This window comes from Sceloporus occidentalis, unplaced genomic scaffold, assembly GCF_023333645.1.
Source record: "Sceloporus occidentalis isolate IW3139 unplaced genomic scaffold, rSceOcc1.0.p SCAF_323, whole genome shotgun sequence".
NCBI lineage: Eukaryota > Metazoa > Chordata > Lepidosauria > Squamata > Phrynosomatidae > Sceloporus > Sceloporus occidentalis.
This window is the reverse complement of record NW_028317303.1, coordinates 149,241-276,516: the sequence shown is the minus strand read 5'-3', so window position 1 is coordinate 276,516 and position 127,276 is coordinate 149,241. Positions and strand designations below refer to the sequence as shown.

Sequence of the window (127,276 nt, the reverse complement as noted above, 5' to 3'; positions counted from 1 at the left end):
CCATTCCTCCGGAGAGAAGGCTTGGTTTAAATCATGTTCCCACAAACGGAAATAATATGGCTTATCAGGAAGGCGCGACGTGACCAAGAGAGCGTATAACCTGGATAAAAGATGAGCGGGTTCAGCAGCGGCCGAGCATAGCGTCTCTAGTGGTGTAAGTGGCCTATGAAAGGATGCGTCAGTAAGTAGCGGGGATAGAAAGTGGCGCAATTGACAATGAAAAAAGGTCAGGAGAGGCGGGGGGGAAGGAGAACGTGCGAGGGCAGACAGCGGACGGAGACGTCCGTCAGCAATCACATGGGACAACCGAAGAACCCTAGACCCGGCTGGCAATAGTGGTTTAACGGTAGGATTACGCAAGCCAGGAGGGAATTCTGGATTATCCGTGATCGGGAACAGAGGACTAGGGAAAGGCAGCACCGAACCCTGAGAATGGAGCCGGGAGACCACTCGGAGGGTTGAGGAGACGGTAGGATGGCGGGGTATGCAAGGGGTCCGGAATTGCTTCCGGATCCACGGGATAACTGCAACATCGACCGAGAAGAGCGAGTTCTCGATCTGAATCCATGGCTTATCGGAGTGTAGGGTCCACTCCACCACCCGACGGAGGTGGGAGGAGGCCCAATACTTTTCCAGATCAGGTAAGCCCATGCCCCCCTGAAGACGAGGCCTGGAGAGATGGTGGTACGACAGACGTACCGGTTTCTTATCCCATATGAAGTTGGTGAACAGTCTACGGCACGCTGTAAAAAATGACTTGGGGAGAAAAATCGGGAGCGATTGAAAAAGGTATAGGAACCGCGGCAAGACGTTCATTTTAATTATACTCATACGCCCGAACCAAGATACATGAGGGAATGCCCATCGTCGGAGGTCCCCACGGACAGCGGATAACAAGGCATAATAGTTAAGAGAGGCTAGTTCACCGACATCCTTGGAAAGATAAATACCAAGATACTTGATGGATGTCAATTGCCAGCGAAAAGGGAATTTACTTCTAAGTTGGGTTTGCATAGGAGCCGGGATGTTAAGGCCAAGTATCTCCGACTTTTGCATATTTATTTTGAAATTGGAGACCTCGTGAAAGTGTTTTAAAGCGGTAACCACGTGATCCAGGGAGAGTAAAGGGTCAGATAAGGTAAACAAAATATCGTCCGCATAGACAGAGATCTTATGGGAAACACCCTCCACCTCAATACCCCTAATAGAGGCATCGGCACGAATGGCGTTGGCCAGCGGCTCCAAGGATAAAATGAAAAGCAGAGGGGAAAGGGGACATCCCTGTCTGGTACCGTTGGAAATTGTCACCGGTGCAGACAGAGTACCGTTAACTCTAATCCTCGCAGTAGGATGAGTGTATAGGGAGGAGACTAAATTATAAAAAAGAGGACCCACACCCAATTGTCTGAGAACACCGAATAAAAAGGGCCAAGCCACCCTGTCAAATGCCTTTTCCGCGTCCGTGGAGACCAACAAGGAAGGGCCCCCCCGACACCGGGCAAGGGCGAGGAGATCCAGGGCCCTTATAGTGTTGTCCCTAGCCTCCCTCCCTGGGACAAACCCAACTTGGTCGAAATGAATCAGGCCTGGAATGAGCAGTTGTAATCTCGTAGCTAAAATTTTTGCAAGGATCTTAAGATCCGTGTTGATGAGTGATATCGGCCGATAATTGCCGCAGTGTTCCCTATCTTTGTCAGGTTTCGGAATGACCGTGATGTGAGCAGAGTTGCTATGAGGGTGGAGCGGAGAACCCGCCGCTAGGGACCTAAACAAAGTGACCAGTTGCGGGCCGAGGACCGGCAGCAACTTCTTATAATATAGCGGGGTAAAGCCATCAGGCCCAGGACACTTCCCTGACGGAAGCGCCTTGAGAGCCGCAGCGACATCAGCCAGTTGAATGGGAGCGTCCAAGGCGGACCTTTCAGCGACTGAAATACGTTTGTGGAGATGTTTCATTAGGTAAGAATCTATAGACTGAGACACTGACGAAGGGGATCCACCAGGCGGAGAGAGGTTGTAAAGGGAGTGATAGTAGTGATAAAATGTCTCAGCTATTTTATCAGTGCGATGGTGGAGAGTACCCGAGGCGTCCCGGATTTTGGGGATGAAAGTGGAAGATCGTTTAGCCCTCAACGCCCTGGCCAATAACTTTCCAGGCTTATTACCCAAGTCATAAAAGTAACTTTTGGTCAGTAAAAATTGTCTCCTAGCTTTATCATTTAACAGGGAGGCCAGAGAGGTGCGAAGCGACTGTATTTGTAGAAGGGCATCAGGGGACCGAGTAGCCTTGTGTTGTGCGTCTAATCGAGCCAATTGTTGGGAGAGCGAGAGTATCCTAGCCCGTTCTAGTCTTTTTCGTTCAGCTCCCATTCTAATAAGGTGGCCCCGGATGACAGTTTTGTGTGCTTCCCAAATGGTCGGGAAATCGACCTCGGGAGAAATATTGTCGTTAAAATAGAGTCGCAGGTGTTCAGTGAGGGAGGAGACGTTGTGGGGATTGTCAATTAGATTTTCATTAAGCCTCCAGGACCAAGTCCTAGAGGGCAAGGACGTGATATCCAGGGAGACGTGTATAGGAGCGTGATCACTAATTGTCGCCGTGCCGATCTCGGAAGAAAGAAGGGAACCTAAATTATGGTGAGATAAGAAAAAATAATCAATTCTAGTATGCCTGCCATGCACTGGTGAGTAATACGTGTAGTCTAAGTCCGAGGGATGCTGGGCCCGCCACGTATCCGTCAGCTGATTTAATAAAAGGCGCCTTTTGATCGAATTAATACTAGAATAAGGGATGTGAGAGACCCGCGCCGAGCAATCGAGGAGTGGATTGAAGGTCATGTTAAAGTCCCCCCCTAACAACGTCGCGCCCTCCTGAAAATCTGCCAAATGGTTCAGAACATGCTTAAAGAAGGTAATTTGGGATTTATTCGGGGCATAGACATTGACCAGCGTAAATTTTTGGGTACCTATGTAACATTTCAAGAAAATATATCGGCCCTCCGGATCTCTCCAGACCTCCAACGGCTGCAAGGGAACATCTTTATGAATCAGAATGGCTACCCCTTTCGTTTTGGAATTCGGGGAGTTGGCAAAAAAGGCCGATTGAAAGTATTTGTTAGAAAGTGAGGGGTGCTTAGATTGTAGAAAATGTGTTTCCTGAATAAACGCAATTTTTGTATGAAAGGTCCGCAGCATGTACATAAGTTTGGACCTTTGTTGCGGTTTATTGAGTCCCCTAACATTAAGAGACGTGAATTTGGTACCTAGTGCAGCCATGGAGGAGATCTGAAGCGAACCCGAGACATCTCGCCGCGTATGCCGCCCGCCAAAAGAACAGCTCGAACAGGGTAAAAGGGGACTAAACAGGAAAAGGGGAAGAACAATGGCTGTAATAAAGCCAGATGCCGAGGCATCGAGAAATGAGCCAATTGATCGCGGATGCGATCCGAGACCGTCAGCCCAGACCACGAATGGTCAAGGAAGGTCGGCCCTGGTAGGGCGGGACATAGGTGTAGACACCTAAATGACCAAGGGTAGCACATGACTTGGGGGTGTGCGCAGACCCCTGAGCCAAGATAGTACCAAAAACATGAAAGAAAATAGAAGGATATAAAACATAAACAACCACAAAATGTATATGAATCAAATACCGCAATGGGATAGAGCAACCGCACCGCAGAGGATGTGCGTGTGTGTATGAACGTAGGAGTGTGAGTGTATGTGACACTTGAAAGGGGCTCCAATGGAGAAGGAGTGGGAGAACGACATGCCCCAGGAATCTCCATAAAAAAGTGAAAGCCGTCCAAGTAATAAAAATAAATAAGTAAATAGAATAGAAAGCGGAGGAGTAGAAGTGTGTATAAAGAGCAACGGAATGCACTAACCCCAAAGAGGCCTATGGGAGCGTAAGAGGACGCTAGGACCCACAGGCTAAGGGGCTAGATATATGGCTGTGTGTGTGCAAGTGTTTGGAGGCAACAAAACCATAATTGAAGCGGTGGTCAAACCCGGCACGCAGAGCTCAGCAAGGGCTCGAGCGCTGAAAGTTAACCCCCATCGTGTAAGCCAAGGACGAGAGGGTGCAAGAGAATGAATGCGTGCGTCTGTTCGTGCATGCCTAATTGTGAGTGGAAAAAGGATCCACAATTCCATCATTATTCATACCTTCTCAGTTTATCTCAAATTCCCAATCCAGCCCAGGGGTACACACAAACAATAAGTGACCTCCCCCTAGTGTTGTGTTGAACAATAGATGTCCAAATAGAGAATTTTGATTTTATTTTCTCTCCAGTGCACGCCACAGAGATAACTCTCGCATCTATGAATTTTTGCTATTTATGAAGTCCACAGATATGTCACATTTGCTACTTATGACTCACTACCACGGACTTTACAATTCCATCCAAACGGTTTAAATTGTGCTAGCCAAATCTGTACTCTTTTTGTAGGGTGTGCTTTCTCCATTCTAAATATGCACAAAAGATGCATGATTATGAATCGGTGTTATTATTAATATATGTTTTGCATATGACCTGACTGTTAATGGTCACATATCTAAAGAATGCACAGGACAAAGGCATATGGTGGATTAGTCAGGCACATAACTAGGTTATTGTAGCTGCAAAGAACAGTATCACATTACATCCACCTATCTACATACCTTCAGTTCACATTCTTTGTTCTGTAAGGAGAATTTCAGATAATGTATGGTTTGCTCGAGACTTGTAACAAGATTCTTGTTCTCCTCTTTTTGTTGGTTTATAAGAGAGTCTTTGCTGTCTAAGACCAGTGCCAACTGTTGGATCATCCTGTGAGGAATAAAAATGTATAAAAAATATTTTAATATGAGAAACCTCTAAAACATGTCAGAAATATAATCATAGATGTCTAATCTGCACTGTACATGTGCAGCAGGTTTTGTTTTAGTTAAATGTTAAGAACTTTACAAAGTTTTTCTCTGCATACGGTTTATATGTAGCTCAATCATACATATTTTCTTGACTGCAAAATTAATGGACACAACAAATGCCTCACACTGCAAGCTTACTGGGAATAATATATAGCAAAGAAAGAAAGAGTTTATGAAACTGTTGTAAACACGCTGTTAAACTACTTCATTTCAGAAGATAATAGGGAAAAGTGCAATTAGGATTATCTAGTGCATGTATGATTGAAATGGTTATATGTTTCTGAAAAAACTTTGAAAACAAGTTATAACAAAAGTCAGCGCTAAACCTGCTCATACAAAGTTTCAATCCATCTGGTGCACTATACAATATGTGTTTTCAATATATATATATATATACTCACATACAGTACACTATATGGACAAATTGTATTGGGACAACCGACCAGTACATTTCAGTACATGAAGGGCTTTCTTTAGATACCATTACTGTTTACCATAAACAAATTAGAAAATATAGTGAAACATTGAAAAAAAGACTTTTTCTGACTTTTATTTGAAAAATAGTTTACTAATTTACAAAATCTAATCAAAAACCGGCTAAATAGATTCTAATATTTGCCCTGAGTTTAGAAATACCCAGTTTTGTTTTTTTTTTGTTTGTTTGTTTTTTAAGTTATAGTGAATCAGCACATTGCTATTTCAAAAACAAATCTTCTCATCTTGGGCTCATGTCCTGTTTGGGACATCTTTAAAGTTGGCCAAATCAATCTACCCCATCAAACCATACATTTTTGCAAACTAGACACCCCAGGGGCTTTCAAATGCTGGTATACACCTTAAGTCAAAATTTGTAATAATTTTTTGGGGGGGGTTTCCTGCACACATTGTACTTTAGGTGTGAATTTACAGCTCTTTGTATATGTCACTTCTAAACAACATGATACCACTTATGCATAGGTTTGTCTGGTTGCTTAGGGCTAAAAGGCCACATTTGGGACATGAGTAATTCAGTTTTTAAAAATGTGTTCAGCAACATCCCTGAGTACAGTGATACCACCCATGCATTGATTTGTTGGGCTGTTTGGGGCCTAAAGGGACACATTTGGGAGGTGCACATTTTTTGTTTTAGAATTTTGGTCAGCCTGCCCCATATCCAATTTGTGACATCTTTGAAGTCGGCTAAATTAATTTATCCCATAAAATCGATTTTTGAAGAGTAGACACTCCATGGGTATTTCAAATGCTGGTATTTGTAACTCTATTTTATCCCATTATTTTTGGGAAGATACATGACCAATTTTAGGACTTACTCGATGAAATACACACTTTTTTTCACCTACCTGAATCACCAGCTGCCAGTACGTAGGAGAGGGAGACCCCACTCCATCAACCAACCGCTGCAGCTGCCACCATGGAGGAGAGGGAGACCTCCCTCCGTCAGCCAGCAGCCGTAGCTGCCACCACGGTAGAATGGAAGACCTCCCTCCACCAGCCAACAGCTGCTGGCACAGAGGAAAAGAAGACCTGGATCCACCTCCTTGCGCCCTCTGATGGTAAGACCAAGAGCGCCTATACGGTCTTGTCACACTCAAGATGGCCACCAGAATCCACCGAACGGGAAGCGACTTCCGACTTTTTCTTGGCGCCAATACCTCTAATTGGTGCCTAGTCACTTCCCATCCTTTATAAACCCTCAGTGGGCATCAAGACTTTGCCCTCTGATGGTCATGCCTATGTTTCATAGTGCTACTTCTCTGTGCGCGTTTTGGTTTTGTCTTAGGTGTGTAACCTTGGCTTGTTCCTGTTTACTCTGTCCTCCGGATTCCTTACCTCGGGTCGTTTATTGTATTTCCTGACCTCTGGCACCCTGACCTAGGCTTGACTTTTACCTTGAACCGTCTGCTCCTTGTCCTACCTGCATCAGTGTCTCCAACCTCGCTGTGCGTGACAGTTTTGTCCTTTCTTTTACATTTTGTTGGAACTGGGTAGTTCCACTGATGGTGGCATCACTAGAGAATTATTTTTACATGTTATTACACCTGTTTTTTTGTGTTTTTTTTTTACTATTTTCTTTTACTAATAGTGATATAGTGATTAGTAAGCTGAGTATTTTTGACTTGCATGGTTGAATGCGGTAACTGTACTTAGCCAAAACAATAAAAATCACCTGTGGGAAGCTCCCCTCATCTGTATAAAGCAAACCCACAGACAGATGCAGCTACCTCCACAGCTTTCACCCATCCCACTCTTAGCAAGGTATTATTAACAGCCAAGCCATCAGGTACCACAGCATTTGGGCCAACACTGAGGACCGTAATAAACAACTGGAAGCACTATAGGAGTCATTTAAACAAAAGGTTACAAAAGAAATTACCTTTGTCTTCTTTCCCCCTCGTTTTATCTATAGGAAGCTCTAGTGCAGTCCTCCCACCACTTTCATGGCATTTTTGTGCCTTTTTCCTGTTTTTACCTTCATTTGCCTGGAGGCTGTGTGGGGGCCATGAGCTTCTTCCTGCAGCATTGCTCAAGTGCAAAATGCCACAATTCTCTTGGGAATTTCTGATTGGTCCCTAGCTCTTAAGATGGAGCTAATTTTTCTTCAGAGCACCATTTTTAAAGTGGCCCTGGCATTTTTTGCTACTGGGCTGTTTTCTCTGTCCCAATATTTTTTGCCGCTTCTATTGTTTGCTGCTGGTTAGTTTATTTTGCCTTTATTTGTCTTGCTGCCTGGCTTTGTTTTTTTGTTAAATCTTTCCCCTTTTTTCAGCTACTATCATCCTCAGCATCTAAGAGGTCACATTCTAGGTATGTGAGATAAGCAATGGGATTTTAGTTTTTCCTTAGCTAGGGAAAGGAGGGCATTTAAATTATTAGTCCACAGGTACCAGAGTAGGATCCCCAGCCGCACAAAAGGTGGAGCAAAACTCCCAGATGTGAAGCATGTAACAACAAGACAATCCAAGGGATGAGTCTTTGTGAAGAGTATCTCAAGGAAGCTGCAGGGACCACCGTCACTCCTCCAGAAGATATGCTAGCCTGGATTATTTGGAGGTCCCAGAATCTCCAGACATTAGAGCTATTAACCATCTGATTTCTTCTGCATAAGAAAAAGGCAACTTTCCCTCATCGTGATGCGTTTAGAGGTTTGTTCACAAAGGAGTGGGAGAAAAAGGTTTCTCTATCCAGTCGGGTCTCCAAGGTTTATCCTTTTATGGCGCAAGATTGGCTCTTCTGGGATTCAGCTCTAAAAATAGAGGCTGCAGTGCGTTTGCAGGCTGTTTAGCCTGCAATACTACTATTCGTGGATAATCTGGTTTCCTTTCGAGATCTGATTTCTGGTATGGACTATCACCCTCGCCGTAGCTTTGACTTGGTCCGTATTTCAAACCACTCTATAGCCTTTTCGGTGGCTACTAAGAGAGCTCTCTGGTTGAAGTCATAAGTCCCAGATCCCCCCTCTAAGATTTGCCTTTTTCCAACCCCTTTTATAGGGGGGAATCTTTTTCAGAAAGAACCTGGACAAAATAATTAAATTAAGGTTTTTCTTCCCCAAGACAGCAGAAGGATTTTTTTCCCAGGGTTTAGTGTCAGACAGAAGAACCTTTAGGAACCCAGGACTTTTTTCGTTACACCAGACAATACATGCCTGGAAAGGAGTTTGCCAGAGGCCAACCTTGGAGATCAGGTCAGGCAGGTCCGGTTTGCAGTTTTGGAGTCAATGACCTTTCTGAAGGTCTCTCAGTCCAGAGGTCTTGTGTAGGTCCCCTCTATTTCTTGTTCAGAAGCCACCAGAAGAGTGGCGTCCTATCTTAGACTTTTACAGCTTAAACGGCTTTCTATGCACCAGGGAATTCAGAATGGAATCCCTATATTCCATTGTCCTGGCAATACAACCAGGAGACTGGATGGGGGCTATAGACCTACTTTCACGTTCTAATTCTTCCTGCTCATCAGTGCTTTCTTTGTTTTGTTTTTTCGGTCTAAGCACCATTCCAACTTTTCTTTCTCAGTCAGTTCCATCGGGATCACCACCATCTCAACCATCATGCAGTTATTCTGAGCTGGGTAAAACAGGAACTCAGATGGTGGACATCTTTCTAGAGGTTTCCCTTTAGTCAGTATCTCTAGGGAGGTTGTTAAAACAGTTGCCAGCAGCACAAGTTGGGGTGCTCATCATCGAGATCATTACTTTCAGGGTCGCTGGCACTTCAGACCCGTGCGCATGTTTCCTCCAACATATTGGAGTTTAGAGCAGTCCTCATGGCTCTCCAACACCTCATTCGTAAATAACAAGACCGCAACCTCCTACCTAAATCACCAGGGTGGAACAAAAGAAAGCTGCCTACTTCTACAAGCAAAATTTGATGGAAGTTCAAGTAACAGGTCCAGACAATTCAGTGGCAGACTTCCTGAGCACGAGCAAGTTGGATCCCGGGGTGTGGTAACTATCCACTCAAAGATATTAGAGGTTTGTCAACAGATGGGGTCTCCCCTAGATAGACATCATGGCCTCCTTCAGGAATCATCTTTGTATTCCAGACATTTTGATCCCTTGGCCTCTAGACTCGGATGCTTTGTCAATCCCTTGGAAATTAAGCCTGGGTTAAATTTTTTCCTCCAGTTCCCGCTGTACTTTGCAAGATCCAGAAAGAGAGAGCCTCAGCATCCAGAACCTTACTCTGTCAGTACCCAATTGTTCCTCCCGCCCCTCAAGGTCTGCACTTGATGGCTTGGAGACTGAAAGATTGAGCCTTGCTGCAAAAGGATTTTTCTTCTGCAGTCATTCAGACTATGCTCCAAGAGAGGAAGCAGTCTACCTCTGCTATTTACTACAAGAGCCAGTATTTTTTGCTTCTTGGGCCCATGAAGCTCAAGTCTCCCCTTCAGATCCACCTCTCCAGAAGGTTTTCGACTTTTCACAAATGAGGTTTGACAAAGGCCTCAGCCTAAACACACTGAAGGTGCAAGTTTCAGCCATCTCTGTCCTTTCCGGGGTTATCTGGGCCAAGGATAAGGACGTCTCAGGATTTCTCAGGGATGTTTTGAAGATCAGGCCTACGATCCGGCGTTTATCTCCCCTAACTTTTAGCCCTTTCAAACCAATCAAGTCTATCCCTATGTCTACTTTATCTCAAAAGATAATGATTTCATTAACCTTGGCCAGAAGGGCCTTTTCATTTGACAAATAATTTACCTTTATCCGTCCAGATAGAGTTGTGTTAAGACCGGTCCCTCAATTTCGTCCTAAGGTCATCTGCTTCTTCCACCTTAATCAAGAAGTTATTCTTCTCTCAGTAGGTGGATTGTCTCAGCCATCTCAAAGGGTCCAAGTGCCATCTATGTCCTCCTCCTGGACAGCAGCAGCCAAGGTGCCTCTTGACTCCATTTTGCATGCAGCAGCCTGGTCCTTATTCCAGACCTTTCTAAAGCACTGAATGTGGTTGCTTCAGAGGAGGCTCAGTTTGCCAATGTAGTCCTAAATTCATTTGGGACCTTGTCTCAATAAACGTCTGTTTTCCACAGTATTCCAGTTTGTTAGTGGTTATTTCACCTCCCCCCTCTTTATTGCTTAGGTGTTACCCATTGTCATAAATCAAGTGCTTACTCCGGCCATCATTCCCACGCTGAAACGCTGCCTCATGTCATCTCTGCTCCTTCCCGGCTTACCGATATGGCAGCAAGCAGGGCCTCTCCAGCTACACTCCCCCGCAGCTGCAGCCGGAGGTTAACAGGAGGGAGGGGGCGCTCCACCATTGCCATGGCAACATGTTTCAAATTATGACATCATTTTGGCGCCCAATATGAACGTATTTAGACGCTTCAGTCCCAGTATCCTTTGCTGAAGTATCAGTTGAAGTTAGATTCCTATACCGAAGCGTTCTCTGTGTTTTGACCCTTTGTGTACCAGACCCTATTCTCGCTTACCGACTTTTGACCACTTGCTGCCTACCTATAACCCTTGCTTGTAATTTCGACACTGCCTCCGCTTGTACCCCATTGTATCTCACCTGATTTTCCCGTGTGACTATTGAATATGTGCCTTCAGCTTCTCAGCAGATGTTTTTATGTTAACCCTGAGTGTCCTTTTCTGTGTGACTCTATGTGCAATGAAAGGTTAAGAGTGGACAGGTGGTTGGCTATTTCTTGCTCCAAGTAAGTTAAAAGAAACTGACCAAGTCTATTCAAGGACCACAATGAGGGGGGTCAGAAGTGATTGATTATCTCAGCTGCAAACATGGTCTTTGCCATAAACTGACCATAATAGGATGAATGGTTTTCTGTATCTTTCTGTGTGTATATTTCAGGACACTGATTATTTGCCACGTAGACAGATTTTAGCACGTAGCTGTCTTGTTTGTAAAGGTATATAAGGCATGTGTTGTTTTCATTGAGAGAGAGTAGTCTGGCTGATGACACTCCCTCGTGTGCACGAGCAATAAAATCTGCTTATTCAGCTCTTTTGGGAAGAATCTATGTCTCAAAGTTATTGAGCATTCACAGTTGGGGGCTCCCACATTTCGGACTCAGGATCCAGACGGTGCAGACTCACGATCCTTTACCCAACATTGAGCTCATCTGAAAAAAAGGTAAGAGGCACCTCTTTTAAAAGAAAGCCTTTAGTGTAAAGTATTGGGTAGAGGATACGGGGGTCGGCCACTGGATACCTATCTGAATGACGGGATCCATAAGAGTTGAGTAAGTAAGATGCATGCATGTTATTCTATTTTGTATGTTTATAAGAAGTAAGTTATTGTATTGTATGGTATTGTCAGAAGTTGCAACTAAGTTGAGTACATAGCCTAACCCGCTATTGTAGAAGTACATAGCCTAACCCGCTATTGTAGAGTACATAGCCTAACCCGCTATTGTAGAAGTGCATAGCCTAACCCGCTATTGTAGATTTGTGTAGAGGAGAATAAGATGGGAAATCTTTTCTCCAGAGTTACCCCGGGGTCCCCTCTAGAAACCATGATTAAGAAGCATGGCAAAGAGATGGGAAAATATATGCATAAATGGAAATTGGCCTCAGAATCAGATGAGGATAATTTTTATTGTTGGTCCTCACAGGGATCTTTAAATATGGAATCCTTAAAAGGACTCCGTATGACTTTAACCCCTTAAGGACCGGGCTAATTTTTCGTTTTGTACCCTGTGGGACCGAGGCTGTTTTGACACTTTTGTGGTGCTTGTGTTCAGCTGTAATTTTCTCATCACCCATTTAGTGTACCCACATAAGTTATATATTGTTTTTTTCAGGACAAGATGGGCTTTCTCCAGATACCATTATTTTGATCGTATCATCTTATTTACTATAAAAAAAATTAAAAAAACATGGTGAAAAATTGAACAAAAAACACATTTTATGACTTTTATTTGAAAAATCTTTTACTCACCTAAAAAAGCAAGTAAAAAAACTAGCTAAATAGATTCTACTACTTGTCCAGAGTTTAGAAATACCCAATGTTTTTTTGCTGTTTTTTGTAAGTTATAGGGCAATAAGTACAAGCAGCGTTTTATGATTTCCAAATCTTTTTTAACAAATCTGGTCAGTCTGCCTCCATCTCCTCTTTGGAACATCTTTGAAGCCGGTTAACTCAATTTAACCCTGTCAAACCATATATTTTTGAAAACTAGACACCCCAGGGTATTCCAAATGCTGTTATTTTAACCCTTTCCATGCACCAATTATAGAACTACACTTTGTCAAACTTTGTAATAGTAATTTTTTTTATTTTTTTTTCACACAAATTGTACTTTAGTTATAGATATACAGGTTCTGGTATATGTCACTGTCAAACAACCCCCCAATGTGTGTTCAGGAACACCTCCTGAGTGCAGTGATACCCGACATGCATGGGTTTGTCGGGTTTGAGATTTAAAATGCCACATTTGGGAAGTGCGCTTTTTTTCTCCATTTTGTTCAGTCTGTTTTTTTTGAATATTTTACTAATCACATAGTGATTAGAAAGCTGGGTTCCATTGACTTGCTTGGTTGAATGCAGTACCTGTATTCAACCTGCAAGTGGAGCCAGCGTTCTCTAGAGGGTCAGGAGACCGTCTAGCGAACTCTTTCTTCTTTATTATTTTTTTTCCCGGGCCGCCGCCATCTTGTTGATGGCGAAGATCACCGGCAGCTGCGGCTGTGACCGCTCTCCGGAGCGGTCACAGCCCATCCAAAGGTAAGTGTTTGGTGTCGCTGGATGCCTCCTGATTGAGGCATTCCAGCGACACCATTTAACTTTAGGAGGCGATCGTTGATCGCCTCCTAAACGCTTTTAAAACGGGCGTCCGCCGCCATACAATGTATGGCGGCTGTTGACGCCCCGGGGAGGGGCCAGACATGGCCCCCGATGCCGATCTCGGCATTACTGAATGCCTCGACATCGAGGCATTACAGTAACGCCGTTTAAGCGAAGAAAGTGATCGTTGATCACTTTCTAAGCTTATTTAATTTTTTGACGGTTCAGGACCGTCAAAGGTCATTTAGTGACCTTCCTTTCATGACGGTCCTGAACCGGCAAAGGTCGCGAAGGGGTTAAAGAAAGACATGTCACATGTCTCCAAAAATGAATGGAGAGTGTTTTGTATGTGGTTTAGGGAAGGTTTCAAAATCTGGAGAAAGCATAATGAGTCTGCTCCACTTGAAAACTCCCAACACCCTCAGGCGGCCGCCAGTTCCCTTTATCCTGTTAGGAAGAAGGAAACTGATAAAAAACTGCAGAGAGAATCTCAGAATGTTGTACTTGTTGATAAGTTATATCCTCCATTGCTTACTAACAATGATATGACTATTGATGATTTGATATTTAATCCTCCCCCTTATAATCATGTTGCCCCTGGAGCTGATGCTCCTGTCCTCATTCCTGAACCTGTTCTCACCCCTCCCCATTCTGTCCCAACACCCTTTTCATCTCTATCACCCTTATCCCAATCTACTGCTTCCCCTCCTCCTCTGCACCCAATTTCCCCTCCTCCTTCTATTGATGTTAAAAACCCATATGATTTAAGAAATACAGATAAAACTGTTAAAGTAAAACAGATTGCTTCGAGCACAGAAAGCATGTATCCTATGAGAGAAATAGGACAAAGGGATAATGCTGGTGTTCCCTTTACCATTCATCACCCTTGGGCACCGGGAGAACTGTTAGTTCTAAAACAACAATTTCCCCGTCCTGGAGATGATATTACTAAATTTTGTGATGTTTTGAAAGGACTGATGACTGCTTATGACCCTGTTAAACGAGATTATGATCAACTGTGGCAGATTATTTTAACCAGTGCAGAGTTTACTAGTTTTAAAGCAGCGTTTCCTAAAGTAGTATATGACTTGAATTGGGATACAGATGTTGAATTGGTAGAGCGCAATGCTGCCGCACGCAAGACATTGAATGATAATATTATTAAAGCTTTTGTTGAAGGATTTCCTCAGAACACTGTCAGATATTTTATCATAGAAAACATGTACTCCATATATTCTGTACTTTACATGAACACAAAATGGAGTCAGAGCCATTTTATTTTACTTAATCATGTAGTGATGATTTCTTTTTGTGTTTGTTCCCTCTATAATAGAGAACAAAGAAGTATTCATGTATATAGATGTTTCAGTATGTATGATACAATTAATGTTATCTTCCATGAGAAAGTTAAGGAGTAGACGCTGTATATCTTTAGAAATGTAACTTGGAATGTGGGATACATGGTAAGACTACCAAGGCCTGAGTTACTATCTAGGAGGTAACACCTGGCGATTAGGGTGACCAAGGATAAATTCCAAACACATATGTAATGGTTTTAAGTTAATTCTTAGACCAGAGCGTCTCTCACAGGTAAATTAAGAAATTACAACGGTGTAAATATGAGTAGAAATCCTAATTTTAATGGGTAAAACCCACCGTTATGATTGGAGAATTCCAATCAAGAGGTGGAGGCTATGATAATAAGCTCTGTTTTTAAGCTTATGTCTTGGATAATTAAAAAAAAATAAAAGAAAAAGGAAAAGGACGGACTGATTCACCAAATTTACCCCAGAGAATTGGAATCTAAAGATCCTGGCACCATATTTCACTCTTAGAGTTACTTGGAGTTCTAACCTATATACCTTTTAGAAAGTTATATTCTTTCCCACTTAATTTCTTGCCACTGAACCTGGATTAACTTTTACAAGGACCAGTTGGACAACAGCAACAAGTGGTGGTAAATATAATTGTTTTATTATTCTGAATAGAGGTGAATTTTGTCTTCTTCGTATAGAATTCCCTGTTTCTGGGAAATAATATATTGCATTATTGTATATGGCGGCTTGTGAGACTGCAGTTTATAACCCGTGATAATAACAATAATGAAAAGGTATTTTTACCTGTAGATGGAGTTTGACATCATTTGCATCTATTAGGAATTTCACTAATACTCGTAGATATTATTAAATTACTTTTTAATTTGTCATATTAGTTAAACTAATATAAGAGAGATAGTGATATCTTTATTACTGCCCTGATTATTCTCAATTTTTGGTTGCTGAGTGGACTGGAAATCAATTGTGTGTTAGACTCATATAGTACTAATTCATATTGATAACTATCGATAATATATTGTAATTAAATTGATTAAATTTTGACATGTTTTAAGAACGTTGTGTTTTATATTATGCACTGTGTGACTCATACATAGATTTGATAAATTGTTTTCACAATAAATAAATATTTTTGATTGACTATCGTGGCGATATCTATCTAATTTGAATTATAATTTTCGGCGATCTGAAAGAATTTAGGATCGGAGATAAAATATAGGGTATCTCCTTAAATTAATATTGTGGATGTGGTACTACAATATTTGGTAGCGTCGTTATTTTGTGTGTGTGACGAAATATTGGTTTTGCCTATTTGGTCTCATTAATATCCCTAACAACACTGACTGGACTAAGATTAACACTGCTTCACAGGGTAAAAATGAAAGTGTTGAAGAGTTTGCGGATAGAATTAAAAAGTTGGTGAAAGCATATAGTGGTGTGAATGACCCAGAGAGAAACGCAGAACCTATGATAGTTGCTGCATTTGTGAAAGGATTGTTACCAGAGGTAAAGAAGGGAGTAAAAAGAGTGGTGATTGGTTGGGAAGAGAAGAGTTTAAAAGATGTGGTCTCTGCTGCAAAGCATTTTGAGAAATATAAAGAGGATTCTAGAGAAAGGCAGAGAGTTGCTGAAGTTAAGGAGTATAGAGCTGCAATGAGAGCAGTGGTCTCTGCTTCACAGCCTGTGGCTGGAGGGGGAAGTACTGATCAGTTGGTGCAGCAACCTGGAGGAAACGTGAAATGTTATAATTGTGGCAAACTTGGTCATATAGCTAGGAATTGTAAATTCCCCAAAAAAAGAATGTGAATAATGGTGAAGGTTATAGCTTTGACAGACGGCAATTCTCTAGTGCAACCGGTCAACAGAGAGCATGTATATTAGCTACAGAAAAGAAAGTGAACATATATACCGATTCTAGATATGCCTTTGGAGTTGTTCATGATTTTGGTGCCATCTGGCGATTGCGAGGTTACCTTACTTCATCAGGTTCTCCTATTCTTAACCATACACATGTAAAAGCATTGTTAGATGCTCTCATGATGCCTAGTGCAATAGCTGTAATTAAAATTGCAGCTCATACCAAGGGTACTGATGTAGAATCGAAAGGCAATGAGTTAGCTGATAAATCAGCTAAAGAAGAGGCAGGCTTGCCCTTCACAGAATTTTTTCAAGGAGCTGCTAATGCAGACCCCAACTCACTAACAATTCCCATTGATTTAAAGAAATTTTATTCCCAAATTGATGAGAAAACTCAGCAATATTGGGAACAAAAGGGAGGAGTGGAAGAAAATGGTTTTTGGCATGGCCCTCAAATTTTTCAACATTTACCAGCTATACCTCCTGATTTGGCTCCCTATATTATCAGACTAGCGCATGGCCTGAGTCATGTGTCTAGTGAAGCAATGATTAAAGCTATACAAGTTGATTGGTGGGCCCCAGGTATACGGCCCCTTGTTAAAGAATATTGTGAACAATGTGTTATTTGTCAACAGCACAATGTGGGTAAGCGAGTACACATACAAGGGCATGGGAGGACTCCGTGTCCCATGGGACCCTTTAGAAGTTTGCAAATTGACTTTATTGAAATGCCAAGATCTTTGCATTATAAATACGTCCTTGTTATAGTGTGTACATATTCCCGCTGGATAGAAGCCTACCCATGCCAACGTGCAGAGGCAAGAGCAGTAGCAAAGAAACTACTACAGGAATTTATTCCTAGATATGGTATACCTCTGCACATCTTTTCAGACCAAGGAACGCACTTTACTGCTGATATAGTACAGGAGCTTGCTAGAGTTTTAGGTATTGTGTACCATCTGCATTGTCCATATCACCCTCAGAGTGCAGGAAAAGTAGAAAGAGCTAATGGAGTCTTAAAAAATAAGATTAGCAAAATATGCGCAGAAACTCATATGCTCTGGCCAGAAGCTTTACCCTTAGCATTAATGTCTATGCGAAACTCAGTTCATGCAGCCATAAAAGTTACACCTCACGAGCTCATAATGGGACGTCCTATGCTAGCAGCTAATTCACTAGAAGTATTAGTGCATGATCATGCTATGATAGATGACACGATTAGCGTGTATTGTAAGACTTTAATGAAGTCCTTTAAGTCTCTCAAATCACAGGTGCAAGCAGTGCGCATGGACACAGAAGACAACAAACCAATTCACCAAATCCAACCAGGAGAATACGTATTGGTCAAGAGTTTTCAAAGAAAGAAAGTTCTTCAACCTCGCTGGAAAGGCCCATATCAAGTCTTGCTTGTAACTAACACAGCTGTAAAGGTAGCCGAGATTGCTTCTTGGATCCATTGCAGCCATTTAAAGCTTGTCCCGATTCCAAGGAAATCAACAAGTTAGTCCTCCAACAGGAACAATAATCCTAGCTGACTAACCAACGTGGGAAAGCTGAGAAAGGCCAAGAGGCCACTCGTGAAACCATGCAGCAAGATATTGGAAAAGCCGAAAGAAAGATCTTAATGTTTTTTGCATGTCTTGTTATATTGTTTATGGGATTGTGCATGTCTGTAGAATATTTGTATCAGTCTAATACAGAAGTTGTCAACTCTATTGTCAGACACAAAAGGGAGGAGATTAGAGTACCATGGGAGAAAGATAATTCGTATATTGAGATAAGCAAAATTTTTTATAAAGCTTCAGGTGTTAATCAGTCATGTTGGGTATGTGGGTTTGTTCCACATACTGCAGACACTCCCTATATTGGGTATCCCTATACTAAGTCAGAAATTTCTCAAGAACTAAAGAATGGGTTTAGTTTTATAAAGCCTGAAATTGGAGATTACTCTGATAAAACAAGGAGATTAACCCTGATTAATACAGCAGATCAAGGAGGATTATGGGTACAAAGAAAGGTAGGAGAAAATTTTGTAGGAGACTCTAAATTAAATTTAAGTAGCACTTGTGTCAGATATAATTTCACCGATTATGAGTCAGATGGATATTTCTGTACCAATGACTCTAATGAACTAAACGTTGCAGAAAAGGCAATGTGGGCCCCATCTAATGATAACTGCAGGAATCACAGTTTACCCCGAAGCATCTATTGGCTATGCGGTAAGTGGGCTTATAGAATACTACCCTGCAACTGGAAAGGAAGTTGCTATTTAGGGCGAGTGTTGCCTGCTTTTACCATAAGAAAGGATCTACCAAACGGAAGACTGAGAAATCGGAGACGTGTCGATGTTAAAACCAGTACGACTGAAAATGTTTAGATAGTGCCTTGAACTATTCTAGTGATGCCATCTCCAAATTAAATGCTGAACAAATCCAAATTAGAATGATGGCCTTACAGAACAGAATGGCTTTGGATTATATTTTAGCATCTAAAGGAGGCGTGTGTGCTTTAGTTAAAGATCATTGCCGTGTGTTTATCAAAGACAGAAGTGGGGAAATAGAAACTGACTTAGATAAAATTGGAGTAATCCAGAAAAAACTACGTCAAGTTAATGAGGAATGGGATCCATTTGGCCTTGAAAGATGGCTCGGTTCACTTGGAGCAAAACTGGTGACTGGTATGATTGTGGCTTTGTTTGTTATTGTATGTGTGTATGTTTTCTTTCTACTAATTAAGTCGCTGAGTGTAAAGTGCACTGGCACTAGCCACGCAATGCCTTTGTTGGAAGGTGAAGAATCCCCCGATTTTAAAGACCAGGAAACTCTGGATGACACATTGTATAACGATCCACATGAAAAGGAAGTAATGGACGCATGGTTCGCTATGCAACGAGCTCCATCTCGTCCAAAAACAAATTATTGATTACTTAACAGAATATGTTAAGAATAAAAAGGGAGGACTGTGAATATTGAATATGTGCCTTCAGCTTCTCAGCAGATATTTTTATGTTAACCCTGAGTGTCCTTTTCTGTGTGACTCTATGTGCAATGAAAGGTTAAGAGTGGACAGGTGGTTGGCTATTTCTTGCTCCAAGTAAGTTAAAAGAAACTGACCAAGTCTATTCAAGGACCACAATGAGGGGGGTCAGAAGTGATTGATTATCTCAGCTGCAAACATGGTCTTTGCCATAAACTGACCATAATAGGATGAATGGTTTTCTGTATCTTTCTGTGTGTATATTTCAGGACACTGATTATTTGCCACATAGACAGATTTTAGCACGTAGCTGTCTTGTTTGTAAAGGTATATAAGACATGTGTTGTTTTCATTGAGAGAGAGTAGTCTGGCTGATGACACTCTCTCGTGTGCACTAGCAATAAAATCTGCTTATTCAACTCTTTTGGGAAGAATCTGTGTCTCAAAGTTATTGAGCATTCACACCCGTGTGGATTGGTTCTTTGTGATTAGGAACCCTTTCGCTTACTTGCTCGCATATTGATCGTGACACCCATTTGTTAATGCTGCCATGTGTAGCCAAGAAAACAGATAATCCATACTTACCGTAATTTTCCTTTCCTGGCTTTACTCCATGGCAGCATTGCTTTCTCTCCCTCTTTTGCTTTTGGCTAGTCACTAGACCGGGGGTTTAGGCTAAGGTTAAGGGGGGGGGGTCTATTTATGGCCTCTGTTTAATTTCCTGTCCTATCAGCTGCGAGGAGGGGGGCTAACTCATATTAATGCTGCTATGAAGTAAAGCCAGGAAAGGTAAATTACGGTAGTTGATTCATTTTCAGTTTTTCATTGCACCTTTCTAGGTAATGGAACACTGCTTTTGTCACTTGATAGTACTCAGTATTTAAAAATTGGACTCACTTGTCTTTTTCAGTCAATGTGGCACAGTAATTCTTCTGGAGGAGCCTAGCCTCTGTCATTTCCATGGAGTATTCTTTTATTGTTTTTTTTAGCTCCATGCAATTTTCCTTCTCTGCTTCAACTAAGGCTGACAACCGATCTGCTTCATTCTTTGAGAGCCTGGCTTCCTGAAAGAGAATGAATATGTATATGCATGTTTATTTTGGTTTTATGTGCTTGACAATGGTGTCTTATCTTCCTATGCTGAAGTTACTAAGTTAAGTACTTCTAGATCTTCCTTGTGTGGACCAGCACATCCAAACATTTCCAACACTGACAAAGGTGTGACTGTTAGTGTTGTGTGCAAGGAGGATGGGTGCTGCAAGACAGGCTTGTCTGCAACAGACTGTCTGATAGCCCCTCTCCTCTCTACACAGCACACTATTGGGCAGCCCCTACCCTGCAGACAAACCTGTCTGGCAGCACCTCTCTGCCTCCTCACACACAACACTATCCAATAGTATTGTGCATGGGTAGAATGTTTTGCTGCTGATGTCAGGGAATCAGTCTGGAAATAGAGACCACAATGCGGAGGATGCTGGGTAGTTGAAAGCAAAGGCAGCAAAGCTTAATCGGGAATCAGCAGAGCAGCCAGAGGAACAAGCTGAGGGGATGAACCAGACAAGGATACAAGTACAGTAGAAGGCATGAACATAGGTATGTGTACGGGGACCAGTATAGGGATAAGGGCAGGAACAGATCAAGCTCTGAGTACTGAATGTACATAGCCAATTTAAAGCCTATACCTTTGGTATGCATGCATGTAGCCAGAAGCTGCACAGGAGAGATGAAAAGCCATCTTTCTGTGCAGCTGACGTCCTCACCTACTGTTTTGTGACATTGCTTCCTCCTAAGTCATGAACATTTAACATGCTAACAGAGGCCTGTAGTGTCTGAGCTGTAACTTTAAATTTTTTTCAATGTCTGACATCTGGGTGAATGTTACAGGGTTATATAGTTACATAGGCTTAAAAAAGACATGCGTTCATAAAGTTCAGCCTTTCCCACATCTGTGAATTGCTGTTGCTGTCGATCCAAAAGAAGGCAAAAATATCCAGTTTGTAGCTCTTTCCAATGTTGCTACAGACTAGGAAAATAAAATGCCTTCTTGATCCCAGAATGGCAGTCAGATCTTTCCTTGGATCAAGAAGCTATTTCCCCATAATTTAAAAATGATGTCCCTGAATATTATGTTTTCATTAAGTATTCATTCAGTTGCTGTTCAAACGTCTGTACAGACCCTTTTACTTTGCCTTAGACTGAATCTTCTTTCTTCCAATCTAAATGCGTGACCACGTGTCCTATGCATAGTCCTGTTTATGAATAGATTTCCAGGCAATGGTTTGTATTGACCCAAAATATATTGGTATGATGCTATCATATCCCCTCTGAGGCACCATTTTTTATAAGCTAAAAAGATTTAAATTTGATAACCTAAAGTTGTCCTTTCCTTTTATTCATTTGTAGCCCGCCTCTGCACTTTTTCTAGTGCTATATCCTTCTTAAGAATAGGTGCCCAAAATTGCACAGCATATTCAAGGTGTGGTCTTATCATTGATTTATAAGAGGCACAATTATATTTTTATCCTGCAAATTGATGCCCCTATTTCTACATGACAATACCTTATTGGCCTAGTTGTTGTTGCCTAGTTTACTGTCTGTAACAATTCACAAATCCTTCTCATTTGTTCTGATCCCTAATTCACTACCGTTTAGTTGCTTGTGCATTCCTTACCCCGAAGTGCATAACTTTGCATCTGTGAGCAGGGCTCTCTCCACCTAATGTATCGGTTTGTCTTAGTCTGTCAATTCTCATCTTGTCATACCCCTTGAATATATGTATTGTATTAAGCTTTGTGTAAATTGTTGGCGCTATATAAATAAAAAATAATAATAATCTGCCATTTGTGTGCCAGTCCCCCAATCTAAATCCCTCTGCAGCAAAGTAATATCCTTCTCACACAGTATTACTTTATAGAGTTTAGTCATCAGGCTCGTTAGTCTCGGTGGTGGTTTGGAAATTCCCTTTGGAAGGAAGCATCCCACCACTGCCACCAACGTGACCTGTACCTGTACCCCGACTGGGTACTCCCGCCAATCGTTGCTTCCTTCTCCCTATGGCCACCGGGATACCAGTGATTAACCCCTTCACCGCCAGACAGAACCAGCGTTGCAGAGAGAAGGGGTGATGCCACATGCAACATGGCTGCTTTACCACTGTGGCTAGCCGAAGCTGAGCTACAGTATGGCTATTGTCCTGAAAAGGACAATAAGGGTTCATAGCAGCCCAGCCCAAGCATCAGATGGCACTCATGTGGAGGTGAAAACAGGACTCCCTTTATTTGGAAACACACAGCCTTATATACAGTCTGACAGTGCAAGGGACATAAATCACATTAACATATTCCCGCCCTGCCCGGACAGCCCGACGCCATACTCCGGGCACCAAACCCCGCAATGTCTGTATAACCTTAAGCCGTCATTCTCACGGTGATCAGATGGATAGCTCAGGGCCCTGAGGATATCCTGTCCAAAAAGCGACATGATCAGCCATGAGCAGCAGCAGTTCAAAATTTCCCCGAGACGGACTGCGAGGTAGACGGCAAGCGTACGGTAACGAGGGGTTAAAGTTCGGGGGCAGGGCATGTTAAACACGGACAGGGTAGGACATGAGGGAGAACAACGGACAAACAATAATCACCACATATACTGAGATATACAGAAATCAAACAATAACTAATATAGATGGTACCTATTAACCCTGGGCCGTCACATCTGCAAACATGGAAACATGACTTTCAACGCCTATTGCAAGATCATTTATAAAAGTGCTGAATAAAATTGGTCCGAGAACAGAACCTTGAGGGACACCACTTACCACTTCTGTCCAGCTTGTAAAATTACCATTTATGACAACTCTCTGTCAGGGCCAGACTGGGACTGAAAAGCAGCCCTGGAAAAATTTGGAGACCAGCCCCATATAGTTTATCTCACGGTCAAGCTCTTATACCCACACGCACCCCTTATACATACCCGCGTCACACTATTCGCCATTCTTTTTATCTCATTATTTGTATTAAAATGCTAGAAAGCAAAAGTGTTAAAAGGCCCTAATAAATTAAATACATTACACATAATGGGATCAAAACATTTGCTACTGCGAAAATTTTTAGATGAAAAAGTTCAATTTTATTCAGTGGAACAAAACACTGATCACATTATTCTTCACGATATTCTGGTAAGAAACTTTTATTTCTTTATTAATTCATGTAGACTATTTTTTTCCATATTTAATAAAAGCTATGATTGAGACATGTTTGGTTTTTATTTCCTTTCATTTGACAACCTACCCCCGAGTTATGCACCTCTGCCCCCAGGCTTGCCACTCTGCCCCCCTGATATGCCTTCTAACCCCCTATATGCCACTCTGCCATATAGGGGGTTAAAAGGCATATCATGGGACAGAGTGGCATATAGTGGGTATAAGGCATTCTGGAGGCAGAGTGGCATAAAGGGGGTTAAAAGGCATATCATGGGGCACTCTGCCTCCAGAAAAGCCTTATGCCCCCCTATATGCCACTCTGCCTCTCCGATATGCTTTATACCCTCCTATATGCCACTCTGCCCCATAATATGCCTTTTAATACCCTATATGCCACTCTGCCTCCAGAAATGCCTTATACCCCCCATATGCCACTCTGCCTCCCTGATATGCCTCAACCCTCCTATATGCCCCTCTGCCCCGTGATATGCCTTTTAACCCCCTTTTTGCCACTCTACCTCCAGATATGCCTTTTGACCCCCTATATGTCACTCTGCATCCAGAAATGCCTTATACCCCTATATGCCACTCTGTCCCATGATATGCCTTCTAACCCCCTATATGCCACTCTGCCATATAGAGGGTTAAAAGGCATATCATGGGACAGAGTGGCATATAGGGGTATAAGGCATTTCTGGAGGCAGAGTGGCATGAAGGGGGTTAAAAGGCATATCATGGGGCACTCTGCCTCCAGAAAAGCCTTATGCCCCCTATATGCCGGCCGGAGCTACTTTAACACTTTTTTTTTATTTATATGGTAAGCTGGATCGGCTTGCCATATAAAGTAAAAAAAAAAAGTATTAAAGCAGAGCCGGCCGGCGGCATCAGCACGCATCGGCCGTTTAGATTACATTCCCAGCAGTCTGATGGCTGCATAGTGATGGGAGCAGCGTGAGGGGTGAAAGCTCCGCCCCCTCGCACTCAGACTGCTGCAGCACCGGATGTCAGGTCAGTGACATCCTGTCAGCATAGAGGAGAACAGTGTGCAGCTACCAGAGGACGGAAGTCAAGAGAAGTAGAAGGTCAGTAAACCAATGTTAAAAACAAAAAAAAAATCGGCATGTGTGTGTATGTGTGTCCCCCTATATGCCACTCTGCCTCCAGAAATGCCTTATACCCCCCTATATGCCACTCTGTCCCATGATATGCCTTTTAACCCCCTATATGCCAGAGTTGCATATAGGGGTATAAGGCATTTCTGGATGCAGAGTGACATATAGGGGGTCAAAAGGCATATCTGGAGGCAGAGTGGCATAAAAGGGGTTAAAAGGCATATCATGGGGGAGCAGCGTGAGGGGTGAAAGGTCAGTGCGAGGGGGCGGAGCTTTCACCCCTCACGCTGCTCCCATCACTAGACGGCCATCGCACACGGCTGCTGGGTGCTGATGCCGAGCACTAATCTTTGATTAGATTTCGGGCAGCCTGGGGGGCTGCCCCCTGCCCAGCCCGCCCCTGGCGCCGAGGGAGGCCTTCAATGCCATTTGCAGCCGCTCAGCGGCTGTCTTCAGGGTTAGTCTGCCGGCCGCCCAGCCCACGGACCTGCCGGCCCACCGGGAAATTTCCCGGTATCCCGGTGGGCCAGTCAGGCCCTGCTCTCTGTACTCTATCATTAAGCCAATGTTCTACCCAAGAACAAGAATTTTCATCTAGACCAATTTCTTTCAGTTTGAATACTAACCTATTGTGTGGAACCGTGTCAAACGCCTTTGCAAAATCTAAGTAGATTACATCTACTGCGACACCTTGATCTACACTTTAATGTAGAATGCAATTAAGTTAGTTTGACATGACTTATGTTTCATAAAACCATGCTGATTTTTGCTAATAACACTGTTCTTCCCAATGAATTCCTGAATATTATCCCTTAATAACCCTTCAAATACTTTCCTAGCCACAGAAGTCAAGCTCACAGGTGTGGGTAAGGCTGAACTTGATGGACACATGTCTTTTGTCAGCCTATGTAACTATATAATGACCTTCCCAGTCTACAACTGGCCCTATGTCAAGAATGTCATTAACTTTGTATTCTCATACCATTAATGAAAGCAGGACCATCAGAATGGACCTGGACGGAGGAAACAGGATCATGAATCCATAGTTTTAATAATAATCAATAAAAAAACAGGGTCCAATTTCTACAAAGCCGGTAAGTCAAAGTGAAACGCTACAGGATCATTTAGCTGTTAGTTAAATCACTGGGCCTTGTGACTTTGCCCTTAGTTGGTGATGCCTTCTGCATAGTCCCTGCTTATCCAGTTGGACCTTTTTTTTTCTTTTTTTTTTGACCCGGCTAGTCCAGTGACATTGATCCTGCATCAAGATTTGGCTTTAGCATTCCTGACTTGATAGACCCGCTGTCACGTTCTACCCAGGCTGCAGAGCTGCATATCTGTTTTGCTTCAGTTTCTCTGTTTTGCTTTAATCCATTCCTGGATTTCTGTATGCTCTGTTCTGGTCTTCCATTCCTTGCTTTTAGTTCTGCTCTTTGCTTCAGCTCTGTTTCCTTTATAAGGTGTGCCCCACCTGTGTGTTCGGTTTGTCTCAGTCTGCAGTCTACAGGTATGTCTCTTATTGTTATGTGTTTGGGTTTCATGTTTGGTTTGTTTTGTACCACTGTCAGCAGGGAGTGGTGTATGGGAGGAGGAGGAGGCAGAGTGGTATATGGGAGGGAGGGGGAGGAGGTAGAGTGGTGTATGGGTGAGTTATAGTGATGTATGGGGGTGTAATGCATTTCAGGGAGGCAGAGTGGCATATCTGGGGGAGTTAGAGTGGTGTATAGGGGGGTATAATGAATTTCAGAGTGGCATATCTGGGGGAGGCAGAGTGGTGAATCAAGGAGTATAATGAATTTCACGGTGGCGCAGGGCATTTATGGGGGGCGGAGTGGCATATCAGGGTGCACAGTGGCATATAGGGAGGTATAAGGCATATCTGGGGGTAAAAGGTATATCAGGGGGCTCAGTTGCATATCACTGGCATATAAGGAGTATAAGGCATATCAGGGGGCACAGTGGAATCTCTGGCATACAGGAGGTATAAGGCATATCTGGGGGCAGAGTGGCAAGCTGGGGGTCAGATGTGCATAACTGGGGGCAGTTTGGTAAATCAAAGAAAATATAAACAAGGCTTTTTTCTCATAGTTTTTTATTACATTATTTTAAATAAAAAAAATTGCATTTTTTTTATCCGATCACTCGAAAAACTAATCGTTAGTTGCAGCCCTAGAAGTAAGAAAACGTGCCACTGATCTGGAGACCCTGATTCTCTTTGTCACATAGTCCTTCGTCTCAGAGACCTGTACTTCATTGGTTGATGGCAGACTAGCCCCCTGCTGGCGACCAATAGAGTCGCTCGTACAGACTTTTAAAATCCTGGTGACGCAACTTGGCCGGGAGAGACCACTGGTCTCCCCACTCCAAGAGTTAAAAGTTCGTACGAACGACCAATAAAGACCTTTAACTCTTGGAACAGGGAGACCCCAGGCCGTGCGATGCTGCGTAGATAATGGGAGTGAAAGAAATCGGTAGGTTTGTCATCAGGAGTTAAACTTGAAGCAGGGAGACAGGCCAAGTTCCGCATCATGAGTTAAAGGGTCGCCCGAGTGAGCCTATTGGTCGCCTTCAGGGGCGGCCCCTGCAGGCGAGCAATAGAGTCGTTCGCACGGCCCTTTAACTCCTGACGGCGAACCTATGGATTTCCGCTTCCGTTAACCCCTGTGATGCTGCATATACGTTTTGCATGTTCGCCCGAATACAAATGCACAAGTCTAGTTTTAAATGTCAGTTGCCGCAGCACTGACCATTTTTCCAATTTACCTAAATCATTTGGCTTAACCCTCCAGGAACATCCACCCTGTTGAAAATCTTTGTGTAATAAAAAAATAAATCAGCTAAGGCAAGTGACTAAAACCACAAAACCATGTTCCAAGAAAACTAAAGCCCGACACCCTATCTCATAGGTTTCTGTCATGGAAGAAAAGCCTTAAAAGGTACAACCAATTGTCTTTTTTTAAATGCTCTGAAAAAAACCTTGTCTTATAATCAAGCAAACATGGTACATATGATTTTAGTGACATTCAGAGGAATGTCTGATCTTTAATTCAGCTATTTAAATTCAGTTACATACTACTCACTGTAACATGGCTCTGTCAGCTTGAGACCAGTAAATTTGGTCCCAGATGAGAAATGGACACCTTTAAACCCTGTTGATCTTCTTTGTATCAGCAAGCGTGCAGACTTGCTTTACCTAAATCAACATTATGTGATGATTCTCAAAAAATGACTGCAGTCATGCTTATGACTAACTGGAAGAGATGGATAACTTAAATCTATGCTCCATATACAGAATTATCTGCTCAACATAAAAAAAACCCTTCTGTCCTATGTTCTTTTTTTAGGTTTCATACACTTTAGCATTTGTATATGTGTTTAAGGGATAGCTTACTGTCCCTGAAAGTACTCTGTGCTATTTTCTGTACATGCACACATGCAGGGGCGTTCCTAGAGTATTTGGCACCCTCGGCAGATCCTGTATGTGGCACCCCCCCACAAAAAAAATTGACGTTGGCAAGAAAATGTATTTTGCAAATTTTTTACCGAATGTCAACTGGAAAAAAATAGAAATCTGAAAAAAATAAATCACCATAAATACATTATGCTAATTCTGCCCCTGAAGAAGCCTGCTGTGCCACCTCTGCCCCTGAAACAGCCTGCCTGTGCCACCTCTGCCCCTGAAACAGCCTGCCTGTGCCAACCCTGACCCTTAAGCAGCCTGCACGTGCCACCTCTGCCCCCCTAATCAGCATGCCTGTACCACTTCTGCCCCCTAATCATCCTGCCTGTGCCACCTCTGCCTCCCCTAATCAGTCTGCCTGTGCCACCTCTGCCCCCTAATCAGCCTCTCTGTGCCCCCTATGCCACCGAATCACCCTGCCTGTGCTATTTCTGCCTCTAAACATTAACTTACTACTAACTTACTAATTTTCATTCCCCCACTCACCCATTTACTGAGCCATTGACGGAAGTGCAGCATAACCCTTATTACTATACACCAAGCCAGACATTGATGTGGTAGGCCTCTGCCCCTAAAACCGCCAGCCTGTGCCACTGCTGTCCCTGAAGCAGTCTGCATGTGCCACCTCTGCACCTGAAACAGTCGGCCTGTACAAAGTCTGCCCCTGAAACAGCCTGCCTATGCCAACTTTGCCCCTGAAACAGCCTGTCTGTGCCACCTCTGCCCCCTAATAAGCCTACATGTGCCACTTCTGCCCCCCTAATCATCCTCCCTGTACCACCTCTGCCTCCCCTAATCAGCCTGCCTGTACCACCTATGCCCCCTAATCAGCCTGCCTGTGCCATTTCTGACCCCCTAATCACCCTGCCTGTGCCATATCTGCCCCTAAACATTAACTTACTACTAATTTTCATTCATTCACCCACTACGTAATATTCATTCATTCACCCACTCACCTATTTACTCTCCCGCACCCCCTTACCTCTCTTGCAGATTTTACTTGTCCGGGGGCCAGCCATGCAGCTTACGGCTGTGGTGCCCACGCACTGTATGAGGAAACTCTTTTCGCGACCAGGTTCCTGCTCCCCTGCGCGGGAAAAGTGCTTCCTCGTACAGTGCCCGGGCCAAAGATGAGTGGCACCCAGGGCGGACCGCTCCCTCTTTAGGTATGCTAGTGCATGTATTTGTGTTATTCATACCTGCACTAAATTACCTTCTGATTTACTTTGAAGGGTTACATTATTTTAAATGTCCCCTTTTACCTCTAGCAAAACCTGAATTTTGTTCTTCAGAAGTTCCTGAACATGTTCTGTCTCCACTTGCTTTTGTTCAAACTGTTGCCTGAGTTCAACTTCATTGTAGCTTGTGGGATTTTCAGCAGCAGAACTAAAAAAGGCAAAGATGATAAATGCAATTATTCATAAGTACTCACTAAAATCAAGTATTTGTAAGGAGAGTTTTTCTAGTAGGCTACACTATATTTTCTGCACAGCTTTGCATTCATTTATAGTTTCCTACTGCATAAAATGCTGCATTTAAAAGTATATTAAACAAAAAGCTGGTACTACTCAGGAAATCAGCATTACCCAGTGATGTTTTCTATGGTTCACCCTGGTGTCTTGCTTTGTTTTGCTCAGAAGCGACTACTGATTGTAAGTCTTCACACATGAATGTATATATTATTGCTCTTTAACCATTACAGTTAAGAAGAAACAAAATATTGATTTTTAGGTTTGTTAAGGGTTACAGGTCTTTTTTTTTAAGCCAACAGTGTTTTCTTGTTTGTAGATTAGTAAGTGATACCTATTTTGTTGCTTATGCTATTTTGTTGCTTATGCTTATATGAGATTTGTAGATGCAGTATATATTTAGCATTAACACTTTATAATTGATTGTTCTTATCTGCAAGAGTTAACTCTTTGGATGGCCAGCAGTATTAAGGAGGTGGAAGGGATTGAGTAGGGAAATGTTGCCTCCTCTCTCTTTCCCTTTCTTTGTTCCCTTTTCTCTACTTCACCCCTTTCCCCTTTGTTCCTTCTTCTGTCCTTCTCATCTTATAAAGATTTCATAGTTTTCAGTTGGATTTTGCTTGTTTTTTTGCTATTTTGTCTCTCCCTGGTCTCTAAGTCAGCAATGGGTCAGTGTCAAGAAAACACATACAGAGTACCATGCATTCGTGACCACAATGTCGTCAGTAGGGTATCCTCAGATATCCTTACATACAAAGGATCCTCCTCGCCATGTTTCCTTCTCTGCCCTCCTCTCTGCAGCGAGACACCACCCAAAAACCCATAAGCATCCTCTCTTCATTATCACACCTAAAAGCAAGGCCTCCCCGGCAGGGAATCGAACCCCAAGATACTCACCACTATACTAAGGAGGACTAGTTTTCTACTCTCCAAAAGCCATAAATAACACCTCAACATCCTCATCCAAATCTCTTACAGAATCAACATTAGAAGAATGATAAAATCTTCAAACACAATAACACTTGACAATGTATATGCTAAAATCAAATCTTACCTGGATAGTGGGTGTTATAAGCAGGGCCGGATTAATGTAGGGGCTTTTGGAGCTGCAACTCCAGGCCCCTAGCTAAAAATAGGTCAGGGCCAGACCGAGATTTCCTGGTGAGCCGGCTAGTTTGGGGGGTCGGTGGTGCAATGAACTGGCTGATGTGGCTGCATGACCGCCAGAGCAATCTGGGTTGATATTCGATTAACTGAATAACTTACTAGGATGTAATTGGGTTTCCATTTGATACCATTTAAAATTTGTAGGAGGCTCATACTATCCTTAAGGTATGATTTGTTAGTTTGCACACTTGGTTGGATAGTATAAGCCTCCTACAAGTTTTAGGTAGGATTACGTGATCGTTATAAATAAATAAAAATAAAAATTTTAAAAAAGGAAAAAAGTGGAGACTTTTTTTTTTTTTTGTGCTTTAATCGCGATCATGTGATCGAGGCATATGCACTCAATCTTTGCAATTAACGCTCGTTTTTTGGGAAAAGGAATAATATAGAGCTGTTGTATTATCCACTTTGCAACCAAGTGCCTAGCGTCTAAGTTTATCTCTGTTTTCATTACCTCAAAACCCTGTGATGATCAAAGTTCCCTTATCATCTTATATTCATTCTTTTAATTATATTTTCCTATGTACACAGATTGGATAAATGTGTATTTTCTATTTCTTAATGTTGTTCTTTAACCCCTTAAGGACCGGGCTCATTTTTCGTTTTGTACCCTGTGGGACTGAGGCTGTTTTAATACTTTTGTGGTGCTTGTGTTCAGCTGTAATTTTCTCCTCACCCATTTAGTGTACCCACATAAGTTATATATTGTTTTTTTCAGGACAAGATGGGCTTTCTTCAGATACCATTATTTTGATCGTATCATCTTATTTAATAAAAAAAACATGGTGAAAAATTGAAAAAAAACACATTTTATGACTTTTATTTGAAAAATCTTTTACTCACCTAAAAAAGCAAGTAAAAAAACTAGCTAAATAGATTCTACTACTTGTCCTAAGTTTAGAAATACCCAATGTTTTTATGTTTTTTTGCTGTTTTTTGTAAGTTATAGGGCAATAAGTACAAGCAGCGTTTTATGATTTCCAAATCTTTTTTAACAAATCTGGTCAGTCTGCCTCCATCTCCTCTTTGGAACATCTTTGAAGTCGGTTAACTCAATTTAACCAATTCAAACCATATATTTTTGAAAACTAGACACCCCAGGGTATTCCAAATGCTGTTATTTTAACCCTTTCCATGCACCAATTATAAAACTACACTTTGTCAAACTTTGTAATAGTAATTTTTTTTATTTTTTTTTTCACACAAATTGTACTTTAGTTATAGATATACAGGTCCTGGTATATGTCACTGTCAAACAACACCCCAATGTGTGTTCAGAAACATCTCCTGAGTGCAGTGATACCCGACATGCATGGATTTGTCGTGTTGTTTGAGATTTAAAATGCCACATTTGGGAAGTGCGCTTTTTTTGTCCATTTTGGAAAGTCTGTACCTATGCCCTATCTTTGAGCTCAGCCACTCCAATTTACCCCATCAGCCATTTTTTTTATATTAGACACCCCTTGGGTATTTGAAGTGCTTTTATTTTAACTCTTTGTTGAGATTTTTGAGAAATTTTAGCACTTGCTCAAAATAATAAACTTTATTTTTTTATTTTATTTTTTTAATACTTTTTTTCTTTTTTTATAATTTTTTTTACACATTTTGCTGGTACTGGATGGTTCATCTAGTGACATCACTGCATAATTATTTTTAAATGTTAGCACTTTTAATTTTTTCCATATTTTTTTTTCCATATTTTTTTTGTATTCAACCTGCAAGTGGAGCCAGAGTTCTCTAGACCATCTAGCGAACTTTAAAAACTTGTTTGTTTCTTTTACAGGGCGGCCGCCATCTTGCTGATGGCGAAGAACACCGGCAGCTGCGGCTGTGACCGCTCTCCGGAGCGGTCACAGCCCACCCAGAGGTAAGTGTTTGGTGTCGCTGGATGCCTCCTGATCGAGGCATTCCAGCTTTTAAAACGGGCGGCTGTTGACGCCTCGGGGAGGGGCCAGACATGGCCCCCGATGCCGATCTCGGCCTTGCTGAATGCCTCGACATCGAGGCATTACAGTAACGCAGTTTAAGCGAAGAAAGTGATCGTTGATCACTTTCTAAGCTTATTTTACTTTTTGACGGTTCAGGACCGTCAAAGGTCATTTAGTGACCTTCATGTCATGACGGTCCTGAACCGGCAAAGGTCGCGAAGGGGTTAAATTAGTGTGTGTAAGCATGTGACTATGATGTCATTTAGGTGCCATATTTGAAAGCTTAACACACTATTTATATGAAGGTCTTTAGAATGCCTATTACACTTTGAAAAAGCCATTTTTGGGCGAAACCTTTTTTTTCCATTTTTGCTTTTATAATTTAATAAAGCTTTGTATTATTCTTATTTTTGGACCTCCATTTTCGTTTTTATTCTGACCTTTATGCTGTTTTTTATTCTGATTTTTATCTCACTGGAGCTATTTACTTGGTGGGGAAAATACCACCCATGCTGATAAGGATTGAGCAACCTGTATTTGCTCTCACAAATGTGAGTACTTTTTCATTTCTTTAAAGTCTATCCACAGTGTACACTAGGTCTTGTATCATTTATGTCTCTACATATCTACTGAAAATCTGTGACCTAAATATATCATCAGAAGAAGCCACACCCACAAGAAGATCCACAGACGGGGATTATACTGCCCATGCTGTTACAATAGAGCTATATTTAACTCTATATAGTGTAAGCGTTTCCTGTTATTATTCACCTTGACTCTATAAGACATACTGCACTATCTTTCCTTTTTTCTTCAATTTACATATCTCCATCCCCTGGTTATATTATAAGAGCCTTACAGCCATCATACCCTTAGGTGCGACCGCCACACCCATCCCAAAGATTCTACCTTCAAGCCAGATAGGAGAGATTCCTGGCACGGTTTGTGTTGCTGCCTACTCCTCCGTTCAAAGACTACTCCCAGCGCTGAACCATTTTTTTGTATTTGTATTCGAAGACTTATCCCTGGCTACAGGGCTGAGCAGCAGAAGATTTAAGGTATTTACGAAATCCCTTCGAGATAATAACATCACATACAGATGGGGATATCCAACTAGGTTAATAATACACTATGATGGGAAATTCACATACAAATGAGCAGATCCCTCTCAAGCCAAAGAAAACCTAAAAAATGGATAAGCAATAAATTGTTTGATCCCTTGGGCACTGTAGAAATAACTAATATATGTCAGAGTTTTGGCCTACCTGCATGGTTTTCCACCTCCTCGTGGTTTTCTGTTTGTTAGGTCACACCCACTTCCTCTCATAGCCTCTGAACCAAACTAACCCCTCCTCTTCCTTTAGGCTGTACCTATAATTGCTGAGCTGCTTCAGTTTCTGATTGCCCTTTTGCATTACCCGTGACTGCATTCTTTCTGTGTATATTCCACTCTGGTTCCTAACTCTTGTCTGATTTTCGACTTTGCGGATTTCCGGACTCCTGACCTTGGCTTGTGTGACTACCCATTCCGGCTCCTGAGTTTGGCTTGTTCTACGTTTACCCTCTTGTCTCTTGATTTAGATTTTTATCTTTTATTATTTTTGTCATAATTTTTAATACATTTGTTTACAAGTACCTTTCGCCTCCGTCCTGATTGAATGTTACCCTGATATTACGAAAGGACCATGAATCCTGATGGTACTGGTATGAATCCTGTCCCTATGGTCGTTACAGGTTTAGACCAATCAAGCTGGATTAATTTGCTGTTGCGCTGCAAACCCTCCTGGGCATTTGGAACCACCTGCGGCAGCGGCACTACCTATAGCTCTGGCATCTCCTCCTGTAGTCTCCACACTGGTCGTTGCAACCAAGCCAGTCGCCTCACGAGGCATGAGTGGTATGGCTCCCCTGCCCCAATGCTATGGAGGGGATACTATTCAGTGCCATAGATTCTTAACCAAGTAGGAATCTATCTTGAATTGATGCTACAGGCATTTCCCATCAAGAGAGCTAAGGTCAGTTTCTTGGTCACTTACAGGAGGCCTATAGGCCGGTCGTACAGAATTATGCAGAATTATTCTTCAATGTTCATGCCCGTTCCACCTCGATCCAACAAGGTGCCAGAACTGTGTCTGATTATGCTGTCGAGTTCCGTACTTGGGCAGTGAAGGTCAGTTGGAACAATGCACCCACCCATTCCTCCATCTCCTCCCGCGTAAATGCTCTGTCAGAGGGTGTTGATCCCATGCAACTGAAGGCTACCTGGCTCTCTAAGGCGGAGAGAGCGCATGCCACAGAAGGGAGACTCTATGTCTGTACTGTGGACAGAGTAGGTACTTACTACGTTCATGCACTACACACCTGGGAAACACTTGTGCCTAGGGTTCTTCCAGGGAAAGACCCTAGGTGGGCTTTCTCAGTTCTCTATTTTCCATAAAGACAAACCTCTAGGTACAGTTATTTTTTCATGGGCAGCTTCCTTTCAAACAGCTCATATACTCAGGTGCTGCAGATGCTTTCATTGACACCTCATTTGTGGCCAAACACCAAATACCAGTTAAAAAAAAATGGGATATGCCCTTGGCCGTTAAGGCCATCAATGGAAGTGCTTTCCTGCCTTCAATCATTACTAAAAAAAACCTGTTCCATTGTCTATGACCATTGGGGCTCTCCATCATGAGGAGATTAAATTCCAGCTGATCTCCTCGCCTTATTTCCCCATAGTTCTGGGCTATCCTTGGTTACAGAGGCATAACCATTCTCTCGACTGGCGTCAGTCCAAGGTTCTAGCTTGGTCACCCTCTTGCATAATGGAGTCTGTGCACAAAGTCATCAAGGTCTTATGTACCAATGCTATCCCAATGCTGCCTGAAGCGTACAGGGACTACTCTTACATCTTTGATAAAGTTTGGGCTGGTTCTCTACCACCTCGTAGGCTATATGACTGCCGTATGGAACTCCAGCCAGATGCTATTCCTCCTCTTGGCTACGCGATATCCGGAGCTGAAAATAAGGCCATGGAGGACTCTGGCTCAGAGACTCCTATGTAAGTCAATGTCTCCCGCTGGTGCCGGAATCTACTTTGTTAACCCCTTAAGGACAATGGGCGGTTCCTAAACCCATTGAAAACAATGCATTTTGAGCTCGTACATGTACGGGCTTTGTCATTAAGGGGTTAAAAAGAAGGGGGGGCGCGACCTAGACCTTGTATTGATTATATAGGCCTGAATAAAATCACGATTAAAAATGCTAACCCAATACCCCTGATCACTGAGCTGTTTGATCGACTAAAAAGGGCCTGCATTCAACCGTGCAAGTCAATGGAGCCCAGCTTTCTAATCCAAATGTGATTAGTAAAATATTTAAAAAAAAAAAAAATAAAATATGGAAAAAAAAGCTTAAAAAAAGTGGTAACATTAAAAAATAATTATGCATCAGAGGAACCATCCAGTTCCAGCAAAATGTAAAAAAAAAAAAAAAAAAGTTTATTATTATGAGCAAGTGCTAAAATTAGCGCTGTATCATCCCAAAAACTTTGACATGGAAAGAGTTAAAGTAAAAGCATGTCAAATACTCAAGGCCTTTTAACACCAGACAAACCCATGCATGGGTGATATCACTGTACTCGGTAGATGTTGATTTGGGTGTATACCTGGAGCTATAAATTTATACCCGAAGTAAAATTTGTGTGAAAAAATTAATACCACAAACTTTGGCAAAGGCTGGTGGTAGAATCTCATGCCCTATTAGGACATGGGGCAGTAGGACCAGATGTAAAAGTTCCAAGTAAAAAATTCCTAAATGTGGAACGTTTTACCTCCCAAACAACCCGACATACCCATGGAGATGTTGCTTAACACATATTGGGGTGTTTGATAGCGATGTATACCAGGAGCTGTAAATCCATACCTGAAGCGCAATTTTAGAGATAAAAAAACACAAAATAAATTACCACCACAAAGTTTGACAAAGGGTAGTAGTACAATTAGTGCATGGAAAGGGTTAAAATACCAGAATTTGAAATACCTTGAGGTGTCTAGTTTTCAAAGATATATGGTTTGATGGGGTAAATTACATTGGCCGGTGTCAAAGATACCCGATATAGCAAAACGCTACTTGTACTTGCCCAATACAAGTAAATAAAAAAAAAACCAAAACATAAAAACATTGGGTATTTCTAAACTCAGGACAAATAGTAGAATCTATTTAGAAGGTTTTTTTTTTTAGCTTTTTTGGAGTAAAAGATTTTTCAGGTAAAAGTCATAAAATATGTTTTTATTATTTGTTTGGGGGGGTTAGATAATATGATCAAAAAAAAAGAAAGCCCTTCTAGTCCTGAAAAAAAAAAAAAATATAACTTGTATGGGTACCCTAAATGAGTGAGAAAATTACATCTAAACACGAGCAACGCAAAAGTGTTAAAACAGCCTTAGTCCCAAAGGGTGCAAAAGGTAAAGAAACAGCCTGGTCCTTAAGGGGTTAATTCAAGGTATTTTTTGTGTATGGGGGACTTTAACTATGTAGCCGAAATATGCATGGACAGGAAGGTGCCTAAAAAATTGACGGCTCTGTTTATGCTTTGGCTAGATCATTTCCGATGATATTGGGTACATATAAATTATATAACGTCTGGAGAACATTGAACCCTTTAGAGAAAGAATTTATCCATTTATACTGGTAGGGAGTGATTTGCTAAGGGGTAAAATACTATCTTCCCCTTGGACTGACCATGAACCTGTATTATTGGACTTAAAGGGTGGTTATTCTAAACAGAGACAGGACTGGAGACTGAGGGATTAATTTTTAGCTAATTTAGAAGTTGTTGATGAGATTTCAAGATTGTCAGATCTTTTCTTTAACCCCTTAAGGACAATAGGGGTTCTTACTCGTAGTATATTTTGGGACAATGGCTCTTTTAACGTTTTTCAGTGTTACTGTTTAGCTGTGATTTTCTTCTTTTTCATTTCGTGCTCCCACACATATTATATATTGGGTTTTTTTCAGGACAAACAGGGCTTTCTTTAGATGCTATTATTTTTATCATATCATCTAATTTACTATAAAAAAAATGATAAAATGTGGTGATTTTTTGTAAAAAAAATTAAGTTCTCACTTTTTGAACAAAAAACTTTTACTCATCTGCAAAAACTAATGAAAAAACCTGCTAAATAGATTCTACTACTTGTCCTGAGTTTAGAAATACCCAATGTTTTTATGTTTTTTTGCTTTTTTCTGCACGTTATGGGGCAATAAATACCAGTAGCGTTTTGCTATTTCAAAACCAGTTTTTCCCCAAAGCTGGTCATTCTGCCCCATGTGCCATTTCGGGTATCTTTGAAGCCGGCCAATGAAATTTACCTCATCAAACCATATATTTTTAAAAACTAGACACCCCAAGGCATTTTAAATGCTGGTATTTTAACCATTTCCATGCACTAATTCTACCACTAGCCTTTGTCAAACTTTAGGGTAGTAAAAAAATTTTGTATTTTTTTCCATACACTTTGTACTTCAAGTATATATTTATCGCTCCTGGTATATGTCCGTGTCAAACAACACCCCAATATGTGTTCAGTAACATCTCCTGAGCACAGTGATACCCCACATGCATGGGTTTGTTGGGTTATTTGGGAGGTAAAAGGCCACCTTTGTGAGGTGTGTATTTTTTTGCCATTTAGACATCTGGTCACTCTGTGCCCACGTCCCATACTTGGGACATCTTTGAAGCCAGCCAATTCGATTTACCCCATCAAATCATAAATTTTTTAATACTAGACACCCTATGGGCATTTATAATGCCAATATTTTAACTCTTTCGGTGTGGGAATTTTTTGGGAAGATATAGCGCTAATTGTAGGACTTGTACGTAAAAAACTTATATATAAAAAATATATATCTATTTGCACTTTTTTCGTGACAGTAGGGATTTATTTTTAGATGTAACCATATATATATATTTTTTTACTATACAACTGAAGTTGTGTAGCCCCCTCTGAGGCTACACAACCTCAATGTATAGTTAAAAAAATGTCATTGCCTCAATGAAGAGGCAGGCTGGAATTCGTGATTGACAGACCAGTGACTTCAGTCACTGGTCTGTAGTTTAACCCACCGATTGCCGTGATTCACTGTGAATCACGGGGATCGGGAGGTTGTGAAGCCCCCCCTGGAGCATTGCAGGCTTGCCTCAATGAAGAGGCAGCCTGGAATGCCCCTCACCCGATTTGCATCGGGTTCGGGGGGTTGACAGACCAGTGATTTCAGTTACTGGTCTGTCGTTTAACCCACCGATCACTGTGATTCACTGTGAATCACGGGGATCGGGAGGTTGTGAAGCCCCCTCTGGAGCATTGCAGGCTTGCCTCAATAAAGAGGCAGCCTGGAATGACTCTCACCCGATTTGCATCGGGCTCGGGGGCGTGTTTAACAGATTTACATCACCGGTCTGTTGTTTAAACCTCCGATCTCGGTGATCGGAAGGTTTGAAAAACTTTTTTTTTGGTTTGCCTGGACAGCCTCACTTGTGAGGCTTCCAGGAAAACCGCAATGCCGCCGATCGCGGCGAAAATGCTGCGATCACCGGCAAATATCGCGACCACGTACATGTACGGGCATTGTCACCAACGCATTGCATGTACGTGGATTGTCGTTAAGGGGTTAAAGAAAATAAGAAGGAGGACATAACTATGTCCAACGTGTGGTGTGCCTATAAATGTTGCATGAGGGGTCAGTTGAGATGACCACGAGAGTGGCCAATTATCGGCCTATTTCATTAATTAATTTGGATACAAAGATACACTCTGCTATACTTGCACATAGACTGAAGAACGTTATTCCTGACATTATTCATCAGGACCAAGTGGGTTCTGTCCATTCTAGAACAGTAAATAACAACACTGGACCTTGTAGAACGCTCTATTTATCGAGGAGAACCAAATGTTCGCCCTGTCAGTGGATGCAGAAAAAGCATTCTACAGGGTTAACTGGGTCTTCTTAGAAGTTTAAAAAAAATAATAATTTTGGAACTAGTTTGATAGCAATTATGGCCCTTTATACAAATCCTTCGGCTAGGATTATAGGACAAGGTTTTTCCTCAGAGATATTTGAGGTTAAGAACGGGACTAGGCAGGGGTGCCCACTTGCTCTATTACTTTATCCTATCATTAGAATCTCTGGCAGAAGACATCTTTCTATGATTATATATCATTTGTAAAAACTCTTTTTTAGGGGGGGGTGATTCATTTTAATTAAAACACATTTAAAGCACTGATGGAATGCGTGAACCACACTCTAAAAAATACAAAAACTACAAGCTGAAATAGGATACAAGATATATGTTTGGGACTCTTTGGGGTCAGTTCAGTCTCATAGTGACATATCTTGCCCACTTTAATCTTTATTATTTATATCTAGAGGTACATTAATAACTTTAATTAAACATAATTAAAGCAGAGAAACACATTAGTCATACCTTTTATTTAGTTACTTCTGGTACTGATTTTAAAAATTTCGAAAGAAGTATTTTTCTTTTCCTTAAGATAATACTTTAATTTGATTTCTTCTTGGATTTTTTCATCTAAAAGGGTTAGACTTGTTAAGTCTGTTCAAATTAGCCAAAACCATATTTAATTCTGCTAACGTCAGCTGAAGGTAGATTAGGAAGTTAATTAAATAAAAAAAATAAGTAGAAGGAGGGAAGTATGTTTAAGATGTCAAATGGTTATGCTTTTAAATAAGTTATTTCAAATATGATACCCCATTTGTTATGTACAAAAAATTGCTAATTTATATAAACATTATCTAAAGGAAAACAAAAGTTGAATGATAAAGTGGATAAAGCATTAAAACATTCTTGGCACTATAGTAACACCAGGGTTGGAAAAGCTCCAACAAATTCAAATTTCAAAACCAGAAAAATAAAATAAAACCAACTTTAATGGCCAAATTATCCCCCATACATACCAGTGAAGCATTTAGGGAATATTAAAGCTCATTATATAATTTATCAGCCCCAAAATACACTGCAAATCCTTAAAAAATGTAGTTTTCCAAAATTATCAGAAAATAAATGTTTTTTGGGTAAATCATTGTTTCTTTATTTGTACTTTAGGGAGAGGGATACAGGAAGGAAGAAAGGGGGGACACAAATAAAAAAAAAACAAAAAAAAACGTATAGCGACATTAAACACTTTGGTTGGCATCAATTTGATTCTTAAAAATACAAATCTGGTTCTTTATAGGCACATAGCAGCATAGAATAGTTAGTTGCGATAATTAACGTGTAGGTCGGCTTATCACCATAAATGGGATCGGAACGGAGGGGGGGGGAGTGCGAAGTTGGGGGGATGAAGTTAGGGTGGGAACGGAGACAAAGGGGGAAGCAAAAAGAAGAGAAGAGGAAAAGAAGGAAGAGGGGCCCGGGATTCCCACTCAGTCTTCCACCTAAGAATGCTATTTAAAAAGCAGCCTCCAGTCGGCACATCTGACCGATCAGCTTATAGGACATTTTCTGGTCTTTATTACTTATTGAACAGCAGTGTGCAAGGATGCAGACCTTCTCCCATTGTTCTGCCGTGAGGAGGACCTGCAGCACAGACTCCAACCTCCCCCTAAATTTCAGGGGTTCATTATACAAGGCACCTAGTATTAAGCTGTATATTAGGGATATGCCATGAACCGGAGGCGTTACAGAGACACAAAGGTCTTCTAACTCGGTAAAAGATCAATACCCATGCCGTGGGAAATCAGGGTTTTCTCTAACCAGAGTAAGGGGAGATGTCATGGTGGACAACTGTGTTTTCTGAACGAGGGAGTGCAAGACCCTGAGGGTGGCCTGGCCCATTGTGTGTGGTCTGAGATGTGAGACCACTCTACTGTGCGGAGCAGAGTCCACCATAAACAGTGAATTCCCGTAGAATGACCGGGAGCGAGATTCTACAAAGAGATCATCTGCATAAACAAGGATTTTATGGTGGGTCTTCCCTACTTGTAAGCCTCTGATATCAGGGTTCAGCCGAATGGCCTGCAGGAACGGCTCCAGTGAAACCACAAAGAGCAAAGGGGGCAGTGGGCACCCCTGGTGTGTCCGGTTCCAAAATTTGGAAGGGGTCGAGTAGGGAGACATTAATACATATTCTCAAAGTCAGAGTTAGATACAGAGATTGGATCTAGGCCAGCAGTCCCGGACCAAAACCCATGTGATGTGGTGGCCATCAGAAACGACAAGTCCACCCTATCAAATGCTTTCTCTGCATCAGTAGAAAGTAGAAGAGTTGGGGTTGCAGAATGTTTTGCATAGGGTGAACTAACGAGGGCATAAATTCCTATTTTGCATATCAGCAGCAAAGAAAGAGTTAACGTATAAAGTGAAAACAACCAATAAAACAGCACACGGGCCGGTGGGCAGATTCCTTTAACGGATCAGAGGCCTCAGCTAATCTGGTCTCGTCTAGAGATTTTGACTCACGCTTCGTCCGTGAGTGTTTGGTGGATAAGCCCCACCTAGCCGATCCCCAACATGCCTTGGGTTCGTCGCTGACCGCTCACGCGGCTTCCACCTCTACGGACCTCCCGGTCCTTGACCCGACGGGTACTTCCTTATTTGACTCCACCACAATGCGCCACCCTAGGGCCACTGAATGGGCACCCCCTGAGCATATTGCCCTTTATCTGCATAAATGGCTGCGCAAACCCCTTCCTAAGGAGGTGCGCAATAAGCTTAAGGCAGAATGCCCTCACCCCTGCATACCAGATAAGGTAGCAGTTACTCCTGATTTCGACCCTAATGTGGTCGCACTAATGTCCCTTTAGAAAAGGGACTTAAGTCTGCCCAGGATAAACTTCTGCAGGCTTCGCCCCTTGGCCCCCAAACTCATACGGGATTGGGCCCTTCATGTGGTGTGCCTTCTGGGTATGCTAAAGTTGCCATTGTTACTGAACACCGCAAGGCTGCCCTACTCCTTATGGATCCCCGATTGGCTGAGCTGGGCACCAAGGATTTTGGCGTGGCCGCTAACAGCTTGCTCTTTTGGGACGCATTCATAAAAGAGCTGAATCGGCATGTTTCTTTGATGATCTCTTGGAACAAGGCCAAACTATCCATGAGGAAGGTCTTTCAGACTGGTCCTAGTTTTTCTGCAGGGCCGGGTCGCCAGCCGTTCATCGTTCCAAGGCTCCCGGGGCTTCCCTCAGACCCAGATGTCCTACAGGGCTCCGTTTCATCAAAGATCCTTCATCTTGCGAGGAGGGACTCTAGCGGATTCCCCAGAGGCCGCTCCGGAATCGGTAAGTCCGATTGTTTTTTGTCTTTCTTCCCCTCCACATATCGCAGGCAGAATATCTAATTTTTTCAATAACTGGTTGTGGATTTCGTCAGACCCTTGGATCCTCAAACGGTCCAGGGTTTTCAGATAGACTTTGTCTCTCCCCCTCATCAGGTACACAGGCCTCCTCCGATGCGCAGGTGCTCAGCTGATTCGTCTTCGCCTTCGTAGTTTATCGGCACTTCAAAATGGAGGGGATTCATCTTTTAAGGGACCTTATGTCAGAAGGCGATTGGTTCACCAGGTTGGACCTCACGGACGCTTATCTTTTCGTCCCGACTCAACCAGACCACAGACCAGCTCCAGGGGTATCAGATGCATTGTCTATCTCGACAATATTCTGCTTTTTCCCAGATGCCGGGAGACCCTTCGGGTCCAGATAGACTTTGTGGTTTAGACTCTCCACCAGCTCAGTTTCCTGGTCAACACGCTCAAGTCCGAGCTGTCCCCAAGTCAGCGTATCCTCTTCTTGGGTTTTGAGATAGATTTGAACTTGCTTTGACTCGCAAGGTCCAAGATCATCTTCGCATGGATTCCTGTTCGCTCCATCTTCTGGCGCGAGTGGCGGGTCTCCTCTTGTCGTCTATTCAGACGATATTCCAGGGTCCCCTTCATTACCGCGCCCTGCAATGCCTCAAGGCTCAACATCTGCGCAGGATCCCGTCTTACGACCAGCCAGTTTGGCTGACCCCCGAGGTACGCCAGGAACTGCAATGGTGGCTTCATCATATGGAGGCATGGAATGGTCGGGCGATCTTCAGTTCCCAGACAGATTTCATCCTTAAATCTGATGCCAGCATGCTAGGATGTGGTGCAGCCTCCAGTACAGAGCGACCAGAGGCCTCTGGTCTCTGGAGGAGCATTCTCTCCACATAAACTGTTTGGAGTTGATCACAGGATCGTTAGCGGTCAAGAGCCTGGCCAAGGACCGTATGAATTGCTGCCTCCTTTTCCGGATGGACAACAGGCAAAGTATCTCCCGGGTGTAGAGAATCTCCTAGAGGACTGGTTTTTGAGACATTGGCAGGATGCAAGCGACTGGAGGCTCCATAGTCAAGCATTCCATCGCCGGAGGGGTCCCCTGCACCTAGACCTGTTTGCGTCCAGGAGGATTTCTTCAGTTGGCTTCCTGATCCTGAAGCTCGGGTGACAGACGCCTTCACCCAGGTTTGGCCTAGGTCGGGCGCTTATGCCTTTCCTCCTTTCGCCCTAATTTTGAGGGTTATCCATCACCTGCGTCAAGCCGGGGGGGCTCTTGTTCTGGTGACCCCCCTTTGGCACTCGCAGCCGTGGTTTCCATCCCTGCTGGAGTTGTCAATTCAGGACCCCTTGGCTCTTCTGTCCCTGCCATCTCTCCTTACAGGCCCAGAGGGTCAAGCCCAACCGCTCATCACGGAGGGCCATTTGCTGTTGGTATCATGGACGATTTCAGGGGACCTCGATCAGGCTCGGGCTTATCAGAGGCTGCTCAGTCCCTGCTCCGAGTCTTGGGCTCCGGGTACCAGAAAGTCTTATCAGGCAGCTTGACGAAGCTGGGCTGCTTGGTGTGTGGAACAAGTGGATCCCCATTCGGCCCCTCTAGACTCGATCCTACTGGACGGTGAACGTTTTTCGTCCAGCCATCTCCTTCGGCCACATTTGCTTCTACGGTGAGTCTGTCGGTAAGGCTCCTCTGGTGTGTCGTCTTTTGCGGTGTATCCGTTTATCCAGACCTCCGGCTCCTCGATACGAGTCTCTGGGGGACGTAGCTGTGGTCTTGGATTTTCTTAGGGCTTGTCCCGATAACGAGTCTCTTTCTCTTCTGCAGTTATCGGCTAAGCTTACCATCTTTCTATGTCTTTTGTCTTTCCGCAAGGTGTCTGATGTTAGGGCCTTTGACACTAACGCAATCTCTTTTTCTCCCGAGGGAATCCTGTGTCAGATCCATAGGAGGACCAAGTCTTTATCCTCTTCTGTGTCATACCCGTATCTCCTTGACGATCCCAAGCTTTGCGTTGCCCGGTGTGTTCGTACTTACCTTTCTCACACTTCTCCGTTTCCCAACTCCTTATTTCATACGTTCAACCGTTTAAGGCAGCCTGGTGCCCGAATAATTATAATTTTAATAAAGATAGGAGGCAAGTATTTTCCTTCCCTTCCCTATGGGCGTATGGTTCCTTTGGGTGAGTATGTCCTGCAATGTTTGGTTTTTTTCTCCTGTCTGTTTCTGGTCAATTGTTTTGTCTCCATTTGTTGACCGCTTGTATGTGGAAATGTTTTCTTGTGCCTTTGCTGCCTATTGCTGGGATGTGGTCCTGTTATGTTTTCTTTTTTCTTTCCAGCTTGAACGCATCTCCATGCTGTAGCTGTTGCAGTTTTTTTTCCCAGTTGAGGTGCCTCGTCGCCCTACCTGTGAGGATTCTCATTCTGATTCTGGTTCCAGTTGAAGTTCACTTTTTGGTTTTGGGTCTACATCAGAGGAGGGCTGACGTTCTTCGGCTCCGGTTCACAGCGGACGAAAGAGGAACGTCTAAGGGTTTATATATCACCTGTGTGCTGTTTTATTAGTTGTTTTCACTTTATACGTTAACTCTTTATTTGCTGTTGTTGGTGAGAGGAAGTTATGCAAAATTCTCGCCTCCTGTCTTTATTAACATTATAATTATTCGGGCACCAATGCTAGAATAATTTCCAATTGTTTCATACAATTGGCTAGAATTTTAGCGAACAATGTCAAATCTGAGTTGAGAAGGGAGATTGGATGATAACCACATTGTTCAGGCTTTTTGCCTTCTTTGGGGATGAGGGTGATTGAGGCTGCCATTGTGTGGTCATGAATACGGCCACCCTCTAAAATACAATTAAAAGCTTCTACAAAATGTGGGTCCAAGAGCTCTTTAAATTTGGAATAATATATCCATGGAAATCCATCAGGACCTGGGCATTTCCTGTTCAGGGAGGATTTTATGGCCAACATCCGGAAGAGTAATCAGGGCGTCAAGAAATGTAGCCTCCTCCACTGACAGCCTCTTATGTATTGTCTTCTCTAGGTACTCTATCATCCTCGCTATCTTGTTAGTGGAAGGTGAGCCTTGATCGTTTGGGTGAATGTTATACAGGCTGAAGTAGTAGTCCAAAAAACTGGGAAATATCTGAGTGGAGAAAACACACTTGGCCACTAGCTGAGCAGATTTTGGGAATATAAGTGGGTTTCCAGGACTGACAGAGAGCCCTCGCTAAGTATTTCCCAGTCTTGTTTCCAAGTTTATAGTACATTGCCTTTGTCCATAGAAAGGCTCTATGTATTTTGTATTTTCCGGTTGAGAATGGTCGCTAATTCCCTCTGCAGTGTTAAGAGCTGCTGCAGGTCATCCCCCGACATGGAAGCCTTGTGAGTCTGCTCCACCAGTGCTATTCGTCCGCATAGTGAATCCACCGCGTCTGTCTCAGCGCTTCTGCGTTGGAAACAGATACGTATAACATGCATCCGTATGACGCATTTGTGAGCCTCCTAAATGGTCAGTAAAGGGAGTTTTTTTTTTTAAGTAATGGGTAAGAGCCTGGGACGTGTCCGCTCTGACAGCCGCATCATTCAAAATGTATTTATTGAGGTGCCAAGAGTGTTCAGAAGGACGAGTGAGAGGTGAATCTAAGATCAGGGTCACATGAGCGTGGTCTGACCACTTAGATTGTCCTATATTAGCCAGACGCAAAAAGGGAGGTAAAAAAGGAAGGAAAAAAATAGTCAATACGGGAGTAGGAATTATGTGGTACAGAAAATAACGTATAGTCCTTACCAGTGGGGTGCAATGCCCTCCAGCAATCAACTAGTCTGTGTGTCATGAGGAGAGAGGTAATCTTCCTCAATACGTGACGAGGAGTCCGCATGCTGCCCAAGGAACTATCAAAGGCAGGGTGCAGGGCCATATTAAAGTCTACCCCCAACACAAGAACCCCCTCCTGGAAGTCAGTTAATTCTCGCAGAAGAGTTCGAAACGTGATATTTTGACAGCGATTGGGCACGTAGACATTAAGCAAAAGTATATTTCTGATGTGCAATAGTCCCCTACACTAACAGATATCTCCCACCTGGGTCTATGTGTGGCTAACTCCTGAAAGGGCACATGTCTGGAGCCGAGAATGGCTACCCCCTTAGTTTTTGCTAGTGGGTTACTACTGAAAAAGCCAGTGGGATAGTACCGGTTGGTGATCTTGGGTATACAGGTCCCTTGAAAGTGTGTCTCTTGCACAAACGCAACATCAATCTTTCCCCACCTCAATTCATGTAACAAGTTAGAACGCTTTTCAGGGATATTTAAACCTCGGTCATTAATGGAGAGCAGACTGAGATCCACATGTGTGGGGGGGGGGGCGACAGTGCGGAGGGTCACCGGGTAATAGGAAGGAGATGGAGAGAGGAGCAAGAAAGTGCAAGGGGAAAATGAAAGGAGAAAAAAGGGGGGGCGGAAAAGGACGGCTGAGGTGGTAAATAGGGGGAGGGGAAGAGGAAAGAGGGATGGGTCAACAAAAGGCCAACAGGCCGTCAATAACACAAAGCACACCTGCCGAGACTACCAGACAACCCCCTCACAGCACCGCGAGGAAGGTGGCCACTCAAGGGGCGTTACTGTGTAGGGGAGATGTCTACCACACTAAAAAGGGTAGAGAGATGTATTCGAAGATACATAGAAACTAGCTAAGAGTCTAAAACCAAACTGTTGAACAGGTAAACAATAAACAGATAAACAAAGGAACAATCTGCGGGTTGCCACCCGCAACAATTTATTGTATAGTATGAGTGATCTTTGGGAAGGGGAAGAAAGAAAATATAAAGAAGGGAAAAAAAGGGTCGGGTGGGGAAGATATCGAGATACAATATCCATGGTCTCATAATAACAAACAAGGGTATATCCTCTTTCACATTTTTGGGGGGTTCGGACAAGACACCAAAGGCTCGTGAGCAGATGTACACAAAGCAATAAATACCAGGTGAGCCGAGCACCCACACCTCAGGAAGGAGCCATGTGCCACATTATGAGAAAGAGAATGTATGCACCCCATACGCATGCTCAGCGTTAGAGAGGGAAAAATAATGCATAATGCATCACATTCAAGTGCAATAGTAGTAAGCAGATATCGGAAACCATATAACAGTCTCTCAGAGCATTTTGCCGGACAAGTAAAACCCGGTATATAGTAAGTAGTGTACATTGCTTTGGAGCAAATCTTCTGCTGCGTGGTATGCAAACGGTGATGCGTAGGTATAAAAAATAATATTCATAATAACAATATATATATGTGTACAATCGCGTGTGATCATGTAGCGTTTGGAGAACAGTCTGACAGGAAGGGCGCGCAAGAGTCGTCTCATCAAAACATAAACGAAAGAGTCTCCCTCTTCGTCTCCACCTGCACGTTCCAGGTGTAGTTTATATTCAGAACAATGCCTCAAGTAGAAGGTGGGTACACCAGGCGCCAGTGGCGTTATAGCAACATGGCATCCGAATCCCAACGGTTCTCCTGTCAATAAGCATGAGGTGTGGTGTCGGCAACCCAGTTGAGGACCTCTTGGTACTCACAATCCCAGCGGGATCTGCTATTCCCCGCTGTCTCCTACATGGCGGGAAATCAGGGGTCCAGGTGCGTGATTGTTGTTATGTGGCACGGGACCTTGTCGCGCGTGCCCATTCCTCCACTGACGACGTGGAAGGGGTGGATTGGTCATTGTGTTTTCTGGTTTGAGGCCCATGAAGACCCAATCCGTGATCTGTATGTCAGGTAGCCCAAGTGTGTGTGGCATGTCTTGAAGTTTGTGATGATGCCTGAGGTTGAAGGATCTGTTGTGCCGGATTGTCAGTGAGAATGGATGTCCCCAACGGTAGGGGATCCGTAACCTCGGCAACTAAAATGTTAGTGGCCGCAGGGCACATCACGATTGTAGGGTTAAGTTGGACAGGTCTTGATAGAAGGATATCAGTTGGCCATTCAGTGGCGAGGTGCTGTCTTCTCTAGTGAGAGACATTATCGCCTCTTTCAGTCGGTAGTCCGTCAGGTGGCAAATTATGTCTCTTGGTGGGCTCCTGTCACTGCAGCGGTACTGGCTATGGATCCACACTGCAGGAATTGGAAAAGGCGCCTCCTAGCGGAAATGGAGAGCTCAGCAACCAGCGCAATGGAGACGTGAGCAGAGAACAGCAGAATCAGCAATGTAGACATGTTAAGATAATTCAGGAAAAAAAATAATAAATTCCAGGGGTCAGGCAAGAGTGTCACAAGCATAGGTCAGGGCAGGCAGCAAACTATGTAGGTCAGAAACCAGCCGGAATCAATAACAAAATAGATATTGTGACGGGACCGACCTGTACCACGACTGGGTACTCCCGCCAAACGTTGCTTCCTCCTGCCGGGACACCAAGTAACCCCTTCAGCGCCAGGCAGAACCAGCGTTGTAGATAGAAGGGGGGACGTCGCTGCACCGTAGCTGCATTGGCACTGTGGCTATCCGAAGCTTAGCTACACAGCGAGGCTACAGCCCACCCCAAACATCAGGCATGTTGAGGTGAAAACAGGACTCCTTTATTAAAGCCAAATACAAAGCTATACACAAGTAGAAAAGGGGCAAGACAAATATCACATGATCCAATTACCATGTCAGGAAGGAAGTAATTAGATCAAATCCTGCAACACAATATCCGGGGGAAGGACAGGATGACACGAGACATAAATAATTACATTAACTGGGGGCGTAGACGTGGAATGACGATAGACATATAATTGGCTTGAGACAGACAATGGCCAGGACACAGGGATAACAGGAGCTCACAGGATTAACAGCTACCTGTTATGTAATTGATAATTAGGTATGCAGCAGTGACACCTAGTCATACCTACAGGGGGTCTTAAAACAAGGGCTAACTCACACAATAACAGGGGAAACACTTCACACCTATACAATTAACAATGCTAAGACAATCAGCCTTCTTCCTACCACAGGATGTCCAACTGACGTTAGTTTTGAGACACTGAGTGCTAAAACATGGGGAACATCAGCAGAAACTGAACCCCTGTATTCACACAGAGAAGTCTCTACAAGGCCTGGGCCCATAGTCGATAGGAAGGAGGCTGGCTCTCAGGCCTCTCCAGGGGCCCCAGTGATGGAGGGTTCTGTCACAGATATAAGCAGGTCAATCGCTAGTGTAGGCTATAAGGCACTATCACAGGCAAAGGTGTAGTGCTAACTGAGGGTTTAAATATCCCTCCACCAAACTGGATCCTCCTACCCACCTAATTTAGGGGAGGAGGAAAAAAAGATAAATGTCGCTTTAAGAAGCGACATGAATATTCATGAATCGAGATGCAGAGACGTGCGCCCCGTAAAGATCCCTTGATCTCTGCGGGGACGCACGTCTAGGAGCAGGACGGACACAGCTGCGGCTCCCGTCGATAGACTGAGCAGGGGGCTGAACGTGCGGGCTGCGTCTCAGCTCTCATGCCCGCGGATGAGACAGGACAACGGAGGAGGTAATAGCTCCCTGGGTTAACTCTCGGTCTCAGGGCACGATGTACCCTGTCTACATACGCAGGGGCATCAGCTTTCGGTCCAGAAGGCCGTTAAACAGAGCGCCGAAAAGCATCATGAAGTCTACAGGGGCTTCCGATTCAGGAACAATGCAGATGTTTTGTCAATAGCCCTTGTTTTCCAGATCCTTGATGCGTCATCTGAGATCCCCCAGGTATGTGGCGATCATTCACCTGTTGATTGGGCAGATTAGTTTGGTGCTGTTGAGTCACTGTTTCCTCCTGAGCCACAACTTTGTGTTCTAATGAGGTCAAGTCCGCGAAATGCGGAAACTTCATCTCTAACGACCTGCTTAAATTCCGTGATAAGGGAAAAATCTGACCTCCATGATGCCGAGGAGAATAGCTGAAGCACCTCTGGTGCGTGGGGTTGTTGTGTTATAACTAACATCGTTGCATCGTTGTCCGCAGAGGAAGAACTGGCTGAAGATGCCGCTTTGTGATCCTCAGAGGTCTGAGAGGCCAGATCCACCGGGGTCCGAAAGTACTCGGGGTAGGGTGTTCCGTAATGGTCTTTTTTTTTTGCATCCCATGGTCGAGATCGCGTCTTGTTAGGCTTATGTAGAGCGAGTGGGGGCAGAGCAGCAAGCTCAGGCAGACATCTTCGTCGGCTGTTGGACACGACGCCAGAAAATAAATGTTCTCCTAATGAACCAATTACCCAGATTGAGATAAAGTAATTAAATATATTTAAAAAGGAAGATCTCCAGGCCCGATTGTTTTACAGTTGTAGTTTATCTTATTTTAGGCTCTACAATTTCACCTCCTTTGGGAAGAGTCTTTAATCCGGCCTATGTAAAGGTGGGCTTTCCAGCACAAATGTTAGAGACAAATATTACCCCCACACCCAAGCCAGATAAAAATCCATCGTTGGTCACTAATTACAGGCCAATCTCACTCATAAATTTGGACATTAAACTCCTCTCTAAGATTCTGGCACAGAGATTAGGATCAGTAATTTCGGATCTGGTAAACTCAGACAAAGTTGGCTTCATTCTAGTGAAGACAATAGCCGTAAGCTTTTTCGACATAATGGAGGAGATTCACTGTAATACAATTCCATCAAACTTTCTGGCCCTTGATGCTGAAAAAGGGTTAGATATGGTTGATTGGGAGTACCCATCAAGTGTACTGGAGGCATTCGGCCAGTTTAAGAACTTTAAAATGGCGCTATATACTATTCCTAAGGCAAAAATTACAGGCCCAAACCACAAATCAGAATATTTTGAAGTAAAAAATGGTATTAGACAGGGATGTCCGTTAGTCCCTCTTATCTGCTCTGTCATACTAAGGGGTATGGTTTGATATTTGGAGACACTTTCCTTTGATATTTACCTTAAAAGCTGAAATCTTAAACTCCACTAAACAACGTACTAGATTAAATATCTGTCTTGAACAGTTGTTCACTTGCTGTTTTTTAATATTATGTTCGTAGTGTTTTTGCTACTTTTTTCTAATTTACTTACTTTTTTCCCTTGTCTATTTTATACTTGATTAAAGTTTTCTCCATAGGAGATAGCTAGGTCAGATAAAATTGTGTTGTTTGAAATATGAAGAAACATATACATATACAAATATATATGAACGTTTTTTTTTTTTACTAATGATAATACTGATATTTACACCTTTGTACTTATAAACAAGAAAGAAGATAGAATAAGAGAAGAAAGGGGAGAAGATAGAAGACGCGGAAGAAGAAGTGGTAGGCAGAAGTGGTCAGCAGAGAAGGTAAGGAAACATTCAGAGAGCGTGAGAAATGTAGTGAAAGATAATGCGTGAGGGTGTGTGAGCAAATGTGGACCCACAAATTTCGGACAAATATTCTGAGCTTTTTGCTTGGTTTTTGTCCAGTTCACAAGTCTGACTACTAACTGTATCAACATTACATTAGCTTCCTATATAATCTGAATTTATTTATATGAAAAAATCGTTATTAAAATTATGAATTACATAGTAATGGAGTACTATGGTTCTAGAAGAAGCCCTAGCCCAGCTTGACAGGGCTCATGGGAAACCACCAATGGGTTTATATGTGTATGGTTTATGGAATAAATTCTGTAAAAACACAAAGGGGTAACACTAGCAAATAAGACCACTATGTAACTAATTATCTGGCTACAGAGGCTCTGATCTAGAGAGATAATCAAAATTGATGGATATAAGATTAATATTAATTAACATCCAATTGTTTTTGTTACAATGTTAGCAAAATGAAGCCACTTGACTTTAACCAACAAACAATTTAGGACCTAGCATCTAAGCCGGGGCGTCCAACATGCGGCCCGAGGTGCGGCCCGCGTAAGATCGGCAGCCAGGGCAACCGATCTTACACGAGCCGCACCTCAAGCCCTGCTACTTACTTGTGGGAGGGTCTTCTGGACAGCACAGAGGAAGCGGAGTTCACGTGACATCCTACTTCCTCTGTGCTTTAGCAGAGAAGGCAGAGGGAGGCCGCGCCCCCTGCTGCAGTCTGTGAGCGGCATCGAAGGGAGATGCAGTGCAGGTAAGGGGGTGGGGAGGGTGTTTGAATGAGTGTGTGTGATTGAGGGAATGAATCTGTGAATTAATGATTATATGAATAAATGAGTGTGTGTGTGTGTGTGTGTGATAGCATGGATGTGTAAGTGCTGGAACCTAGGCATGATGGGACTGTGATTGCTGTTAGCAATCACACTCCTATCATGCCAAGCCAGCCAGTACATGCTGAAACCTGGCCAGCTGCCCCCCTTGTGTAGTGATGCTGCCAGCAGTATGGGGTCTGCACTTACAGCCACCCTGTACCAGCATGTACTGGCTGACTTGGCATGATAGGAGTGTGATTGCTAACAGCAATCACAGTCCCATAATGCCTAGGTTCCAGCATTTACTGGATGGATGTGTAAGTGCTGGAACCTAGGCATGATGGGACTGTGATTGCTGTTAGCAATCACACTGCTATCATGCCAAGTCAGCCAGTACATGCTGAAACCTGGCTAGCTGCCCCCCTTGTGTATTGATGCTGCCAGCAGTATGGGGTCTGCACATCACTTACAGCCATCCTGTACCAGCGTGTATTGGCTGACTTGGCATGATAGGAGTGTGATTGCTAACAGCAATCAGAGTCCCATCATGCCTAGGTTCCAGCATTTACTGGATGGATGTGTAAGTGCTGGAACCTAGGCATGATGGGACTGTGACTACTGTTAGCAATCACACTCCTGTCATGCCAAGTCAGCCAGTACATGCTGAAACCTAGCTAGCTGCCCCCCTTGTGTAGTGATGCTGCCAGCAGTATGGGGTCTGCACATCACTTACAGCCACCCTGTACCAGCATGTACTGGCTGACTTGGCATGATAGGAGTGTGATTGCTAACAGCAATCACAGCGAGCACAGTCCCATCATGCCTAGGTACCAGCATTTACTGGTTGCCTGGGTATGATAAGAGTGTGATTGCTGTTAGCAATCACACTCCTATCATGCCAAGTCATATTGCTAATTTTGTCCAATTGTGTGTTACCTACTTTTATTAAACATGTGAGTTTTTATTATTATTTTTAAAGGTGGGGGTCATTTTCGGTTTTGGCTAAGTGAACCCTGAATGTTTTGGTCCAGAATTTTCATTTTAGTTCATCCCTAGAATAAATCTAGGGAATCCTGAATTTGTAGTCGCAAAACTTTCAAGGCCCAGAAATCAGTGAGAGGAAGAGTAAAGGTTTTGTGTCATTTTACTTTATTTTTAATCTGCATATTTTATTAAAGGCCATATTTTTTGTCACAGTGAAAAATGAGTGCGGCCCGTGCACGTATACAATTCTGATGAAGTGGCCCACTGCAGAAAAAACTTGGACACCCCTGATCTAAGCTATGAGAGGCGACACCAGACTATGGAATTAAACAATGTGCATGTATGTCAGCTTGGTGTGCATGAACACTTAATATATATTGATCATTAAAAGCTGCTACCTTTCTGGAAAGGGGTGGCTGTGTGTTAATGTACTAAATACCAACTCATAAAATACAAATGAAAACACCATATGAAAGGGACATTTACCAGGCTTTATCCAAGAGCTGCTGCTTCTCTTGAAGTTCTTGTTTCAGACTCTCTACTTCAACTTTGAGCTCAATATTCTAAAAGAAAAAACATTAATTAATAACACTTAAATGAACACAGAAATATAATTGGATGTGAATATTTTAAAAATGGAGCAACCACGTAATTGAAACCTTGCTATAACTTCTCATAAAGTACCGTATTGGCCCGAATATAGGCTGCACTTTTTTACTTTAGGTCTTTAAAGTGGGGGTGTGGCCTATATTCAGGTGTTTAGCAAAGGGATGTGCAGTTCATGTTGCCCAACGGCTGGGACACGTAGTTTCTGGCGAAGGGAGGGTGTTTTGTTTTTTTAATACCTTTGATAATACCTTTTTTTTATTGGACTAACAGAATTGAGAAAGGGAGAAAAGCTCCCGAAAGCTTGTCATTCCAAAATTCTGTTAGTCCAACAAAAAAGGTATTATCACAAGATACTTATTTCATTATATATATATGTGTGTGTGTGTGTGTGTGTGTGTGTTAGACATGCATTTTTAAATACATAATATGTACTTATCACTTTGAAGTAAAGATTATGATTGAAATATGATTTAAAAATAACAGCTTAACTGGCAGTTAGTTTTAATATTAGACCCTGCTGCCTATATACCGTATTTGCTCGATTATAGGCATTACTGTAGGCAGAGTGGCATATAGGGGGGTTAAAAGGCATTTCTGTAGGCAGAGTGGCATATAGGGGATTAAAATTAATTTCTGTAGGCAGAGTGGCATATAGGGGATTAAAATTAATTTCTGTAGGCAGAGTGGGGGTTAAATGGCATTTCTGTAGGCAGAGTTGCATATAGGGGGTTATCAGGGAGGCAGAGTGGCATATAGGGGGTATAAGGCATATCTGGGGGCAGAGTGGCATATCGGGGAGGCAAAGCGGCATATAGGGGTATAAGGCATTTAGGGGGGTATAAGGCATTTCTGGGGTGCAGAGCAGCAAGCCTGGGGGCAGATGTGCATAACTGGGGGGCAGGTTGGCAAATAAAAGGAAATAAAAACAAAACAAATATTTTTCCCAATCAGTTTATTAAATATGAAAAATAGTTTACATGTGAATTAATATTTACTAGTAAAACATTTTTCTTATAGGGTAGTCTTATATTCAGGCTTTTTTCCTAAATTAATATTACAATTTTGGTGGGTCATCTTATAATTGAGCAAATATGGTATATTAATATTAGACCCTGCTGCCAATATATATTAATATTGGACCCTACTGACAATATATATAAATATTAGATCCTGCTGCAAATATATATTAATATTAGATCCTGCTTCTGATAAGTTTTATATTTAAAAAATTGGACCCTATGCAAGCATTTCCTTGGCCCCGGTCAATGGTCCCTTGCATGCAATCACTCCCTCCGCTACCACACCAAAAAATATATTTCCCACACTGACTGCAGATTAGGGGAAGACTGTGAGAGTCAGTGCAATCCTCCCTCCTTCTGACCCTACTCTGACATTGAGTTTACAGGTTTTATCCCCTGTAATCATCCCCAGAGTCCTTTTGTCCCCTCATTCACTAGGCCATATCTCTCTTTTACTTACTCCCTGTAGTTCAGGTATAGATCAAGTAAACACATAAAACAGCACTTGCATGTATAGATCAACTGAATAAGACATACAAACCCTATATTTGCCTCCAGAAATGTTAAAAGGCATATCATGGGACCATTTGTCCCCACAATCACTAACCCACACCTTTCTTTTACTTACTCTCTGTAGTAAATCAAATAGGTATATATCAAACAAACAACACATGTAAACAGAACGTGCATGTATTGGTCAACTGAATAAGCATGCAAACCCTGTATTTGCAGGTATACATAAATAATGTATGGAAACAATTGGAATTCACATAAAAAAAGGTAAAGATAAACCCCCCTAAATTACAGGCATAGATAACAGGTTACATACCCCAAAGCCCAGCCTTGGCATCCACATTGCCAACATAGAACCCAACCAGCATCCATATTACACACATAGGACATGCCATCTTTCTTCCCAAACAGGCGAGTATGAGTCAACTTTGTCCCCAAACAGCCCGTCCTGTGCCATCTTTGTCCCATAAACACCCTACCTGTGCTAGCTTGGTCCCCAATGCTTTAACACCCTGCTTGTGCCATCTTTGCCTTTCCACAAATCTCTGCTACTCTGCCGCGGTGCTTCACTGCTGAGCGCCGGAATATGACGTCATTTTCCTGAGCTCAGCATGAAATGTCGGCACCGCGACCGAGCTACAGGCCTTGCGGAGGAGACAAAGTGGGGGCAATCTGGGACATGTGGTCAGCCTCTTGTGGTGTGCTAGTTTTAGGGCGTCTGTGAAAGGTAGTTACTGTATTTGCTCGAATTTTATGTAAATATTTTCGTATTTAATAAAACCTATGATTGAGAAAAATGCATTTTTTGTTTTTATTTCCTTTTATTTGCCAACCTGCCCCCAGTTATGCACATCTGCCCCACAGCTTGCTACTCTGCCCCCCAGATATGCCTTATACCCCCTTATATGCCACTCTGCCCCCCAAAAATGCGTTATGCCCCTATATGCCCCTCAGATATGCCTTATACCCCCTATATGCCACTCTGCCCCCCAGATATGCCTTTTAACCCCCTATATGTCACTCTGCCTCCCTGCTATTCCTTTTAACCCCCTATATGCCACTCTGCCTCCCTGATATTCATTTTAACTCCCTGTTTGCCACTCTGCCTCTCTGATATTCCTTTTTAACCCCCTATGCCAGTCTGCTTCCCTGTTATTCCTTTTAACCCCCTATATGCCACTCTGCCTCCCTGATATTCCTTTTAACCCCTATATGCCACTCTGCCCCTCCCCTGACTTACCAGTGCGTCCCTAGACTTGTCCCCCGTGCTTCAGATTCCTTGGTGTCTAGTGAGGCAGCCGGTGTAGTTCTATGTGATGTGCGCAGACAACCTCCGCTGCTGCTGCCGGCACTTACGCCGAGGCTTCTATGAATGAGCACCGGAAGGTGCTGGCGCTACGTCATAGAAGCCCCATGACGGCAGCAGCGGAGGTTGACTGCGTGCATCCCACAGACATCCACCGGCTGCCAGAGAGGAGGATCCAGGTCACCTACATCTAAGTCTTGTGGTCAGCCCTCTATTTGAGGTCTGATTAGAAGACGACCTCGAATATAAGATGATGGTTATTTTCAGAGCAGTTGCTCTGAAAAAAAACCTCGTCTTAAAATCGAGCTAAAACGGTATTTAAGGAGATGTGACACAAGGCTGAGGACCATTTTGTTGTCACTTTACCCAGTGTCGTTTGTCTGTCCTGATCCCTTGTGTTCAGTGGCTGGCCTTAATTCTTGTTCTTTCTCCCTTCTTTTCTTTTCCCTTCTTGTGTTGCAGGTTCCATGAATCAGGACGTGGAGCTATTGGAGGGTATCAGGACGGCAGCCTAGCAGAGAGGATCAGTGTGGCTGAGCCCTGGTGGGGCTGAAGAGGTTTCCTCAGGAGCTGTCCCTCTGCTCCCCAGCCTCCGGAGGCCTTTCAGGAAGCAGTTTCTCGATCCCCGAAGAGAGTGGAGGCCACCAGCGGCAGTGGAGAGTCATTCAGTCACGCCCGGGTGGATAGAAGAGGATCAGGTGAGACGGCCAGATGGAAACTGCACCGTGGCCTATGTGGAAAGCTGCGGAGTAGCAGCCCAAGCGAGTGGGGACAGCAGAGGGGGGAATTGCTGGTCATCCTGTCATTCGGGGCACTCAGCCTGCCACCCAGAAGGGGTTCTTGGGGTTTCTTTGTAGGTTGGGGGGTCAGCTTGGTGGTAGATGAGGCTAGTGTGGTGTCTAGCCCTATCCCCTTTAGTAGGAAGCACAGGGGGGATTTTTTGGGGATTCTTTGTTGTCAGGTAGTGGGGGGCCAGGGGTCTTCTTCAGAGAGGGCTTCTGCTGGGGTTAGGTCTGTTTCTCAGGGTCCGGGTGGGCGGGGATTCGGTCTAGTACTGGTAGTAGTGGCCATTCAGGTGGTTCTCTGGTAGGGGGTAGGCCTTCTCGGCATGAAAGGCGGTGGGTTCAGTCCAGTCGGCCCAGCTCCAGGGGGGTCCAGCATAGTAACATAGTTCATAAGGTTGAAAAAAGACCAAAGTCCATCAAGTTCAACCTATATACATATTGTGTCCCTACTGTGTTGATCCAGAGGAAGGCAAAAAACCCTTATGAAGCAGATGCCAATTGCCCCATACCAGGGGGAAAATTCCTTCCATGGCAATCAGAAAAAAACCCTGGTTCAACGTTCTGTCCCTAATATCCATAACTTGTAATATTATTGCTTTCAAGAAACATGTCCAGGCTCCTTTTGAACTCTTTTATTGAGTTTACCATTACCACTTCCTCTGGCAGAGAGTTCCATAATCTCACCGCTCTTACTGTAAAGAACCCCCGTCTGTGCTGGTGTAAAAACCTTCTTTCCTCCAGCCGTAGAGGATGTCCCCTTGTTATAGATACAGTCCTGGGTATAAATAGGTCCTGTGAGTGATCTCTGTACTGCCCCCTTATATATTTATACATTTATACAGTTATTAAGTCCCCCCTAAGCCGTCTTTTTTCCAAACTAAATAACCCTAATTCTGATAATCTTTCTGGGTACTGTAGTCCTCCCATTCCCCTTATTACTCTGGTTGCCCGTCTTTGAACCCTCTCCAGCTCCACTATATCTTTCTTGTACACTGGTGCCCAGTACTGTACACAGTATTCCATGTGTGGTCTAGTGACTTGTACAGTGGTAGAATTATTTCCTTGTCGTGGGCATCTATGCCCCTTTTGATGCACCCCATGGTTTTATTTGCCTTAGCAGCAGCTGCCTGACACTGGTCGCTACAGGTAAATTTACTGTTAACTAAAACTCCTAAGTCCTTTTCCATGTCAGTCGTCCCCAGTGTTTTCCCATTTAATACATATTCCCAGCCTGGATTTTTCTTCCCCATGTGCATAACCTTACATTTATCTGTATTGAACCTCATCTGCCACATCCCAGCCCAAGTCTCCAACCAATGCAGATCCATTTGTAATCGTGCACTGTCCTCTATTGTGTTAACCACGTTACAGAGCTTAGTATCGTCTGCAAAGATTGATACTTTACTATACAATCCCTCTACAAGGTCAATAATAAATATATTAAAAAGAATAGGACCCAAAACTGACCCCTGTGGTACCCCACTAGCAACAGTCACCCACTCAGAGTATGTACCATTAATAAACACCCTCTGTTTCCTATCACTGAGCCAGTTACTTACCCACATACACACATTCTCCCCCAGCCCAAGCATTCTCATTTTATGTAACAGCCTTTTATGTGGCATCGTATCAAATGCTTTGGAAAAATCAAGATATACGACATCCAGCGATTCACCCCGATCCAGTCTTGAGCTCACCTCCTCATAAAAGCTGATCAGGTTAGTTTGACAGGACCCTTGTAAACCCATGCTGATATGGAGTCATACATTTATTTTCATTGAGATACTCCAAAATAGCATCTCTTAGGAAACCCTCAAACAGTTTACACACAACAGAAGTTAAACTAACAGGCCTATAATTCCCCGGGTCACTTTTTGTCCCCTTTTTGAATATTGGCACAACATTTGCTATGCGCCAGTCCTGGGGAACAGACCCTGTCACTATAGAGTCCTTGAATATTAGAAATAGGGATCTGTCTATTACATTACTTAACTCCCTTAGAACGCGGGGGTGAATGCCATCTGGACCTGGTGATTTGTCTATTTTGGGGGGCGTGGCTAGCGCTTGCTGAATATGGCCGCATGAGTTGCTAGCTCATGGCAGGAGGCGGTCAAGGACTTACCTACAAAGGCGGAGATGGCTGGATTAATTCACTCTGCCTTATCGGGCCTTCGCGAAGACCTGAAGGAAATAAAACACAACCTTTCCCATCTTGGTGACCGTGTGGCCTCTCTTGAAGATGGGCATACCAAGATTTCCTCTACAGTGGATGGCTTATCCGACCAATGTGCCTCCCAGCAGGGTATGATATCTCGTCTCCTCCGTCAAGTTGAGGATTTGGATAACCGGGGCCGCCGATCCAATATCCGGATTCGGGGCCTACCCGAGACTATACTTGCTGCCTCCAGACCCTGTTTAACAATATTCTAGACCAGCCTGAAGATACCCCTATTGTGTTTGATAGGGCCCATAGGGCGCTTCGCCCCAGGGGTCCAGAGGATATGCCGCCGAGGGACGTAATCTGTTGCCTACACGAGTATCGGGTGAAGGACCAAATAATGCGTTTGTGCCGTGTTAAAAAAGACATTGTCTTCCAGGGTGAGAAGCTTAACATCTTTCAGGATCTTTCACCGATCACCCTGCAGTCCAGGCGGCTACTTCGCCCTCTCACGATGGCTTTGCAAGAAGCGGGTATCCCATATCAATGGGGATTCCCATTTTCTTTGATTTCGAGAAAAGGTACTCACTCTCCGACAACCCTCCGACCTTCAGGAGTTCCTTGCGGAGCTTAATCTTCCTCCGGTTCTTCTCCCGGAATGGTCCAACGCTTGGGTTCCTGCTCCGCGCCTGACCGCCTTCCCTGCGACATGGTCCCAGTTGCCGAGACGTCAACCCCGGTCCAAGCGTTCTGCTAGGACGCCGTCGCGACGGGATGTTCCATAAGGGCCATGCCTGGTACAGTTGATGCTTACTTAGTTTTACTACCTGCCTCTCCCCCCTGGAGAACCTGTGCCCTCCTCTTCGAGATGTGCTCCGTGGTCCCTCGACGACGTCCTACGACGACTACCCGCGGATCTGCTGCCTGTTTCCTGGCGTCGGCTTTGTTGGCACCGTTGGTGCCCTTCTCCTCGTCTGGATGAGATCTTCTCGACGGTCCGATGGCCAGCTTCTCCTCATCACGCTACAGGCATCCCTTGCGCCAGGTCTCAGCTTTTCGTGTACCTACACCCGAGGTTTCCAGTCGTCGGGACACCCGAGGTTTCTAGTCGTCTCTACAATTTTTTCTTTTTCTTTAGGTTTGACTTTATTATTTTGGGACCTTTTACCTGGCGTCGTTCTGGCGCTGGCATGCTGGAATACTTTTTTTTTTTTTTTGCCCTTGGTGGCAGTTAGCGCTACTGGTTCGTGCTGGGGGGGGTGTTATTTTCGTCCGTATATTCCGCCGTTATGTATTTTTCTTTGTTCTTGTTTACATTTTATTTTGCTTGACATAAGCCTTCTGGGCTTCTGGTCATAGCCGGTTCATCTCCGGTTTTGCATTTGCCCTTCAAACATATTGACTACGCTCGCACCCACATTACATTTCACACTTTTTATGTCCTATGTACCCTGTGTTTCTGTTATGTGATCTAAGGCTTCCTATATGGAATTTTCTTGTCTTGCTACCTTAGGTTCACGTGCTGCGCACATCTTCCGGTTTTCCGGGAGAGTGTCCCCCCTGGAGCTTACCTGGTGGAGTCCTTTGGGATTCCACCGTCGGGTACTTGTCCAGTCTCCTGGACATCATGCTCACTGGTTGATGCCCTGGCATCTTGATCTCGCAGTCTTTCTGAGATTAGTTTTATATTTGTTTTCCTTTATTGTTTTATGTTTGATTGTTTGTTTCTGCTCTGTTTCTTGGGTATATGTGCAACTACATACCATGCCATCTTATGATACAAGTTGTCTCACCACTCTGCCTAATGTCACTTGAATCTATTAAACTGGTCTCCCTGAATGTCAGGGGGTTGAATGTACCCGAAAAAAGATCCCGACTTTTACTGGAGCTCCATAGACTGAAAGTACGTATCGCCTTTTTGCAAGAGACGCATTTTCGTGACACTAAAGAACCTAGGCTGACTAACCATAGATTTTCCTCCGTCTTTCTCTCGAGTCACCCCCATTCGAAATCCAAAGGTGTGGCGATACTCATACACAAATCATTGCCCTTTCACATGTTAGACAGTTGGAGGGATCGGGATGGGCGTTGTATTTTCATTAAGGGGTTCCTTGGCTCGCATAAAATTACTCTAGCAAACGTTTATGCCCCAAATCGCCGGCAGCCTCAGTTCCTAACGTCCACGATTAAACGCCTTATGGAGTTCCAGGAGGGCCTCACCGTTATGGGGGGGGATCTCAATATGGTGTTTCACCCCTCCGCAGATTGCTCCACGGGACGATCCCATATAGTTTATGCTAGAATCAATCGCCTTAAACGGCTTTTGCATTTAGCCCAGCTTATTGATGCCTGGAGGACACTTCACCCCTTCGATAGGGATTATACATACCATTCCCACCTGCACAACAGTTACACGCGGATTGACACTTTTTTTATTTCACACCATCATCTTCCTATGTTGCACTCCTCGTCGATTGGGCCTTCTACATTTAGCGACCATTTCCCGGTCTTTATGTCTTTGAAGCTCTCTTCCTTCCCGGTTCGGCCCTGGATATGGCGTCTTAATGAAAATATCCTATCTAATCCTACCTATTCTTCGAACGTCACGGAACTTCTAGACAATTATTTTAAAGACAATTACACCCCAGACGTCCCTGTTCCTACGGTTTGGGAGGCCCATAAGGCGGTGGTCCGGGGGAAATTTATTCAAATTGGCTCTCATATTAAAAACCTTGCGCTGGCAGAAACGCTGGATCTGATTAAACGAATTTCGGATCTTGAGCGTTCGCATAAACTCACTAGGGATCCGGCGGTGTTGGCCCAATTGGAAGTTCTTCGTGCCTCCTTAGTGTCCCTAACGAATACGCGACTTAAACGCCACTTCCTCCTTACGAGGAAGCGGTTTTTTGAGTTTGGTGACAAACCGGGGAGATTGCTCGCTAGGGCTCTTCGGTCTCAGAATGCGACTAACTTTATCCCCCGTGTTGTTTCTGATAGGGGCAAACCCTTGTGCTCCACGCCTCAGATTGCGGAATGTTTCCGTTCTTTTTATCAAAAGCTTTATGCCCTGCCCTCTGTCCGGGATGCATTCCCGGATTATACCTCAGTCTTGGATGCCTACCTAGCCAAGTATTTCCCGAAATCTCTGACTGTACCTGAAATTGACTCTTTGAATTCCCCTATCTCTTTGGACGAGGTTGTCGATGCGGTTAAGTCTACTAAGCAGGGGAAATGCCCGGGACCGGATGGTCTCACGATCGCTTATTACAAGAAATTTATTCCCATATTAGGTCCGCACTTGGTTAAAACATTCAACGCTTTGGTGTCTGGGGAGCATTTCCCTCTGCAAACCAATACGGCTCATATCTCTGTAATTTTGAAGCCCGGGAAAGACCCTGATTCCTGTGGCAGTTATCGTCCCATTTCCCTCCTGAATTCGGACGTTAAGTTATTAGCGAAAATTCTGGCGAACAGGCTGAAGCCCCTAATTCCCCGTCTTGTACATCCTGCCCAGGTGGGCTTCATCCTGGGCAGAGAGGCTAGGGATAATACTATAAGGGTCCTTGATCTTTTGGATTTTGCTGCCCATTCCTCCCTGCCGCTTGCGTTGGTCTCCTTAGATGCGGAAAAAGCGTTTGACAGGGTGGCCTGGCCCTATTTGTTCCGTTTGTTAGAGAAATTGGGTCTTGGACGTTGTTTTTTGACATGGATTAAGGCTATGTACCATGAACCGAAGGCTCATATTAAAGTTAACGGTCTTTTGTCGGGCCCGGTCACCCTGTCGAACGGAACGCGGCAGGGTTGCCCCCTGTCTCCACTTTTGTTTTTTTTGGGGCTGGAGCCTCTGGCGGCTGCGCTCCGCGCTAACCCCCAGGTGTCTGGGATTTCTGTAGCGGGTGTTCAACACAAGGTGGCCTTGTATGCTGATGACATGTTATGCTTTGTCACACGGCCTAGGTCCTCCCTGCCCCATCTACTTTCGGAGCTGGACCTATTTGGACGCCTCTCCAATTATAAAATTAATGTTCAGAAGTCGGAGCTCCTCTGTACCGGCATTCCTCCCTCCGATGTGCAACTGCTCGGCCGTAAGTTCTCCTTTCGTATCTGCGACGGTTCCTTGACTTACCTGGGTCTTAAAATATCCACTGATTCCACTCGGTTGTTCTCCCTTAACCTAATGCCGCTCCTCGACACTGTTTCTGCAGACCTCCGCAGGTGGGCTTATTCGCATATTTCATGGTTTGGCAGGATTGCCGTCCTCAAGATGAATATCCTTCCAAGGTTCTTATTTATATTCCAATCCTTGCCGATTTTTGTGCCAAGGACTTTTTTCAAGAAGTGTGCTCGGATTTTTACCTCCTACATTTGGTCGGCTAGGTCACCTAGGCTGGCTCGTTCCCATTTAATTCGCTCTAAACTTAAGGGGGGCATGGGTGTCCCTGATCTAGAGCTTTATTGGAGAGCCGCCCACCTGCGGAGGATCGTGGAGTGGACTATCGGTGTTCCCAAACAGTGGTTGGCGATAGAGGAGACCCTCTTGTCTTTCCCCCTAAATGTGCTCCCATGGCTCCCTGGCCCGAATCCCTGCTCAGGTATGGGTCGCTTCACGACGCTATTGCCTACGTTTCGGGTGATCAGGCGCGCTATGAGGGGTGGTGTGATATCGTCTATGCCTTGTCCCATGCTCCCACTGGTCCCTAACCCGGAGTTTTTGCCGGGTTGGAAGTTGTACCGTTCGTTGCCCCTGCGCTTTTTCGCTCGGTTACCCCTACGCTACCACCATGTCTGCTTAGGGACCCTTACTGTTACCACGGAGGTGGTTTTTGCCTCCTCTGATACGACTCAGGCTCAGCGTTTCTTTTTACACCAGCTGCGCCATTATATCTCCTCTTTTCCCCGGACCACCCTTTTGTCCAGACCGCTCTCCAACTTTGAGTCTCTCTGCACCCAGCAGACGGAGCCACTGCATCTCCTTTCGGCGCTATATGCTATACTGTTGGACTCCGTTTCGGTTACTAAACCCTTTTTTCTCAGCCTATGGGAGAGTGATCTGGGTATCTCCCCCTCTCCACAAGAGTGGGACAAGGCGCTGCTGGCAATTCATAAGGGATCGCTCTCTAGCAAATTGCAGGAGTGCTCCTACAAAGTTCTGACGCGGTGGTACAAGGTCCCTGCGGACTTACACAGGTTTATCCCTTCGGTTCCGGATGCCTGCTGGCGTTGCGGTGCCGCGGGAGGTACGCTGCTCCACCTATGGTGGTCGTGCCCTCCGATCCGATCCTTTTGGGACACGGTTTGGAGGGTCATTGAATTAGTGTGTGCACCTGACATTCACTACGACCCAGCTTCCGTGCTACTGCACTTAAACCCCCTTCCCCACGCCGCGTATAAACGCTCGTTAACAATACATTTAATTAACACCGCTAAGTCAATTGTGCCGCGGTTTTGGAAGTCTCCCAATCCACCTCTGTTGCAGGCTTGGCTTAAAAAAGTTATGTTTGTGGCTCAAATGGAGGATCTCATTTGGTCCGCTAGGGGTAAGGGTCATCAGAATGACCTCAAGTGGTTCTGGTGGCATTCGTTTGTTTCGTCGCCTGATTTTCGCATTATTTTTGGCCCTCATTGTGCTTCCTCATAAATATCTCCACCCTTTCGTGGTGCTCTGGTACGCTATGTTGGTGCCCCTGATACGTGGTACATTATTCTCTCTCAATCTCTCACACATACACATTCACACGATTTTGATGGCATGGTATGACTATATGTATTTTTATTTTCTTTATTTTTAGTTTCCTATTGTTATTATGTACACTGCACATGTACTCCCCGGGGAGCATTCTTTCTTGGTTCCTATTATCATCCGAGGCGTCTATTATCATCCGAGGCGTCTTTGACGCTCTCTGTGTCCTCGTTGTATACCGTTTGCCCCGCAAGCTGATGATATGCACAATGTATTCGGATGATATTGCATTTTGTTTACCTCATTTTTTGTGTCACTGCTGCCCTTTGGTTTTCTACTACCGCTTTTTATTGATGCCTCTGAATGCCGGTTTTGTACTCTCATTATCTTTGCACTGTGTATATCACTGTTCAAACCTTTTTATGCTTGCTGTTTGAATAAACGGTGAATTGAAAAAAATTTGTCTATTTTGATTTTTTTAAGGCGGCACTGCACTTCTTCCTGGGTTAGACAGGCGACATGTACTGGGGCATTTATCTCATCCTGCTGTATATTACCTGGCATTTCATTTTCCTCTGTGAATACAGCAGAGAAGAATATATTTAATAGATTAGCTTTTTCCTGATCCCCGTCTATAACTTCTCCCTCATTACTTTTTAAGGGGCCAACGCTTTAATTTTTAACCTTTTTACTATTTATATAGTTAAAGAACATTTTGGGGTTTGTTTTACTCTCTTTAGCAATGAGTCTCTGTCTCCACTTTTGCTGCTTTTATCTGATTTTTTACATATTTTATTTTTTTCCCCGATAGCTTTTTAGTGCTTTTAGCCTTCCTGTTTTAGTAGCTTAAATGCCTTTTTTGCCATTTATTGCCCCCTTTACATTTTTATTTATCCACATTGGTTTTCTCTTGTTCCTGACTCTTTTATTCCCATACGGTATGTACCTTTCACAGTGAGAATTTAAGATATTCTTAAAAATCTCCCATTGAGTGTCTGTACTCTTGTTTTTGAGGACATTTTCCCAATTTACAGTGTTAAGGGCTTCTCTTAGTTGATCAAACTTTGCCTTCCTAAAGTTCATAGTTCTTGTGGCTCCTCTAAGAGTTCCCTTATTGAAGGACAAGTTATAATGTATTATATTGTGATCACTATTTCCTAGATGCCCCCTGACCTGCACATTAGTTACTCTGTCAGGTCTGTTGGTCAATATTAAGTCCAGTAGGGCGCCCCCTCTGGTCGGGTCCTGTACCATTTGGGACAGATAATTATCCTTACTTATAGTCAGAAACCGGTTTCCTTTATGAGATTCACCGGTCTCGGTTTCCCAGTTTATGTCGGGATAGTTAAAGTCCCCCATAATAACCACCTCATTGTGATTTGCTGCCTTGTTTATTTGCTTTAACAATTGATCTTCTGCTGCTTCCATTATATTTGGTGGCTTATAGCAAACCCCGATAAGTATTTTATTATTTTTCTTTCCATATATTTCTACCCATAATGACTCCACATTATCATTTCCCTCACATATATTCTCCCGCAGTGTGGCCTTTAGGCTGGACTTTACATAAAGGCAAACTCCTCCCCCTTTTCATTTTTTTTCCGATCCTTCTTGAATAGACTATAACCCTGTATGTTAACCGCCCAGTCATAGCTATCATCCAACCATGTCTCTGTTATAAACACTATGTCATAATTTTCTTCAGACATTATTAACTCCAGTTCGTCAGTTTTATTGGTCAGACTTCTAGCATTAGTAAGCATACAATTTAGAGGTGTATGTTTTTTTTCCCTATGAAGCCTATCCCTATTAACTATTCTAACCCCTCCCTCCGCTCCACCCCCAGGTACATTTATAAGCCCCAGATCTCTATCTACACTATCTTCCCCTTCTATATTGTAGTTTCCCTCCCCCCCTTTCCCTAGTCTAAACACTCCTCCACCCTTCTGGCCATCTTCTCCCCGAGCACAGCTGCACCCTCCCCATTGAGGTGCAGCCCGTCCCTACTGTAGAGCCTGTATCCGACAGAGAAGTCGGCCCAGTTCTCCATGAACCCAAACCCCTCCTTCCTACACCAGCTTCTGAGCCACTTGTTTAGCTCCCTAATCTCCCGCTGCCTCTTTGGTGTGGCACGTGGTACAGGTAATATTTCAGAAAATACCACCTTGGAGGTCCTTGAAGTCCCTGAAATCATTTTTAAGGACACTCCGCCTACCTCTCACTTTGTCATTGGTGCCAATGTGCACCATGACTGCTGGGTCTTCTCCAGCCCCTCCCAGTAATCTACCAGAATCAGGAATCAGCACTCACTCCCCACAGGAACTCAGGTGCTTAGCTGTGCCGGGAAGGGCCAGCTCCCTAGTAAATCAAAATAGAAAAAGGCTCCAGGCACTCAAGGGTTCCATCAGACAGATTTATTGAAGGAAACGGACAACAATGAGGTCTTTATCAAGTTGACCACACAAATAAAAAGTAAAAGTTTAAATAGCACATACCAATAAATGAATAACCAATCAAAAGACCAATCTAATCTAACACCATGTGTAGTATAATTGATAATCATGTATTAACATAAGTAAATATTCAAAAGTATACATCACATAATAAATAAATAATACTTGCAAATATTAAAAGAAACCAGTGAAAAATAAATATATTAAGATCCATATGTCTTAAATAACCAAAGGGAATATATTAAGAAAATACCCATAAAGTATGTGCAATCAGTGTCTATAATAGACACTGACAGAGATTTAACTAGTGCAGTTCCATGTAAACACAATCAGTGTTAATACTCCAAAAAAAAGTGTGAATCAAATCAAACCAAACAACTAAATCGACAAAAGCAAATATACTAATTAAAATAAGAAAAAAAGGACAAGCATTTGTCAGCACTAAAGCGTGGTGATGCTCTGCGCATGCGCAAGCTTACTCCATGCATGCACAAGAGCATTATCTCTGATAACATGGTGCAGGTGTATTCATAAAGTGCAATAGCATTACCAAGTGCATGTATCATCAGATCGCCATCTGTTATCATAAAAACCAGACAAATAGTAAAAACGATCTATTGTGAAGGAATAAATAGTTATATGACACATATTGTGAATAAAACAAATAAAAATCACTGGTTCTTGTAATATAGATAAAAAACTTAAATATTTGCAAAAACCAAAAATGGCAAAATCACCATAAATTAATATACAATGGTATATTATAATGTAGCACAATCAAATAAAGTGCAAAGTAGATATAAAATGTAACCAATTTTAAGAAAGTTAATAAAGTGCATTGATAATAGAGGTCAGCAAAAAAGTGTAGCACATTCAGTGATATATTTTAGAGAGGAAAAAGTTTTATTTTGCACAGAATCCCTTAAAGTGACACAGTGCTATTAAATTATCAATGAAATCATGTGAATTATGAGGGTCTAAAACTAATATAGGACGACATCAGCACATGTAGAACAGAAAGTAAAGAAGTTGAATCTAAAAAGAAAAAGAAAAATAGAAATTGATCATAAAAAATGAAAACTAAAGAAAAAACAAATTTTAAATAAAATCAAATAAGAGGCATCAAATCAAATTCATAATTAAGACCCCTAGGAAAGATGGTATCCAATTCTTAAATCCAAAACGCCTCCCTATATAATAATTTTTTCACCCTATCTCCCCTTCTCATAGATTCTGGCACCATATCAATAATTTGACAGTAATCTGTCAACCCGATCCGCGATGTGCCGAACTCGAGCGCCAGGCAAACAACACACTGTTCGGCGATCCGGGTCTTTGTGACAGATCGCCCTGTCTGTCCCCCTAATAATTGAGTCCCCCACTACCAGCACCTGTCTGGCCTGCCCTGCGCTCCTCCTTCCCTCCTTACTTTAGCAAACACCCCTCTGGTGGTCAGAGGCAGTGACTTGCTGCAGTACTGCTAACTCTGAACTAACATCCCCCCTCATCTGCCAACCGGGCAAACTTGTTGGGGTGTGCTAGATCAGGACTAGCCTCCCTGGCGCTTTTCCCCCTACCCCGCCTTCTAACTGTAACCCAGCTAGCTGCCTAGGTGGGAAAAAGAGTTTAGAGGGTTGTAGTAGGGACCGAAGGGGCAGTGCATCACCGGGTTCTGGTGTCGCAATGAGGGCTGACCTAGCTGTTTGGGAAGTTTTCCTTGCCAGGTTTAATGGTAAGGTGCGTTGGGTAGTGTGGATTTTGGGGCATACTTTTCTGGGCAGTGGTGGGTGGCTAGGTGGCTGGTGGAGGGGTAGGCACCTCATTAGGAGTTTGGCTTTTTTGTCTGGTGGTCGCTCTAACCTTGTGGGGATGGGGCATGCACAATCGTAAGGTTGTCTTTTTTATTGACAACCTGGTGGTTGTCCACTCCATCGAGTTTTTGTCAGCCTCTTCCCCTCCGGTTGTTCGCTTGTTGCGTGGGTTTGTCCTGCTTTAGTGTGAGTGAGTGTGTGTCTCTCTCTCTCTGTGCCAGTGAGTGTGTGTCTCTCTTTGTGCCAGTGAGAGTGTGTGTGTCTCTCTCTCTCTGTGCCAGTGAGAGTGTGTGTGTCTCTCTCTCTGTGCCAGTGAGAGTGTGTGTGCGTCTCTCTCTCTGTGCCAGTGAGAGTGTGTGTGTGTGTCTCTCTCTGTGCCAGTGAGAGTGTGTGTGTGTCTCTCTGTGCCAGTGAGAGTGTGTGTGTGTCTCTGTGCCAGTGAGAGTGTGTGTCTCTCTCTCTCTGTGCCAGTGAGAGTGTGTGTCTCTCTCTCTCTGTGCCAGTGAGAGTGTGTGTGTCTCTCTCTCTGTGCCAGTGAGAGTGTGTGTGTCTCTCTCTCTGTGCCAGTGAGAGTGTGTGTGTGTCTCTCTCTCTGTGCCAGTGAGAGTGTGTGTGTCTCTCTCTCTCTGTGCCAGTGAGAGTGTGTGTCTCTCTCTCTGTGCCAGTGAGAGTGTGTGTGTCTCTCTCTCTGTGCCAGTGAGAGTGTGTGTGTCTCTCTCTCTGTGCCAGTGAGAGTGTGTGTGTCTCTCTCTCTGTGCCAGTGAGAGTGTGTGTGTCTCTCTCTCTGTGCCAGTGAGAGTGTGTGTGTCTCTCTCTCTTTGTGCCAGTGAGTGTCTCTGTCTCTCTCTCGGTGCCAGTGAGTGTCTCTGTCTCTCTCGGTGCCAGTGAGTGTATCTGTCTCTCTCGGTGCCAGTGTGCGTGTGCGTCTCTCTCTCTCTCTCTGTGCCAGTGAGTGTGTGCGTCTCTCTCTCTCTCTGTGCCAGTGAGTGTGTGCGTCTCTCTCTCTCTCTGTGCCAGTGAGTGTGTGCGTCCCTCTCTCTGTGCCAGTGAGTGTGTGTGTCTCTCTCTCTGTGCCAGTGAGTGTGTGTCTTTCTCTGTGCCAGTGAGTGTGTGTGTGTGTCTCTGTCTGTGCCAGTGAGTGTGTGTGTGTCTGTCTGTGCCAGTGAGTCTCTCTCTCTCTCTCTCTCTCTGTGCCAGTGAGAGTGTGTGTGTCTCTCTCTCTTTGTGCCAGTGAGTGTCTCTGTCTCTCTCTCGGTGCCAGTGAGTGTCTCTGTCTCTCTCGGTGCCAGTGAGTGTCTCTGTCTCTCTCGGTGCAAGTGTGCGTGTGCGTCTCTCTCTCTCTCTCTGTGCCAGTGAGTGTGTGCGTCTCTCTCTCTCTCTGTGCCAGTGAGTGTGTGCGTCTCTCTCTCTCTCTCTCTGTGCCAGTGAGTGTGTGCGTCCCTCTCTCTGTGCCAGTGAGTGTGTGTCTCTCTCTCTGTGCCAGTGAGTGTGTGTCTTTCTCTGTGCCATTGAGTGTGTGTGTGTGTCTCTGTCTGTGCCAGTGAGTGTGTGTGTGTCTGTCTGTGCCAGTGAGTCTCTCTCTCTCTCTCTCTCTGTGCCAGTGAGTGTGTGCCTCTCTCTCTCTCTCTGTGCCAGTGAGTGTGTCTCTCTCTCTCTGTGCCAGTGAGTGTGTGTGTGTCTCTCTCTGTGCCAGTGAGTGTGTGTGTCTCTCTCACTGTGCCAGTGAGTGTGTGTCTCTCTCACTGTGCCAGTGTGTGTCTTTCTCTGTGCCAGTGTGTGTGTGTGTGTGTGTCTGTCTGTGCCAGTGAGTGTGTGTGTCTCTCTCTCTCTGTGCCAGTGAGTGTGTGCCTCTCTCTCTCTGTGCCAGTGAGTGTGTGTCTCTCTCTGTGCCAGTGAGAGTGTGTGTCTCTCTCTCTCTGTGCCAGTGAGAGTGTGTGTGTCTCTCTCTCTGTGCCAGTGAGAGTGTGTGTCTCTCTCTGTGCCAGTGAGAGTGTGTGTCTCTCTCTGTGCCAGTGAGAGTGTGTGTCTCTCTCTCTGTGCCAGTGAGAGTGTGTGTGTCTCTCTCTCTGTGCCAGTGAGAGTGTGTGTGTCTCTCTCTCTCTCTGTGCCAGTGAGAGTGTGTGTGTCTCTCTCTCTCTGTCCCAGTGAGTGTGTATCTCTCTCTTTGTGCTAGTGAGTGTCTCTGTCTCTCTCTGTGCCAGTGAGTGTCTCTGTCTCTCTCTCGGTGCCAGTGAGTGTCTCTGTCTCTCTCGGTGCCAGTGAGTGTGTGCGTCTCTCTCTCTCTGTGCCAGTGAGTGTGTGCGTCTCTCTCTCTCTGTGCCAGTGAGTGTGTGCGTCCCTCTCTCTGTGCCAGTGAGTGTGTGCGTCCCTCTCTCTGTGCCAGTGAGTGTGTGCGTCCCTCTCTCTGTGCCAGTGAGTGTGTGCGTCCCTCTCTCTGTGCCAGTGAGTGTGTGTCTCTCTCTTTCTGTGCCAGTGAGTGTGTGTCTTTCTCTGTGCCAGTGAGTGTGTGTGTGTCTCTGTCTGTGCCAGTGAGTGTGTGTGTCTGTGCCAGTGAGTGTCTCTCTCTCTCTCTCTCTGTGCCAGTGAGTGTGTGCCTCTCTCTCTCTCTCTGTGCCAGTGAGTGTGTCTCTCTCTCTCTGTGCCAGTGAGTGTGTCTCTCTCTCTCTGTGCCAGTGAGTGTGTGTGTCTCTCTCTCTGTGCCAATGAGTGTGTGTCTCTCTCTGTGCCAGTGAGTGTCTCTCTCTCTGCCAGTGAGCGTGTCTCGCTCTGTCGCTCTCTGTTCCAGTAAGTGCGTCTCTCTCTCTCTTTGCCCGTAAGTGAGTCTCTCTTGCCTCGAGTGAGAGAGAACGCGCCTCAAGAGAGAGAGCGAGAGAGCACGCGCCTGACAGCAACACAGCCAGTCACAACAACAAAACATACAAAGATTCTTACTCATGTACATCGGCAAACGTGGTATACATGACACAATGTTCTGCATGTGACAAAGGGTGATACATTGGAGAAACTAGGCTTAAGCTGCACCTTAGAATGAACCTGCACCGAAGCTCCATCAAAAACCATGAGATAGAAAAATATTGCACCCCGGTAGGACATCATTTCACACAGAACAATCACTCCATCCAAAATCTAAAAATTAAAGTACTCAAAAGGAAATTTCAGAAACTCTCAGGAAAGAAAAACATTTGAGATGAAAATGATAACACATTTTAACACCATAAAAGAGGAACTTAATGTGGATTCTGGTTTCCTTACACACTACCAGAACTTCATCTAGTCATCCAATGTCTAATTGCTGTTATTATCCTTGATGTTTTACTGTGGTTATTGGTTTCCCTAAGTTTATTTGTTCTGTCCCTGGGTTATCTCTCTACCTCTCTGCATTTCTCACTTCCAGACCTATTATTTACGACACCCCATTCAACCCCCCCCCCTTCTCTTATACCATCACTTGTTTTAAGTTGCAACCTCTATCATGTTGATTAGTATTGCTTCAGACCTGATGAAGAGAGGATAACTCTCGAAAGCTTGTCTTTTTAATATTATGTTAGTCCAATAAAAAAGGTATCACCGCATACTCTGCAATACTCTATTTTTTGACATTGTGTCTACTGGACTAATACGGCTTCACCCTTTTACATACATACATATATATATATATAAATGTAGCAAAGGCTTTTAATAGTTTTTGTCAGATGAGCCACCACCTTGATCACAAAGTTAATTCATGACACACATTCTAAAATAACAAATGCAGACCAGGCCCTGCCAATTTTACAAAGACCTCATAATACAGAGAAATTCAATTTCAGGCTTGTGCCTCTTAGTGTCATAAACATCTGAATAAACTGAAAATGAAAAACCAATCTGGACCTGATCATATCCGAGCAATGTTGCTAAAGCTCAGTGTGCCAGCAACTGCCCAATCTGTCAATTGCTATTTTATTTTATTTGGCCAAGGCTTTTGACAATGTAGACCAAGGAGTTAAAACTTAAAAACTCAGGCATTTGTGATTATCCACAAATCTGGCTGCAATGATATTTATATTTATCAGATCAATCACAATATGTGTCCATAGCTGACCGCCCCTCAATCCCTCTTCCCAGTCATGGTGTACCCCAAGGCTCTATACTCAGCCCCTGCTATTCACATTATTCATATATGACCTTCCCAACATCTTCAAAGCCCCAGCTAGATGCTCTGTTCATAGATAAATCCTGCCTCAGGCCCACACTAAGGAAACACATGGTACCACAAATGCTAATGCCAATTATTTAATATGAAGATGTAGTGTATTCATCTCTACCTTCATAAACTTACTATATTGTTTAACTCATTCTACTCCTTTGTGCTACAATGTAATTACATAGCCCACCATTGTGATATGTTAAACTGGCTTCTGCTGGAATCCAAATGCACACCCTTAACCTTTCCAGCCTTGTGTTTAAAAGCTTTTCTGGGAAGCGCCCACCTTACCTGAGTAGAGTGCTCTCTTCAGCTAATCCCTCGTTTTATAACCTCAAATCAAGCACTTTATTTAATATTCCACAATAAAAAAAGGAAGTGGCTCAATACTCGTATTCCGTTACTATGGAATAACCTCCCGAAGCAAATGTGAACATTGAGAGCTGTCTTTCAATATTTAAGCTTGTATATTAGAGAGTGTAAAAATTGATTTGTGACTGATGGCATCCAAAGGCATGCAAATGATATTGACAGTAAAATAGCATTTACTATACAGATGAAGGTGGTCCCTTGAATAAAATGACCTTTAATTTATGGTTCTATGATCCAGTGTTGAACCTTCACAAACACTTCCTCCTGTTTAAAGTTTGAGTCGTCTATTTAAATAAATTTATTCATGAGCATAAAAAGAAAATTTATTTTTCTAGAGCTCTCCTGACTTTTTTTTATTTATTTTTTTAACATTTTGATACATGTTATACATGTAGCCTCTTTCTAAGCAAAGTTTTTTTTCTTAATATATCACTTAATTAACAAATGTAAGGTTTGCACAAAAAAGGAGAAAAATATGTATGGCATTTATTACACGAAAGTGTGTAACAGTTCTAATTTTAACTTGAAGAACCAGACTGTTATCACTGGCTGACAGAAATAGGAATCATTTATCCTATGCTTCTCATTCCCACTATAAAGTTGTCATTGTTGCTGGCAGCATATTCAATACTATCAATGTTTTTACATACTCTAGGTTTTGCATGACATTGTACAAAACTAAATGAAAGATTGTGTCTCATTGTTGACAAAACAAAATAAACACAGTGGAAAACAGACTTGGGCACTGGCCAACTCTTCGTGTTTGTGGTGGAAAAAATCTTTGTATTCCACGTATATTCGCCTGTTCCTGTGTTTGGTTCAGGCGAATATTCCTGTACATTCTTTGTGTTTTGTTTTTTTTTCTTTGATTTTTGCCATTTTTTGTAGAAGGGGTTAACACGTGGTTAACGCGGTACCCACTACGCAGCAACTTTGGCGCCAGGGTTTTAAATGTCCGTATGAGCAACTCTATTGGTCGCCGGCAGGGGCCTCCTCTGCCGTCAACCAATGAAGTGCACCTGTACTTGGCCTGTCTCCCCACTCCAAGAGTTAAAGGTGTTAAACTCCGTGAACCTACGGATTTCTGCTCCCGTTAACTCCTGCAATGCTGCATAGATAAGGTAGGCTAGATGGCGAATGGACCAGGGAGATTACTAAACGAACATGAAGATTCTTCATGTTGGGTGTCTTCGTCTTCATCTACGTTTTGCCGCCACTATGTTCATATGCTCGCTATTCGCGCTGAACAACGAAAACGCACCCTTCTTGTTCGTTTTAATGTTCACCCATATACGAACGCACAAGTCTAACGGAAACACATCTAGCATTAAAACTGCAGCATTCATAAAACACTCTTGAAACACAAAATGTCGCAAGGAAGAGGATTGAGAGAGAGAGATCTGTAGTGTTAACCGCTTGCTTGCCACTTAGACATTTTGCATTGTTCTACCTATAGAAATCTTATATCACTCTTACTGAAGATTATTAAAAGTAAAGTTTTAATTCAATTTATTTTATTTAGGGTTGCTAGGATCTATGTCAATTCAATCCGTGGTTATATTTAGTCTTTTTTTTCTGCCTCATGCAAGAGACTTCTTGCAGTCCCTTTTCTCTTCGACCCTCCTTTTCTGTCCCCTTGATTCTCGTATGCAGGGCTGGCCTGACAATGGACAGTGGGGCAACCGCTCCAGGCGGCACTTTTGAAGGGGCGGCACTTTGCCCCAAGCCCTTTTTTTTTTTAAAGTGAAAGAGAGAGAGAGTGGTTTTCGCTTACCAAGCTGTCAGTACCTGCTCGGTGCCCCTCTCTCTCTCCTCTGCGGCGAGTCTCCCTGTTCAGTCTCGGTGCCGGCTTTTAATGCTGAGTGCCGGAAGATTACCTCATTTCCGGTACTCAGCATTACAAACCGGCACCGAGACCGAACAGAGAGACTCGCCGCAGGACTGCTGAAAGGTAAGTACAAGGGGGGGGGGGGGGGGAAGGGTAGATAATGGGGGGGGCGGCAGGGACGGAGGGAGAGGAAGGGTAGATAAGGGGCGGCATTTTAAAATTCGCCCCAGGCGGCATTTTGCCTGCTCGTATGACTTATTTTGCATCTCTTTTGTGCCTTTTCTTCTGTGTTTTTCAAGTCCCTCTCCCTCTCGCTAAGTCTTCTATGAGAGACAGTATCAAATGCCTCACTGAAATCCAGATAGGCTATATCTACCTCTCACTGGTCTATTTTAGTTACCCAGTCAAAAAACAAGTTAGTTTGACGAGATCTCCCTTCAGTAAAACAATGCTGTTTCTGATCTTCAAACCATTTTCATCCAGGTATTTAACGATCCTTTCCTTTAGCATGGTTTCTATTAATTTCCCAACTACTAATAGACTTCTGATATGTAGTTGGTCAAGTCTAAACAACAATTTCTAACTTAATCTTCTGAAACTACTCCTTTCAATAGTGACTAGTTAGTGACCGTATTTGCCCGATTAAAGGCAGCACTTTCCCCCCCTCCCACTTTAAGTCTTTAAAGTGGGGGTGCGGCCTATAATCGTAGTTTAGCGCAGGGATGCGCAATTCATATCGCCTGACGCCCAGAGCACGCAGCGCTGGGCGCCGGGCAGGTGTTTTTTTTTCCCTTTGCATTTAGCCCTGCTGTGGGCAAGCAGCAGGGTTAGGATCCTCCTCTCTACCAGGGCTTCTATGATATGCTTTATGCCCCCCCCTGCAATATTGAGGGGCATAAAGCATATCAAGGGGAGCAGCGTGTTATATGTAAGGGGGCATATCTGTGGGGGAAGAGTGGCATATCAGCAGAGCAGAATGGCATATCTGGGGGGTACAGTGGCATACCAAGGGGGCAGAGGGACATATCTATAAGTAAGGTGCATTATGAATTAAGGGGGGCTTAAAATGTTTTCTGTTTGTAAATAACATATGCTGTATAATAGATACCAAAAATGTTAAGATACATGTATTCCTGTTCATTAGATAAAATACGGTTTTACAGTTCCACTAATGTGTATTTTTTTCTTAAAAAATTTTTTTTTCTTTAAAATAGCACCAAACTTTAACCCCTTAACGACAAAGCCCATACATGTACGTGCTTGCAGTGCAACGTGATAACGACAATGCCTGTACATGTACGGGCTGCCGTTAAATAACTGCATCGCCGGCTTTGCAGCGTCCACGGAAGCCTCACAATCTAATCTAAACGGCCACTGCGTGCTGATGCGGCCAGCCGGCACTACTTTAATTCTTTTAAAAAAAAAAAAAAGTAGCTCTGGCCGGCGGGATCAGCACGCATCGCCAGTTTAGATTTACATTTCCAGCAATCTGATGGCCGCCTACTGATGATGAGACTGAGAGCAGGGTGAGGGGTGAAAGCTCCGCCCACTCACATTCAGACTGCTGGAGCTACCAGACGAAGGAGGACAAGATGAAAAAGATGAAGAAGTAGAAAGTCAGTAAACTAATTTATTTTTTGTACAAACTGTATAATATTTTTTTGTATTTTTTTAAAAACAAAAACAATCGGTATGTGTGTGTATGTGTGTGTCTGTGGAGGACAAACAACATAATGCTTTTTAAAATTATGAATTATTTTTAAATGATTAAACAAAAAAAGAAATCTCTGTGTCTGTATGTGTCTACAAGTTCAGCTCCCCAGTGCCACCTCTGTCCCCTTTCAGCCCCCCATGTAATCTCTGTCCCCAATGAGCCCCTCCCAGTGCCACCCCTGTCCCCATTCAGCTCCCCAGTGTCACCTCTGTCCCCACTCCGGAGGCAGAGTGCCCCATGATATGCCTTTTAACCCCCTTTATGCCACTCTGTCTCCAGAAATGCCTTTTAACCCTCTATATGCCACCCTGCCTCTAGAAATGCCTTATACCCCCTTATATGCCACTCTGCCCCATGATATGCCTTTTAACCCCTATCATATGCTGGTATTTTAACCCTTTCCATGCACTAATTATACAACCACACTTTGTCAAACTTTGTAATAGTAATTTTTTTTTTTTTCCACACGAATTGTAATTTAGTTATAAATATAAAGGTCCTGGTATATGTCACTGTCAAACAACACCCCAATATGTGTTCAGCAACATCTCCTGAGTATGGTGATACCCCACATGCATAGGTTTGTCAGATTGTTTGGCTGGTAAAAGGCTACTTTTGGGACATGCGTAATTCAGGCGGTCATTTGGCCTCTATCTCCTCTTTGGAACATCTTTGAAGCCGACTACTTTAATTTACCCCATCAAACCATATATTTTTGAAAACTACACACCCCAAGGTATTTCAAATGCTGGTATTTTAACCCTTTTATGCATGAGATTCTACCACCTGCCTTTGCCAAAATTTAATTTTTTATTTTTTTTCCACACAAATTGTACTTCAGGAATTAATTCATAACTCCTGGTATGCGTCAAAAGTATTTGAAGTGCTTTTATTTTAACTCTTTCTATGTTGAGAATTTTGAGATACACATTTTGCTGGTACTGGATGGTTCCTCTGGTGACATCACTGCATAATTATTTTTAAATGTTAGCACATTTTTTATTTTTTTTTTATATTTTTTGAATATTTTACTAATCACATTGTGATTAGAAAGCTGGGATCCATTGACTTGCATGGTTGAGTACCTGTATTCAACCTGCAAGTGGAGCCAGAGTTCTCTAGAGGATCTGGAGACCATCTAGCAAACTTTTTCAACTTCATTGTTTTTTGTTTTTTTTTGTTTGTTTTTTTTACAGGGCGGCCGCCATCTTGTGGATGGTAAAGATCACTGGCAGTGGCGGCTGTGACCGCTCTCCGGAGCAGTCACAGCCCGTCCTAAGGTAAGTGGTGTCGCTGAATGCCTCCTGATCGAGGCATTCCAGCGGCACCATTTAAGTTTAGGAGGTGATCATTGCTCGCCTCCTAAACACTTAAAACGGGCGTCCACCGCCATACAATGTATGGCGGATGTTGACGCCCCAGGGAGGGGTATTAAGGGTCTTAATCCAAAAGGTCTCACGTTGAAGCAATAACTTGGCCCTGTCACCTCCTCTTCTCAAGGGGGGGGACCATATCAATGGCTACAAAGCGTAAAGAGTTCAAGTGATGTTTCTCGCTCAAAAAATGTTTAGCCACTGGCTTATCAGTTGTTCCATCTCGGTACGCTGTATTGATAGCTGACCGGTGTCCCCGGATTCTGTCCCGTAATGTCAAGTCCGTTTTTCCAATATAGCAGAGGCCACACGGGCATGTGATTTTATATACAACAAACTCTGATTTACAGGTGATATGATGATTAATGTCAAACTGCTTATTTGTATGTGGATGTTGAAATGATTTAGTTTGAATCATGTGGCCGCAGGTAACGCAGCCACTGCATTTATAGCATCCTTTTCGAGCCGGAAGTTTAGCCAACCAATTAGTATCATAACAGTGAATAGGATCAGAGGAAATGACTATATCTCTAATGCTTCTGCCTTTCGAATAGCTCATTTTCGGTCGCTTTTTGAATGATAAAGGAAGGCTTCTATCGTTTATTACCAGATTCCAGTTGGTTATAATGCCATCTGAGATATCTTTTGAAGCCATGGTGTATCGCATATTGTACGTCAATCTGTCAGAGCTTTTTTGTCCGATAATTTGAGTAGAGATATTGTCCTGGCCCATTGTCTTTCTAGCTCTAGTTAAACATTTTCTTAGTAAATTCTGCTCATATCCACGATGTAGGAATTTGCTGTCCATCTCCCTTAACTGTTGTTCCGTGTTGTCAATATTAAAATTATTTCGCAATACCCGCAGGAAATGTGCATAGGGGATGGATTTAAACACATGAGGAGGATGACAGCTTTGTCTGTGGAGTAATGTGTTTCGATCAGTAGGTTTTTTAAATAATGAAAAATGTAGTTGACGTTCAGAGATGGAGATCCTCAAATCAAGAAAATTAATAAAATCCATATTGCATTCTGATGTCATCTCAAAAGATATCTCAGATGGCATTAGAACCAACTGGAATCTGGTAATAAACAATAGAAGCCTTCCTTTATCATTCAAAAAACGACCGAAAATTAGCTATTCGAAAGGCAGAAGCATTAGAGATATACCGTATTGGCTCGAATATAGGCCGCACTTTTTCCCCCACTTTAAGTCTTTAAAGTGGGGGTGCGGCCTATATTCGGGGTCTAGCGCCCGACGCCCGGGACATGCAGTCCCGGGCGCCGGGCAGGCAGCGGGGTTAGGATACAGATCCCCCGCAGCGGTGCAGGGGACCTGCATCCTACTCCCCGATACGCTCAGACAGCCTCCCCTGCCAGCACTTCCCACGGGAAGGTTGTCTGAGCGCATCGTGCGGACGATGCGTTTTACCTCTGCCCCCCCCGACTTACCGGAGCAGACTCCCGAGTGTCTTGCGGGACCGGCGGGGGACATCTACGCAATACGCGTATACAACTTCCGGTGCCGGCACATCCGCTGAGTGCCGGCACCAGAAGTTGTATACGCGTATTGCGTAGATGTCCCCCGCCGGCCCCGCAAGACACCCGGGAGTCTGCTCCGGTAAGTCGGTGGGGGGGGCAGAGGAGGACAGTGGCAGCATATTCCGGGGGGGGGGGGGGAGGACAGTGGCAGCATATCTCGGGGAGGGAGGACAGTGGTAGCATATTTTGGGGGGGGAGGAGGACAGTGGTAGCATATCTCGGGGGGGAGGAGGATAGTGGCAGCATATCTCGGGGGGGGGAAGACAGTGGTAGCATATCTCGGGGAGGGAGGACAGTGGCAGCATATCTCGGGGGGGGAGACAGAGTGGCAGCATGTTTTTTTGGTGCTTTTTTAAAGAAAAAAACTTTTTCTTTAAAAAAGCACCAAACTTTTAGGGTGCGGCCTATATACGGGGGCGGCCTATATCCGAGCCAATACGGTAGTAGTTTCCTCTGATCCTATTCACTGTTATGATACTAATTGGTTGGCTAAACTTCCGGCTCGAAAAGGATGCTATAAATGCAGTAGCTATGTTACCTGCGGCCACATGATTCAAACTAAGGCTTGAGAAAGACCTGTGCGTCGAAACGTTGCCTGTGTGAAATAAACTCACCTTATCATTTGAGTGCTGAGCCTTTGCTTCTCTCTTTTGTTTATGTCATTTCACATGACCAAGGGAATTCAATGTATTAAACAGAACGGTTTTAGGTTCCGCTTGATGCATGGGGGATGTTTTACTAGGTACACATTATGTGTAATTGGGGATATGCACATGTTGTTCTGGTGATTCCAGTCTTCATTCCCACATGATGATCGTTTGAGAGGTGGGGAAGCCACTCCTGTTGTTAATCACATTAATCACTGTACTGCATAAATTGTTTCAGTTTGCCACACAGCACTTGTCTTGAGAAAGGAGTATATCTGGTTTATGCCTCTGCAGGCGTTGAGAAGAAAATAATTTCAGTTTTTTTTTTATGTGGGATGGTTATTTCTTAGAATTCCTCTGACATTCTTGCGTTCTGGTGAAGGTTTTTTCGACTTTATGTAGAGGGTTAATCCCGCAGTGATATCAGGAAAGGCTTCTTCCAGGTTGTAAATTCAAAGCAAAGCTCACCCGCCACGTCAAGGCACACTCTCAATAGCGTGAGAACCTACTCTCACCTCCTACACAGTGGGCACAAAGCAGTTTATACTGTTACCAAAACCTTATTAATGTGTTAATAAATGAGCAGCCAACAGCCTCAAATATGTGTAAATGGCTAGTTCCAGGCTCAAATAATACAAATGTGTAAAACGAGGCATACCAAACAGGTGTGAGCATGCTGCAAACACAGTGTATTGGCTGTACAGTGTATACAAAAAAACAAACTGTCTGCGCTTCTCACACTAATAAAGTTGGCAACAAATATATAGACATAATACAAATGAGAGCTTTTGGTTATATGAATTGGCCTTCCCCCAAGGTTTTGGTAGCAGTATAAACTGCTTTGTGTGGCCACTATGTAGGAGGTGAGAGTAGGTTCTCACCCTATTGAGTGTGCCTTGATGTGGCGGGTGAGCTTTATTATGCTTTGGCCAATTCATATAACCAAAACCTCTCATCAACTAGCTTAGCACACTGACACTTTTCTTTTTCCAACTTTAACAGATAATTATTTAGAAACAAAACACAATGACATAAAAATAGGTTCTTAACTGGAATATATTCCATGTTAGGTGAAGTCAAATTTGGCATTGAACAGGGACATGACTAGCCCCATAGTATTATGAGTACTAGTTTATGACACTATAGGCTGGTCAATTCATCCGATTCAACCATTATACTGGTTTCCACTAGAACCACTGAACAATGTGATCAAGCTGAGACGAAAATGAAATGGAAAAGTCTAAGCTTTTAACCAACAAATCTAATTCCATGCTGAGTGATGATACATGATGCAGTTAATATGTGCATTTATATGCACTCATTAGGTCTCAGAATTATCAGAGCCTCTGAAGTCTCCAAATTTGTGGTCGCCAAATGCGGTGGTATTCCTAAATCTCACTCAAATGTGTCTACTTTAACAGATATTTAGAAACAAAACACAGTGACTTGCAAATAAGTTCATTATGGTCAGCAAAGCTGAGAGAAGAAAAGCAACAAATGTGTATAAATGTCCTATTGGCGCTCCATTACCCATGCCTCTCAATTGACCGCCTTTGTGAAGGACAGTCCAATGTGCAGAATTGTGTACACACACAGTTTTGCTTACCTCCCAAGCTTAACCCCCCCCCCCCAGCATCCTGATTCACCGGGGGGTAGAAGCGATACTGAGCATGCATTGATTGGTGTGCATGCACAGTAACGCTTACCTTGCAAGCCCTTCTTGCCAGGGGTAGATGTTGGGAGGTGTGATTACAGGATTCGGGACTACAATCCCGCAGTCCCATTGTATACTGAGAACTTACTACACGTGTGCATTTGCTTTCGTACAAACTTTTTTTTAATGAAAATTGCCTGTTTTGGGCGTTCATTGAAAAAACAAAATTAAGGCCATTCCAACCAAGCTGACGAAAACCAAATGGGCAAATCATGATGGACTATCAGAACCTTTTCCATTTGTCGCCACGTGCAGCCAGCACCATCACAAGCGGTTTTGGCGCACATTGATGAGGTAAAGTGGGAGGGACTGTGTATAGGAAGATGCTTATAAATGACTTATAGAAGTAGCCCAAAAAAAACAGGGGAAAGTCTAATTTATGGTAATGGGTGTGACTGATGGGTCCAACAACCTGTGGGAGTTTTTTCTTTTTTCAGTAACAGACTGATGAGAGTTGACAAGTTAGTTTAGCAGAGGCTGAGATTAATGCTCATTGCTCATATACAGCACTGCAAGTTAATTAATATTTTATTTTAGTGCAGAAAATGTACTGTTGTAGGGTGAATTGTAGAAGTTGTAGTGGCTACTGTAGTGTATTACAGGGACTGCAGCAGACATTTTCCGCTGTTTCTCAGAGTTTAGTTGATCAACACAGTTGCTACTAGCTACTATTCAAACTTTTTTATCTTTCTATCATATCATCTATTATTCTTCATTGATAAATATTGGTGACAATATGATATGTATAATATATATCGAGGAAATTAATTCCTGCTCATCTGCCAATGTCTGCCTCCCCAGGTCAAGTGCCCTAGTACTTTGACTGTTCTTTACTCTGGGAGAACATTTTTTTTTATTATTCTAAAATATTGTGTTGGAAATTCAGTCCTGCTCCTCTTTGACCGTTCTTAACTCTGGGGAAACCTTTCTTTAATGATTTTGACCAAAGCGATTTTGCTGACCATGCACACGTCTAGCACTTACCTCCCAAACTCTACCCCCCAGGTCCAGATTTGCCAGAGGTATGCTTACCTAATTAGCATCAAATATATTCCTATAGTGAACTGGTCCTTGAAGCATGGAGACCGTCAAAGACTCATCTTTCCATTTCAGAAAAATCAACCTTTCTTAAATCTAAAATCTTAATTTTACTGTGGTGCAATGCAACCTCGTTCTTTTTATCAAAGCACTGTGATTAATGATCACTGGACAGTGACATCCAAAATCAAGTCCCCATTTGTAAATATTAAATCTGTTACAGCTTCCTTGTTGGTTCTTCTACCAATTGCCACAAGACACAATCTCTATAAAGAATTTAGGATGTCTCTATTTTCTAGCTGACTCAGTCTATATCTTGGAGATTAATGTTCCCTATAATAATAATTATTATTATTATCCTTTATTTATATAGCGCCAACAGTTTACGCAGCGCTTAATACAATACATAAATTCAAGGGATATGACAAGACAAGAATTCACAGACTAAGACAAACCGATACATTTGGTGGAGAGAGCCCTGCTCGCAAGCTTACAATCTAGAGGGAAATGGGGTGAAAAACATAAGGCATAGAGAAAGGGTGAGAGGTATTGTGGTGGTTGTATCGATGACAAGGAAGTTCTAGTATGCTTCTCTGAAGAAGTGGGTTTTTAGATGTTTCTTGAATGTTGGGAGGGAGGGAGAATGCTGAAGATTCCAGAGATATGGGGCAGCTCGAGTGAAATCTTGTAGACGGGAAAAGGAAGAGGTGATGAGTGAGGAGGAGAGCCTTAGCCCATGGGAGGAACGTAGGGATCGAGTAGCAGAGTATTTGCTAATGAGGTCAGAAATGTACGGAGGAGCAGTATTATGGATGGTCTTATATGTCAGTACCAGGATCATAAATTTTTTTTTTCTCTTTCTCTTCTTCTCTCTCTCCTACACGCTCACCCCTGCTCCCCCCCTAGCCTTATCTGTGCAGTATATGCCACTATTTACTATTTACGACCCTCTTAGTTTTTTGTCTGCAAATTCTCTACCGTGTTGTTTTAACCCCTGTTTTAACCCTGTATCAGAACATGTACTGGTCAGTTTTAAACTGTGTTTTTCACTTGCTTGGTCAGAAATGCTTTTGACTTGATAAAGGGAGGACTCCCGAAAGCTTGTCTATTATTTTAAATACTGTTAGTCCAATAAAAAAGGTATTACAAGATTCTGCAACATTCTGTTTTTTTGCATTCTTATACACTGGACTAATACGGCTACCCCAAACTACATTACTATGTGAGCTTCAAAGGAACAGAATGAGAGGGAGGGAGGGCTTGGTATATTCTGGAAGGTGCAGTGAGGTGAGCGAAGGATGCCTACACCACCACCCTTTCTGCCATCAGGCCTAGGAGTGTGGCTGAAGTGTAGTCCTCCGAAGGAGAGTGCAGCAGAAGCAGTAGTGTCATGGGAGGGGATCCAGGTTTCAGTAAGAGCTAGGAGGTTAAAAGCATGGGATAGAAAAAGGTCATGTATACAAGCAAGTTTGTTGCATACCGAGCGGGCATTCCATAGGGCACAAAGGGCACAAAGACGGTAGCTTATGGTTGGAGATGATAGGAATAAGATTGGTTAGGTTGAGCATGTTGATTGAGTTTGCTGGTTTAGAGTGATAGGAATAGGGAAGACTATGTGGGGGACAGGAGTAGTACAGCAAATATAGGTAGGTTTCACATCTAAAGGTTTAGTGTAGAGGTACTGGGATAGCTTTGACGGCAGAGAGACGGGGAGGGATAGGATCTGGAATGCTTTAATGGGGAGTACTGGGTAGTAAAGGGATCTACAGTTTGGTGCCCTCTACTGGCGTGTTCCAATAGAGCTGGTACTTAACTGTCTATATCAGGGGCGTCCAAGTTTTTTCTGCAGTGGGCCACTTCATCAGAATTGTATACGTCTGAGGGCCGCAGTCTTTTCTCACTGTGAGAAAATATGGCCTTTAATAAGATATGGGCCTAGAAAGTTTTGTGACTACAAATTCAGGATTCTGGATAAGTTAAAATTAAATAGTTTATTTATTTTAGGGATGCACTAAAATTAAAATTCTGGACCAAAACCGAAAATTCAGGGTTCACTTAGCCAAAACTGAAAATTACCCCCCCCACACACACACACACTTTTAATAAAAGTAAGTCACACACCAAAATTGTACAAAAAATTATATATATATTATGATTGTTAACTGCAATCTCAGGCATACCCAGATTCCAGCATTTACTGGTTGGCTGTACCAGTATTTTTTGTCCAACTTTAGTGTTAACCACACTTTTATTAAAAGTAACACACCACAATGTGTGACAAAAAAAATCAACAATATGACTTGACATGATAGGAGTGTGATTGCTAACAGCAAACACACTCTTTTTATACCCAGGCAACCAGTAAATGCTGGAACCTAGGCATGATGGGACTGTGATTGCTGCTAGCAATCACACTCCTATCATCCCAAGTCAGCCAGTACATGCTGGTACAGGGTGGCTGTAAGTGCAGACCCCATACTGCTGGCAGCATCAATACACAAGGGGGCAGCTCGCCAGGTTTCAGCATGTACTGGCTGACTTGGCATGATAGGAGTGTGAACAGCAATCACAGTCCCCTCATGCCTAGGTTCCAGCACTTACACATCCATGCTATCACACACACACAAATTCATTCATTCACAGATTCATTCCCTCACAGGCGTACTCATTCAAACAACCTCTCCCACTCCCTTACCTTCACTACAGCTCTCGATGCCGCTCACAGCCTTCAGCAGGGGGCGCGGCCTCCCTCGTTCTCCCCACAGAGGAAGCAGAACTGGAGCAGGGAATAGACCCTCCCACAAGTAAGCAGCAGGGCTTGTGATCTTGGCTGCCGATCTCACGCGGGCCGCACCTCGAGGTCAGGCGGGCCGCATTTGGCCCGCGGGCCGCATGTTGGATGCCCCTGGTCTATATATTAGAACACCACTGGGGCGGGTGGGAGAGGGGCAGGGAGGGCGAAAAACCCCAGTTGATTGTGGGGAACATGAAGGTGGGGAACATGAAGATGTTAATCATCTTCTAATAATCTGAGTTATTTCAGACAGTCAACCCTATCTGCTTGTCTTGGGGGTATACATATACTAAACAACCACTTTCTTTCCAAGTTCCATAGTTACCCAAGATGTCTCTAGGCTCTCCTCCTTACCTTTATCAAATTAACCTTTAAGCTATGTACTAGACTAGGCCAGCCATCAAACCTAGACAAAACGGCAGCTCCACTGCAGGACCTAACACCCTGTAGAAGGCCCCGGTTGGAGTCCGAGCTTCAAAGGACAAATTTATCTCACAAGACCTTTTGGCACCACATGACTGTACAATCAAATTAACCCCTCTCATACTGAAATTGGCCATACCATCTCTACCAAGTAGCAAGTCCATGTATGCACTACACAAGTTGGTGTGACACCTCCCCCAAATAAGATGGTGGCCCAGAGATTAAGCCACAAGCTTATCTCTGCGCCTACCTACTCTTTCCCTGGGTAACAGTTTCCGGCTAAGATAAAGTATTTCTTTGGGAAAACCCACCCTACAGAAGGTACTTTTCAAAGCATCGGCTACGTTGTCTGCTCTGTTACAGGATAAGGCCATGGTCTCAGGGTACCCAGGGGCATAGTCCATCCCCTTAGTAACAGATTGGTTCTCCATGCGGCTCGGTATAGCTACAAGCCCCAACAAATCTACTTGATGGGTAGCTAGGGTGTCTTGCCCTGGCTTCCCAAACCATGTAGGCACTATGTGAGGGATAACAGAATAGTCACCAGTTTCACCCTCTCCCTTGTGTCCTGACTTCGTAGTCCCACAGAATATGGGCACAGGTGCACAAAAGCCCTCTCTTTGTCCCCTATTCTGCTGCCAGGTTACCACAGCTATGGTTGAAACATCTGTCACTCCACCTGTTCCACTCCAAGGAGGCATACATACAGTACCCTGGGAACCAGTTAATCCTGACACAGAGGAACACTCACTCACCCTCTGCTCTTCTTCACAGGGTGGCCCCCTCACATTTTCACACAGCACCTCAAACATCCCTGGTTCTGGCACAGAGTCACTCTGCCCTCCCTCCCAGTGATGCGAAAACTTCAAGTTCTCAAACGGCACCTCAAACATTCTGGGATCTGGCACAGACGGACATTCACTCGTTCTCTGCCCTTCTTCACAGTCGGGTGGTCCTCTCACACTTTCACAAAACACCTCAGACATTCCTGGTTCTGGCACAGATTCAATCTGCCCTCCCTCCCAGTGATGCGAAACCTCCACATTCTCACACGGCAGCTCAGACACCCCTGGTTCTGGCACAGATTCGCTCTGCCCTCCCTCCCAGTGATGCAAAACCTCCACATTCTCACATGGTACCTCAGACACCCCTGGTTCTGGCACAGATTCGCTCTGCCCTCCCTCCCAGTGATGCAAAACCTCTACATTCTCACACGGCACCTCAGACATCCCTGGTTCTGGCACAGATTCGCTCTGCCCTCCCTCCCAGTGATGCAAAGCCTCCACATTCTTACACGGCACCTCAGACATCCCTGGTTCTGGCACAGATTCAATCTGCCCTCCCTCCCAGTGATGCGAAAACTTCACATTCTCACATGGTACCTCAGACACCCCTGGTTCTGGCACAGATTCGCTCTGCCCTCCCTCCCAGTGATGCGAAACCTCTACATGCTCACACGGCACCTCAGACATCCCTGGTTCTGGCACAGATTCGCTCTGCCCTCCCTCCCAGTGATGCAAAACCTCCACATTCTTACACGGCACCTCAGACATCCCTGGTTCTGGCACAGATTCAATCTGCCCTCCCTCCCAGTGATGCGAAACCTCCATATTCTCACATGGTACCTCAGACACCCCTGGTTCTGGCACAGATTCGCTCTGCCCTCCCTCCCAGTGATGCGAAACCTCTACATTCTTACACGGCACCTCAGACATCCCTGGTTCTGGCACAGATTCAATCTGCCCTCCCTCCCAGTGATGCGAAACCTTCACATTCTCCCACGGCACCTCAGACATTCTGGGTTCTAGTACAGGCAGACACGCACAACCTTTCTGCCCACTCTCCCCATGAGGCTGCCCTGGTACATTTTTATACACTGCCCTTTCTATGGTAGGGCCCCTAGAAGACCTGGATAAATCAAAAGTATCATCCTCCGGCATATATTTTGACAACAGCCTACCCAAATCAGTACCCAGTAACACATTAGTAGGAATGTTATCTGATACCCCCACATCTCTTACACCCTTCCCTGCTCCCCAATCCAAAAATACTCGTGCCATTGGCACTGCATGACGTACTCCTCCAATTCCCCGCACTGTTAAGGTCTTGCCAGGAATAAAGTCCTCAGAGCTCACTAGCTCTGGACGCACAAGAGTCACTTCTGCCCCCGTGTCTCTGAGCACCACAGTTACCTTGTTTCCCACAGTGACAGGTTGCATATTCACATTGGGGGTGTTCTCAGCGCTGCAGACGAACAACACCGAAGATGGTGATTCTGAGGCGTGACCCACTCCTGTGGATGGCGTAGGATTTCTTTTCTCCGGGCAAGTAGCGCTAATGTGCCCCACTTTATTACAAATAAAACACCTGCGGCTATCCCCATACGTAGAAATGGCACTAGCTCCCCCTCTCCCTGAGGTAGAAACTGACGCAGAAGATGGTATAGTAGACTGGGTGATGGGAAGCCGTGGTGTAGCGGTCTTCCAGCTGGATGCTCCCGTAGAAAAACCTCTGCTCCGGTCCGATTGTGCTCGGTTGGCGGTGTGGAAATCAGCCAGCTCACCCGCTTCCAATGCTGTTTTGGGCTCCCGGTCCAGCAGCCATTCTTGTACATTGGCTGGGCACAGCTGCAAAAACTGTTCCTTGATGATCAGATCTTCCAAGCTTTCTAAGGTTGTAATGTCTAGACCTCTAATCCACTGCCGGAATGCCGTCGTCAGGTGTCCCACAACTGCAGTGTAGCTCTCGGTGGAACGCTTTTGCAAAGTCCGGAATTTCTTTCGGTACACCTCAGGGGTAAGGTTGTACCGTCTCTGCAGTGCAGCCTTAATTGCCTCATAGTCCTGGTCAGATTCTGCTGGTAGCTCTGCAAATGCTTCCAGTGCAGGACCTCTGAGACCAGGGGTGAGGTACTTTGCCCACTGGTCCTTTGGTAATTGGTACTGCCGGCAAACCTTTTCAAAACTGTGCAGAAAAACACCCAGATCCCCATCTTTGTCCAAAGTGGGAAAATTCTCTGCACGTGGTTTGGGTGCAGAAGAGTCTCTTGAAACCACACTGATAGGTGAGGCACTTAACCTCTCCAACTCTGCCAGTTTTAGTTCATGCTCTCTTGCCGCCTGGCGCTCTGCAGCTTCCCTCTCTCTCTCGGCCAGGCGCTCTGCAGTCTCTCTCTCAGCCTGGCGCTCTGCAGCTTCCCTCTCTTGATATTTAAGGATAAGCTGCAGTCTGAGGTTTGCATCTGTTGAGTCCACGTATTTGAAAACAGTTTGTAGTAAAGAGTCCAAGGGATCTCCAGATCTTGGCACGTCACCGACATCAGCTGCAGGTATCTCCCGTGTGACCATGCCTCCCTCAGAAGTGTTTGCAGCTTCACTTTGCGCTGCTTGTTGCATATCATAGTCCACAAGCGCTTGAATAAGTTCATCCTTTGATTTTCCCCGGATGGGAATACATTGTTCACGGCAACGTTGCTCCAGAGCACTCTTGGATTGTGTTTGGTATTCCATTTATCACACCGGCCCAAACAAATGATAGCAAAAGAAAAGAAAACAAAGAGGGGGGGGGACTGTTGAGGTGTAAATATACTAAGTATGCACTGAGTTCAGCCTTTGGAAATTGAGAAACAATTTCTTTTTGGTGTCTGAATTAGCAAATCCAGCAACACTGAAATCTGGTACCGAAAAAGATGGAAAAAATCTTTTTAACTATCCCACCGCTGCCACCAATTTGTCACGAACGCACTCTACTCCAAGCGTGCGCGTGACTTGGTTCTGGTGGTAAAAGGGTTAAAATTCACTATCTGTCTGCACTAGACCGGAAAAGTGATAAAAATACAAATATCCACCCTTAATACCACCCGCAATTAACTATAATGATATAAAAAATATCAAAATAACGCTGCCACCACCAAGACAATTTAGAAATGGGGTGTCTTGGTACCCCAAGTGAATCAGACTATAACAACCCACACAGTATATTTTAACACAAAAATTATGTGATTTAAAATTACCAATAAAACGGTCTCTTCAGGTAACGCGAGTCTTTACCAGACAAAGGCAGAACTTAATAAAGGAATATTTATTATGAATAAAAAAATCACAGTGCATACACAAAAAGATGATAAACAGATTATTTACACCAAACAGATAAAATAAAAAGGAGAAAATTACAGAAAACCTAACTACTCACTGAATGGTCAAGTAACAGTTTTTCTGTCCGTAGGGCTCCGGCAAGGAAAGATGGCGACTTACTCAAAATTAGATCTTGGCCCCTAGTAAGCACACTGACCAATCTTCTTTCACTAACTTTATACTCTTTCCCAGTTCATCTCGAGTTTCCAAGCCGGCCCAGAGGTGGTATAAGCGGAGGGAAGGTGTACCATAAGTGACCTCCCCCTTGTGTGGTGGAAACATATCAGTCCAAATAACTTATTTTCATTTTATCGTCCCTCCTGTGCTCGCCACAGTAATAATTTATGCGCTTATGAATTTCTTGTAAATTGTGAAGTCCATAGATATGTCACACTTGCTACATATGACTGAACATCATAGACTTCACAATTCCTTCCAAACCGTTTACGTTGCGCCGCCATGTTTGTACTCTTTTTGTAGGGTGCGCTTTCCTCGTTCTAGGTATGCACACAAGGAGGTATGATAATGAATATATGAGTTATTATTGATATGTGTTGGATATGACCTGGATATGAGATGGTTTTCCTGACTGCTAGTGGTCACTTAGCATATCAAAGAATCCAGTATCTATGAGGGGATACAGGCATATGGTCGTCTACATTTGAACCTAGACAAAACGGCAGCTCCACTGCAGGACCTAACACCCTGTAGAAGGCCCCGGTTGGAGTCCGAGCTTCAAAGGACAAATTTATCTCACAAGACCTTTTGGCACCACATGACTGTACAATCAAATTAACCCCTCTCATACTGAAATTGGCCATACCATCTCTACCAAGTAGCAAGTCCATGTATGTACTACACAAGTTGGTGTGACATGTGTGATAAAATGTTTGAATGGCAAACAAACCAGCCCTTCTGTAGCTGTGCATTACAACCACTGTCAACAAAGGTACTTTGGGTTTTTTTTTGACATTTTACCATTGCCTATCCAGTTTTCATGTTGCGTTTGCAACCAATAACCACAATAATTACATTGTGAGGTGCACTTGATAAAAGGCTACATAAGGTGGCAATTCCATTCATGGTGATCCAGTGACAAAGTAGCCCAAAGCACATTTAAAGGACATCATGCCCAATAACTTGTCCAAGACACATTAACACAACGGGAATGTACAGAAACACATAAAGGGCATACAGAAATGATTGGTGTAGAATGTTGAATAAAACACAATAAATCTTCAGAAAGTGGCACAACATCTTTGAATCAGAATTGCATCAGAAGTAATAGTCCCTGCCCACTTTTACAGCCCTCGCATAAAAGTCTCATACGTATGTTCAGTAATATAGACTGATTACCGTATTAAATGTTATGATGTTTAATTGTGTCACGAAAATTGCTCTCCAACACTGGTGTAAGCTTTGTGTAGACGGCTTAAAAAAAATAAAAAAAATAATGTTTCTTACAAAATGTTTTATATGCCTACTCATTTGATCTGACTTTTGAAATTTAGGTCAATGATAGTTGGCTGCATTAGGCAGGTTTCTGCACAATGATAAAAAATGTCAGATAGACAGCTGCAGATTTATACTACTATTCCATCAAATCAACTAAAATCTTAATTTATTTCAGGCTTACATTAGGATCTTATTGAATGAGGAATTATAATAACTACAGGATATAGAGATGAAGGGAAGGGGAGGATCACTGAAAATGTGCTTTAACAGTCTACTCAAAAATGGTGTATAACCATAGTATTAAAACCAAAGGTTAGTACTTGGATTGAAGCAATTTCAGAAAATGCATGTACTCACTCTTTTGTAAACATTATCACTGTTATCCTCATACTTTTGCTGAATCCGTTCTTCCAGGAAGTAGATCCGCAGTTTTAGGCTGAAATTTTCTTTCTTGAGGTCATTGAGATGCTGTGACAAAGTTCGGTAGCAGTTAGACATGATGTGTTGTCCATAGGGGCACATTTACCCCTTAATTAGTTCCACAACATAATATACTAAAAAGAAACTGTATATAAAATGTAGCTAATCTACAACATTCTAAAAACAAAAATAACTAAACGGCTATGAAATCATTATTGAAGGTCCCTTGCTCGTTTGGAGCTAGATTGTCATTACACTCTTGTGCAGTCAATTTGACTGGAGTGTGGTGAGACAGACCAGCTGCATTTCTTTTTTTACTTCAGGGAGCTATTTCTGAAATCTATGGCAGATGACAGTCCCAACTCCATTACAGGCACAAATGGTGAAAGCTGATACCAAGCACAAGGCTAGTGGTCTTAGGTTAAATGTGACATTCAGCACAACAGCTGTTCTGCTTGTGTGAAAATCAGTGCAATAAGTATATATTGTCTATTTATCTGTCTATTTTGTAATTTGAAATTTGAAATGTGTATGTATATTTATGTGTATATATATATACATACATATATATATATATATACACACATTTCAAATTTCAAAATAGACAGATAAATAGACAATATATACTTATTGCACTGATTTTCACACAAGCAGAACAGCTGTTGTCCTGAATGTCACATATATATATGTTAACTGCCCCCCCTTTTGACACTTGCAGTTTATTGAATTGTGAATAAAAAGAAAAGATATTCGACATGCCATATCAAATACATTGGCAATGCGATACCAGAATATTGAGCACATAGGTACAAAGCTGCAAGTATGGCATACATGGCAAATGGACAAGAAGGGCATATATAGGAAGATATCATAGATGTCCTAAGACCCATGCCGAATTGAAAAAAAAACGGAAAAAAAAACATAGGAAAGTACAGCTTACCCTAAGCGTCCCAGGTTAAGTAGATGAACAGAAAGGCAACAAAATAAATCAGGGAACAGATACAAATACTCCCAAGCCTTGTCCAAGAGCACTCTGTGTCATATATGCAGACAGATGCCAAAATCGCATCCAAAAAAAAGGGGGGGGGGACAGGGAACCAGAAAGGAGGGAAAAAAGGGGGGGTAAACCCTCGGGGCAATCACAAGGAACGCATAGCTTTCAGGGAATCTAAAAGGAGGACCCCTATAGACTCTAAGATAGAATTGGTCCCATCTCTCCCAGGTCAATTGAAAAATGTGTAAGCAATGTGCTCATAGGTAGACAAGGAATATAAAACCTCCTGTAACAAAGGAAGGGCAGGATTTTTCCATCTCCTAGCAACATAACTTTAGCTGCCAGCATGTCAGGAGGAAGCATTTCCAACAAGGCCACTGTAATGGAGGTAGGGATTAGAATTGGGAATAAGCGTTAATAAAAAACGTCTGTCCAGAAAGCACAGGGGGGAAACAGACAGGAAATGTTTAGAAAGTCTGTGAGGGCCATAGTACCACCTAAAAATGACCTTGTGATCTGTCTCAAAATGGGTAGCATTCTTAGACACATCTCTTTTCATTTCCAAGGCCTCGTACCACTCCTGTACGTCAAAATAACAGTTCAGTACGCTTTCCCAAGCCTCCATGTAGGGAAGTTTCAGATCAGTCTTTGCCAAATGTGCTGCTAATTGAACTTTGCCGGGTTTGGATAGATTTAGTGAGACGTATTTCTAAGTATGTAATAAAGTCTTATCTCCATTCATATGGAAAGGACTGGGAAAGGTGATTTATAGTTGCTGCAGGGAAGCCCAGATTGAGTGCTTGTGATCTGCTCCAAATGATTTTATAGCTGGAAAGTTTGCCAAAATCTTCTAAAAGTGAGTGTAAAGCAATGTGTGTGTGAAATGTGGCACATCAATTATAGTAACATGCGTACCCGCAGCTCTTCCTTAGTACTCCTCACAGTACTATTGAAACAAAGATAATGGATGCAGGTGGAGAAGCGCAGGGTCTCATGGCACAGTATAGCAAGTAAAAAATGTGGCCCCTATTTATTGGAGCAATTTACAAGAAGTGGTGGCTCACAGAGTGAGCTACAACAGCATAAAAGCAAAGGTAGTCCAAGAGGAATCCACTGGTAAGTAATGATATAGGTGGATGAAAATAAACTCAGCCTCTCTACGCGTTTCACCAGGCGCTGTCCTGGCTTCCTCAGGAGCCACATTGCTGATCTGTATTATAGGTCAATAATAATAAAGTCAATATTATTATTATTTCTTTCACACAGATCATTGGAAAGGACTGCATTTTAAGATTGTCCTGGATGCGATATTTTCATATTGTTTTGTGAGTGCATTTTTACACTTAAAATCACATTATTTATATAGTTTTACACATGATTTGTTTTTTATTTATTTTATTTTATACATGCGCTTCTCCACCTGCATCCATTATAAAAGCAAGTGTAAAGTTGGGTTCTGTAATTGAAAGCAGAACGTCGTCCGAATATAGACTAATTTTCGTTTCGCTCGAGTGGGCCGCAAAGCCCTTGTTGTCTGCCATAGAAAGCACTACAATTGCCAGAGGCTCCTTGGCCAGCGCAAACAGCAACAGGGAGAGCGGACACCCCTGTCCTGTGCCATTAGATATATATCGAACAATCTTGATAAGAAGCCAGCGGTACGCACCCGGGCATATGGACGAACATACAGGTGGTTAACTGCTGCTATAAAGGTCTCCGAAAGATGAAATTCTCACAGGGTTAGAATCCCTAAAGAAGCCGGTCGAAGGCTTTTTCCGCGTCTAAGTAGAGGAGTAGGCATGGTCAGCGGTGAGAATTAGCAAGGTGGATAATATTCGTAATCTTTCGTGTATTATCGGAAGGCTGACTCCCCTTATAAAGCCTACTTGATCGTTCTTGATTAATGACAGTAGAAGATTGTTAAGTCAATCAGCCAAAATCTTGGTATATAGCTTAGTATCCATGTTCAGGAGCAAAATAGGCCTAAAATTGGCACAATCAGTTGGGGTTTCCCAGGTTTGGGTACTGTGGTGATATGTGCCTCTGCCACCTCTGGGGGAGAAGAATTCATTAGGTGAGTGAATAGGTCACAAAGATGGGTAGCCAATATATGTTTGAATTTCTGGTAATAAAAATTGGGGAAGCCATCTGGGCCAGGAGCCTTGTAGATCTTGAGGACCTTTTATAGTTAATTCCAACTCATCTGGTGTGGGTCGCTTTGTAAGGTCTTCCCAATGATCTTCAGAGATCTTAATATTGCTTAAATGAATCTTCTATCTCGGCACAGGTGGAGGGCTGCTGGAGTAGGCTTTCATTTAATCGTCATGTTGGTGGAGGGATGTCACGGGTACCATTGGCGATAGACACTCACACTGGCGCATGGTCTGACCCTAGTATATTGCCAACAGAGGCTTTACAGATTGGAGAGTCAACTTGTCCACTAAGATAAGGTCAATTCAAGAATAGTTAGCATGGGCATTAGAATAGAAGGTGTAGTCTCTATCCAGAAGGTGCAGACCTCTCCAAGTGTCATACACACCAATCTGATAGAGAAGATGTTGAAAACGAGTGCCTTGTGTAGTCAGTGCTTTCTGGTATCTGGATGTCATGGCAGCAGAAGAGTCTAGTTTTGGTATCGGAACAAGGTTGAAATCTACTCCAATAATCACCAACATGGAGATTAAATAAAAGCCTACTACAGGCACCACCTATTTGTACAGGTTGAAACTTGAGAAGGTCTTTTTCCAGGAAAGACAACTGGTTAACATTAGGCGCATATCGAGTCAACAACGTGAACTGAGTGGCATTGAGATCAGCTGTAAGTATCAAAAAAACAACCTTGTGGGTCCAAAAGCTTGATCCGGAGTTGAAAATTGACATTCTTGTGGACAAGTAAGTGAAAGAGAAAGTGGGAAAGGGTGTCAAGTTAAAAAAAAAAAGAAAGAAAGAAAAGCGGCTCAGCAGCAACAGGGAGCAGGCGAACAGTAACTCCTGTAAGGAGGGGGGATGCCCCCATGAGTCCAAGAGCCAAAAACTTGTGTAGAACGTCAGAAAAGGAAAACGAAAACAAGTTATGCAACAGTCTACCCTTAACTGGGGGAGCCAACCAAATTCACAGGAGTAATCCTGCATGTCAGCAACATTAATATGTGTGATAAAAGTAAAAAGTATATTGAGTGGTTTGTAAAACAAAATAAAAAACATACGACAAATGCACCCAAGGAGAAGTACAGACGTAGGTAAGAGCTCCACATAGGACATATAGAGTAACATTATGCTCCACATAGGACAGGGGTGTTTTTTTTCTGCAGTGGGCCCCTTCATCAGAAATGTATGTGTGCGTGGGCCGCACTCATTTTTCAGTGAGAGAAAATATGGCCTTTTAGCTTTATAATGCATTTTAATACAGGGTTAATTTGGTGATAATGAAAAAAGCAGTGGACAAAAAGTTTTTTGATCAACTTTTATGTCATTCTATCAATACTAAATTACTTAAACAGTAAATCAAAGTCAGTCCACAAACTGTTTAAAACAAGTTTAGCCAGATAAAACGCCACAAGGCTGGAGCACACTATGGGTACAAACTGGATTTAAGATGGTTGACACACACTGGAGGCAGGGCCAGATTATGAGCATCATGGGCCTGGTGCTGAGGATTTTGGTGGCCATTTTATGGAAATAAATAAAATAGACAGAATCTTAACAGATGGAAATTCTCTTGGCTGGAAGCCCACTGTCGGGGCGCACACGGATAGTACCCCTCTAGACGGGGCGCACACGGAAAGTAGCTCTCTGGATGGGGCGCACACGACAGGTAGCCCTCTGGATGGGGCGCTCACGACAGGTAGCCCTCTGGATGGGGCGCTCACGACAGGTAGCCCTCTGGATGGGGCGCACTCGGCTTGGGAGTCTGCTTGCAGGGCACTCGGCTTGGGAGTCTGCTTGTGGGCTGCTGGCCGCAACTCAGGAACAGATCAGGAACGGATAGTCCAGAAACATTAATGTCAAGGCCGAGACTGAAGGGCTGGGCAGGTTTATAAAGGCTGTGTAATACAGAAAATAAGGTGCAGCTGGACATGTCAATCAGGTCTGAGTGCTGCAGTGACAAGGGCGGCCACAAAGAAAATGAGCAGCACAGAGTGTAAAGAATTCCAGACAGCGAAGGGTGAAACGTTACATACCCCCACCGCGAGGAGCAGCCTCCGGATGCTCACAGACCTGTAGAGTGGTGGTCATTTTGATGACACGGTCTGAGTCCAACACGGTCCTTATTGAATTGCATGACTGGAATCCACAGCTTTCCAATGCTTCCACACCGCAGGTATCTCTGCGGACTCCTTGAAATGGCCTTGACATTCTGTCACGGACCGGTTACATAGGTAGGGCAGGAGCCCAGGTGCAGGGGATACCACAGACAGGCATAAATAAACAAACCACAGGAGTATATGATATAATTTGTATTGCAGATTATAGTAAAACAACATATACAGATGGAAAGTCTCTTGTTTGGAAGCCCGCTGGCGGGGCGCACAGATAGTAGCCCTTTGGATGGGACGCACGCGGCAGGTAGCCCTCTGGATGGGACGCACACGGCAGGTAGCCTTCTGGATGGGACGCACACGGCAGGTAGCCCACTTGCAGGGCACTCGGCTTGGGAGTCCACTTGTGGGGCACTGGCTGCAACTCAGGAACGGATCAGAAACAGGTACAGGATCAAAAACAGGTAGTCCAGAAACGTTGGGCTTGTGGTTGTGGCAGCACCATGAGATTTTTGAGGGAAAAAACAAGCCTTCTGGTGTCTGTAGATGAGTGTTTAATAATGCTTCTACTAGCCCCTTAATTTTAAGTGGAAGGGTTTTCCATCACCTTTACCCACCACAACTTTTGTTGTTTGTATTTCTTTCACCGACACCCAAACACACACACACACACCAGGACAGGCTCTGTCACACTGATACCCAAACACAAACCAGGACAGGCTCTGTCACACTGACACCCAAACACACACAAATTAGGACAGGCTCTGCCACACCGACACCTGCATCAGGATGGGTTAAGCTACACAAAGCATAAAAAATGCTTTCCAAACTACTTTATTGTTTGTGTGTTTGCCCCCTTGTGTATTGATGCCCCAGCCAGGTCCCCCTTTAGAATTAATGTACTCCGCCCAATACCCTTGTGTATTGCCCCATGTGTATTTGTGCCCCCAGCCAGCTCCCTTTGTGCATTTATGCCCCCACACCCTTATATATTGATTTTTATGTAATGCCCCCAGCCAGCCTCCCTCCCTTGTGTATTGATGTCCCCACCCCCTTGTGTTCTGGTTAATGTAATGCCCCCCATATCCATGTGTATTGTATTTTTGTACTGATTTATGTGATGTGCCAACCCCCTCTTTTGTGCTTATAACCCTCAGCCGCCCCCTTTTTGTATTATTGAATTTTTGTCCCAAGACAGCCCCCCTTTGAATATGGGTCCCCTACCATCTATCACCCTAAGTATTACTTGTTTGCTGGCTTCTTTCCCTGCAGACTTCTCTCCTCCAACATGCTCTTCTCCCCGTCACGAGGAACTCTTCCGTGTGAGCCCGCCCCCTTGAGTATCACGTTGCATCTTCAAAGGGGTTGGACGAAGAGCCTCACTAAAGCACTGGGGGGCATGGTGCCTGCACGCCGGCTGCTTCAAAATCATGAAGCGGTTGGCAGAGGTGGCCATACAACTGCTGCAATGGCATCTCTGCGTGCCGGCCCACTGGGAAATCTCCCAGTCCGGCCCTGCTAACGCACCTCAAAGTCCGGTGGGCCGCATGTTGAACACCCCTGAGAGAGGACATATAGAGTAACATGCTGATCCTAGGCGGTTCATCGGACACATATATAAACATAATATTACAAACATATTTCCATGTGTGTGTCATACGTGCATAGCAATATAAGGCACAATAAGGCAAGAGCCTCACATAGTCAGAGAGAACCCTCGCCTAATAGAAGAATCTGGTGAGTCAATTCAAGTGGAAGGAATATAGAATAGAGGATATAAATGTAACACTGCAGACATATCTCAGTGTGTGTGTGTGTGTGTGTGTCATGTGTGCGTAGCAGCATAGAACCATACCAAGCCAGGAGTCTCACATTTCTGAGGAAAACCCTCGTCCCACCTAAGTAACAGGCATTACTGTACAAGTGAGTAACAAAGATCAAAGAAGAATAAAAAAATGCTTTCCTACCTAAGATAGCAGAGAAAAAAAAATTAACCCCCCCATACAACAAATGTACACTAGGAGTAGAGATGTAGAAAAGAGTGGGAGTCATCATTGAGCTCCACACAGGACAAATACAACAATGTAGGTAGGTGAGTCAGCGTAGCAGAATAGATCAGACACAAATCTAAACCAGATACTGCAAAAAAATCTGTGTGTGTGTGTGTCATATGCGCATAGCATCACAAAACACAGTAGAGGCATGAGCCTTACACACCTAGAGAAAACCCTCGTCACATATAAGAAGGCAGCGTGTCAAGTCAAGTGAAGAGCATATAGCAAAGACATTACAAACCCAATACTGCAAACGTATCCCCGCGTGTTTAACGTAAGCGCACCGGTATAGGGCCATACTAAGACAGAAACCTCACATATTGGAAAACATATTAGAAGAAAAACCGGATACAAATATAAACAGAAACAGAAAGTCGCAAATGCGCGTGTGTGTGTCATGTATGCAGAGCATTAGAAAGTCAAATATAGGTCAAAAGCCCCATACAACAAAAGAGAACCTCTGTGTGACATACGAAACGGGTGTGTCATTCCAAGGGAAGAGCATAGAAAACATAAACATAACAGAGCCAAAAACTGCACTGGAAAAAAAAGGGGGGGGGAGAAAAGAGGGGAAAAACAAACCCCATAAACCGTAATCATCAACACGCTGCTCAAGGGATTAACTCATGGTCTTGAGGAAAGCTGAAAGTGTCTCAAACCAGTCATTTGAGGCACAACTTCAGGTTGTGTTTGATGGTCCCGATTTTGTGCGTTTGTCCAGAACTGTCTCCCACTCCTGGGAAAGGCAGCGTGGCAGGGAAGACGAGGCCCCGGTTCAGATATCCCCAAGTCACCAGCCACAATGTTCCATTGCCGCAGAAGTTGTAGTCCCTCCGATGGGGTCAAAACCACATATGGAGTGCCGTTCTTCGTGATGATGAGTTTTGTTGGATAGCCCCATCTATACGGGATCACATTTATACGAAGAGCCATAGTAAGTGGAGCGAACCGGTGACATGCCGCAATGTAGCTGCTGACAAATCCGAGTAGATGTGGACGACAGTGTAAAGCACTGAGAATGCAGTGTTTATCCTGGCAAGAGAGAGGATGGCCGTCGTCCAGCGGAGCGGAGCACATCTCACGCGACTGTGGTGGGTAGTGTCTTGGGCTTCAGGACTCGATGTATACGGTCCATCATCCGACAACTCAGGTATCAAAGAATGAAAAACGCCTTTAACATAATCTTCCGGAATCCCTCGTATGCGCAAGTTATTACACCTGGCTTTAATCCTCAGGGTCCGCAACTTTCATTTGAAGATGAACAAAATTGTCTGTCAACTCGTTGCGGCGATCAACCAACTCATTGTAGGCCCCAGTATACTCTTCAAATTTATGCTCCAGATGGTCCGTGCGCGTTCCAAGCTGGAGTAGGTCCTGTTTCAAATCCGTCCAGGCTCTCTTCTTCTAGGTCTCGCTGCGGGGACAAAAGGGAGACCTCCTTGCCATCTTGGGTGCTAAGACCCGCTATAGTCTTCTTCGCAGAATATTGGGGCAGGTTGTTGGAAGCGCGTCTAGAATGTTTAGACTCCGCAGAAGTGGCCAAAATAGTAAAAAACAAGAAGTTAGCCTTTATTAAATACAAAATTAAACCCAAAGTGAGGAAGATAGATCTATAACATTAGCAAAGTAAGTTATAAGAGCTGCTAAATCAGACACAAAAGAGAGAATTGTCAGTAAAAAAGGGAGATAAAATATTTTTTAGATATAAAAATCAGAAAAGGAAAGTAAAACAAGGAATGGGAAAATACAAAGATTAAATACAAAAAAAGTATGTATATAAAAGAGGATAAAGGTGTAGCTAACTGTCTCAACAAATATTTATGTAATGAAAATGAAGGAAAGGAACCTCAGTTAGGAAAAAAGACATCTGATTTTTTTTGGACATAATTTGATACATGTAAGCTTATCGAGGTAGAGGTTCTACTTCAGTTGTCTAAGGTAAAGATAAATAAATTGATGAGGCCTGATGAGATACACCCCATGTTATTAAAAGAGCTTGGTGGTATACTAGCAAAACTGCTAACGGATTTATTTAACGAATCATTGTTAACGGGAGTCGTCCCAAAGGACTGGAAATTAGCGAATGTTGTGCCCATTCACTGTAGTGGGGAAATTAATGGAAACTATGTTAAAGGATAGGATTGTTGAACAATTGTAGACACCTGGGTTTCAAGATCAAAAACAACATGGGTTTACCTCAGGAAGATCATACCAAACTAATCTTATTGATTTTTTTGATTGAATAACTAAAGTTAATGATCAAGGTGGTGCAGTAGATATTGCGTATCTGGATTTCAGTAAAACGTCTGACACTGTCCCACGTAGCAGATTTATCAATAAACTGTAATCTCTGAGTTTAGATCCTAATATTGTTAAATGGATTAGGCAGTGGCTGAGAGACAGACAACAGAGGGTTGTACTCAATGGAGTTACCAGTGGGGTACCTCAGGGATCTGTAGTTGGACCCATTCTATTTAATATTTTTATTAGCCATATTGCAGACGGCCTTGGTGGAAAGGTGAGTCTTTTTGCTGACAACACAAATGTTTGCAACAGGGTTGATGTTCCTGGAGGGATAAACCAAATGGCAAATGATTTATGTAAAATGGAAAAAGTGGTCAGAGTTTTGACAAATGGCAATTAATATGGATAAATGCAAAGTAATGCATCTATGACATAAAAACCAAAGGGCAGAGTTTAGAATATGTGATACTTTCCTAACCTCAACATGTGAGGAAAGGGATTTAGGGGTAGATTTAAAGGTAGACAGACAATGCAACAGAGCAACAGGAAATGCTAACAATGTTTGGTTGTATAGGTAGAAGTATTAGCAGTAGAAAGAGGGATGTGCTCATACAGTTGTACAGAGCACTGGTGAGACCTCACTTGGAGTATTGTGTTCCGTACTGGAGAATATATCTATAGAAGGATATAGATATGTTGGAAAAAATTCAGAAAAGGGCTACCATAATTGTCAAGGCCATTACAAGGAGTCCGCGGGGATACCTTCAGTATTGGAATTATTAGCGGAATGTGTGCTCCAATTATTCAAGTCAGTAAGGACTGTGTTAGAAGCTGATTGCATGGACACAAAGACCAAGTCTCAGACAGAAAGTAAGAAGGCTGCTAAAAAGAGCTTTAAGCGAGAGCCGCTTACCAAAAATGAAAAACAGAGAAGACAAGAGGACGACTTATGTTTTTATTGCAGAGGGACTGGCCACAGGATAACGTATTGTCCACACAAACCGGTCAAACCGTCCGCAACCCACATTGAGAAACCCCATGCCCAGGAACCTTCATATGACGTCAGCAACGTCACAAAGCAGGAGCATACCCTGTCCCATTCACAGACAAGAAAAGAACTTGCAGGTTCTCACGAACCTGTTCATTCAGTATCTGCCCAACTCAGCAGAGCAGAAGCACTGTCACCAGATCTTGTAGTGACTTCCAACGGAAATGTGATATGTTGTGAAGGTCTGCATGGGTTTGAGAAAGCACTACGTGCTAGAAAGAAGAAGTCTCACCGCAGATGTTGAGACCACCGCTCCACAGTTCTGTGAGCATCCGGAGGCTGCTCCTTGCGGTGGGGATATGTAACGTCCACACTTCGCAGTCTGGAATTATCTTCACTCTGTGCTGCTCATTTTCCGTTTCCAACCACTAGTGGCCGTCCTTGCCACTCTGAAGCACTCAGACTTGATTATCATGTCCAGCTGCACCTTATTACCTGTATTCCACTACCGTCATAAACCTGCCCAGCCCTTCAGTCTGGGCCTTGACATTAACGTTATAGGACTGCCAGTTTTGGTTCCTGATCTGTTCCTGTTTTGATTCCTGATCTGCGGCCAGCGCCCCACAAGTGGACTCCAAAGCTGAGTGCCCTGCAAGTGGGATATCTGCCGTGGGCCCTGCAAGTGGGCTTACCTGCCGTGTGCGCCCCATCCAGAGGGCTACCTGCCGTGTGCGCCCCACCAGATATTAACTGCATATTCTGTCTGTGGTTTATTTCCTGCACCTGTCTTACTTATGAGGGGCTATGTTACCACTACAAAACTATATTAAGGTTATCAAAAAATGTATTTGTGTTTTGGTAAGCAATATCATTTATCTTTCATGACATCCTTACTCAGTATTAACCCCTTAACAACAAATCCCGTACATGTATGGGCTTGCAGTGCAATTTGATAACGACAAGCCCGTACATTGTACGGGCTGCTGTTAAACAGCTGCATTGCCGCGTTTTCGCCGCGATCAGCGGCTTTGCAGCATCTACGGAAGCCTCACAAGTGAGGCTGACCATGGATCCGGGGAGGAAAGCCCTCCCCGCAAGAAAAATGGCCACCAGCGACAGGCTAAAACAGCTTAGGAAGCGATCAACAAGATGGAGTCAACAATAGAAAAATTGTCTATCCAGACCCTCTTGACAACTCTCGAGCTCCTCCTGCAGGTTGAATGCAGGTCAATGGAGCCCAGCTCACTAATCAGTGAGATTAGTAAAAAAAAAAAAAAAAAAAGTTAAAAAATGTTTTTAAAAAATATGGTAACGTAAAAATTCCCCACTGTCACCAAAAAAATAAACAAAAATAAGTCTTTTATGAGCAAGTCCTACAATTCACGCTATATCTTCAAAAAAATTCCCACATGGAAAGAGTTAAAATATTGGCATTATAAAAGCCCATAGGTTGCCTAGTTTTAAAAAATGTATGATGCGATGAGGTAAATTGAATTAGCTGGCTTCAAAGATGTCCCAAATATGGGATGTGGGCACAGAGTGACTAGATGTCTAAATGGCAAAAAATACCTCCCAAATACCCCACAGGCATGGGTTTTTTGGGTTATCACTGCGCTCAGGAGATGTTACTGAACACATATTGGGGTTGTTTGACACGGACATAAACCAGGAGTGGTAAATTCATACCTGGAGTACAATGTGTGTGAAAAAAGAAAAAATTACTACCTCAAAGTTTTGACAAAGGCTGGTGGTAAAATTAGTGCATGGAAAGGGTTAAAATGCCAGCATTTCAAATACCTTGGGGTGTCTAGTTTTTAAAAATATTTGGTTTGATGGGGTAAACTGTATTGGCCGGCTTCCAATACAACTGAAATGTGGGCAGACTTTTTGACAAGTCAAAATTCCGATTTGAAAAATGCACACATCTCAGAAAGGACCTTTTAGTCCCTGAACAACCTAACAAACCCATGCAACCTGGAGTACAACATGTGTGAAAAAAAAATCAAAAACTTTTTACTACCATAAAGGCTGATGGTAGAAATATTGCATGGAAATTGTTAAAATACCAGCATTTGAAATACCTTGGGGTGTCTTGTTTTTAAAAATATATGGTTTGATGGGGTAAATTCAAAGATACCCGAAATAGCACATGGGGCAGAATGACCAGTTTTGGGGAAAAAATGGTTTTGAAATAGCAAAGCGCTATTTCAATTTTGCCCCATAACGTGCAGAAAAAAGCAAAAAAACATAAAAACATTGGGTATTTCTAAACTCAGGACAAATAATAGAATCTATTTAGCAGTTTTCTCCATTAGTTTTTGCATATGAGTAAAAGCTTTTTTTCTTTTAAAGTGAGAAAAGTACTTTTTTTAACAAATCACCATATTTTATCATTTTTGTTATAGTAAATTAGGTGATATGATAATAATAATGGTATCTAAGGAAAGCCCTGTTTGTCCTGGAAAAAACACTATATAATATGTGTGGGTGAACAAAATGAGAAAATCACATCTAAACAGAAACACTGAAAAAATGTTAAAACAGCCATTCTCCCAAAATGTAAGAGTAAGAAACAGTCTTGTCATTAAGGGGTTAACGTATTTAAATGTCTTTTTGATATATTTCAAACAATAAGTTATTTACATTAAAGGGCTTTTCCTATTAAATGTATTTGTTCCATAAAGTGCATCATAGTCTGATGACTGATGTAATAGCTGAGCACGAATCATGTTTTTTTAATGAATGAAGCAATCAATACATTTTAAAAGCTTGGCTGAAATTACATTAAAGTATCATTTTTCAGTTTTGCTGTGCCATTGGTGCCATTAACATGAAGTGCCTTGAAAGACATATATTGTAATAGGATAACCGAAGAGTAGGTAGCAGCATCAGTGAGAAAACATTTTTTTATATATGAATTGTAATGGGTTGCTTAGTTAGGGCTATGGATACCCTATATCTTTGCCTGTCCCTCAGGAGGCTTTGCCTGTCTCAGGCCTCAGGAGGCTAATAGATGGAGGACTGTCAGGGGCTTAGCTATGGAGCTGTAGTGGGGTATGAACTTTCTGTAATACCCCACCATTCCTAAGACTTGATTTTTGGTCTGTGGCACTGGCCAGTGGACTATACTGTCATTCTTGGCAGGGTCGGGTCGTTGTTCCCCCCCACACTAGGTGTCCTAGGTACTGTACCTCCCCCATACCTAGCTGACATTTCTGATGTTCCCTCCAGGAGCTGCTGAAGACCCGTATGTTGTCCAGGTACGCACATGCAAACTCCTGCAGCCCCTCGAGGAGTCGATCTATCAGCCTCTGAAAGGTAGCCGGGGCGTTCTTCATCCCAAAACTGGTACTGTCCAAACGGGGTGATGAAAGCCAATTTAGGGGAAGCATCTTCGGTCAGGGGAATTTGCCAGTGCAAAGTGCCCCGGACAGTTTTTCAAGGAAGTCATCTACTCTGGGAACGGAGTAGGCGTCCGTAACATTTTTTTTATTAAGTCGTCTGTAGTCCACACAGAACTGGGTGGAACCATCTTTTTTTGGGGACTAGGTCTAAAGGGAAAGCCCATGGGTTGCAGGAGGGCTCTACGACTCTCAGTACTTTCATTTCCTCTAGCTCTTTGTGAATGTGTCCCTTAACTGCTTCAGATACCCGGTAAGCAGGCTGGCGTAGTGGTGTCTCGCCGGGGGTCTCTATGGGATGAGTGGCTAAGTATGTTATGGAGGGCTGAGAATAGGGGACTACGGGCTTGGAGCATCTTTCATAATATGGTGACTGCCTGGGGTTGTAGGGTCCGATTTGGACCTGATCAAAGAAGCTAGGGGCTTTGGTGTCTGCAAGTAGGTACGGCAGCGCCTTATCCCCATCCTCAGTAAAGGAGGGGGTACAATTGGTCGCTATAGCCGCAGGTCTTTCGTGGTACAGCTTGGGGACATTGATATGAGATACGCGTGTGACCTCAAGGTGGGCCCCTTTTGCTACCACGCACGTGGTGGTCCCTTTCTTGGTGAATACCTTGTATGGTCCCTCCCAATGCTGTCTGCAGCTTATTCTGTCGGATTTTAGGGGAGGAGTTTTGGTAGGAGAATATTTAAGTTTGGTGATCACAGGGGTAAGGATCCATTTTGTTTAACCTTACATTGGTGGTCATAAACAGTGGGAGGTTCCTTGCAAGGAGTGGTGCTCGGAACCTCAGGTCCGGGTTGGGGCATCCTGGTATGTCCCCTCCCAAAATTGGTGTGTGGTATGGTACCTGGATAACTTGGCAAGCTAAGTTGGTTTTGGTTACGTCATTGTCTCTGTTAACGCATCTATGTTTATTATTTCAGGTTTTACGGGACAATGACTGTTAAATAAAACCCAAATTGTGTGTTGGTGTTTTATTTAAATGAGCAACTGAGCTGAGCCTGGTCCGTGAGTCGAAGCTACATCTGTCATGAGAAATTTACATTGCTGCACTCTATTACCGTATTTGCTCGATTATAAGACGACCCCCCAAATCTGAATATTAATTTAGGAAAAAAAGGAAAAGCCTGAATATAAGACGACCCTATAGGAAAAAAGTTTTACCAGTAAATGTTAATTCATGTAAACTATTTTTTTTTAATAAAATCTATGATTGAGAAAAATATTTTGGTTTTATTTCCTTCTATTTTCCAACCTGCCCCCCCCAGTTATGCACATCTGTCCCAGAAATGCCTTATACCCCCTATATGCCACTGTGCCCCATGATATGCCTTTTAACCCTATATGCCACTGTGTCCCATTATATACCTTTTGACCCCCTATGTGCCACTCTGCCTCCAGAAATGCCTTATACCCCTATATGCCACTCTGGCGTTAAGGGGGTTAAAAGGCATATTATGGGGCAGAGTGGCATATAGGGAGATTTAAGGCAATTCAGGAGGCAGAGTGGCACATAGGGGGTCAAAAGGTATATAATGGGGCACAGTGGCATATAGGGTTAAAAGGCATATCATGGGGCACAGTGGCATTTAGAGGGTTAAAAGGCATATCATGGGGCACAGTGGCATATAGGGGGTATAAGGCATTTCTGGGGCAGATGTGCATAACTGGGGGGGCAGGTTGGAAAATAGAAGGAAATAAAACCAAAATATTTTTCTCAATCATAGATTTTATTAAAAAAAAATAGTTTACATGAATTAACATTTACTGGTAAAACTTTTTTCCTATAGGGTCGTCTTATATTCAGGCTTTTCCTTTTTTCCTAAATTAATATTCAGATTTGGGGGGTCGTCTTATAATCAGGGTCATCTTATAATCGAGCAAATACGGTAATAGAGTGCAGCAATGTAAATTTCTCATGACAGATGTAGCTTCGACTGACAGTCGGGGAAGGTCTGCGCAATGGACGCAGACAACCCCTGCTACTAGCCACACCTCCTTCCGGTTGCAGCGTAGGTTGTCTAGACATCTACACGCTGCCCCGGTTGCACACCGGGGACTCAGAAGCACCAGTAAGTGGGCCGGGGTTTGGGGGGACAGGAGGATCCAGGTCCCCTGCAGCTGCAGGGGATCTGGATCTTAGTCGTCTCATAGTCAGACCTATTTGAGGTCCGATTATAAGACGAGGGGTATTTTTCAGAGCATTTGCTCTGAAAAAAACCTCGTCTTATAATCGAGCAAGTGCGGTACTACAACACAAATGCAATCTGACTTACAGAACAACAGGTGAGGTGGGCCCTGCTCAAACCAAATTACAATTTAGAAGGAGTTAGGGAGAATTACACATTAGGTAAACGTGCCACTGTTAAGGACCTGCCACACTAGTATAAGTATTGCAGGAGAGGAACTAGGAAAGGTAAGCTAAAGGAATATGGGAGGAAGGGTGTTAACGTGTAAGGTTGTACACGTCCTTAAAGAAGTGGGTACTGACGGATTTTTTTAAAGACTGACGGCAAAGGGAAAAATTGGTAGGCCTGGGAGTGGAATTCCAGAGGATAGAGGCAGCCCTTCAGAAATCTTGCAAGCGTGCATGAAAGCTAGAAATCAGAGTAGGAGTAGAAGGAGATCATTGGATGAATGGAGAGACAGGTTACAAGTGCATTTAGAGATGAGTGATGGAACGTAATGAGGAGAAGCATTATGAAGGGCTTAGAAAGCAAGAGTCAGGATTTTGAATCCTGAAGTGCACAGGCATCTAGGGAAGAGACTGAAAGAAGGGAGTAAAGCATCAGTAAACGGAGAGGAAATGAAGTCTCAAAGCAGTGAGGGGCGAGACAGGTAAGAGGGAAATCAGCTAATTCAAGATTACAATAGTCAAGGTGGAAGATAAGCGCATGGACAAGAGGAGAACAAAAGGTGTCCTATAACTGAGGAGGGGGAAGTGTTAATGGTGACTGTGACGGAGACCCATACTCGAACTGAGTAGCTCTGCCGTAGAGATCTTCCTTGCTGTGAATGCTCAGTTGGTCAATGGTTACTCCTCCGTAATTCTTCCCCCAAGCACTTGTAGGGATTTGGTGTAGGGGTAAAACAGAACTCAGTTTATTGAAGACAGCACAGATATTTATACACTAAGCATGATGGGATTACTGGTATTATCCCATCAATCACCAGACAGCCCGGAGCCTCCATACAGTCCATGGTCAGCAATGCCCACCTGACAAAAAGTCACTATTTCAGGGTGATCCTAAGGTAGCGATGTCAATCCCGAGGTACCAATGGAGAGCTAAGGGTCCGTGGATGGTATGGTCAAAAAAGCGACGTGTTCAGACGTGGGACCCTGAGCAACAGCGTCGGCAACTTCTCCGGGAATAGTCCGCGCAGTTGCCGGGCCAGAGTTCCATAGCTGCGGCTGAGTAAATCCCAGTCCTAAAGATTGGTAATAACACCAGGGTTCCCAAACAAGCTCCCTTTCTGTAACCACCACAGAGTATTGCCCACCACAAGCTTAATGTAACCTCAGAAGAGCTACATGGTGGGAAAACGGGTGTCTATAGTGACGCAGATCCAATTTTCGATGGGTTCCTAACCACCACATTGTTCCATGAATTCGTGGCTAGGTCCCAGACAACCACCATTAGAGGTACACAGGGTCCATGAGCCCTTAATCCTTGGGAAAATCAGTAAATATATTCCTTTGGTTGAGGGGGTAAAACACACCGATGGAGGTGTAACACATGAAAACAGGAACAGGGCCAAAATAACAGAGAGTAAACAGATGGGTTGTCACAGTGACGCTAAATGTACAATCAGAAAGGAAGAGGCGAAAGGAAGTGGAAAGATGGGATAGTAATTGAGCAGATCAGTCAGGTCCAGAGAGAGCTTTTCAGGATAAGAGTTATAGTGGCATGCTTGAAGGAGGAAGGGACAGATCTAGTTGAAAGGGAGAGGTTGAATATATGAGCTTGAGTAGGGACAAGAGTAGATGAAATAGACTGGGTAAGATGAGAAGGGATCGAGTTAATGGGACATGTGTTAGGACGAGAGTAAAGAAGAAGAGCATGAACCTTCTCTTTAGTGACAGAAGAGAATTGGTTTAATGTAGAGAAGAATGTAGAGTTCAGTGGATAGGATGGCGCATAGTCAGAGAGAAGTCAAGGAAGCATTAATGCAAGGGGATAGGTCACAGAAAGGAATTTAAAGTACTAGAGAGACATTTAGGGTTTTGAGTCAGGGAGGAGATGAGGGGGTGAATTAGGGTTCCTTGGCAAGTTTGAGAGAAGAGTAGTAGGAGCGTAGCATGAATTTATAGTGCAGAAAGTCAGACATTGAATGAGACTTCTGCCAACTACTGTAAGGACATACCAAGAGTTGGAGCCCAGTTGCAGGAGATGGTGCACACCCTTGCAAAATAACCCTGCTCAGTGACAGGATGGAGAAATCACTTGAGCAGTGAGAGTGTGCACAGGGACAACACAGGTACGCGTTACAGACAAGGGTTATCCAGAAGCAGATTCAAAACATAATGAAGAGGTCAGGGCTTGCAGACAGGGTTCATAAACGGTGTAGTAAAGCAGAGGTCAAAGTCCAGGTAATCAGGCATAAGATTACAGCACAACTCCAGCCAGGTCTCTTAAAGGGGCCACCAGGTCTTGCTGTCTGCAGGTCTCCAGGTGATGCCTGACAACGTCTGGAACAACGTCAAAGGTGTTGGGTTACAGTTGTGTGCCAGGGTTGGAAATATGCACATTGTGAAGACTAAGTAGTAGCTGGGGCTACATCCTCAGGAGCAGATGTGAAGGTGGCGTTATAGAAAGGTAGCATTGATAGGGCTTGCTTGAGATAAGAGAGGGAGTAAATTGGTTGAGAATTTCTGAAGGTTGCTAGAGCTAAGGTCCATGAAAAAGTTAATGCTGGTTCTGATGGTGCATCGCAGTTTATTGTGTATGGGGCATCCTGCATAGACCGCAGACTAGTCAGGGTTCCCATGCTGTATCGGTCTTTGGGTCCGCGGGTTCTACCTGCCTTGAGATCCCACCCAGGGGTCCTCTCCTCTGCATTGATGCCAGTTCACGACAAGCCTGGAACTGCACACTCGTGTGTTCCACCATCCAAGATGGAGGACACAGAAGCAAATTAAAGGGATATCAGCACCTGTGCTCCAGTATCACCTGATCCTACAGGAGCCTTTAGATCACCTATCCCCCTGGCCATGGAGGCATGCCCTGGATACCAGGAAGTATTTAAACCCTCAGCATACTACATTCAGTGTTAGGTTATTGAGCCTTTGTGCTGCAAGGTTATCCTTCAGACGCGACACATGCACAACCTTTCCCCTGCCAAGAGCAATGGGCACATGAGCAGAAGAACTTTTCATGTTTTCTTTTATATCACATGAATGGCCAAGTGTGTGCCTCACTTACCTGGAGAGCATATGGCACCAGGATGCATCCATGGAAGCTTCACCTTGCAAATTACAAGACATACAGGATCTGCTGCTAGTGTCTTGGTGCCAGATACCACAGCACACCTTCAGAGGTCTAGTGGAGTCCATGCCTTGATTGGTCAGGGCTGTTTTGGTGGCAAAAGTAGGAGCTACACAATATTAGGCAAGTGGCCATAATGTCTAGATTGTAAGCTTGTATGAGCAGGGCCCTCTTCAACTGTTGGCTCTGTAAGTCAATTTGTTATGTTACGTACTACTTGTTATATCCTGTCCAGTGGCATCTCCAGCTTTCATATTTGGGGGGGGCACATGGGGGGCCAGGGACCAAAGTAGGGGGACCAATTATAAAACGGTACATATATATATATATATATTGTGACAAACCCTGTAGCACTTTTAGGGGTCCTAAGCACAGTCCTCTAGGGCAATCAGTCTCGGGAACACCAGCTTGTAACAAAACAGAGCTTTTTTTTTTAATTGCTGAAACCACAAAAACCAAATCATAAAAAGAAAACCTAGCTCGCAATTGGAGCCGTTTCTAACTGAACTATGCTGGTCCAGACTGACCAGCCTAATCACCCACTAACTCAACCTCTCAGCCAGACCCAGCTACGCCAGGCTCTGGAAAACCTCCCCCAGACAGCACACAAAATGTCCAGGCAGGTATTGCCTCACTTGGCCCTGGGATGGTCCTCTTGTTCAGGGCCTCTACTTGCCCTGGGAGCTCAGGGAAACTTCCTCTTCCCCCAACAGTCTCTGAGTATCAGGCTCCAGGGGTTTTTAATGCCCAGCACCTGTGCCTGACGCCGGCCCCATAGGAACCCCGGACCGGATCCTGCAGACTTCTTGCCTCCTGGAAAACCCGGCATGGAATTTCCACAAAATGGGGAAACGGAGCATGGGCCCACCCTGCTCTCCAATTGCTCCACCCCAGGGACCCATATTTATGATCTGGATAGCACCTGTACCCAAATGCCACACTAAGCATCTCCCTGGGGTTTACACTGTCACAATATATACATTAGACGTGCATTTTTAACTACATAATATGTACTTATCTCTTTGAAGTAGAGACCGTGATTAAAATATAATTTCAAAATAACAGCTAAACTAGCAGTTATTTATTATTATTATTATTATTATTATCTTTTATTTATATAGCGCCAACAGTTTACGCAGCGCTTAATACAATACATAAATTCAAGGGATATGACAAGACAAGAATTGACAGACTAAGACAAACCGATACATTTGGTGGAGAGAGCCCTGCTCGCAAGCTTACAATCTAGAGGGAAAATGGGGTGATAAACATAAGGCATAGAGAAAGGGTGAGAGGTATTGTGGGGGTATCAATGACAAGGATGTTCTAGCAGCTAAGATGGTATGCTTCTCTGAAGAAGTGGGTTTTTAGATGTTTCTTGAATGTCGGGAGGGAGGGTGAATTCTGAAGGTTCCTTGGGAGCAGATTCCAGAGATATGGGGCAGCTCGAGTGAAATCTTGTAGACGGGAAAAGGAAGAGGTGATGAGTGAGGAGGAGAGCCTTAGCCCATGGGAGGAACGTAGGGATCGAGTAGGAGAGTATTTGCTAATGAGGTCAGAAATGTACGGAGGAGCGGTATTGTGGATGGCCTTATATGTCAGTACCAGGATCTTAAATTTAATTCTAAAGGTAATCGGAAGCCAGTGGAGGGTTTCACAGAGGGGGGAAGCAGAAGAGGAGCGACGTGCAAGGAAGATGAGCCTAGCAGCGGCATTAAGGATAGACTGTAGTGGAGAGAGTCGAGACAGTGGAATGCCAACCAGAAGAGTGTTGCAGTAGTCAAGACGGGAAATGATAAGTGAATGAACCAGAGTTTTTGTGGATTCTTGGGTGAGGAATGGGCGGATACGAGAGATGTTTTTTAGGTGCAGGCGGCAGGATCTGGCGAGGGACTGAATGTGAGGGATGAAGGAGAGGTTTGAGTCAAGGATGACCCCAAGGCATCGGGCCTGGTTAGTAGGAGAGATTGTTGTGTTGTTAATGGTGATAGAGAATTCAGGTAGTGGAGTGGAGATGGAGGGAGGGAAGATAATGAGTTCCGTTTTAGAAAGATTAAGTTTCAGGTAGTGTTGTGACATCCATGAAGAAATAGTAGACAAGCAGCTGGTGATCCGGGACATGAGAGATGGAGAGAGATCAGGAGAAGACAGGTAGATTTGGGTATCATCTGCATATAGATGATACTGGAGGCCAAATGAGTTGATTAGTTTGCCAAGAGAGGAAGTATAAAGAGAGAACAGCAGAGGGCCAAGGACTGAACCTTGGGGGACACCAACCGAAAGTGGAAGGGGCGAAGATGTGTTGCCTGAGAAGTTGACAGAGAAGGAACGGTTAGACAGATATGAGGAGATCCAGGAGAGAGCTGTATCTCGAATGCCCATAGAAGCAAGTGAGTCATTGAACTTTCATATGAACTTTCATATGAACTTTTGTTATTGACCAAATACTTACTTTCCACCATAATTTGCAAATAAATTCTTTAAAAATCACACAATGTGATTTCCTGTATTCCCCCCATTCTGTCTCTCATAGTTGAAGTGTACCTATGGTGAAAATTACAGACCTCTCTCATCTTTTTAAGTTGGAGAACTTGCACAATTGGTGGCTGACTAAATACTTTTTTGCCCCATTGTATAAACTCTGCATTAAAAGGTATAGATAAACCCCCCTAAATTACAGACATAGATCACAGGTCGTACACCCCAAAGCCAACCCTGGCGTCCACATTGTCCACATAGAACCTGACCAGCACCCAAACTACACATATATAGGACGTGCCATCTTTGTCGCCTAGCCTGTAACAGCCCAGCATGAGTCAACATTGTCCCCAAACAGCTGAGCGTACGCCATCTTTGTCCCATACACACGCTACCTGTGCCATCTTTGTCCCCAGTGCTTAAACACCCTGCTTATACCATCTTTGCTTTTTTGACAAATCAATAATACACCTATGATTCACAAACACTTTTACAGTCACTCACTAATTCACTTTCATTCACACAATCTATTTATTCTGGAACCCCAGGGTCAGATGCCTGGATATGAATGTCAAATGCCAGGAAATGAATAAGGTCAGATAGCTTAACTCGTCCCCTATAAAAGCACACAAAGTCTTCTGTATTTTCTTAGCTTTATTGGGAAAGTCACAGAAATAAAGGCACTTGTTGGTTGTATAGTGTTGGAAAAGTGCTTCTCTAGAAGAAGGTGCTTTGTTATGAGTGGAAGTGCTTCTGCAAGGGGAAGGTAAAAACGGATTGACTTGCAAGGGAGAAGATAATCAGAACCTGTACTCACAGAGGCTGCTGAGATAGAATGTCCAGGGGAGAGATACAGGGGAACAGGAAAAACACCAAGAACAAACCAACTACAGAAAAGTTGCAGGGGAGGAGGAATAGCCCAATCTCAGCTATGAGAATTGGAAAGTTGCCAGGGCAACCAGCCACTTAAAGGGAAAAAGGGAAATAACAAAATAAACAAACTTGTTCCATGACACTCCCCGTCTGGTATCTGGAGATACCACTATATATAAACTTATGTGGAACATATGTAAATACACAACAACAATACACAAGTCCACATTCTCACTGTGATGTAATGCCACTGGCTCCAGGGTTCCTTCGGCAAGGGATATCCGGTGGGTGCACAGTTCAGACTACCTGTGCGCTTCGCAATCCGTCGGATAGGTGGTCAGTTTTCCTTTTTTTTTTTTTCTTTTCTTACCTGGGCCTGATTGGACACTAGAAGGATAGTCTCTGTAATAGGCCTTATGAAGGTTTTCACAGTCCCTTGTTTGGCAACTCTTACTTCAACCTTGCGGATCCTTCCATCTGTGCTTGGGATGGTTTTAACGATAAGACCCATAGGCCACTCGTTTCGTGCCACCTGTTTGTCTTTTAACAGGACAACGTCTCCTTCTTGGATGTCTTGTTTGATAGCTTGCCATTTGTGGCGTTCTTGAAGCGTCACAAGATACTCACGCCTCCAACGGTCCCAAAATGTGTTAGCGAGGCACTGCACCTGCCTCCACTGACGTTTATACATGTCTTTTGAGTTAAAGTCTCCGACTGGAGTAGGAATGTCTCCTACCTTTTGCGTAAGGAGCATTGCTGGAGTCAGAATGCTTGGTGATTCTGGATCTGTGGAAAGTGGGACTAAAGGCCTTGCATTGACGATTGCTGACACCTCAGCCATGAACGTGGTTAGCACTTCATGAGTCAGTTGAGCCAAATTAGTTTTCAACATCATAGAATCCAAAATGCGTCGAGCTACTCCGATCATGCGTTCCCATGCTCCACCCATGTGAGAAGAATGAGGAGAGTTGAATATCCACGTACATCCTTGGTCGCGCAGGTATTTCTGGATGCTGTTGTCTTCAATGTCTTTAGTGTTTATTTGTAATTCTTTGCAAGCCCCAACGAAATTGGTTCCGCAGTCGGAACGTATTTGTTTGACTGGTCCTCTGATGGCAAAGAATCTTCTGAGGGCGTTTATGAAGCTCGATGCATCCATTGATTCTAATACCTCAATGTGTATAGCCCGTGTGCTCATGCAGGTGAAAAGCACTGCCCATCGTTTGCAGCCCACTAATCCACCCCTCGTTTTTCGTGAGATGACTGTCCATGGCCCAAAAACATCAAGTCCTATGCAAGTAAAGGGGGGTTCTGTACTGAATCTGTCGGGTGGCAGGTCTGCCATCTTTTGATCTTGGCTTTTGCCCCTCAACATCCGACACCTAACACATTTATGGAGGGTTCTAGCGACACACCTTTTAGCACCAATGATCCATATTCCCGCCGCTCTAATAGCTCCTTCGGTGAAATGTCGTCCCTGATGCATGACTTGTTCATGATAGTAACGTACCAACAGAGTAGCGATGTGATGTTGACCTGACACAACAAGAGGATTGCTTTCCTCCCTACATAGGCCTGACTTACTGAGGCGACCACCTATTCTCATGAGGCCATTCTCATCAATAAAGGGGTCCAACTTCCATAGGGGGCTTTTTTTAGAAATGCTGTTCTTTTCATAAACGCAACTGATCTCCTCTGCATACATTTCTCTCTGGACATGACGGAGAACAGTCTCCTTTGCCTTTGTGAGTTCATCTATAGTATGTAACCTTTTGCAGATGTGCCAACCGTGGCAGCTGGTCGTTTTATCATCAGGCATATGGTGGAAAGAGATGGCTATGTGTCTGAGGTGTGCCATTGCTCGGAGAAGGGCTGTCCAGCTTGAAAAGCGATGGAATCGTTGTGATCCGAACATGTTTCTGGGCAGTATGCTCGTCAGTAGAACGGATGCTTGGGGTCTTATTTCTAGGTCCCTTTCAGGATCCACAAGTTCGAAGTGATCAGCTACGGTTGACAGTGTTTTATCGGGTTGTGTCAGAAACGTTGGTCCGGTAAACCATGACGTATTCTGTAGATATGCTGCAGGCACTGATCTAGTGGCGATATCAGCAGGATTCTGATCTGTGGGCACGTAGTGCCATTGGCTTGGTTGGGTCGATTTCCTGATCCTTTCTACTCGGTTGGCCACGTATACATAGAACCTTCTTTTCTTATTGCATATATAACCTAACACCACCTTACTGTCCGTATAGAACCTGATAGCATCTGGTTTACAGTCTATTTCATTTTCAATGAGTTCTGCCAGCTCTACTGCTAATACTGCGCCGCATAGTTCTAATCTAGGTATAGTATGGTCTGGTTGGGGTGCCAGCTTAGCCTTGCCAAGGATGAACCTGGTATGATGTCTACCATCTGCGTCTGCGGTTCTTAAGTAAACCACCGCTGCTATTGCCTTTGTTGAGGCATCTGAGAATACACAAAGCTCTTTGCTGAATGCAGTGGTGAGGGATGTCGGCGAGTAAGGGCGTGGGATCTGAAGTTGCTCGAGGGTCTTCAAGGAATCTTTCCATGTCTCCCACTCTTTACGCCTTTCTGGAGGTAGTGGGGTGTCCCAGTCCTGTTTTTCAAAGGATAATTCTCTGAGGAGAGACTTTCCCTGTATTGTGACTGGGGCAACGAATCCCAGCGGGTCATAGAGACTGTTTACAGTAGACAGGACTCCACGTCGGGTGTAGGGTTTTTCCTCGATGGACACCTGGAATGTAAATGTGTCTGCCTTGAGGTTCCAGCTTAACCCCAGACTTCGCTGTATGGGAGGTGTGTCGGTCCCCAGATCCAAATTCTTCAGGGCACTTGCGTGATCATCTATATGAAATGCCTTCATTACCGTGGCACTGTTGGAAGCTATTTTATGCAGTCTTAGATTGGCAGTTGCTAGCATCCTTTGAGTCCGTTTGAGCAGTTCTATGGCTTCTTCTTCTGTGGGAACCGATTTCAACCCATCATCCACATAAAAGTCTCTCTCAACAAAATCTCTAGCGTCTTTCCCATACTCTTCCTCTCCTTCTTGGGCTGTCCTTCTGAGCCCGTAGGCAGCCACTGCCGGCGATGGGCTGTTGCCAAAGACATGCACTTTCATTCTACACTCTATGACTTTGTCATCTATGTCGTCGTTCTGGTACCACAGGAACCTTAGGTAATTTCTGGAGTCTTCTCTTACAACAAAGCAGTGGAACATCTGTTGGATGTCTGCTGTAATGGCGATTGGCTCCTTGCGGAAGCGGATCAGCACTCCTAGAAGACTGTTTGTCAAGTCTGGTCCAGTGAGGAGGACGTCGTTTAGAGAGACTCCCTGGTACTGAGCACTGGAATCAAACACTACTCGGATTTGACCAGGTTTCTGGGGATGGTAGACGCCGAATGAGGGAAGGTACCAGCATTCCTCGCCTTCATTCAGAGGAGGTGCTGGTTCTGCGTGACCACTAAGGAATATCTTCTGCATGAAGGCCACAAAATGATCCCTGGTCTCCAATTTCCTTTGTAGATTACGGCGGAGCGAATTAAGTCTAGAGATGGCATGCTCTCTGTTGTTTGGGAGGCGTCTTCTGGGCGAACGGAACGGTAACGGCGCCACCCAACTGTTTGATTCGTCTTTGAAGAACTCCTTATCCATTATCTTCAGGAATTCTCTGTCTTCTATTGATAGTGCTTGCTTGTCATCATTCCCTGTCGTCTGGAACACTGTACATCCTAGGTCATCAGTGCATTTTTCTGACTGAAGAATGTCTCCTTGTGTTTTGATCGTATACCCTTGTTTATCTTTGTTTCCAAGCTTCTCTTTGACATGGAAGTGATATGGACATGGTTTAAAGAGAGATATACGACCGTTCTCCAGTAGGTTTGTTCGTAGAGCTTTTACATTATCTGGTTTGCGTATCTTGTCAATACACACTTCGCCCACTATCACCCATCCTAGATCGAGCCTTTGTGCGCACGGAGCATTATGCTCCCCATTTCGTTGTTCACGGATTTTATGTGCTCTCATGATGTCTCTGCCAAGTAACAGCAAGATCTGGGCACTTCCATCTAGTGGTGGAATGCGATCAGCTATCGCCTGCAGATGGGGATGGTGGCGTGTCACATCTGGTGTAGGGATTTCGCTTCTATCCTCCGCCATATGATTGCACTCGATGAGTGTGGGGAGAGGCATCCTTACTTTGCCGTCCACTGAACATATGGTGTAGCCATTTACTCTCCTCCCTGTTGTTTCTATCTGCCCTGCGCACGTCCGGAGAGTATAAGGGGAGGTGTTATCTTGTATGTTGAAAAGGTCAAAGAATTCTGACCTGACCAACGATCGATTGCTTTGATCATCGATGATGGCATACATCCTTATGGCTCTTTCAGGTTGTCCGTCTGGGTGCACGGCTACAAGACATATCTTAGAACAAGATCTGCCATCACTGGCTTCCCCACAGACCTCGGTGCATTTAGATGCTACAGATAGGGGGTGTGTGCTTGGATCTTCTTCCTCCCCGCCCTGCTTTGTAACAAGGTTAGGGGCCTTGATTGTTTTAGTCTTAAATGTCTCTGGATGTAAAGCTGCTACGTGTCTGTCACTGCCACACTCTGTGCACTTTATAGCTTCTTTACACTCTTTGAATAGGTGACTTGTAGAAGCACAGCATTTAAAACAAATCCCCAATTCTCGGAGTAGGGCCTTACGCTCCTCTATGGGCTTCATTCTGAACCCAATACACTTGCTAAGCGGATGTGGCTTTCTATGTATGGGGCATTCTTTGTTAGGGTTTTTTGGTTTCTTGTTTCCATCGACCGACTGGTCTAAACTCATTTGAGTCATAGAGGACACGTCCGTTCTGTGGACGGAGATGGGTGTTCTAGTGTTATTGTACCTGGCTGCAGTATGTGTATCTAACATGAAGCTGGGGTCATTTTTTGACCGGGCTGCTTCGCGAATGAAACTCAAGAAGAATGAGAAAGGGGGGTAGGCAACTTGCTTCTCACGCTTATATTTTGAGCCTTGTGAAGTCCATCTCTCTTGGAGGCTGTAGGGTAGCTTTTCCAAGATGGGTTTCACTCCACGAGCAGCATCAAGGACATTGAGCCCTTTCAGGGATTGGTCTGTCCTTGAAGATTCCAGCTCCTGCAGCAAGTCCCCAAGTTTGAGTAGTCTTTGGTTGTAATTCTGGGAAAATTGTCTACTCTCTTGAAGAGTGCGTCTTCGATCGCTTCAGGACTACCATAGCATTCTTCTAGTCTTTCCCATACTAAATCAAGACCCACTTCGGGGTGGTTAACATTTGCTGATCTAAGCCTCTTTGCATGTTCTGCAGATTCTTTCCCCAGCCATTTGGTTAGTAGACTAAGTTCTTCTCTTGCCGAGAAGCCCAGACTCTTGATAGCGTCTTTGAATGTGAATTTCCATATCCTGTAATTCTCCGGACGGTCGTCGAAGTTGGTAAGACCTGTCTGCACCATGTCACGCCGGATCATGTACTTGCCCATGTCTGTTAGGCCTGATACATCGATATGTCGGTCTTGTTCTGGTGTGGTTTCACGGAAGGGCCTTGTGTTCTCCCTTTCCTTGGCCTGGATGTTTGATGATCGCTGATCAGTGTGAGGAGCTGTTTCTCTATGCGTGGGCCTACCTGAGCTGTGAGACTGTTGCAGTATATCTATATGCCTACTGGCGTGTGGATCACCGCTGAGAACCTGGCTATCCCGGGTTGTGCGTACCCTTGAAAGAACAGCGTCTATTCTTTGTGGACCTAGAGAGTCTTCAGCGTCTGAGATGTCACTCAGGCAATTCCGAGATGGTGTACTGGTATTGATGCTGAGGAGGCTCCTTACATAGTTTGCGGTGCGTTGATTTATATCTTCTGGAGCTGTCTGGTCATAGGTCTGCTCCCCGCCGTCCTGTAGTGCGGCTGCTTCAAAGACTTCGGCTTGCGCTATGGCGGCGGCCGCATCCTCTTCCTTGCTTAGGGCTTCCAAGTTTGCATCTAACTCTGCCTTCCTACGTGCTATGGCAGCGTTGGTGGCTGCTGCGGCGGCCACTGCTGCCTGCTCCTCCTCTTCTATGCGGGCTCTCTCTGCCCTTATGGCCGCCTCTTTCCGACCATATTCGGCCCTAGCACGCGCGGCCTCTGCGGCGGCTCGTGCCTTGGTGGCATTCGCGCTTGCACTAAACACATTAGATTTCACTGATTTGCTTGACCTGGAAGAATGCCTGGATGTGCTGGAGCGCTGCGATGCAGTTTCCAGGAGGAGCTCCTTTCTTTCACTTTGCGCCTCCATAATGGCGGTCTGCACAATGCCGTCGCGTTCCCTATCGATTGTTTTTTGCAGCTCGCGTTCCCTCAGGCTATTAATTGTGTTGGTTCTTGTCAGATAGGTGAAATATGCTTGTGACAATGCTACATAATGTCTATGACATGACTTGATTTGAGTTATGGCTCGCTTAATGTCCTTTTCTTGTTCGCCAACATTTGTGGCATCACTCATTTCAATTTCGATTTCTTCCCATGCCTTTTCCAACTTAGCACGGTGCATCTCAATGTCAGCTTCATATTTTTCACAGGCTTTTTGTGTCAGTGTAACTGTTCGCTTAGGCCTTGCGCCTTCCTGCATCTGTTGCAGTTGTGTCGCTGTTTCAGTGTCTGACCTGTCACTCTTATGTGTTGTGTCTGGTGAGGGTCTGAGTTCTTCCATGCTGCAGGTGTGTGTAGGCCTTTAGCCAGTTCGTGTGGCGTGCGGTCTGTAACCTGTGTCAGCGGTTGGAGCCGTTTGGTGTCCTGCAGCAGTCGGCGTAGAGGTAGCTGTACTCACAGGTATCCGTAGCTCTGATCCCTATCTTGGCTGATGTCCAGTGGCGTGGCCCTTGGTAGCCTTAACCGTGGGGACATGCACAGGGGTAAGTATAACTGTTGTTCCTAACTTAGTAGCTGGGCAGAAGGTTAACCCAGGCAAGACACAAGAGTGATAATTCTGTGAGTAATACACTGAGCTGGGTTGCAGCGCTGGTGCCTTTATATTGAAGCTGTGGAAAGCTGGAGCTTTCTGTGCTGCTCCCAAAGCACATGGTATCCGTTTTTACTATTCTGGAACCCCAGGGTCAGATGCCTGGATATGAATGTCAAATGCCAGGAAATGAATAAGGTCAGATAGCTTAACTCGTCCCCTATAAAAGCACACAAAGTCTTCTGTATTTTCTTAGCTTTATTGGGAAAGTCACAGAAATAAAGGCACTTGTTGGTTGTATAGTGTTGGAAAAGTGCTTCTCTAGAAGAAGGTGCTTTGTTATGAGTGGAAGTGCTTCTGCAAGGGGAAGGTAAAAACGGATTGCCTTGCAAGGGAGAAGATAATCAGAACCTGTACTCACAGAGGCTGCTGAGATAGAATGTCCAGGGGAGAGATACAGGGGAACAGGAAAAACACCAAGAACAAACCAACTACAGAAAAGTTGCAGGGGAGGAGGAATAGCCCAATCTCAGCTATGAGAATTGGAAAGTTGCCAGGGCAACCAGCCACTTAAAGGGAAAAAGGGAAATAACAAAATAAACAAACTTGTTCCATGACACTATTCTTTCACACAAATTATTTACACATATTCATTAATGCATCCACACATTAATCCATTAATTCTCTCTCTCATTCTGACTCTTTATTTCAATATTCTTGCCACCCTCCTTTCTCCCTATCTACCCCCTCTCTCTCCCTACCTCCCTATATACCCTATCGACCCCCTCTCCCTCCCTATCTACTCTATCAACCCCCTCTCCCTCTCTAGCTACCCTATCAACCCCCTCTCCCTCTCTAGCTACCCTATCAACCCCCTATCCCTCTCTAGCTACCCCTTCTCACTCCCTATCTACCTCTTCTCACTCCCCATCTACCCTATCTACCCCCCTCCTCACTTTCTACCCTCTCCCCCCTTTGAAGTTCACTTACCTTGTAGAAGTCCAGCGGTGGGATCGCGAGGCCTCCATCTCCCTGTTCTGCCGCGGTGCGTGCGGCTTCACTGCAGAGAACCAGAATATGACGTCATATTCTGGCGCTCAGCTTGAAACGCCGGCACCGCGACCAAGGCAGAGGCCTCGCGGAGAAGAGAGAGGCGCCGAACGGTTGCTGAAAACTTATTCCTCAGCGACCGCTCGGCGCTTCTCTCTCTCCTCCGCGTCTACTAAAAAAAAAAAAAAAAGATGTTTTGTGGACTGATGAAACTAATGTTGAATTGTTAGGGAAGAACACACAGCACTACGTAAGGCGTGAAATTGGCACAGCATACACACATGAACACATCATCCCAATGGGATGATGAGTATCATCATTGTAGGGATGCTTTGCTGCCTCAAGGCAAGGACAATTTGTTACCAATGTAACAGGTTCACCAAGAAAGCTGTAGTAACTCCCAGACATCACCCAGATGTATCCTCCTGTTGTCCCCGAAATCACTTCCAGCACCAGTCAGCATGCACACCTTGGAACCCTGCTATGTGTACCCAATAGGTAGACACAACTACCTTGAATTGAGTACAGCAAGAATTAACTCTTTATTGTTGTAAGACATAGCCTCATATATCCACATAACTGCATTAACAGAGATAAACAAATACATGTATACAACACAACCTTTAATTCCACTGGCAGCAATCCCATTAATGGAATTAGTTAAACAATGGAGTTCCTAACTGTGCTATATTTGTTTGGTACCTTGGGGGCCCTGTATGACAGGTCATTCTGTCACATATCTCCCCTTTAAAAAGAAGACTGAACTTGGGCCAGAACCCAACCGGGTCTATGACTCCTAGAGTTATGAATGCAGGGGAACTGGCAAGAGGCACCTGTCCCACTAAACAGTACTTGGGTGCACTTAAAAACTGGGGAGTTCAGGTCCCAGGCAAGGACAACTGTCCAACTCACCAGGGCAGGGGGGCAGGGTCCATAATCTGTGGGTAGCAGGCTTGCTTTCAGTCCTCTCCAGGGGTCCCAGTGACAGACAGTTCCGTCACATATCTCCTTTTTCGGGGAGGGGGGGAGCGGTTTGACTCCAAAGTCGGGCAGGTATCTGGGCACATCTGCGAGAATCCCTTCCCTGAACTCCCGGATCTACTTGCACTGATACTTCCATGGGCTCCTAAATTCTCGGTCCTTCTGTAGGCTCTCCATTATCAACCCCTGGGTCGCCGAAGTCATTGCCCTCTGGCACGTAGTCATCCACTGTGCGGCCTGCCAATACATGGCTTGCTATCCATAACCCACAGTCATTTCAAGTGGAAGCAACTTCTCCAATTCAGCCACCAAGTCCTCTTGGGGGTACTCTCTCAGGTACGGCATTCGCCAATCTAGTTGTAGCCGGTACGATTCCTTGAAGGATGGGAGGACTATTCCCTGGACACCCTTTCCACTCTGAGAGCCTCTATCCAGGCATTCAGATAGTTCGCGACTCTGCTGCGCACCAATACGTCCTGTAGTGCTGGAACTATCTTTAGCTTGCTGCTGGGCTGATTCCTCACCATGAGGTGAGATCTTGCATGGAGCCCCAGAACGAGGGAGATTGATTGACAGCTATTTTGTGTTTCTTCCAATTGCAAATAATCGCAAATAATCTTGTAGCCCATTCCAGCTTTGTGTAGGTCTACAATCTTGTCCTTGACATCCTTGGACAGCTTTGTGGTCTTGGCCATGGTGGAGAGTTTGGAATCTGATTGATTGCTTCTGTGGACAGGTGTCTTTTATACAGGTAACAAGCTGGGAAGTGGGTCAGGATTGCCCGGAGGAGCTGTGGTGAATAGGGACCGCCTGTTTGCAAGACTTGTGAGGTCCTCTTAGGCTCCAGCGACCTGGGCTACGTATGGTAAAGTTTGGGATGCTTGGGACAGAACAGTCGTGTGGGTAGGTGGTGACTCATCTGAAGTTCAGAGGGTGGATGCCTTGTGGTTTCTTTTCCGGTTGGTTTCGGACGGGTCTTCTGCTGCGGTTCTAGATAGGAATATGTCTGCTCTGGCATTTTTGTTTAAATTTAAGGGGTGGGCTGATTACACTAAGCAGTTTTTGGTTAGACAGGCGTTGCGGGGTTTTAAGAGAGGCTGTCGTTCTTTGGATACACAGAGACCGTTGTCTTTTCAGTTGTTGGGTCGGTTATGGGATATTCTGTCAGGTATCTGCTACTCAGAGTATGAGGTGACGTTGTTTCGGTTGGCCTTTGTGTTGGCCATTTTTGGGGGCTCTCAGGATTGGGGAGTTGGTCAGCAATAACCATTGCTGCCATGGATGTTTGCAAATGTCAGATGTGGTTGTTATGGCAAGTATGGTTCCTATTAGGTTACGCCGTTCTAAGAAAGAAGTTTTTGTGTTGTCGCCCTACATCGGAGGGCTCCTTTTTGATACATGGGGACGGTTCGGCTTTGTCCAGGTATCAGTTTTTTAGGGTT

The 127,276-nt window shown here is 44.0% G+C and overlaps 1 pseudogene; it reads right to left on the bottom strand.

Moving 5' to 3' along the window:
* Positions 1-20,209: 20,209 nt before the first annotated feature.
* LOC149274574 (myomegalin-like) lies at positions 20,210-94,119 on the bottom strand (annotated as a pseudogene).
* Positions 94,120-127,276: the final 33,157 nt, after the last annotated feature.